Genomic DNA, 112,034 nt, shown 5'->3' on the forward strand with positions numbered 1-112,034 from the left:
TGTTATATAGGAAATCCTGTGAATCATTTGCAAGCAATTTAAATATTAGCTTGGACTAATAAATCAAGACTGAAAAAAGTCACCATGACTATTTTCTCTTTGTTGACTGCTCCTGCAACCCTGTTATACAACAAAATCCAGGCAAGTACAACACATCATCCCAGTATTTGAAATAACCTTTAGATGATGATTTTGTTTATTTGGTGTTACCTTCTTTGATTTTTTTACCCGCCAGTCCATGCGCAAAGCACTTCAGTTCTTAGCCTATTGAAAGGGAAGGGAATTGGAAATGTTGCAGTCAGATTAGAAAGTGCTGCGATGTGTTCTCAGGCTTGCCGCAGCCCGATAATGACATTGGAACATAATGCTGAAACAGTTCCAACGCGTGCATGTGAAGATATTCCCTGAAGGAGAACAGAGCTGAGAACAGAACACAACTGAAGACATTTCCTGTGAAAATTTTCAAGAATCGTCTCATGTGAGAGGGAGCCCAGACACTGGATAGTATCAAGAGTTCATCTAACCCCACATTCTCCTTCCCCACGTGCACCCACCCCCAGCACCTCACTTCAAACTCACTCCATCATAAGGGGAAAATCATTTTAGATAAAGTATTTCCCGATCAGTGTGAGAAAGTTAATGACTAGCTGAAAAGTATTTGTTGACACAGCAGCTGGCTGATAGCACTTTTTTTAACATCTTTATGCCGCAACATATGCCAGCTACTCAGAGCATGTGAGAATTTAAGCAGGGCTGATAATGCACCAGCAGATGGGCTGACGCATTGTTATTTCACTCGAGCTTTAAACCCTTGAGGGATTGTCCAATAAAAATCAAAGCATATGGACTATTACAAGCTCATTTATGTTTGTGGCAAGCACCTTTCTCTACAATTTTAATAAACTGCAACACCTTTCTATCAAATAAAATAGATGGTAACATGACCCCTTGAAAACAATGTGTCCAGTATCAAGCAATCTGGCAAGCCATAGCAATATTACACTTACAGGAGACATTTCTTCTGGCTCCTAAAAGTGATACTGTTGATTTTTTATCACAATTAACAAAACAAACTAGTTGTAGATTTCACAGGCACCGTCAGCTCTCCGAGCCTGTGTTGGATTTTACATTCAAGTCTGATATTAGGCTCATTTCCATTCAGTGCCGAGAACGATTTTTAAAGTGGCAGACACACTGGATGTGTGGAAATCGAGTGTATTTCCAATGGAGTCTAACAAAATTTGTTTGCATTGACTTTGTTATTAATAGCCAAGAAATGAGGGAGTTTTTATTTTGCTGCATTTCACACAGTGCTTCTGATTTCACAAATGATTAAACTGAGAGTGCGCGAATATATGGAAACAAATGCTGCAGTTGGTTTGGAACTCAAAATCAATTCAAGCACGTAGAGGTAACAGTTTTCACTTTGCAAGCATTACTAATTCTTGTGGAAAATAATACCCATTTTGCAAGTGTATCACAGTGTTGTACACTGTATTCACAGAATGAAATTTCTAACTAAAACAATACATGTCTCCATTTTCCGGGGTTGACTTTAAGTTCTTGAGTTAGAATGCAGCAGGTTAAAGACAAGAAAATCTGCAGATGCTGGAAGTGGAAGCACCACACACAAAATGCTTGAGGAACTCAGCGGGTCAGGCATCATCTATGGAGAAGAGTAAACACTCGATGTTTCAGGTCGAGACCCTTCATCAGGACTGGAGAAAAAAAAGAGAGGAGTTAGAGCAGGAAGTGTGGGGAGGGGAGGAAGAATTACAAGGTGACAGATGAGAGGTGAAAGGTGAAATCAGGAGAGGGGGAGTGGTGAAGTAAAGAGCCGGGAAGCTGATAGGTGAAAGTGACGAAGGGCTGGAGAAGGGGGAATCTGATAGGACAGCACAGAAAGGGAAGGGGGAGGAGCACCAGAAGGAAGTGATGGGGCAGGTAAGGAGATTTCTCAACCTTCTACCTCTGTCAGTTTACCTCCCTCTTCCCACTTGATAGGTTTCAAAGAGGTCACCCTTCATTCCTCTGAATTTCAGTGAGTACAGGCCCAGAGCCATCAAATGCTCCTCGTATGACAAGCCGTTCAATACCGGATTAATTTTCGTGAACCTCCTCCCCAATGTCAGCATATCCTTTCCTAGATAAAGTGCCCAAAACTGCTCACAATGCTCCAAGTGAGGCCTCGCCAGTGCTTTATAGAGCCTCAACATTACATCCTTGCTTTAATATACTAGACCTCTTGAAATGAATACAAATATTGCATTTACCTTCCTCATCACAGACTAACTCAGCAAATTAACCTTTTGGGACCCCTGCACAAGGACTCCCAGGTTTCTTTGCACCTCAGATTTTTGTATTTTCTCTCCATTTAGAAAACAGTCTATCCTTTTATTTCTTCTATCAAAGTGCATGACCATACACTTCACACTTCCCAACCCGGTATTCCATCTGCCACTTCTTTAACCATTCTCCTAATCTGTTGAAGTCCTTCTGTAGCCTGATCCCTCAACACTACCTTCCCCTCCTCCCATCTTCATATCATCTGCAAACTTTGTCACAAAGCCATCAATTCCATCATCCAAATCATTGACATATAACGTAAAAAGAAGCGGTCCCAACACAGACCCGAGGAACACCACTAGTCACTAGCAGCCAACCAGAAAAGGCTACTTTTATTCCTATTCTTTGCCTCCGCCAATCAGCCATTGCTTTGTCCATGCTAGAATCTTTCCTGTAATACCATGGGCTCTTAACTTGTTAAGCAGTCTCATGTGTGGTACCTTGTTAAAGGCCTTCTGAAAATCCAAATCCACAATATCAACCAATTCTCCTTTGTCTATCCTGCTTGTTAATTCTTCAATGAATTCTAACAGATTTGTTAGGCAAGATTTTCCCTCGAGGAAACCATGCTGACTATGGACTATTTTATCATGTGCCTCCAAGTACCTCAAGACCTCATCCTTAATAATGGACTCCAACATCATCCCAACCACTGAGGTCAGATTAACTGGCCTATAGTTTCCTTTCTTCTGCCTCTCTTACTTCTTGAAGAGTGGAATTTTCCAGTCTTCCAGAACCATTCCCGAATCTAGTGATTCTTGAAAGATCGTTACTAATACCTCCATGATCTCTTCAGCCACTTCTTTCAGAACACTGGGGTATACACCATCTGATCCAGATCACTTATCTACCTTCAGCTTTTTCAGTTCCTCAAGAACCTTTTTCTTTAATTATGGTAACTTCACACACTTCATGACCCCTGACACTTGGAACTTCCACCATACTGCTAGTGTCTTCCACTGTGATGCAAAATATTTATTCAGTTTGTTCAGCATTTTGCTGTTCCCCATTACAGCCTCTCCAGCATAATTATCCAGTGGTCTGATATCCACTCTCTTCTCTCTTTTACACTTTATCTATCTGAAGAAACTCTTCAATATAATTGGCTGGCTTTCTCTTGTTTTCCATCTTTACCTTCTTAATGACTTACTTAGTTGCCTTCTGTTGGCTTTTAAAAGCTTCCCAATCCTCTAACATCCCACTAATTCTTGCTCTATTATATACCCTCTCTGGCTTTTACATTGGCTTTGTCACAAACGTGTGTATGACACTAGCAGTTTAGAAATCCTAATTAGGTATTTGTTGTTGTTTTTCCTTTTCATGCCTTGTGGCGCATCACGTGGAATTTATGCTGTTTCCATAGTATTTGACTGTTTTCTCACAAGGCCGAGTTGCTAGCTCGATGCTCAGCCTGGCACAGATGGAAAGCATGCAAGGAGCTGGCCAGACTTGAACTCGAGACCATTCAATTCAAAGTCCTGTGCTGATGCCACTACACCACCAGCTGGAGTGAAAAGATCTATTGTTTTCTAGAGCCACTCTGAAAATCTTCCAAAATGATGTAAAAGATTAATGTTTGCTTTTGGAAATTTTGATTCATCTAAGACTGAATGAGACATAGACAAAGGATGGGTTTATGGTGAGAGTGTTGAAGTGAAATTCAGTGTTATCAGCAAGTATTTGGAAACTGCCACTCACTACAGGTGATGCCAAGGAGTAGCCTAAGAATAACAGAACGAAAAAATGAATCCTTAAGGAATCCCAGAAATATTAGTGTATGCACAGGAAGAAAAGCTCTCCTGCAGACAGGAATGAGAAGTTGTTGGGGATGGAGGGGGTGCATTCAGAGAATGGCAGCTGTGATACTGATTCGGAAGAAATCTAATTGAAGTGCTTCAAAAATCTGGAGGTTCTGCATTGGAGGATACTGCAGAATGAGAGAGTTGGAAATGTTTGACAGATTACAAGGATGGGACAAGCATGGATTTAGAAGAGGAGTATAATGACTGGTTTTCAAACTATGGGAATTATAAGACTGGCTAAGACAAAAAAAAATGGTAATCACCAATACTTTGTATAAAACACTGAGGACTTATAAAGTACAAAAGTCAATATTGTACTTAGCAGCAGGTAATAGTTGGCAACTCTTGATTTTTGGAGCCTCTCAAATATGGGTGACATCTTCAGTCTGATTTGCTTTTGTCTTCTACGTGGTCCTTAACAAGTACTCAGTTTTCTCTCTCAGTTGTTAGACAAAAAACATTTTTTCTCTACTCATGTCAGCATGACATAGTTTATCAGTGTTACCTCGCTCACATACAAGTAGATTATCTTCTTGACTACAAAGTGAGTAATGTGTTGATTACATAAAAGTCGAATAGAAGCAACCGATCAAAGAAACTCTAATGAAGAAGTACTTGTATATCACCTCATTCTGCAGCATCTCTTCAGGTAACTGATAAATAAGTATCCTTATCACACATAGGGTGGTATAGTATGTAGCAGTTAGTGTAACACTAATATAGCCATAGCAACCTGGGTTCAATTTTGCTGCTGTCTGTAATGAGTTTGTACTTTCTCTGTCTCCTCTGGGTGCTCCAGCTTCCTGTTGTAGGGGTTAGAAGGTTAATTTGTCACATTGATGTATTTGGATGGACTGGGCTCCTAGGGCCGGAAGAGCCTGTTACTGCATTGCATCTCTAAATAAAAATAAAAAATAACTTCAGCATATTAGCTATACAGTTCTTTTCCTCTTCCTTTACGTAGCGAAGGTTCTCATCATGTTTATAATGTACAGATCTTCACCAATAAAAGCTAAAAGATACCACAACTAGTTATGAAATCACCTTGTGAGGTTTTGGAAAGAAACTTCAAAGTAAATTTATTATTATACAATGTTACCATATACTACCTTGAGATTCATTTTCTTGGAGCCATTTGCAAGTAAAAAGGAAATACAATAGAGTTAATGAAAATCTATCCAAAAGCAGAGTAAGATTGACGAACAACCAAGTTGCAAAAGAAGAAAATCTGTGCAAGTAAAAAAAATACTGAGAACATGAATTGTAAATAGTCCTTGAACGAGAGTCTGCAAAGTCGTAGGATCGATTCAGAATAGTAGTGATTGAAGTTATTCATACTGGTTCAGGAGCTTGGTGGTTGTAGGGTAATAACTGTCCCTGAACTTGGTGGTCCCAGTACTTCTGTGCCACCTGCCTGCTGGTAATAGTGGGAAGACAGCATGGCCTGGATGGTGGAATATCTTTAATGATGGATGCTGCTTTCTTCTGCTCCATGTAAATGTATTCAGTGGTGGTTAGGGCTTTACCTGTGATTGTCTGGGTGGTGTCCATCATTTCTTGTAGCCTTTTCTATATCTGGGCATTGGTGTTTCCATACCCAACCTTGATGCAAATAGTTAGGATACTCTCAACTGCGAATCTATAAAAGTTTGTTTAAGATTTAGATGGTGATTAGTGATTTAATGGGAATTTCAGTTAAAGGAGCTGAGGGCAAGAGGGGAGAATGTATAGTAGTAGGCAACTGTCAATCCCAGGGGATCATGGGTTTGCACCTCTAGTGGACTGTGTCCTCTCCAGGGCGCAAGCCTGTGCATGAAGATTTGAAGAACTGGCTGCTGCCCGTGGAGCGGGCTCCCCCTCTCCATGTCACTGATGTAGTCCAAGGGAAGGGCAAGCGCCGATACAGCTTGGCACCGGTGTTGTCGCAGAGATTGCCAGAGTGAAGTTGTAAACAACATCAAACTGCCTTAGGGATCCTGGCTCCGGATTTCTTCCTTAGTGTTTATTCCCAAAGCCTTTCCCATGAGTGGGTATGGCCGCAAGGTTTAAAATCAGAGTTTTCCTTCTCCTAGGCAGGTTGCCGTCTATGGCTGACGAGCCCCACCTGTCCGAAGTAACTGGTTTTGAGGCACCAGTGGTCTGCCTTTGCCCCTTCCCTTGTCAGAAGAAACAGATCCGCCGGGCCTAGTAGCTAAGCCACACATGAAGGCAAAGAGTTGGACTTGGTTGTCAGAGGCTGTTAGAGTCACACGCCATTTGGAGCACCTTATAAGTAGTCAGAGTTTATCCCCACTACCACCCACAGCTATGACAACCTTAGAGGAGAATGCAAAGATGAGGAATCACAGCTAGATTACCATGGGAGTAGATTTGTGGAAGAGGAAAGATTTGTCCAGAATGGATGGGCTTGGCATCAAAGACAAATGTAAATTCCTTGCACTTATTGTAGGTGGTGATGGTAGAGGGAGAAGATGAATGAGATTTGAAGTGACATTTGTCACTGATGAAGAAAGGCATCAGTTACTTGTTTTCCAGGATGAACCTAGTAGTTCATCTACACATGTGTAAATGTGAAAATAATATCTGATAATCTCTACAATGTAGAGTCAGATATTTTGATTAATAAGTACATTTGCTATAATATGGTGTGGTCATCTTGCTTACTGCACCCTAAATTATTTCAGCAATTGAGAAGTCAGCACATGAATGCTGCAAAATATTTTTGTTAATAAATACAAAACTACAAGTTGATGAGCAATTAGTATTAAATAACAGCATCATTTTTATTTCTGATAGTAACTTAAAACCAAGTTGCTCAACTTCTGAAGCTGCTACGGTGAATTTTACATCTGATTTCCTGTCACCAAGAAGCAAGCCTTTCAAAGATGACGAAGAGTTCTTAAAGTAATTTTGATCAACTCATTTGCTTGAATTGCAAATCAGCATTTATAAATTAAATGGGAAATGAATCCTATTAAAATCAATCTTTGGGTAACAATTTAATATTGATACAGATTCAACAAATATCATTTGTATAATAAATGATGCTCATTAAATGACACAGCGGCACAGCCAGAAGAGCCATTGTCTCACTGCTCCAGTGACCTAGGTTAATTTCCGACCTCCATTGTTGTCTGTGTGAAGTTTGATTGTTCTCTCTGTGACTGTGTTGGTTTTCTCTGGGTGGATCCAGTTATCTTCCTAATAGTCATAGAATCTGGATGTTGTTTTAGGGAATGTGAAGACAATAAAAAGGAGATTAATGAACTGGATCATCAGCATGAATTTGGTAGGCCGAAGAATTATGACTCAATATGACTCAATGACCAAAGACTAATTTGTGCTGTACTTTAAAGTGAGTCTCCAGTAATTTCGATGCTGCTTGCTTATCTTTAATCCCTTTACCAACTACCAAACCTTCAGTTATGGAGGCCTTAATTACTCAAATTCGTTATCTAGACCTCCCTCTTACCTGCCCTTGTCTAAGATGCTCCTCCACACCTGCCTCTACGTATGAAACTTTGTTTACGTTCATTCAAATTTTCCTGTAAAAAGTCTTTGATTAATGAAATCCATGTTGTCCTTTGACTCTTAATTTTTCTTCTTTTAATCAGTGATAGTACACAGATAACACTGTGGAAAATATTAGTCCCACAACTGTACAGCTAAGATTTTAAAACAAAAACACATGAGAACATAAATCACATTGTCATCGTCAATGCAACAACAAACTTGCAAACATGTGACAAGAACTATGAATGTCTTTTTCATAACTGCTGTTGGTATTTTGTAGGGACCATGCAGATAACAGTAATATAAACAATGGGTCCTGGTCTGGCAGACTGAAGATTTTGGTGAATTTCATTGATACCTGATTTGCTGAGAAGTGGATTCCAAGATATGTGAAAGTGGCTCATGTTCTTCATGGACCTTTGCTTTGCCGATGGTAAGTGCAGGCTTCTCTCCGTCGTGTTTCAGTAAATAAATCAGTAGTGATTTGGAGCTTAAGGTCTGAATCTACACATGTGTAAATGTTGCTTCCCTCCAACAGGAAGGTGAGATGCAGCACTAGACAGGAAAAATAAACATGTTGGCATGATGACACAGCTTTGCTAGGCCCCAGTGTAAATTAGCATAGTGTTTGTGGTGAATCTATCAACTAGAATTTTGGCTCATGGCAGATGTAGGAATGGGATGAAATTCTGAGGGCAGCTAAATTTGAGAAATACTCTTCCTCTCAACGGATGGATAGAGATAAAAGTAAAAAATACAAAGTGGTTGGTGATGACCCCACACTTAGAGCTGTCACATGCTGAAGATCATGTCAAGTGTGTCTCGACTGATAGAATTCAGGGTTCATCTCTTCACCACAGGGAGGTGATGGTGATGGATGGATACGTGCCCCTGATGAAGAGTAAACCTGCAACCTAGAGGACAGTGAGAAAATGGTCGGAGGAGGCTTATGAGGCGCCCCAGGGTTGTTTTGAGGTGACAGACTGGCAGGCACTCTGTGAGCCACATGGAGAGGATATTGATGGGCTCACAGAGTGCATCACTGATTACATCAACTTCTGTGTGGACTGCAATGTTCCGACAAGAACTGTCCTTTGTTATTCAAATAACAAGCCATGGGTGACAAAGGACATTAAGAACATCCTGAATGCTGAAAAGAGGGCATTTAGAGATGGAAATAGGGAGGAGCTGAGGGCAATACAGAGGGACCTGAAAGCCAGGATCAGGGAGGCTAAAGATGGGTACAGGAGGAAGCTTGAGTGGAATCTCCAGCAGAACAACATGAGAGAGGTCTGGAGGGGGATGAGGACCATCACTGGGTTCCGGCAAACTAGCAACAGAGGAGCGGAAGGCAGTGTGGACAGGGCCAATGAACCTAACCTGTTCTTTAACAGATTTGACATTGTGGCCCTTGCCCATCCCCCATGAGCCATCTGTTGTTGGCCCCCAACCAACACATATTCCACTCTCCCCTCCTACCCCTCCTCACAGTCTCCCACCCTGCTCTCATGACTATACCCTTTCCCCACGCGAAACCACCATGGTGGGCTTCACAGCTGAACAGGTGAGAAGACAGCTGAAACGTCTCAACCCAAGCAAGGCTGCAGGACCGGATGGTGACAGTACCAGGATGCTCAAAGCCTATGCCCCTCAGCTATATGGAGTACTTCGCCATGTATTCAACCTGAGCCTGAGGCTCTGGAGGGTTCCTGTACTATGGAAGACGTCCTGCCACATCCCTGTGCTGAAGACGCCGCGCACCAGCGCCCTCAATGAATACAGACCGGTGGCGTTGACCTCCCACATCATGAAGACCCTGGAGAGACTTGTTCTGGAGCTGCTCCAGCCTATGGTCAGGCCACACTTCCCCCCCAGTTCGCCTACCAGCCCTGACTAGGAGTTGAGGATGCCATCGTCTACCTGCTGAACCTTGTCTACGCCCACCTGGACAAGCCTGCGAGCACCGTGAGGGTCATGTTTTTTGACTTCTCCAGTGCGTTCAACACCATCCGCCCTGCTCTGCTGGGGGAGAAGCTGACAGCGATGCAGGTGGATGTTTCCCTGGTATCATGGATTCTTGATTACCTGACTGGCAGACCACAGTACGTGTGCTTGCAACATTGTGAGTCCGACAGAGTGATCAGCAGCACCGGGGCTCCACAGGGGACTGTCTTGTCTCCCTTTCTCTTCACCATTTACACCTCGGACTTCAACTACTGCACAGAGTCTTGTCATCTTCAGAAGTTTTCTGATGACTCTGCCATAGTTGGATGCATCGGCAAGGGAGATGAGGCTGAGTACAGGGCTACAGTAGGAAACTTTGTCACATGGTGTGAGCAGAATTATCTGCAGCTTAATGTGAAAAAGACTAAGGAGCTGGTGGTAGACCTGAGGAGAGCTAAGGTACCGGTGACCCCTGTTTCCGTCCAGGGGGTCAGTGTGGACATAGTAGAGGATTACAAATACCTGGGGATACGAATTGACAACAAACTGGACTGGTCAAAGAACAGAGGCTGTCTACAAGAAGGGACAGAGCCGTCTCTATTTCCTGAGGAGACTGAGGTCGTTTAACATCTGCCGGACGATGCTCAGGATGTTCTACGAGTCTGTGGTGGCCAGTGTTATCATGTTTGCTGTTGTGTGCTGGGGCAGCAGGCTGAGGGTAGCAGACACCAACAGAATCAACAAGCTCACTCGTAAGGCCAGTGATTTTGTGGGGATGGAACTGGACTCTCTGACGGTGGTGTCTGAAAAGAGGATGCTGTCCAAGTTGCACGCTATCTTGGTCAATGTCTCCCATCCACTACATAATGTACTGGGTGGGCACAGGAGTACATTCGGCCAGAGACTCATTCCACCGAGATGCAACACAGAGCATCATAGGAAGTCATTCCAGCCTGTGACCATCAAACTTTACAACTCCTCCCTTGGAGGGTCAGACACCCTGAGCCAAAAGGCTGGTCCTGGATTTATTTCATAATTTACTGGCATAATTTACATATTACTATTTAAATATTTATAGTTCTATGACTATTTATTATTTATGGTGCAACTGTAATGAAAACCAATTTCCCCCAGGATCAATAAAGTATGACTATGACTATGAAGAGGAAGCATTCGTAAACTTTCCCTTCAACAGATGTCAGTGGACCCATTATGCAGTACCACAGTTAGGTTTCCTCCTTTCTTGAAGATGGTCATGATTGCAATGATTCTGAGATACCCTCACATGGTATTTTCCCAAATCTGTGAGCTGAGGTTGTGAATTTGTAACTGAAGCTCCTTCTGCGCCAAGGTTTGGCTCTTCATGATGGTATTCTATCTGTGCTTCAGGTTTTTTTTTTATTATTATTGAATATTGTCTTTCAATAACTTTTTGATATGAAGTGTTGAGGAGATTGGACCAGATAGATTCCTCTAGGATCAAGGACAGCCGTGTCAAGAATAGAACTCATGGTTGAGGTGTTCTTCTTCCAGAGGGTGGTGATTTCCTCTTTGATTTGTAAAGTTCTCTCCTATTTCTGCTTTATAGTGGGGCAGGCACTTGTGGTTCTGGGCCACAGACAACTTTGCACTAGTAAGGAATTTGCATGTCATTGTTGTCAACAAATGGCTTGGTCTCTTGTGCTCTGTCCATTTATTCTTTGTTATCAGTCTTTTTTATGTTGGACCTTGACCTTCAGGTTCCTGTGAAACCACTTCTCACTTGAATTCTGATAGAGCTTCTGATCCAAGTACACTTTACACTAGAGTAAAGGGAGTTGAGGTGATCTGAGTATCTTTCCCTGCAATCTGTCCATGAATACTATCCATTGGATAGAAAGGTGTGCCCCTTCATCCTTTGGGGGTTGGAACATTTCTTAGGATGTATAAAATTGCAGACTGTATTCTAACCCGAGTGCTTAAATGAAAGGCTGAATGATGATAGGGTTCCCTTCCTCATAATGAACCACACCCCATGAAATTTCTTCTCAACCAAGCTGGCAAGTCAACTTTTGAATAAAGATCAAGACTTGGTGTGAACTCAAGGGGGACCAATATCCTTGTGGGCAGATTTGCTTGAGTTGTTTGGGAAGGCTTAAACTAATTTGGCAGGAGGATGGGAACTGGAGCGATTGTACTGAGGATGAGGTAGTTGACTTACAGAGGCAGTGTGTCGTGTGACTGCTAGCAAGGAGAGGCTGATGATAGGGCAACATTGCAGTCAACAGGATGAGTTGCAATGTAAAAGGCAGCCAAAATGGAAAAGGGTGAATACAGGAAGGTGTTATCTTTGAATGTGTGCAGTATATGGAATAAGGTAAATGAACTTGTAGCACAGTTACATATTGGCAGGCATGATGTTGCAAGCATCACTGAATCGTGGCTGAAAGAAGATTATAGCTGGGAGCTTAACACCCAAGGATACACATTGTATTGAAAAGGCAGGCAGTGTGGCTCCAATGTAAAAATTAAACCAAATCATTAGAAAGAGGTGATATAGGGTCAGAAGGTGTTGAATCATTTTCGATAGAACTAAGGAACTGCAAGGATAAAAAAATACACTGATGGGGATATATACAAACCCCCCAAACAGTAGTAAGGATGTGGTCTACAAGTTACAATAGGGGATTGAAAATGCATGCCAGAAGGGCAATGTTACAATAGTCATGAGGGATTTCAATATGCAGGTAGATTGGGAAAATCAAGTTGGTGCTGGATCCCAAGAGGGAGAATTTCTAGAGTGACTACGAGATGTCTTTTTAGCGAATTTAGTGGTTAAGCCCACTAGAGGATCAGCTATTCTGGATTGGGTGTTGTGAAATTAACCAGCATTGATTAGAGAGCTTAAGGTAAAGGAACCCTAAGGGGCATTGATCACAACATGTTAGAATTCACCCTGCAATTTGAGAAGGAGAAGCTAAAGTCAGATGTATCAGTATTACAGTGGTGTAAAGGAATATACAGAGGCATGAGATAGGAGCTGGCCAAAATTGATTATAAAAGAACACTGACAGAGATGATGCCAGAGCGGCAATGGCTAGAATTTCTGGAAGCAACTTGGAAGGTGCAGGAAATATACATCACAAAAAGGAAGAAGTAATCTGAAGGCCAAATGACACAACCATGACTGACAAGAGAAGTCAAAGCCAAAATAAAAGACAAAGTGAGGGCATATAATAGAGCAAAAATGGATGGGAAGCTTTGAAACACAGATGGCAACTAAAAAAGTCATCCAGAAGGAAAAGATGGAATGCAAAGATAGGCTAGCCAATAATATTAAAGAGGATACCAAAACTTTCTTCAGACAAAGTGTAAAAGGGAGGTGAGAGTGGATTTGGACCATTGGAAAATGATACTGGGGAGGTAGTAATGGAGGATAAGGATATGGTAGATGAACTGAATCAGTATCTTGCAACATTCTTTAATGTGGAAGACACTAGCAGTATACCAGAAGTTTGAGAGTGTCAGGGGACAGAAGGGTAATAACTAGAGAGCAAGTCCTTAAGAAATTGAAAGGTCTGAAGGTAGATAAGTCACCTGAAACACATGGTGTACATCCCAGTGTTCTGAAAGAGATGGCTGAACAAATTGTGGAGGCATTAGTAATGATCTTTCAAGAATCAATTGATTCTGGAATGTTTCCGGAAGACTGGAAAATTGCAAATGTCACTCCACTCTTCAAGAAGGGAGAGAGGCAGAAGAAAGGAAATTATAGGTCAGCTAGTCTGTGTTTGGCAAGATATTGGAGTCAATTGTTAAGGATATAGTTTTGAGGTTCCCACTTACCAAGCATTGCTTTGCAGAAAACAACCTGTCCCAATGTACACCTGCCAGATCCTTTCTGGTGCCATCACATCTGGCTTTTCTCCAATTTAGAATCTCAACCCAAGGACCAGTCTTACCATGTCCTTAATTATCTTGAAACTAATGGAATTATGATCATAAGATCTAAAGTGTTCACCTACACACACTTCTGAAACTGGCCATGTGTCATTCCCTCAAAGGATATCCAGTATTGTACCCTCTCTAGGTGGGACTTCAATATATCGGTTAAGGAAATTTTTCTGAACTGGAGGGCTTTTTAAAAAAAATTAAGGTTAACATGTAGATTTGAACTTCAGAATGTTTGCCAGCCTAGCATGTAACTGAAAACTGCTTAACAATATCACACATTTAACTTTCTTTTTGTCTTTCAACTTTTTTAAATTGAGATCTTAGACAGCAAAAGATAAACATTTCCAAGGAACATGGAACTTTAAAGGGAGGGCAGGAACCAGGCCTGGGTGTGTGGAAAGGAGCACAGAAACCAGATGCAGTTGAGCATTGGGATTTCCAAATAGTTGGGACAGCGAGTAGTCGGAGTTTTACCGTAAAGAAGTTCAGCACACCCTTTGCGGAAAAGTTGCACCAATGCTCCTTTTACAAACTGAAGAACATTTAGGGGCATTAGGGAAAACCTTTGCTTTAGATATGATGCTAAAAGCAAATCACTCATTTTCTGAAGTTATTATTAGAGAATTTCTGAATATTAATATTTGAAGTAGTACATCATAGTACCCAAGCAGAATGAACATGTGGTTTGAAGCTTTATGGAAGAGCAATTAAACAATGATTACAATTTCTTCTGAATGATGATTAAAATATAATCAAAGTAAATTAGAAAATAGGCAATGTTATTATAGTTAACATGATAAAAGGCTATAGAAGATGAAAGAATGGAATGATGTATTTATCTCAATTAAGACAAGAGGAAGGTATTAAGTGCTCCTAGATTATAAAACTGATGTTTCAAACTCACCTCTGATTCAATTTCCCTCAGACATATTGCTCTCACATTTCTTAACCATTGAGATAAGCTACTTTAAAAGTAATGTTGTCTTTGATTAAAGAGAGATAGATTTATGTTTACAATGATCTTAAACCAGCTGTAACAGCCCAAGGGAGCAATATTTATATCAAATAGGTTCTAGTGCCAGTGGAAACAGGGAACAGAGGGAACAGTTATTACCCACTGCATCCAACATGCAGGTCAACAGGCTTTGAGAAGAATATTTGGCTCACAACCAAAGCAATAATCCTTTCCTCTCAGTTGTTGATGAATAAATTTAGTCACATCACATTTGTAAAGGGCTGCTCACAATTACAAAATATTTAATGGCGTCTCAACAAAGTGGAGTCCACTATTAAAGATCCTCACCATCCAGGACATGCCTTATCTGTGGGAGGAAGTATGGGAACATGGAGACCCACACTCAGCATTTTAAGAACAGCTTCTCCCCTTCAACTATCAGATTTCCGAATGGTCTATGAACCCATGAACACTACCATTTATTCATCCTTCAAACTTTTTTTTTGCAAACTACAGTAATTTGAATGTCTTCTACTGTCGCAAAACAACTTGTGACACATGTCAGTGATAATCAGCCTGATTCTGAAATTTATGCCATGGGAAGACATTCAGTCCATTATTTCTATCCCAGCAAAATGTTGTTTGAAAATTAATTTCACTTTTCAGCTCTTAGTTCCTAGTCCTGCAGATCGTATCTTCCAGATACATTTGGTTTATGGTGAAGGTTTCTGCCTTCAATGCTTGCACAGGCAGGCAGGGAGATGTATTTACTCACCACATAAATGAAATCATTTCTCTTCTGCTTCAAGTCTCACGAATTAACTTCAATATATTTTTCCTGGTTATTGACCTTCCACAAAGGGAACTAGAGCCTTAAAACTGTGTTAAGCATCTCAGTTAAGTATCTCTTTAGACTCTTTTGTCACAAAGAAAGCAAGGTCATCCTGGAGAGTCTCACCTCATAACTATTGTGTCCAGCACTAACAGTAGTTCTCCTATACCACATCCTTCCTGCGGTGACCAGAACAAGCTGTGGCCCAACTAATATTATGCATAATTCCACCACGAGCCTCTGCTCTTGAATTTTTTGCTTTGGCCAATCGAGGTATGTTCCAAAAAGCATTCTTAACTACCTTATCCAATTTGTGCTGTTACATTCATGAATTTGCAAGCATGCATTCTCAAGGCCCTTCTATTCTTCTAAATTTGTTAGCACTATAGTATTCACTACCTTGCCTGGTTTGTCTTCCACAAGTGTATTACTTCACCTTTTTCCAAACCATAGTCCACCAGCATAAGATTTCTTCACTATCAACCATAATCTAATATTGATGTTAATAACAAACTTTTTCATCATAACCCCTTCACAAATATAAAATTAAGTCAGGATATTAATTTAAATGACAAAAGGTCAAAGGGCTTCACTTTTCTTCATGTTCACTCTGACACCTACTACTGGCCAAACCCTCATTATTGACATTTATTCAAACATTATTTGAGTCTGTCATCAGCAGTAAACAAAATAAACAGAGCAAAATTAGAATAACATTATCATTTTCCATTGCCTCCTACATGCACAGAAAATGGTAGAATGGATTATCCTCAACTTATTAAGAAAGAAAAATTATATATGTTAGGAAATACAACATTTCACTGGCATGCTCAAAGATTAATCTTCCCACTGCATCCATCCAACAAATTTCATTTAAAAGTTATTTGATAATTACAAGCTGAGTGGAGACTTGCATAGGATTTCTACAGGAATTAGAAGTGAATTAATATTTAAATCAAGCTAACTTTATTTGAACAAGGGTGTAAAATTATCACCTAATCTATTGGTGCATGCCACCTTTAGCAAATACAACATACCACAAAGAACCAAGATAAAAATTCTTCACTTAGTGTGAAATTAGAGTCTACCAGGAATAAAAAGTTTTGCCTACCTTAAGTGCATCTAGCAGTGGTCAGGGATCCCAGAGTCTGTATCCTGGATTCCATTAATCAAAATTCTGGGATGCCCAGATTTAAGGTTACAGTAGATTGACAAGTTTCCAAGAGCAAGGAAGGTCTGCTAGTCCAATGCACTTAGCACTGGGGTGGTAGTTTATTTGGGAATGAAGGATCCAAGAGGAAAAACTAGCACAGATGTATCAAAGCAAACAACATGGTACAAGATGACAACGGAGCTAGCCATGCTCTTTGATAAATAGGTTGACAGTTTCGTAAATAATACAAAATATATTGTATTTTAATCATTTCATTAAACTGGCTTCCAAATGCTGCTGTTTAGTCATTTAGTCAAGGAATTTAATATGTTGGATTCAACACAAAGCATTTAAAAGCAAAACTAAACCAGTCATTGTTCCTAAATGCAATAACACTGGAAACTCCAATGCCATATTCAGGTTTGCTGACAACACCACTGTCGTCAGTCAAATCAAAGGTGGTGATGAATCGGCATTTAGAACGGAGACTGAAAATCTGGCTGACTGGTGCCACAGCAACAACCTCACACTCAATGTCAGCAAGACTAAGAAGCCGATTATTGACTTCAGGAGGAGGAATCCAGAGGTCCCTGAGCCAGTCCCTCCATCAGGGGATTAGAGGTGGAGAGAGTCAGCAACTTTAAATTCCTCGGTGTTATACTTTTTGGAGGATCTGTCCTGGGCCCAGCATGCAAGTGCAATTATGAAGAAAGGACAGCAGTGACTCTATTTCCTTAGGAGTTTCTGAAGATTTGGCATCACATGTAAAACTTTGACAAACTTCTATAGATACATGGTAGAGAGTGTATTGACTGGCTGCATCACAGCCCAATATGGAAACACCAAAGCCTTTGAGGAGAAGGGGAAGGAGGGGAGGGAACGTTGACTCAGACCATGAGAGGCCTGCGTCGGGCATTTTCATGCCTTACATGGCGCAGATTGGAAGTCTGTGTGGGGCGCCACTCCTCACACAGACACTAGAGCAATGTGTGGTTAAGTGTCTTGCTCAAGGTCACAAACACACTGTCACAACTGAGGATCAAACTTGCAACATTCGGATCACTAGATGAATGCCTTAACTACTTGGCCACATGCCCAACACATAAATCTTACAGGAAGTGATGGATATGGCCCAGTCCATCATGGGGTAAAGCCCTCCCCACCATTGAGCACATCTACATGAAGCATTGTCACAGAAAAGATGCACCCATCGTCCATAAACCAACCCCCCCATCATCCAGGCATGTCCTCGTCTCAACACTGCCATCAGGAAGAAGGTACAGGAGCCTCAGGACTCACACTACCAGCTTCAGGAACAGTTATTACCCCTCAACCATTAGGTTCTTGAAGCAAAGGTCTTCCCGGTGCAAGTCAAGAACATGTTAGGACATCAGGCTTCCCTCCTGTACCAAACAGTGGGTACACATTACATTCATCTTCGCCCCCAGTACAAACCAATCAGTAAACATTGTCAAACGGTTTGCTTGATAAGTGTTATATCTTACAATATCTTTTTCATTTAATTTATAGCACTTAGTGCTTAATTCTTAAAATTCAGTAATATTTTTAGTTTGTTAACAGCTGTTTGAAGGTTTTTAAACAGCTATCAAAAGGTCTCCTGCCTCAGGGTCAGACATGCAAGTCCTAGTTGTCTCTTATACATCACTGTATCGCATGGGACTACAAGTGGCAAGATCTCCAGGACAACTGGATTTCTGTACTGCAGAAGATCCATGTGGAAAATGTAGGAGTGGTCAGTGTGATATGGCCCAGCACCACATCAGTGACATAACTGAAGCACGTCTGACCTTCACCTAACCATACCCAAATATGGAACTGTTAGGATGCTAAAAAGTATTTGCCTATCTCTAATTTTATCACAATTATTTATTTGTCTACACAGCATCTTCTATGGATAGTAATGAGGTTTTGTACAGGGATATATACTTACCTACTGCCCGTTGTGCTGCTGGCATTTAGGGCAGCAATGAAGGTCCTGCATCTCTGGTGGTGTGTAGAGCTTCCTTCATCATATCAGTAGCTTCCTCTTAGTTTACAGGAATGTATATAGTATAATTAAAATCAAGGCAAATTTAGAGGTTACTTACACAAGATATGATTTGATGGTATGCTCAACAGTAATCACATAGTCAAGTTCACTGATGACATGACAGTGGTGTGAATCATCACCAACAATGATGAGACACCTACAGAAAGGAAGTGACAGATCTTGAGGGCTGGTGCCAGCATAGCATCTTCCTCAATGTCAACAATACAAAGGAGGGGATTATTGACTTCACGAGGACCCGTATCACTCACGCCACCAACATCCCCTTACATCGGTGGCACAGGGCGTAAACCGTGAGCAGTTTCAAACTCCTAGGAGTTTACATCCCGCACAACCTCGCATGATCCCACAACACATTTTCACAATCAGGAAAGCGCACTCCATGCCGCTACGTTCTGAGGAGGCTGAAGAAAGCTGGACTATGCACATCCATAATCATGTCATTCTACAGATGTGCAGTAGAGAGCATCCTGCCAAGCTGCACCCCAGCTCGGTAAACAAACTGCACTGTGGCAGACAGGAAGGCTCTACCATGATTGGTCTAAACTGGCCAACTCATCTCCAGCACCAGCCCACCCACCAAGGACATAAAATCAGAAAGGTGCTGGAAAAGGGCCAGTAACGTCATGAATGATCCCATTCCCATCAGAGAGGAAGCTATGTGACATCCACAGCAGAACAACCAGACTCAAAAACAATTACTTTCCCCAAGTAGTAAAGCTGATCAACACCTCCACTTACTAAGCCACCCCTCCACACTACTTCATTTCCTGTCAGTCACCTTATGAACAGACACTCCCCTACCTCACTTAATGGACATACAGTATAGTCTAGGTATAGAAATTGTCTTATTATTTATTATTTTTTTCATTAGCATTATTGTGTTCTTTTTTGTGATCCATCAGATCCAGAGTAACAATTGCTTTGCCCTCCTTTACACCTGTGTACAGGAAACGACATTAAACAATCTTGGTATCATCATTAGGGAATCACCTGATGTCAAACAGCGAAGGGTTAAGATTTGCATTTGATGAAGATTTTCACCAGCATATTATTTTCAATGTATTACAAGTAATAACTTGCCATAAGCTATTTGACAATTATATATTTATGAACAAATAATTTATTGAGCCCAAATGAGAAGTCATATTTCTAGCAGTAAAAAAACAGAAAATGCTGGGAACTTAAGTCAGGCAACATCTGTAGGAAGCAAAACAGTTACCACAGTCTCACCCACCTTCTCCACAACATTAACTAATTTGTCACTCTCTCCCAATCCTGATAAAGGGTGGGGGGGATCTCATAGAAACATTCCAATTGTTAAAAGGCCTGAACAGATTAGAGATGGTAAAGTTATTTCCCATGGCAGGGGTGTCTAAGACAAGAAGGCACGACTTCAGGATTGAAGGACGTCCATTTAAAACAGAGATGCAGAGATGTTACTTTAGTCATAAGTAAATATCTGTGGAATTTGTTGCCACGAGCGGCTGTGGAGGCTAGGTCATTCGGTGCATTTAAGGCAGAAATAGACAAGTTCTTGATTAGTCAGGGCATCAAAGGGTATGGGGAGAAGGCAGGGGAGTGGGGATGACTGGAAGAATTGGATCAGCCCACAATTGATGGGCTGAATGGCCTACTTCTGCTCCTATGTTATGGTTTTATGGTCTTAAGTGCTTTTGGCCTAAAACATGACCAGTGTTTTCCTTTTCACAGATGCTATCTACTCTGATGCATTTCTAGAATTTGTTTTTAAACTTACTGATCAGTAGACTTTGTACCTCCAAACATCTGATTCTGATAAAATGTTTAAAATTGTGGCAAAATCCAATTCTTAAAATGAAAACAGTGCAATTCAGCTAAAACCCTGAAGATGGAGCTATAGGCCAAACAACCACAATTAAATGATTACAAAATCTGATAGATCCATTCCTTCAGGGTGCAGTTTCCTAAGGGCATCTATTCTCTCTAAGACCTACTTCTATAGTTTCATTATAATGACAAACAATGTTTTAGAAGCAGCTGTAGAATTTGCAAAGTTCATTCCTTTGATTTGAAATATATTGAACTTGCATATTAGCGCGACATTATTACATCTCAGAGCTTCGGAGTTTGAAGTTCAATTCTGATGCCATCTGTAAGGAGTCTGTACATCCTCCCTGTGGAATGTGTGAGTTTTCTCCCACAGTCCAAAGGTGTATCAGTTAGTACGCTAATTGGTCAATGGAAATTGTCCCATGATTACACTCGGGTTAAATCAGGAGTTGCTGAGTGGAGTGCTTGTATCTCCAAATTTAAAAAAAATAATAATTATAGATTCAAGGTAGGTGACTGCAAATCAAATGCATCATATTCAATGCAAGTAAAAAAAAGAACACTTCCAAAAACACACACTCCATTTCTCTGCAATTCAATATTTTAATTTTTAATCTGAGCACAGTACAGAAGCATCTAAGTAAATGAAACCCTCATTTGCTCTAAACGGACTTCACAATCTGACAATAATATACAAAACAAAGACTTCTTAAAGTTTGGTTGTTAAACTTTGGTTGAAAAATGCTAAGCATCAAAATTTAGATTGCCCACTATAAAATCTGCCCCCATTCCAGATTTTTGCACACTCTGATGTTTATTCTGTTTTGTCCATAAATATTTACCAATAGCCAGTTTGCCCTGCAAAATTGTCTCATTGAAACTCATGTATCCAAAACAATTCAAAACAAATCAAGTCAAATTCAGTAGCTCAGTTTAAATAGAAGACATCTTGCTACCCTAATACCTGGCTTCTTGGTGGAAGGGATAGGAAATTCCAAAGTAGGCCTCAATTTATTAATGGTATACTGCGTGGACAGTGCTGAAAGTTCAGTACAGGTAATGCTCATTAGACTAGTTTACAACATATGTCAGCATGGACACAAGGGCCATAGTGCCTGTTTCTATCTTTTATAACTCCAACTCAAGCTAAATTTAAGGTTTATTAACTTGAGGCATAGAGACGGTGGAAAACTCCAGGTGATTCAAGAACAAAAAGGCATGCTCAAGTACTATTCTTCATGGAAAATAAACCTAAACCAGGCCAGCAGTCATAATGTTTGAGCAGTGCACCAACTGAAAACAAAGGGTGGACTTTAGAAAAGAGAATAACTGATGGATCAATATTGAATAATAACACCATGTTCTGTATTTGTGCATCTGATACATATCCTATGTGCACTCAAATTGACAATGCATGCTATCTGCATCAACATAATTTTATCATAGTTTACGCAAACAATTTACAACACAAATGTAAATTTTAGAATGTGTATAAATATAGCCAAATGGTTAAAGAGATGATGAAACAAAATACAATTTCACCTCACAAAAGGTGCGTGACATCTTCCAATAGTACAGCAGTCCTGCTTTGTCAGCAACCTGAACCTCGTCTCCTAATCAGAATTGCAAGACCAGTGGAATCTGAGGCCAATCTGAGGCCAACAATACTGTGTTACCAATTTGAGTTTGGAAGTTACAAAATCAATTTCAAGTCATTTAATACTGACTAACTGGAAAAGGTTTCATGTACTGTACACGGAAACTCTATCAATTTATAAAGTGCCCATGAGAACATACTTTATAGGTAGATTGGCACCGCACTGCAATTACATGTCACAAGATGTCATGGCCAAGTGATACAAGGAAGCCCCTCCAAGGGTTCTTGCAGACCTTCGGCCGAGTATGACTGATACCAAGTGTGAATTTTACTGTCAGTTCTATGCCACTGGAAAAATAAATTACACCACCACCAAGAAAACAACCATTTTCATTACTTTTGCAGTTTGTATTCTATTGTGTATATAAATTTGCATCTTACATGAAGGAACTTATTAAAGGAATTGATCATTTTACCTGTTCATCATCCACTCTCACTAACAGGCATCAATTTATGCAAGGTTCTCTTAAATTTGTTTCAATTGCCCCACAAACTACTCCTTACAACATCAAGAGAGCTTTATTCTCCGTCCATCCGCTTACAGCTGCCTTTGAAATAGCAGCTGTGTGTTATGGGCACACATCCAGACTGAAGTAGTCTATCTTACATAACTAGCAAATGACACTTTAGGGTAAACATCAGCGAATAAGATACTTACTGAACAGGTAATGGATTAACGTTTCACTGTGTAAGCTTGAATCTCACTACACCATCAGGAAAATTGAAATTGTTAATTAAATAAATCTGGAAAAACATCTCAGTGGAGTATTCCATGAAATCAGCAAACTGCCTTAAAACTAGAGTTGCTAACACACACCATCCTGGTGGAATCAGTTGCCTTTATACAGGCCAGCCTATGTGCATCTTCAGCCTCACTCAAAAATTCCCAGTAAGCATTCAATTGCATCAAACTGCTATTGCAAAACACACCAAGCTTAAAACCTGAGGGTATGCCCAAAATGGTCATGAAACACCCAGATCCAGCAACTCACAGACCCCCTTCATTACGATTCAGGGGCACACTGGCAGGAGTGTTCCAATAGATGCAGTGGTAGCATTCTCAGTACTGTAACCAAACCCCAAGAAGCTGCATGGCACTGGACCAAACTGCTGTTTACATCGTCTATCACCTCAGTGTATTGGAATTGGTTTGTACCTCGCAGGATGCATGGGAAATAGTAAGAGCAGCACAGAATGGACTCCTCTCTACAATTTCTTAACATAAAACACATGATGTAACCCTATCATTGCATTATATGGGATAAATTCACAGCAGGTCCACCAGCTCAAACAGGCCAATCTTGGCCTCAGCACCTCCTCAGGGCAGTGTCCTTGCCCATAATCTCCTGCTCCATCAAAGACCTTTGTTCTATCCGAAAGCCAGGAACGCTAATGGTGTCTGAACAAAGTTCAAATTCGTTCACAACCCTGAAGGTGCTTTATATAGTTAGTGTGTACATGTAGCAAAACCTACAACATATTCAGGGTTAGATTTTTCAAGTGGCCAGCAACGCTAAACTGAAGTGGATTCAATGAGCATAATCAACAACTGAACCTAAATGCATCTACTTTGCAATCAACAATATTACCATCACTGGAAACATCCATCACCAACAGTCGTTAGGGACTAAAACAGAGTCAACATTGACTAACTTATCTGTACCAGCCTATTAAATACTTCTGTACAAGGGCAGATGAGAAGTTGTATATCCTGTAACAAGAAACTCCCTCAAAACCTTTCTTCCACCAAGGCAATAAATAAATGCAGCTTCAACAACTATGAGTATTTTAGACATCACTGCCATTGATCAATATTTCCAACTTACAATGTCTGCAATATCGATCATCTACAGATTACTTTCCTGCAAATTGCTTCCTAAACTATTACCTCCACCACTCATAAGGTCAAGGTGGCAACTGCATGGGTCTGTCACCACCTAGCTGTCTCTATAAGTCTATGGGCATTTGCCATTTCTCTTTAGACATGGAAATATACATTTGTCTTGGACATATAACTGAAACTGCTTTGCACACATCACTGAGGGAGAATTTTTATCACTTATATTTAGCTCTTCATAAGGGCTGATTGTCACTGTCACCTTGACAAGGAGCAACTAGGGAAGTAGAACTAATGCTGAGCTTCACAGAAACACACACATCATGTAAACTAATTTAAAAGGACAATACATTAAATTACCATACAACCAAATTTTCAAGAACTTGAAAAAATAACATGTTATTAGTCTAATAATAAGGGATTTTTATTCAAACTGGGATCACCTTTAAGCGAGTTGATATAAATTAATAGTGCAGGTAGGAACTGCCGGAGTATCAAATGACAGGTGCAAAAGTGTCAAGATTCAAGGAAAGACCCTAGATACGTGATGCCTTTGCACTTCCTGCAGTGTGAGCGTTTTTTTTTAAAAGCTCCTGTTAATTTGTCACAAGTTGTCAGAATGCAGATTGTGCATCCAGTTTCATCAAAATCTCCAAGTATCGCTTATTTTTTTATGTCCTGAATTGAGAAAAGGAGTTTTACTTTTGAGAGCTTTGGCCAAACATGACTTGAAAGTAACAGTACACTGTTACTTCAGTATATCCTTCAGTATACTGTGCAGTATACTGTGCAGCACACAGTGACAGAGACATTAACAGGAAACTACTCGAAGTTCCAGAAATAATTCTCACTCTGGCCACAGGACAGCGTGCAGATGTGTCAGAGATTCAATAACAAAAAATTTGTACACCAAAAGGATTTGCTGTGTTAAACAGTTAGAACTCAGATGTCAGTAGGCCTGAATGAACAGCCAGCCTGCTTGTGCCGGAGTTTGGATGAGAGAAAGAAATACTGGAAATGAAAAGGAACTTTCACAAAGAAACTAAATCAAAACAGTTTTGCCAACTGTATGATTAAGTAATTTAACAATAGCTTTACATTTTGAAACAAGTAGCTATACAGGAGTACGATAGTTAAAATATTAGATTAGTTTCCAGAGGACTGGGCCACTGATCCAGAGTTCAAAGGTCAAAATTGTAGTTGATAAGTCTGAATTCAGCGAATTAGTTTCAGAGTGCCCATGAAACCAGATTGTTGTAAAAATCATCTTGTTCAGTTTAGCCATTCTCACCCAGCCGCTTAGCTCAAGAGAAAATGAGTTCTGACAATAAATGGTGACCCTATCAATGATGAACACACCATCAAACATTTTTAGAAGTCCATTGAAAAGATTGTAATTTTAAACATGCTTAATAGCTCTTGCTGCAATAGCTCAAACTTGTGTGCTCCCTTCTCCATGGATTCCTGCATCATGTTCTAAAATGCTTAACACACAACATGCAGATCTGGATCAGCAAAACAATCAAAGAGTGCAAAATCATGGTTAGGAAAACACAGAATCCCAAAGAAATTTCCAGTGCCCATTCTCTTTGGACAAGAAACAATGTTTTTTTTCTTTCCCGATGTTTCTGCAGTACCTTTAGTAGATAAACCAAACGTGACTAAACACCAATTACCGGCTGGTACTTGTATTCCATTGTAAAAAAATTATTACACTAATCCAAGATTGTACTTTGTCAATTCCAGTTATTTCTTTTCAAGTACTATGTCAATACAAAAGTATGCTGATAAAAATACTAATTAAACATAATTCAGTCAAGCTGAAAGCCTTTTAGAATAATGATTCCATACATATAACTTCCAATTACAGTTATGACTGAATACAAATTGATCTTCAAAGTTAATGTATCACAGCAGAATGATCATTCTAATATACATATTTAAATAATGATGCCTCATTTACTTTGCTTTTCTAAATTCACATATCAGCAATTATCCTGTGGACAAGTCCTTATGCAAATGTAAATCTTTAATTAGGTGCAAAAAAGATTATTCAGGCCCAGTCAATCTTATTTTTCCTTAGCATTTGTTCTATCAATTTCTCCTTCAGATGATACTGACATAAGGTAAATGTACATAAAAACAAAAGTGCTTTTTGTACAATAAAGATTAATATGATTATATTTTTCAAAAAATCCAGATTAGCCTTATCACAGAAATTTACTGTATTATCCAATTTAAGGATCACACTGATTAAGCCTTAAATACAAATATCCAGACAAAAATATAAAATTATACCAAAAATATACACTTGGGTCAGTGCTGATGTGGGCCCTGATTTTCACACAACAACTTCTTTTCTTTCAAGGCTCCAAATTACAAAAATATCAGCAACTTTCAAGCAAAACAAAGCACAATTCCTGCTTTATCAAATTTTCTAGACATTACTAGAAAGTTACAATAATGTTGTTCATTGCAAAAAAAATCATAATACAACAGGAAACACCAAGAAATAAATTAGGAGGATCCAGTGAAACGAATCAGGCTCCTCAAAAATTGTGTCAGCATATTGGGACTGGCAGCAAAAAACTTGAATTGCTGAAATACAAGACTGACACTGAGCAATACATGCCAAAGGAGACAACAGGCAAGTTCAGCATTTACATAACACTATTTGTTAACACTAATCCAAATGATGTGTGGGTGATGAAAGAGTTTCCAGTGGTTGATCTTACAGAGCAATAAAGGTATGGGATTCATTAACAGTTTAGTACTTATACACATTTTCAAAATTAATTGAAATAAAATTATTTACACACTGACTTTAAAATGAATCCTACTGTTATATTCAATCAGTGGACATTTAAGAAGCAGCAGACACAATCTACAGAGAGAAGTTATTGCCATGCTCCCACTTCATTTTATGCAATGCGGATATTCTTTAAGTGAGATAAAATAGTTGGTTGCTTCCAAACCTTAAGATGTTTGCAGACTATTTGTACAAACTCATGGTTGGACTCTGGTACATGCACATATAGGCATCACATAGCAGCCTTCTTGCAAAGCCTTGAATGTTTTTAGGATCCAATCCATGTAATTTTTCTGGTGACATTTTCAAGTATTCTCCTATCTCAGGGCACTGAATCACCTGAGGGATGTTGTAGCCATTCTGTCCACCTAGAAAAAGGAAAATCAAATTAAACATACAAACAAGAGCTTAGTAGCTATTGTTTCTGTTTTGTAAAATTCATTTCATGTAAACAACTATTGTACAAATGAGATTTAATGCTTTAAAAATGTTTGGTACTCAAATATGAAAATATGCCCCAATTTCACTTTATACTCATGACACTTCCTTGCCAATAAATCATCTTTATTATCAAAGAATGTACAGTATAAATTATACAACCTTGAGCTTTGTGGTTCAGCCTGGAGTAGGCCCAAGCCTCAGTATCAGTCCACCATATTAATGTTCACAGAGCACAGCAGCCGGGGACAGTGCTCATAGCCTCAGCGCCATGGAGAGGAGTGAACATTGCAGGAGAGCAAGCGAAATCAGCTCTCGCCTGTTCCTCATTGAAACTGCACAAACAGCAGAGTGTATGTCACACTAGGACCCAGGCAATGCTGCAGTGAAAGGTTCCGGGCCTAGAACCCACCACCCAGCGACTCGCTGTGGGCCCAGATTTCGCCACCCAGACTGGCGCTGCTCTTAATTTCTCCAAATCAGCTTAGTGCCCTGATTGATCCAACTTCACACCCGGGCCAGTTGTATGGCATCAGGCATCCTCTGCCTTGACTTCTCTCTGAGTGGCTCACTCCACCTGCATCAATTCTACAACATACCAGCACAGCTCATCCCTGAAATTTGCTTCGCCTTTGCTCGCCTCTTCATTGCTTGCAGCGATAATTTATCAGAATTTACTTCAGAAAAGGTGTTATTAACAATGTCTTTAGTTGCATTTCTTGCCTTTTGAACTACCAATGAGCTGTCGCATGCGTTCAGTAGCACTGTCTAAAAGTGGACGTCTTAAACCCCAAATGTGACCATTTAAAGTTGTTGCACCATTTAAGGCTGCCTTGCAGTTCAGTTCTATGCAGAATCAATGAAATTCTGAAAAACTAATTGCTTAAATTTATTTTTAAAAAGTAGATGTATTGTTTGCACTTCAGGTTATCGCCATTCTACAATTGTGAAACACCACTGTGTAGTACGTGAAGCTAGCAAATAAAAAAAATCCTGCCCAATAATACCTTTAATGTTTGTCAGTAAATTAATGAAATTACAAATCAATTAGAGGACTAGTGTCTGAATCCAAATTGACTGACACTCTAATAGTGCAGTACCCTTTCCTTATTGCACTGGAAGCACTATCATTTGGATGAGCTGTTAAACCTGGACTCCCAACTACCCACGTACGCTTGCAACATAAAATATCACAAAGAATTTTCAGAAGACATGACGCGTTCCCTAAGACCAATGAATAGTTCATCTTCATCCAGCACTATGGAAAAGATTTAGGAGTGATTTATCTTTGGGGCACACTTAGGACCTCAAGTACAGGCTGGATGTCATATTAACAGGCTGGATGTCATATTACCCCCATAACAGACTTGAAACATCTTGAGGATTCGGAGGTGCTACGCACAAATATGCTTTCTCTGACACTCTTTCAGAATAGCAGAAAAGGGATTATATTTGAGTATTCTTAAGTTTTCCATTCAAACAAATACTTATGGTCATAAGCATTTTAAAATGTGTTAAAGATATAGAATGTGACCTTGTAGTCATAAAGTGTAAAATTATCAAAATGTTCTACTGTTTAATAATGAATAGAAACCTTCTGAGTACAGAGATGCATAGCTAAATAAAAATCTACACACAAACAGCTGTCAGTGAATCAATGTACCACCATGGGATGTAATATTTTACAAACTTCTCCAGCATAATCATCAGAAAAGACCATCAACAATTTAGCTATTAAGTCTTTAATGGAATTTAAAGCTATAACTAATGTCATGTCCACAACCTGCTCAAAATTCTGTGCTAAAGTACAGTTTATATTTTAAAGGATTAGCATATTACAACTTCTACCCTAATTGTGTCTGTACATTCCTACCTTTACTTTGAAACTATATTAACTGTCAGTATAAAACTATATTAAAAAAATTCCTTGTTTGCTCTGAGAGAATCCTTCACTGGAGTTGCTCAACCTGATCTGATGTCATTCCAGATGCTGGACCCCAGAGACTTCATGGAGTCGGAATTTAACAGCAATTGATATTGGAAAAGACAAAATATGTAGCGATAAAGAACCACATAACTGTAACTCAAGTGATGAGTAAGGTTGCTTTTGTAAATCTCAGGATTTATACACAACAAAAACCTATTCAGGACACTTTATACCAAAATCCTGGATTCAGCTGCTGTGATAAAGCATTTAGTGTGCAAGATCTCAAGTGCATATAGTCTGTCTGAACTTTGTGACAATTATTAATGAGGCCAGGTCCTTGCCTACAGTTATATGATGCATTTTTCAATTCATTTCTGCACTATCAAGTCACTCAAGCAGATACAAGAAACTTTACATTGGGATGGTTAATGATTTTAGTGATTCCCTCACCTTTGCACTGTAGCTATTTGCTAATGAAATTTAAGAGAGCACAACCAAACAGATGATGGATTAATAGAAGGAAATTCATTTGCATGTTGCCCTCATCTCACTTCCTGATAGATTGCCCACTTATGTTGCATGTTTATGTAGCTTACAATATACACAGCTTTGAGCATAACAAAAGCAAACAGAGCGAAAGACTAAATGGGATAAAAGAGGTAGAAATCATTAAAGTTTCACCGTACCGTCTCGGTCCGCCATGCTGTCAAAAAATAACCATGCCGAGTCATCTGGGCCATATTTGACAAAAGCCACATAGTGACTAGTTTCGATGCAGAGCACAGCAAACAATTTCATCTTCTGCCTGGGTACAGAGCTCTGCCTCCAGGCATAGTCAGCCATCTGTTCTGGTAAAGTCACTTTCCTTTGCTCATGTCCACGTCTCTTCTGATGGAGATGTACCTAGCACAAAACAAACTGCATTAATGTTTACACACAGGATACTACTGCATTAACAGTCAGAAAGTTCAAATACTCATTCATTTTTCCCTACTTTAATTTGAGCATCACGGGCAGGAAAGTTAATGCCCAACTTTCATCTCAGTACAAACAAGTGACTTATCAGTCCTCTACAGAGCACCATTTGGGCTAAACCAAAAAAAAGGATTAGTTTTCTAAAAATATATATATACATACACACACACACACACACACACACACACACACACACACACACAATAAAAAATAAATAAAATCAATTATATTACTGAAAAGAAAAACAGAAAATATTGCAGACTCTCAGAAGGTCAAGAAGCAGCTTTAATAGAGAGAGAAACTACCCTGCTAAGTATTTCTATCTTTTTCAGTTTATTTCCAGATTTTCATTCTTTGCAGTTCATTGCTTTGAGTGAAGTTACTCGAATTCTATGACTATTTTTGTTTAGTATTTAGCGATTATTTTATGAGAATGTGCTACAGGCAGTCCTCTATATAAAGGTTCTGTGGCTGAGTCGCATTTCTGCAAGGCAGTCAACCATAACTGAGAAGCTCCTATATTTATTTCCAAATTGATTACACTGCTTCCAAGATTTACAAGTAGTCCAACTACAAGATATGACCATTCTCTAGTAGCTTTATAAATCAAGTTGCACATATTAGTCACCGTCTCTCCAAATTCTTTCCCCAAAGCCTTTGCATTACATTGAATCAGCTCCCAACCTGAAATAGCCTGCTTTTCATGTTTCATGTCAAAGGAGGAGCCCATTCAGACCATTAGGCCAGCTCTCAGAACATTTCCATTATTTCTTGCTCTTCAGTTATTTACCTATAACCTATTCTTTCAACATGCCTATTAAGAGCCCCTTCCCAGAGAGGATGGGGAGGCGTACTTGATTGAGATAGAACATCTAGTTAAGTGGCGTAGCAACAACAACCTTGCACTGAATGTCAATAAGACCAAGGAATTGATCGTGGACATCAGGAAGGGTAAGTTGGGAGAACACACACCAGTCCTTATTGAGAGGTCAACAACAGAAAGGGTGAGCAGCTTGAAACTCTTAAGGCATCAACATCTCAGAAGATCTATCCTTGGCTCAACATACTGATACAATCACAAAGAATGCATGCCAGCAACTATGCTTCATTGGAGTTTAAGGAGATTTGGTTTGTCACCAAAGTAAATTTCTACAGATGTCTCCATGGAGCGTATTCTGACTGGTTGCATCAGCACCTGGTATGGAGGCTCCAATGTACAGGATGGCAAGAGGCTACAGAGGGTTGTAGACTCAGCTGGCTCCACCACGGGTACAAGGACATCTTCAAAAGGACATGCCTCAAGATAGCGCCATCCATTAAGTATCCTCACTGTCAGAGATATGCCCCCTTCTCAGTACACTGGACAACAAAGATTTTGCTTTCTGAATACTTTTAAGTGCATCTTACAGATTTTGTACTGCTGATCATGAAAATCACCATGAAATTTATCACACACTATTTTGTTGAAATTGCCTATATTTATTTTAATGCATAATTCAAGTCAATTAAAATGTTGCCCACAATATAAGTTTTCCATCTTGTCCAGGCATGCCAGGGCATGATTAGGCAGGGTAGAAGCTGCATGGTAGGACAAGTTTTAGAAAGGCTATAAAATTCCGTCAATGATTTTGACATTTGAGATAGATGTTTCCTGGAATAACTGATGCCACGATTAAGGAAGGCATTTTTGTTGGTCCTCAAATCAAACAGGTCATTAATAACAGGCAATTTGAAGAACTTCAAGTGGGACTGGAGAAAATTGCATGGAAGGCATTCAAGGGTGTTGCTGAAAATTTTCTTGGCAACTACAGAGCACCAAGCTACGTGTGGTTAGTTAATAACATGCTTCAAGCATACAAAAAACATTAAATGCAACATTTCAGAATCAGAATTATTATCACCGGCATGTAATGTGAAATTTGTTAACTTAGTAGCAGCAGTTCAACAAAATAAAGATTCATTTTCTGCATTCCCATTTAGACTTCTTCCCTGCAAATCTTGGTGCTGTCAGTGACAAGCATGGTGAAAGGTTTTACTGGGATATTGGGGTAATGGAGAACCGGTATCAGGGCAACTGGAATCCATCAATGCTGGCTGATTACTGTTGAACATTTAAGCGAGACTGAGTACAAAGAAAATAATCAACAAAACATTTTCAGCTTAGCTGAACTATTGCAAAGCATCAGTACCACTATGCAATTAAATGCATTATATTCAATAAAAACTAATTTCTTGTTTCTCCAAATTCCTATGTGATACAAGTAACCTAAAATTATATTTCTGTTCGGCTTCAAGCGCTCTATCAAAAACAAAAGAAAAGTTCTGAGGAAGCAACACTTCCAAAAAAAAAAAAAAATGGTGACAAGTTTTATCATCAGCGAAGAGGTACACGCTCAACATTTTAAGAACAGCTTTCTCCCCTCCACCATCAGTTTCTGAACGGTCCATGAATACCATCTCACTATTCCTCTTTTACACTATTTATTATTGAAACTTGAGTTTTTTTTAAATGTTTTGCACTGTATTACTGCCACAAAACATCAAATTTCATGACATACTGTATGCCAGTGATAATAAACCCAGTTCTGGGTCAGTCATCTCCACTGAATATAATTTACAGCAGCCAATTTAATTACAAGCTAGCTCATCTTGGGAATACTATGGAAGAAACCAGAGAAACCATGGGAAGCTTTTATATTCACAGAGAAATTGCAAACCATACACACATCGCGTTGAGGATCAGAATCAAAACTGGTCTCTGGAACAGGAGGGTTAACCTCTGCACCTCAGTGCTGCACATGTCCCTGACCATCCTGTCCGGTGCTTTCAGCATTGCACAGCTTTGTGCCAATCACAAACTTCAAAATATAACTCTTTATCCCCACACCTACTTCAGTTATGAAGAGGAAAAGAAACAGGAACAATTTCAAACCTATGAAAGTGCAGAACACTTGCTAATCATGAAAGCATTAACCAAAATTGCTGCGTTCAGGTTTCTTTCAACTGGAGTAGTTATATTTTTCCCCCAGTATCATCAACCTCTACTTGAAAAAAGCGTTGTTTCAACTTTTACAACAGGAATTCTGCAGATGCTGGAAATTCAAGCAACACACATAAAAGTTGCTGGTGAACACAGCAGGCCAGGCAGCATCTCTAGGAAGAGGTACAGTCGACGTTTCAGGCCGAGACCCTTCGTCAGGACTAACTGAAGGAAGACTGAGTAAGAGATTTGAAAGTGGGAGGGGGAGAGGGAGATCCAAAATGATAGGAGAAGACAGGAGGGGGAGGGATGGAGCCAAGAGCTGAACAGGTGATTGGCAAAGGGATACGAGAGGATCATGAGACAGGAGGTCTGGGAAGAAAGACAAGAAGGGTGGGGGGACCCAGAGGATGGGCAAGGGGTTTATCCTTTTCTCCCTCTGTCCCTCTGAATATAGCCTCCAACCTGATGGCATGAACATCGACTTCTCTAACTTCCGCTAATGCCCCACCTCCCCCTCATACCCCATCTGTTACTTATTTTTATACACATATTCTTTCTCTCACTCTCCTTTTTCTCCCTCTGTCCCTCTGAATATACCCCTTGACCATCCTCTGGGTCCCCCCCACCTTCTTTCTTCCCGGACCTCCTGTCCCATGATCCTCTCGTATCCCTTTTGCCTATCACCTGTCTAGCTCTTGGCTCCATCCCTCCCCCTCCTGTCTTCTCCTATCATTTTGGATCTCCCCCTCCCCCTCCAACTTTCAAATCCCTTACTCACTCTTCCTTCAGTTAGTCCTGACGAAGGCTCTCGGCCTGAAACGTCGACTGCACCTCTTCCTAGAGATGCTGCCTGGCCTGCTGCGTTCACCAGCAACTTTTATGTGTGTTGTTTCAACTTTTGTAGTTTCTCATTAATTTTGTTGTCCCTTCAAGTCCGTAGGAGCTAATATATATTAAACCAACGTCACCTAGTCCAGCTTCAGTAGCATGCTAGACAATGTCACTGATATTGACCTGCTCCACCTCCTCCAATACCACACAGTTGCTCCATGCCTTTGGCCCCAATACCGGTCAACAACTTTCATGTAAATGCTAGTAACTGGCTCCCAGCAATTATCATTGACAATCAAGATGCTGTACAACCTCCAGAATTCTTTTTATTAACTACTTTACCATCTGTACTTCCAAACAGCTGTTCAAAGGTGCATCAAAGGCAGGAGGCAATAGGCAATAGGTGCAGGAATAAGCCATTCAGCTCTTCGAGCCAGCACCACCATTCACTGTGATCATGGCCGATCATCTACAATCAGTACCCTTTTCCTGCGTTCTCCCCATATCCCTTGACTCCGCTATCTTTAAGAGCTCTATCTAACTCTTTCTTGAAAGAATCCAGAGAATTGGCCTCCACTGCCTTCTGAGGCAGAGCATTTCACAGAACCACAACCCTCTGTGTGAAAAAGTTTTTCCTCAACTCCATTCTAAATGGTCTACCCCTTATTCTTAAACTGTGGCCTCTGGTTCTGGACTCCCCCAACATCGGGAACATGTTTCCTGCCTCTAGCATGTCCAATCCCTTAATAATCTTGTATGTTTCAATCAGATCCCCTCTCATCCTTCTAAATTCCAGTGTATACAAGCCTAGTCGCTCCAATCTTTCAACATATGACAGTCCCGCCATCCCGGGAATTAACCTCGTGAACCTACGCTGCACTCCCTCAATAGCTAGAAGGTCTTTCCTCAAATTTGGAGACCAAAACTGTACACAATACTCCAGGTGTGGTCTCACCAGGGCCCTGTACAACTGCAGAAGGACCTCTTTGCTCCTATACTCAACTCTCCTTGTTATGAAGGCCAACATGCCATTAGCTTTCTTTACTGCCTGCTGTACCCACATGCTTACTTTCAGTGACTGATGAACAAGGACAACTAGATCTCGTTGTACTTCCCCTTTTCCTAATTTGACACCATTCAGATAGTATTCTGCCTTCCTGTTCTTGCCAAAGTGGATAACCTCACATTTATCCACATTAAACTGCATCTGCCATGCATCTGCCCACTCACCCAACCTGTCCAAGTCACCCTGCATTCTCATATCATCCTCCACACTGCCACCCAGCTTTGTGTCACCTGCAAATTTGCTAATGTTACTTTTAATCCCTTCATCTAAATCATTAATGTATATTGTAAATAGCTGCGGTCCCAGCACCAAGCCTTGCGGTACCCCACTAGTCACTGCCTGCCATTCTGAAAAGGACCCATTAATCCCTACTCTGTTTCCTATCTGCCAACTAATTTTCTATCCATGTCAGTACACTACCCCCCAATACCATTTGCTCTAATTTTGCCCACTAACCTCCTATGTGGGACCTCATCAAAGGCTTTCTGAAAGTCCAGGTACATTACATCCACTGGCTTTCCCATGTCCATTTTCATAGTTACATTCTCAAAAAAATTCCAGAAGATTAGTCAAGCATGATTTCCCCTTTGTAAATCCATGCTGACTCAGACCTATCCTGCTACTGCTATCCAAATATGCCGCTATTTCATCTTTTATAATTGATTCGAGCATCTTCCCCACCACTGATGTCAGACTAACTGGTCTATAATTGCCTGTTTTCTCTTTCCCTCCTTTCTTAAAAAGTGGGATAACATTAGCTACCCTCCAATCCGTAGGAACTGATCCTGAACCTATAGAACATTGGAAAATGATTACCAATGCGTCCACAATTTCTAGAGCCACGTCCTTAAGTACGCTGGGATGCAGACCATCAGGCCCTGAGGATTTATCAGCCTTCAGTCCCATCAGTTTACCCAACACCATTTTCTCCCTGATGCGAATTTCCTTCAGTTCCTCTGTTACCCTAGGTCCTCCGGCCACTATTACATCTGGGAGATTGTTTGTGTCTTCCCTAGTGAAGACAGATCCAAAGTACCTGTTCAGCTTGTCTGCCATTTCCTTGTTCCCCATAATAATTTCACCCGTTTGTCTTCAAGGGACCAACTTTGGTCTTAACTAATTTTTTCCTCTTCACATACCTAAAGAAGCTTTTACTATCCTCCTTTATATTCTTGGCTAGCTTATCTTTGTACCTCATCTTTTCCCCCCATATTGCCTTTTTAGTTATGTTCTGTTGCTCCTTAAAAGTCTCCCAATCCTCTGGCTTCCTCCTCATCCTTGCTTTGTTATACTTGAAAGGGGATACAGCATTGGTCCATTGCTTGGATAAATGTTGGTGTGTTTGGCAGAACGGACATTAGTGCCAGAAGGAGGCAAGTTGGGAAATTATCAGGGCCCTCTGTCTAGTTTAAAGCACTGTCAAGCAAAAACATCGTTGTAAGCAAAAGATCGAAGGTTGTTTTTGTCTCAGAAATAGCACTGTTGGGGGAAAAACAGCTGCAAAAGGTTATGATTGTTGCCCAAGCCACGCTATTTGCCTTCCAGATTATGGGCATGAGGTCTGCGGAAAACCCCCTCCTTACTTACTGACTTTTTGCAATAAATGCTAATATTGGGAGACAAACTGAAACTGATGTTAGTGTAGGAGCTATGTACCTATTTTCTGTTTGTCTGTATTGTATTTTGTGTTGTGTGTTTATTATGGGTAATTTGTCACATGGGTTGCGGCATGGCAGAAGCAAATGTGTATAGTTCGGTATTCACGCTTTGTCTTAGTTCAGTTTAGTCTAGTTGAGAGTAGGTGAGCCACAGGCCGTGTTTTATTATTGACCGTAAACTTTGTTAATTACATTTAATTACGCTAGTTATTCTTATTTCACTACATCACTAATTTAGTCTTGTTAGGATCAAATATATATTTTTCAACTTGGAACTTAAGTTATTCTGAAAGTGTGTCATACAATGTCAACTCCCACACTCAATCTCTCAGCGGTTTTGTTTGTTTTCAAGTAAATGCAACATTTTGTCGACAAGAATAAATAGTTGTACCAAATACACACCAGTCTACGGCAAAGGATTGCTCAGAACCGCTGGTAAAACGGTAAGAGCTTCTGACAAGTAAATGGCCTCTTGTTGAGTCATGCTGTGTATTTGTGATTTGGACACAGTTTTGAATGGTCAGCAATTCTTGCACATTGGGGACCATTGCTCGATCATGTGGTGTTTGCCTGAGAGTTAGTCGCTTTGTTTTATTGAAGTACTGAAATTTTGTCACAGTTGCCAGGCATTTGAATTGAACACTGTTTGTTTGGTCTGGTTTAAGTGCTGTGGATGCACGGACAACTTGTTGCCTATGTTTATTGAACGGAATATCACTAGTGCAATCCAAATGTGTTGTGGGTGAACAAGTTGCACATAAGGAGAAAGTAACATGAGTAAATTAAAGCATGGAACTGTCATCAGTGACTTTGAAGTCAGGACAAGAGAAATTAAGCTTACTTCAAAATTTTTTGGCAGGTAGAATCAAAAGTCTTCAAAAGAAATATAAACAAATATGAACAAAATTAAAGGTTTAACACCATCAATTAAGGATCTTGTGGAAATAAGGAAAATGCCTTACAAGTGCAATCTCATTTTGAGGACTTGACTAATCTCAGTGAAGCTGTTGCTAAGCAACATCACATGTTAATCTCATACTTCCCAAGGTCGAACAGCGAAAACAAAAGGAATGTTTTTCAAGTATTGATAGCCTTAGTAGTGTGTTCCTAGAGGATATGAAACAATCGTGATCCAAACATGTTACATTGAAGGTCATGTTACTGCAACAAGTGAATACATGTCTCACCTTCAACCAGACAATGTTTCTCAAATTCCAAGGCATGTTTTGACTACGCCTACAGCAGAAGACCCACAAGACTGTGTCAAATGTCAGAGCTCAAAGTTCGGCTGCAGGAAGAACAACTTTTGAATCTTATATTTCCTCTGCATGCATTAAAATAGAGGCTGATTTACCTGCATTAAAATCGCATGGCAATGATTATTGAAAGATAAACATGAGCTGGAAGAACAAGAAGGAAAAGGAAGGAGCAGCTTGAGTTGCAGGAAGAAATTGTCACACAGATGGCCAAAGTTAATGTGTTAAGGGCTTCAAGTCTGGCAATTTCAAAAAGTGCTCCAACAGGACAGTTCTATGATGCAAGTTCCTATATTGAAAAGGCACAGAGAAAAGCAAAAAATGTTCAATGACAATGTTGAATCATTTGTTCAAGTGTATGGGATGAATGAACAAGTCCCCCAGGGTGTTTACTCTCAGTCTGCACTAATAAGGCACTCTGAACCTACGTGATATTCCACAGCTCTAAGTGCTCATGGAGATATTCAATTACAGCATGGAAATACTGGTTTCGGACGATAGATATCAAAATAGTATTATTGATATGATGAGAAAGCAAAATGAAATATCAACCTTATTGGTGCAACAGCAACACATTTCATCTTTGCCTAAAAGAGAGATTCAGATCTTTGATGGATTATCATGCATTCATGAGGGCTTTTGAAAACAGCATTGAAGGCAAGACTGACAGCTACATTGACTGCCTCTATTTTCTTGAATAGTACACCACAAGTCACCCTAGAGAACCTGTCAGAAGTTGCCAGAATGTTGAAGGGCACACAGTGAGAAGCTAGCCTTCCTAAAGGAACACGGTGCCTGCTTTGCCTGTTTGTGTGCAGGACACATGAGCAAGGGCTGCAGGAAGTGTCTGTCATGCAAGGTATGCAGTTGCAAACATCCCAGCATACTTCATATTCACTCTGATGAAAAAGCTACAGAATCAAAAGAAGGCGTGAAAGAATGAGATACAGCAGTAAGTAGTGCCCTGTTATCTAATGGCCTTACAGGGACTAGCCATCATGATTGTAATCTTCCCATAATTCCAGTACAAGTGAAGTCTCAGAACGATAACAAGACAGGGGTTACTTATGCTTTCCCAGATCAAGATAATACAGCGGTTTTCTGCACAGTGGACCTCATGAACAAGCTCAACCTCACAGGAAAAAGGACACCTATTCTCTTATGCACCAGGGGTGAAGAGAAGGTCATGTGTAGCTACATTGTTTCAGGATTGGAAGTGACTGGCTGAGATGGTGGAAACTATTGTGAATTACTCAATATCCATACAAAGTATGCCTGTCCATGAAGGAACATTCCACGTCAGAGGGATCCCCAGGGATGGTCTTAAATCTAAATCTAAGACTTGAAACATCCATTTCCCAGAGATCGACTCTGAAATTGAGCAGCTGATAGGGACAAATGTGTCTAAAGCAATGGAGTCGTTGCAAGTGATTCGCAGTGGTAATGATGGACCCTATGCAATTAGAATAAGGTTGGGTTGGACTGCACATGAGCCTCTGAAAGGAGACAATGGTGATAGAAGAGACTGTGCACAGCCTAAGCTGACAGTTAACAGGATCTCAGCTTTGAACTTGAAGAAGCTTTGGCAGCAGCAGTTCATATCAGACTTGCCCTGAATACAGTCAGGATGAATAATCTGTTTTTTTTTTAAAAAAGAGAGAAAATCACAAGTTCACAGAGCTAGTTATGAATTCTGCAAAACTGGTGAATGACCACTAGAAGATTGGTTTAACTTTGAGAAATGAAGAGGTAGGCTGAAGGTTTGCAGAACAGCAAGCTCTAAATCTAAGGAAGATATTCAAGAAAGATTTGTCATTTCACACTGACTACATAGCTTTCATAAAGGACGTCATCTCCAAAGGTTATGCCGAAGGAGTGCCAGCAGAGGATCTGGAACGTAGTGATGGGAAAGTCTGGTATATTCCACATCATAGTGTTTACCACCCAAGAAAAGGAAACTTTGTTTTGCCTTTGACTGTGGAGCAACTTTTCAGGGAATATAACTTAATGTTCAGCTTTCACTGCTCATTGACTGGAGTCATAACCAGATTAAGAAAAGAACCAGTGGTGATCTCGTCAGATATTGCATCAATGTTTCATCATGTTAAGGTACCGGCAGCAGATGCAATCTGCTGAAATTTCTCTGATAGACTGATGGTGACCTCAGCCAAGATACGGTGAATTTTAGAATGGTGGCATATCTCTTTGGAGCAACTTCATCACCAAGCCATGTCAACTTCACCCTTGGGAAATGTGCAGAAGATAATGAAGAACCATTGAGCTGCGAGATGGCGCATAAGGTTTTGCATTGCTTCTTTGTTGATAACTGCCTTGTGTCAGTGTTCTCTGAGGAAGTAGTGGTGTCTTTCTATCATGATCCTGTATTCATTTGTCCTAGAGGCAACTTTCAACTCACGGAGTGGATAAGCAACAGACATAGTGTGTTAGCTGAGCTACCAGAAGAGCAAAGACATGAAGAATTTGGATTTGGATCAAGATACACCTTCAGTGGAGAGGGTACAAGGGATGCAATGGTGCATTCAGTCTGATACATAAAAGTTTAAGATCACAACCCAAGATAAACCACTCACCAGAAGGGGGATCCTCTCCACAGTTAGTTCCATCTATGATTCTTTAGGAATCTGAATTCAGCAGTGCTACGTGCTAAGAAAATCCTACAAGACCCATGCAAGAAAGAGCTTGGCTGGGATAACACTATACCAACATCAGTTGCTCTAGATGCTTGAAACCTCGATATTTTGGAGAAGATACTGCTGCATAGCTCTACCATTTTACAGATGCAAATGAAGATTGTTATGGATCTATGACCAACCTATTGTTGCGCAACATGCACGCTTAGATGCAGAATGCTTTTATCATGGGAAAATCTAGAGTAGTTCTATTGAAGTCAGTTTCCACCCTTGTATGAAGCTCATGTTGCTATGACGGGAAGCCGGATGGACACATTGCAGTGGAAGGTGCTGTATATGCAGCTTCATGACTCAAATTTCTTCGAACTGATAGTACTTCTGTGCTGAAGTATACCAAGAATGAAACTTACAGGTTCCAAACCTTTGTTGTAAACAATTTCAGAAATTCTTAAGGTCTCATAGGCATCTCAATAGAAGAATGCAAACACCTCAAGCAACACAACAGATGTAGCCTCCAGAGGGCTGAAGGTGAAAGCGTTCCCGAAAGTTACGACATGGGTATCAGAGCCCCAGTAGCTTCTTCAGCCTGAAAGGGAATGGCCTGTGGATTTCAATTGTTCTAAGAGAACTCCTGCTAGATGATCCGGAAGTCAAGAGGAGTGTTACAATTGAGTGCCATGCAGAATGAAGAGGAGGTGGATATGGTAACACATATAGTCCATCTCTTCTCATCTTGGACCCATTTGAGAAGACAGTGGCCTGGATTCTTAGATTTAAGAATCTGTTCTTGTTTCTTAGTTGAAAGAAGCAGCAGATGAGTATCATTTTTGCTCAGTCTCCTTACATGAACAACAAGGATATTCTTTGGACAGAGAGATTGAAAATGCCAAAGGTCAGATTGGCCGAGGTTGTCTCTCAGTGGAGGAGGTCAGAGAGGGTGAAATAGAGATCATTGCGTTTTGCCGAAGGAAGAGATTTCCAAATGAATACTCAAATTTGCAAAGGAGAGAAAGTGTGAAAAGGAATAGTCATATTTTAAAACTCAATCCAGTACTTAAAAATGGTGACTTAAGACCTGGCTTATGGCTTAGTAGGGCAGCCATACTTGAAGAGACTAAACATCCTGTTATACTGGCAAAGGATCTTCATATCTCAGACCTCATTTAGAGGTATGTATGTCAAGAGGTGCGACATGGTGGCTGTAATCACATTATCCAGATTGCACCAAAATTACTGGATTCCCAGTGCTCGTACAGCTATAAGAAGAATCCTGTACAAGTGTGTTTTTTGTCGACAGTGGCACACAGCTATGGCTATTGTGAATGCAGTGTTCTGCTTCTGCCAGTTTCTCCAATGGACAATGGATTAATACCAACCACAAATCTGTAAGGAAGCTCAAGTCACAGTTTATGCATGCCAAAAATGATCTGGGACTTGGGTTAGCTGGCGTTTACAGGATTCCTTGTAAACATGGAGCAGCATATATCAGCCAGACAGGGCGCACGGTGGAATCCCACATCAAGGAGCACAGGAGGTGTATCTGTTCTGGTAACCCAAGCGATCAGAGGTATCAGAACACAGCATTCGCAACAGCTATAGGATTGACTTTGACAGAATTCAATTCGAAGTAAGAATTGGATTTGACTACTGGAGTATAAATACTACTGGACTAGACTTACCCAGGTGTTATCCCTGCGATCTTCTTCAGAGTTTGTCAGCAAAACGTCAGATACAAACAATACCTGTACCTGGCTTGAAGCCCCAGAAGAGTTTATTCGTCATATATGCTGGGAAAGCACTAGATCCTTTTTTAGTATATTACTAATGACATCTTTGTGTTTTTTTAATTAATTTCCTTCCTCCAGGAAATAGCACAGTAAAGAATCAGCACTCTTTGGGGCAGCTGAATGTAGGGTTCTAGGCTATAATGAGTTGCAGAGCAAAACAGAGGGTTCTTTAATAGTTTGGGAGATGGTACAAGAGCAATATGAGCTATCACGTTTTCAAAGCTTAGACTAACTGTAACAGCTCTATTACAGATTTATTAGGATCTACAGGATGGCACATCATTGTAACTGAAGATTTCTAAAAATAACAAGACAAAACTCCTGATCATGAATTATCATTTACCAAAATTATGATTTTGGTAAGTGTATTACCAAAAAAGTAACCAATGCTTCAAAGAGAAGTGTGCATCTTAATATCAACTTAAAGTTAACATTATTTATATTTTAATCAATAGTTACCAATTCCACAAAATCTAAACTGAAAACCTACCTGGGTATTGCAAGTTTTGCAGTATTGTTTGATTTTTCCGGGAGTTATATCATTGTCGTTATAACATTCTTTACATTCATAAAGTGCAAGACCTCCACAGATTCGACAGTCTCTTGGTGCTAAAATATAAATAGCAAAATTATCAACACTGTTCTATATTTTAAATCATTTTTATTATAAATCAGTAACAAATGTGGCTATTCAGATTAAATTAACTAAGTAGTGCATAAAAATACCAGGTAGTGTTCATATTTCATTAAGAAATGTGATGGTGGAGGGGAAGAAGCTGTTCCTGTAATGGTGAGTATGTGCCTTCAGGTTCCTGTATCTCTCCTTGATGACGGCAATGAGAAGAGGACATGTCCTGGGCATGCTTTTCTTGATCCTGTGCAGTGGCCTCTTCATACCAGACTGTGATGCAACCAGTTAGAATACTCTCTTTGGTACATATGTAGAGATTTGCAAGTGTCATGTGTGATATACTAATTCTCCTCAAACTCTTAAATGAAATATAGCAACTGTTGTGCCTTGTTCGTAATTGTTTAAATATGTTGGGCCCAGGATAGATCCTCAGAGATGCTGATACCCAGGAAGTTGAAACCGCTCACCCTCTCTACTTCTGATCCCTCGATGAGAACTGGTGTGTGATCCATTGACTTCCCCTTCCTGAAGTCCACAATCAATTCCTTGGACTTAGTGAAGCTGAGTGCAAGGTTGTTGCTTGCACTCAACACCAGTAAGACCACGAAATAAGACCTTTATTGCAAGAGGGCTGGAGCACAAGAGCAGTAATACCCTACTCCATTTACAGAAGAACTTGATGAAACTGCATTTAGAATTTAGTGCACAGGTCAAATTTCTCTTTCGAAGGAAAGCACTTAGAACTGAGCATGTGCAGCAAACCCTCACCAGACTAATTTCTTGCATAGTGGGTTTGTATAGATTTAAGTATTAAAATATTTTAAACTGCAGAGAGCACAAGAGGTGAATTTATTAAAAAGTACAAAATTCTTACAGGACTCGACAATGTAAATAACGGGATGGTGTCGCTCCCAACAAGGACATTCAGAACCAGGCATCAATTGTGATTAAAAATAAAAGAGAAAATTCACACAAGAATGGTGAATCTTGAAATTTCTCCTTTCAAGAGAACTATGGAGTCTCAGGGGCCCAGTATATTCAAAACAGATGAATAGCTTACAGGCCTTTAAGGGAATTGAAGGATGGGGGTTAGCTAGAAAATATCAATGAGGGAAAAGGTCAGCCAAAACCTTGTTGAACAGCGAATCTGAACATAGTATTTTTTTTCCTATTTCTAATTTTCTGATGTACTATTTCTTTAATATCTTGAAGTGCAAATAAAGTACCTGTTCAATTTCTACATTCCAGGGATTTATAAATTCTATAACCTCTTTGTAACTCAAGTCTTCAAATCCTGATATCACTTCAATAAATCCATGCCGGATTCCATCCATGGTCAGTATATCCCAACCAAGAAGTGGTGTTCCGAACTTATCATAGTATTCCAGACATATAAGCTATGTAACCTATATTCAGTTCCTACTCCTTGTACAAAGGCTTGCATTTCATTAACCCTGATTGTTTTTATTCTGTACCTGCCATTTGTGTGGTGTGCTGAGTGAATGAATTTCAACTGGCCTGACAGTGAAAACATTTCAAGTTTCTTACTGTACACAAGTTTAATATTCAACTACAATAAACTGTGTCAAGAAAATCATCCACTGCTTTGTGCAAGTAACTGCTCTTCACTGGTTCCAACAGCATCAATAACTCAGGCCAAATCTGTTGCAAAACCATCATTATACTGAATTAGAATGGTTGTCTTCAGATATGCACCCCTTCCATTGTCTCTCTAGATTACTTGTCCAATGCATTTTGTTTTACCAACAGAGATGGATCTTTCAGCTCCTTTAGGATTTTCTTTCTTTTCAGTATTCCCAAAACCCTCTAAACCAGGGGTTCCCAACCCTTTTTATGCCACGGACCCCAACCATTAACCGAGGGGTTCGTGAACCCCAGGCTGGGAACCTCTGCTCTAAACAAAACTTGGCAAATGCACTTAGAGATACCACTTAATATTTTAGTGGACTGACATATCAAGAATCTCAGACTTACAGATGAAGGAAAACCAACTTTTTGTGGCACTTTGACAAAGCTAGAATTTAGTGTACATTTTTAAATGCACTGAGAAGGTGGAGCTGAACTGCCTTTTTTTTTAAGCACTGCAGCTGTTAGTGGTGAAAAATTTCTTAAATTTGGAGTTTCCATGACCCAGTATACATCAAAGTAAACCTCTATTCCATATCAAGATAGTGAGAGACTAGGAGAGGAACAGAGAATGTGTTAGTGTTGCCATGCAATTGCTCACTCTCTTTCTTGATGGCAGTGGTTTGAGGCATATAGCAAGTTACCACCTTGTACAGTATATGGTATACAGTGTAGTCATAGTGCATTGTGAATGCCTAAAGTGCTGGATAGGTGCCAGTTATAGATGCATTTTATCCTGGATGACACTTGAGCTACACCCATCTACATAAGCAGACACTCATGATGTGTGTCTTGCAGATAGTAGGAAAACTTTACAAAGTGAATTGATGTGTCAATTCACCCCAGAAACCAGCGCGTGAACCTGCCCTTGCAGTCATAGTAGCTTTGTGACTTGTGTAATTGAGTTTCCTGTCACTGATAAAATCCTTCCCAAGCCTAGCATTTACTAGAAGCAAATCAGTCATCCCTCCTAGCCATGTCTTTCTCATGCTCAAACTGCAACTCAAAAGCAGATGTTCTATTCTGAACTTAGTCATAGGAATAGTTTAGAAGAAAAGATAGGAGGATGTGTTCAAAGCCTCCTTGAAGAAATGTAACATTCACATCAACACTTAGAAACCCACGGCCCTTGACTACCGAATGGAGAAAGAGCATTTGGAACAGTTTTGAATATACGTATGGGGAGTATACAGAGGTCTCGCATTAGGGATAGTCTCAAACTATCTTTCTATCTACCACACCCAACATGTATTCAAAGTTCAAAGTAAAATTTATTACCAGAGTACATACATGTCACCACATACAATCCTGAGATTCTCTTTCCTGTGTGCATATTCAGCAAATCTACAGGACAGGAGCATAGAAGACAACAAACTGTGCAAATGTAAATATAAATAAATAACGAGAGAATGAAATAAGTTAAAGAGTCCTTAAAGTGAGATCATTGGTTGTGGGAACATCTCAATAGATGAGTGTAGTTATCCCCTTTTGTTCAAGTGCCCGATGGTTGAAGGATAGTAACTGTTCTTGAATCTGGTGGCATGAGTCTTGAAGCATGTGTACCTTCTACCCGATGACAGCAGTGAGAAAAGAGCATTGGCTAGGTGATGAGGAACTCTGATGATGGATGCTGCTTTTCTTTGACAGCGTGCTCAACGGTTGGGAGGTCTTCAGCCACGATGTACCTCTGACAAGGAAAACTGGCCCTCTCATAGATGCTAAACCAATGCAGTTCATTTTTCTCAATATTACTATTTAATAAGGATGGACTCAAATCATTATTGATCATAGGATTGTTGCTTTAAGAGATAGCAGCAGAGTGTGATGTTCAGATGTTCAATAGAAACTTACCAGTAAAACAATCTAAAAAAAATGATTGGGAAATAATATTCCAAATCAAGATGTTTGTAACCACAGAGCAGCCATAGAAATGACTGGAAAACATCACACACACTGGTAGAGTAGTTAGTGCTCTTGCCACACAGCTGCAGAAACTAGGGGCTTGATTCTGACCTCAGGTGCTGAGTCCACCTTTTTTCTGTGACTGCCTTTCCTCTGAGTGCTCTGGTTTGCTGCCACACCGCAAAAGTGTGCTGGTAGGTGAGCTCACTGTTGCAAATTGTCCCAAGTATAGGCGGATGGCAAGAGAATTGTGGGGGGGGGGGGGGGAGGGGGGAGTTGATGGGCATGTGAGAAAGAATAGATTACAGTGAACTATGTAGGGCATGGGGACAAATGGGCTCACTCTTAGTGAGCAGACATAAATGTGATGAGTTGATTGGTCTCCTCCTGGGAAACTATGAGAACTTTCACAGACATTCTATGCTAAAGGAATGTCTAATTGGGCTTCTTGTAAAGCTTTACTCCCTCAAGTGGCTTTTAATAATACTGCAGCTGCAACCAGTAATGAGGAGACAAAATTCTCATCTTTGTCTCCAAAGGGTCTCTTTAAAGTTTTTATGAACTTGATCTCAAACCTGTTTGACAACAGGTAAGCAGTCATCAATGCATCTCGATCATAATGGAAATGCCAGTCACATAAATCAACTTTAAGATATAGTAACTGCCTCAAGGGGGAATAAATAGAAAGTTTGGGGGAAATTCTCAGCATTTTAATGAAAATGTAACTTTCTGATGTCTACTCAGTAGACAATTTATTAGGTACACATGCTTGTTAATACAAATATCTAATCATTCAATCATGTGGCAGCAACTCAATGCATAACCATATAACAATTACAGCATGGAAACAGACCATCTCAGCCCTTCTAGTCCTTGCAGAAAAGCATGTAGATGTGGTCAAGAGGTTAAGATATTGTTGTTCAGACCAAACATCAGAATGGGGAAGAAACATGATCTAAGTGACATTCAAAATCATATTCAGAGTCCCAACTGACAAATGGAAAGCTAAAAGGGCAGGCAGTCCCAGGTGTAAACATGAACAAGAAAAGCTAAAACAGCTCTTCATAGTTCTTATCAACAGAAGAAAACACGAGTTCTAAAAGCAAACAGAAATACGATGTTACTTACTATCTTCTAACAAATCAGTGATATCCAATTCCAAAGTTGGAAAAATCTTCTTAAACATTTTGAAATCTTTTCCAAATCGTGGCATCTGAACTATGAGACATGAAGGCGCCTTAAAGAAAATACAACCTTGTCAAGGATTTTAATTATTCATATTGAATTAAAATCAGTCAAATGCTCAAAATAAACTTAAATTTTATTAAATTGTAATCATGACATTCAAATAAAATTTCACACCCTCTAGTTAAATAAGATGATAGAGTGTGGTATGGTTCTGCCAATTGTACAGTCTTTTCACTCACTGAAAAATTCATACTTCAAATTTCACCCCAGTGTAAACTATTGTTCTAATTTTGCTTACAATTCACAAAGAAAATAAAATGAGATTTTCCCCATAATACATTCTATTTCAAACAGGTGCTACATAACAATTTTCATAAAGAAGTAAATCTTGTCCACATTAGAACACAGAACAGTACAGGCCCTTTGGTCCTTGATGTAGCATCATAACAAGCTAGGGAACTATAGGCCGGTCAGCCTGACATCAATGGTAAGGAAGTTACTGGGGGAGATTTCTGAGGGACAGGATATACCAGCATTTGAATAGACAGTCTAATAAAGAGGTGTCTGTGTGACTTTGGAAGTCACATGCTTGGTGAGCCTCTTAAGAGTTTTTTTTTGAAAAGGTAACCAAAAAGAGAGAGTAGGGCAGTGGATGTTGTCTACTTGAACTTTAGCTAAGCCTTTGACAAGTTCCTGCATGTTAGGCTGGTCAGCAAGGTTAGGTCCCATGGAATCCAGGTGAACTAGTTAGATGGATTCAAAACTGGCTCAGAGGTAGGAAGCAGTGGGTGGTGGTTGAAGATTGTTCTCAGAAATGGAAGCCAGTGAGCAGTGATGTGTCAGAAAGGCCAATGTCGGGACCTTTATTATTCATTATTTAAATGATTTGGATTTGAAACTACAGGGCTTAATCACTAAGTTTGCAGATGACACAAAATTAGTAGGTGCAGTTGATAATGAAGAAGGTTATCCTAAACTACAGTAGGACCTTCATCAGTAAGGGAAACAGGACAAGGAGTGGCAAATGGATTTCAATACTGATATGTGTGAAGTGATGCATAGGAGTGTCAAACCAGTAGGAGTTACACTGTGAATGGTAGAGCACTAGGGAGCGCAGTGGAACAGGGGGACTTAAGACTACAAGCGCATAGTTCATTGAAAGTAGCGTCACAGGTGCACAGGGTGGCGAAAGGCCTTCATCATTTAAGGCATTGAGTACAGAAGTTGGGCATTATGTTGCAGTTGTACAAGTCATTGGCAAGGCTGCACTGGAGTATGTACAGTTTGGTCACTTCGTTGTAGGAAAGATGTAATCAAACTAGAAGAGTGCAAAAAAGATTTACAAGGCTGTAACAAGACTTGAGGGCCTGAGTTATGGGGAGATGTTGGCCAGACTAAGTCTTTATTCACTGGAATGTAGTAAAATGAGGGGCAACTTTATAGAAATGTTTGAAATTAAGAGAGCCATAGGTAAGGTGGTGATAGTCTTTGATTCCCAAACGTAGGGGAGACCAAAACTAAAGGGCCTGGATTTAGGGTGAGAAGGGAAAAATTTAAAAAGGGATCTGAGGGGCAACCTTTTCCCCACACAGAGCGTGGTGAGTATATGGAACAAGTTGCCAGAGGAAGTGGTTGAGGAAGATTCAAGAGTAGCACTTAAGCAGCAGCTTGGATAGGTACATGGAGGTACAGGGCTTTAAGAGGGATACTGGTCGAATGCAACTAGCTGTGTGCGCCCTGTGGTCAGCACAGACGTGTCTTGCCTGTATCCAGGCTGTACTGCTCTATGACTCTCTTTACTGTAAGGTAGTCAATTTAGAGAGGTGCAACAAAGCAGAAGTGGGAAGATATTGATGGAATAGAGGAACAAAGGACATTGGGATCCGCAGATCCTTAAAAGATAGCGGGACAGCCTAATAATGAGGGCAAAAAGGTGCACACTTGCCTTGGCTAAGCACGAGGATAATATTGGAGAGATTACAATAGAACTGTAGATAGTACTAGTTAAAATTGAGTACTGCAAAAGTTTCTGGTCATGTTACGAATGCATTGTAGAAGATGAAGACCATGTTATCAGGACAGAACACTCTAACAATGATGAAAGTCTGAATAAGCTTTACCTTGTTTTCTATCATGAAGCTGAAATATATACACAGGAAATGAAGACACCAAATGAAAAGTACATATTTCTCAGGAAAAAGGTCAAAAGCAGAAGGGTCTTATGAGATGGGTTATGTGGTAGAATAACCAGCTGAGATGAAGAATCATTTTCACCCAGAAGCTAGAAGGAATTTGAAACTCACAGCCTGAAAGCACAGTTGAGGCAGACTGTACCTGCAGGGTTACAGACCTATAACTGAAAGATGGAAGTGGCTGATGTCATGATAGATCCCATGATGAAATTCCTCTGATGAATATTTTAACTTCCATGTGTGGAAGCTGCAGTAAGGCAACTGTTAACGTCAGCATCCAGGCAAGGATAGCTTGGGGCAGTTGTGGTCAAATGAGACCTTATAGTGAGATTACCGGAGACACCTCTATTTACTACAGAAGAGATAAGCAGGAGTGACTGCAGTAGTCTGTATTCAAGCCAGAGAAGTGAGGCTCCTGTAGTGAGACTTTTATAGAAAGGTGTTGCTAAAACAGTGTTCCTTTACACAAAAGGGGTGCGGAGACAGACAAGATAGGAATAACATGATATGAAACACACCCAATAACTAAGGGATAAATGTTTTACTAACTCCAGTGCCATCGGTTGTCATCTTGCAGTTCCTACTGATTTTTAATTTATTGTGAACGGCGAGTGATCTTACCAGTAAACAATTCAAACATAGGCAACATACAAAGTGGTCAATATCCATAACTAATAAGCCAATTTTGTATAAGAATAGCAGCTTTATGTCCTGGCTACAGAACAGTGTGGGTGACAGGAACCACACTGTTCTCCTGGTGCACAAGTAAAATAAAAATGTTTGAGTCGTAAGGGTGTGTGTGTTCTGAGCCCAGTTATTTTATCTTACTACCAGCAATGCCACATGCATTCTAAATTACAACTGAACTTTCATAGTCAGGCAGTTTAGTCTAATATTTTTTACCTCAGCAAACTTAAGATCACTGGTAATAAATGACCATTCAAGCAACTGCTGAATTGTTGGAACACCAACATCTTCATTTTTATCCATGAATATTTGGTAAAAGAAACAATCTTGTACTTTTTGCCCTGCTGACCTATTAGGAAGCAAATAGAGAAAGAAAATGATCACTACAAAATAGAAATCCTTTTTGCATACTCTACAATTTAAATCACAAAATAAACTATGATGACTGCTGATCTAGATAGCAATTGCTGCTGCGTTAAACTAATCTGAATGCCACAGGAGCATAACTGTTAGTTTGTACTATGTAAATATCTGCAGTTTTAGTGGTCTGGACATAGTAACTGTGAGTCTCAAGTGAAGATACAGTTCAACTTCATTACGTATGAAGTTAGACAGAGCAATAGTTACTCAACTGACTTCTACAATGCCTGTACAATGTCATCACCAGAAGAGGGGTGCAAGATAGGTATTAAACCATTAACTGGTTATGCTCAGCCCACGGAGGAGGTATCAACTTTAACTGACGTTTCGATGACAAACTCCGCCATCTTCATCAGAGATGCCTAGGCACATCTGTCCAGTAGTATATATGCTCCCGTTATCTACCCCTCTTGATTGGCTAGTCCTCAACCAATCAGCTTTCTGCTGTTCCACCTTGTTTACAATCAAATTCCAGTTCTTACTTGGAGCAAGACTTTCACCTAGACTGGACTAGACATGCTAGGCATCATCCCTGATGAAGATGATGGAGTTGGTCATCGAAACATCGGTCAAAATCGACACCTGTACCCAGCTGGAAGCATGAGAAGAGTTTATTTGTAATCTAACCAGTGTTTTGTACAACTGCAACATGACATTTTAAATCTTATACTCAACAACTCGGCCTATGAAGGCAAGCATTTCAAGTGCCTTTTTCACTATCATATCGACCTGTATCTCCACTTTTAGGAAGCTATTGACTTACACCCCCAGGTTTCTCTGTATATCAATTGCTAGACCAAATCTTGTGGTTAGCACATGTAGCAAGCAACTTCAACTGACTTCATCCACTAGCCTTCAGATTCAAATATGCAATTTAGACTAAATTTAAAATGCAGCTCAGAATAGTAAAATGCAGACCAGACAGACCAGGAAACAGGCACCTAACTAATTGTCTACATGTGCACGAACCCAATTAACATCCCATTACATTAATACAACAGTAGTTATCACTTATTTTGGGTGTATTGATGGGAAGATCCATGAAATTTGAAACTGTTCCATGTTGTTCAAAGGAAGCATTGTAAAATTGTAAATATGGATTTGTTTGAATTTCCCTGACTTCTTCTGATTGTCACCAAATAGTGGTGTAGTGTTGGGTGAAGCAGACCCCTGGGTGTCCTCCCTCTCCCTCTCATATTTTGTCAGCTAGAGACTGCTCCATGTCTACCAGTACTTCTCTCCAGTGACATTCATGCAACAATAAAATCAAAGTTCCTAATAAGTTGTTACAAAATTTGACCTGCATTATCTCATACTTGTCTGCATTAAATTCCATCTTCCATTGCTCCATCCCATTTGGCAGCAGATCCATGTTCTATTGTATTTTCAGAAATAATATGTGATCATAGTTGGAATAAAAAACCGCTGACAGAGAAGTTGCATGAATTTCCAGATTACCGTAATACTACTGATTGATCCTACTTCAGTCAGGTGGGAAAATTTGAGCTTAATTGTCATTTTGAATTTCAAGTATCAGTTGTTCCTGAATAAAAGAATTGAAGTATAAGGCCCAATATTGTCGCTGGATATCTATAACAACACTTAAATGGAATAACCAGAAAGTGTAGCCCTTTTCTGGTGAAATTTTTGACGTTCAGATTTATTGCTACATTTGCCTAATGGTGTTTACTTCATCAGATACATTTAGAAATTTTAAAATACTACAAACAAGAACATATTCACTTGTCATAAAATGTATCTGTATATAAGAACTGGATGAGAAAAACTCAGTCAATACGAATTCTTAGAGAACAAAAGTGAGCATAACCAAGATTTTCCACTACACTTGCTTTCACAAAGCACAGAAAATTTCTGTCCCTAGCAAATTGACATTATCTTCTTTAGGCCTAAACGGCACTGCTCAAACCTTTGTATCAAATGCAGCTTAAACCTTAAACAGAGTGAATGAGTGCCAAAGAAGATAACTCTAATGTGATAAAAACTTACATACCTGATTTTTAACAAAGGTTCGACCTTTAATATATGATGAAACAAAATGTTGAGAAACTCTTCTGGATCTACAAGATACATGTTGCAACATAGGTTAGGTAGTCAAACATATGAAGCCATACAATTAGAATTTAACTAAGTTAGACTCAGATGTTCAGTAGGTATGTATCAGCATTTACCCAAATAGCTATCGCTCAAATGTTCTAAACACTCAAAACTCTTGCATGTGTAAACTTCCATATTTCCTTTCTACAGAGGAGAGAAGCATTAATGGTGGGTCACAGAATAATCCCACTTCCGCACTAATTTTCCCTCTGATACGTTCCTATTCCACTTACACTAGGAGCAATTTACATGGACAACTAACCTAGCAACCCACACATCTCCGACACGTGGGAAGTCAGAGCACCCGAAAAAAATCTACACCATCACAGGAAGGCGGCAAAGACGCCACACAGACAGCACCAGAGATCATGACTGAACGCAGTTTACTGGAGCTATCAGGCAGCAGTTCAATTAACTGCACTCTGATCTTTCACAGCTGGCCAAATGCAAGGGTCTGCATATTTCTAAGGCAACTTAAAATAATACCATCCAAGTCAAGATCAGGTTTAACTTTCGAGTGTCGCAACCTAGTTCCTGGTGAATAAATTCAAAGCACAAAGCTGTAAAATTACGTTCACAATACAGGCAACTCAGAGTGAGGTTAAGCAATTAGGTTGCAGGTAAAACATGAGAATTTTGCTGCAGGTCTGACTACTGTGACTGGAACATGGCAGATGTAAAATTATTTTTGGCTGAGAAAGGAGTCTGAAGGAAGTACAATTGCCTGTGAATGATGAACAGATAAAGAAATATTTTCAGTGATAATTGAAAATACAAGGAAATATTTTCAAAGCTATAGTAGAATCATAATGTATTAAATATTACACAGTAGTTTTAAAAAACTAAATATTATGAAGCTTTAATGGATTCCACTGAAATCCCTCTTCCTCAATTTTAAACTGAAACCATACACACACCAAAACACAAAGTTGGCACACCTTTCTCTTCTGAGGTAAATCCTGAAGCTGCCTCAACCTTTTCAAGAATTCTTCTAAGTTTCATTATTTTAGTAGCAGATACGTAGCCATGACTAGAAGAGAGAAGGACAGTTTTCTAGTAACAATGAATGAAAGCAGTATGCCAGACATCAGTCACAAGTTTTCAACTAATCCAAATGCTGTCCCTAAATGGTTTTCAACAATGAAGTTTAATTTACTTTTAAGTTTCCCTGACAAAAACTTACACTCCACTGAATATTTCACATTTTTTGAAAACAGAAAAACAGATTTTCCAATTAACATTCCTCAGAAATTTCCATTTTCTTTTGACTGTATATTAATTCAAGACTTTGGCATCTGTTTTAAACTTCAATTATATCCGAAATTCAAAATAATTCAACTATGCTTCTATAAATATTGAAATTATATAAAACCTCATTGTACTTACTTTCTCAAAGGATTGACTATTTCTGTCCTTAATAAATCTTGTGTTTCAGTATAAAATTCAACATCATCCTTTTCTTTAGGCCTAAGTAATACAGTATCCAACACAGAGCTAAAAGCGAACATACTGTGAAGAAAATATGTTAAATCATAAGGAAATACTTAATTACAGAATCATTAAATATAAATTTGGTTAACTATTTCAGCTACAAATGTATCAACATGTGTACTAAGATTTATCTTTTCCTACATCAAACCTGTAACATACAATAATCAGCATCCATGCCTCTGTCTCCTCCCTCCCAGTGTTCTTTAGTTAATGCCCTTCCAATCCTAGGATCAGGACAGATGGACTGGAGGATAACGAGGAATGAGTCACATTTTATTTATTGATACAATGTGCAGTAGGCCCTTCTGGCCCTTTGAGACATGACACCCCAGTAACCTCCAACAAACCCGATTAACCCTAACCTAATCACAGGACAATTTACATGACCAATTAACCTACCCAGTAGGTCTTTGAACTGTGGGAGGAAACCAGAGCATCCAGGGAAAACCCACGCATTCCACAGGTACTGAACGGCACTGGAATTGAGCTCCAAACACCAGAAAGCCCAAACCGCTACACTAACGTATTAAACTATACAGACTCAGAATGAGAAACGGGGCCAGGAAAAAGTCATTGGTTCAAGTTCAGAACCACACATAGCAAGGCAATTATACATGCTTACCAGAACAATGTGGAGTCCAAATAACAGGAATTGTAATGCCCTTGAATGCCTTTTTTCTTTCCAACCATTATGGCTAGGCCTTCCTTCTCCATCTTAGGAGGAGTGTTTTCTTTAACTATTTCACTTCGGTATCCTCCAAATGCTAAAACAAAAACAAGCTAAGTTTTTTTTTTGCATTACTAATTATGAAGAAATGCACGGTACGGAGCTGACTGTTTTTGAATATCAATTCAGTACATAGTTACATCAAATGATCATAAAGTGGCACCTAATTACAAACATCAATCACACCAAAAAATATGTTAAACTATTTCTATACAAACACATTAAGTGCTAGGGATGAAAAACATTACTTGATGTAATGTTAATTAAGTTGAGCAGGCTTTTCTCAGTGCTACAGGATGAAGCCTCAGATAAAACAGCAATCTTTTTTTAATTGACTATTTGCTGCAATCTAGCTGTACTATCATGATTATAAATCATAGGAAGGAGAAATCAGACAGGTAAAACCATATCTACATTTTAATGTTCTGCAAATGTAAGAAAACATCTGAATACTGAGGTACTGGGGAAAAAAAACAGGAAAGAGGAGTGATTTTGTTTTGATAGTCACCTGAGATGGCACTGTATTTTGGAAAACACAAATGAAACACGAGTAGTTTTCCTTAATTATCAAAGTTCAAATTGCTAAGGAGATCAGCAAACCCAAAGATTATGAGCCCTAAGTGTTCAGGAGTTCAATCCAATTGAACTGCATTTTGACAGGGTAAAATACAAGCAAGCCACCTATTTGTCTATCCGCTCTGCAGAGCAGAGATAAAAAGTCATTAATATGAAATGGTAACTGTTTCTATTACCATGATGCTCCCTGACCAGCTGAGTACTCCAGCATTTCTGTTTGTTATTTCGTTCCAGACACGGTAGCAAGTGACCGGGAATTTTCAGCAAGTGGATACACCGTGCACACTGGCTGCCTTCCAACACAAGATTCAAAATTGTTTAACGTCATTTTCAGTATACAAGTTTAAATGAGAACTTAATATTTGTACTCCAGATCCAATGCAGCACATAAAAACACAATCAGAACACAATCAAAAGAAACACAATAAATATGAATATATGATAGTTTTGAGGATGTAACAAGCGCAGTAGTGGATAGATGGACGTTATTTTTTGGATTTGAAGAAGGCATTCGATAAGGTGCCACATAAAAGATTTATCCATAAGATATGGATGCATAGAGTTGGGGATTATGTATTAGCATGGATAGAGACTTGGTTAACCAAATAGAATGCAGATTTGGGATGCATGGTTGGCAATCAGTGGCAGACATCCCACCTCTCCCGGAAGTTCCAGGAGTCTCCCTCATATTAATAGCGGCTCCCTGATGCCCGCAAATTATATACAATATCACGGAAATCAATTTTTTTGAGAGCGAGCAACAGCAAGCAAGCGAGAGCGCACGAGCGAGAAAGCAAGAGAGCGCGCGAGCGACCACACGCGCGCCATGGCAGAGTATTCCAAAAAATATATAAAACGTATGTCACCCCAGACTACACTAAGTTGTAGCCCTGCCTAATAGGGGTCAAAATAACGACAGTGTTGCTTGCTGCACTATTTGCAACAGTGACTTTTCTATTGCCCATGGTGTGTTAAGACTGTAAAAGACATGTTGAGGTAAGTTTAACAGGTGTCATTCATTTATTAGCATAGCTAACGTTATTTAAACTAGCTGGCTAGCTGCTAAGGAGCTACTCTATTGCAGACATCCCAGCTCTCCCGGAAGTTCCGGAAGTCTCCTGCAAATTGATGGTGCTACCTCCCTGAAATGAGTTTTTGCAGGGTAGGATGTCTGCAGTGGTGAGCGGTGTGCTGCAAGGGTTGGAAGAGGGAACTGAGTGTAGCGTATCCAAGTTTGCCGATGACACTAAATTGAGTGGAAAAGCAAATTGTGCAGAGGATATGGAGAGTCTGCAGGGAGATATAGATAGGTTAAGAGAGTGGGCAAGGGTCTGGCAGATGGAGTACAGTGTTGGTAAATGCGAGGTCATCCACTTTGGAAGGGAAAATAGAAGATCAGATTATTATTTAACTGGCAAAAGACTGCAGCATGTTGTTGTGCAGACGGATTTGGGAGTACTTGTGCATGAATTGCAAAAGGTTGGTTTGCAGGTGCAGCAGGCTTTCAAAAAGGCAAATGGAATGTTGGCCTTCACTGCTACAGGGATTGAATTTAACAGCAGGGAGGTTGAGCTGCAACAGTATTGGGTACTGGTGAGGCTGCATCTGGAGCACTGCGTGCAGTTCTGGTCTCCTTACTTGAGGAAGGATATACTGGGTTTGGAAACAATGAAGAGGAGGTTCATCAGGTTGATTCCAGAGATGAGGGGGTTAGACTGAGGAAAGATTGAGTCACCTGGGACTGTACTCGCTGGAATTCAGAAGAACGCAAGATCTTATAGAAACATATAACATTATGGAAGGGGCAGATAAGATAGAGGCAATAAAGTTGTTTCCACTGGTAGGTGAAACTAGAACTAGGGGACATAGCCTCAAGATTCGGGGGAGTAAATTTAGGATGGAGTTGAGGAGAAACTGTTTTTCTCAGAGTGGTAAACCTGTGGAATTTACTGCCCAAGGAAGCAGTGGCGGCTACCTCAGTAAATATACTTAAGGCAAGGTTGGATCGATTTTTGCATAGTAGGGGAATTAGCTCTATAGGGAAAAGGCAGGTACGTGGAGATGAGTCCATGGTCAGAGCAGCCATGATCTTATTGAATGGTGGAGCAAGCTCGACAGGCTGGATGGCCTTTTCCTGCTCCTATTTCTTATGTTTTTATATAGATAGATCGTATGTCCAAAGTAATGCTAGGCACAGGAGTGTCTGTGCATACGGCAACTCTAAGAGGAAATTATAATGTAGTGGTGGTGGCAGAAATGGGAGGGGTGAGTTAGTGGGTGGAAATGTTAATCATTCTTACTGTTTGGGGAAATTAACTATTTTTGAGTCTTGTAGTCCATCATGGATGCTACATAGCCTCCTCCCTGATGGAAGTAAGGCAAGCAGTCCTTGAGCAGAGTGGGTGAGACCCTTCATGTTGTTACTGGCTCTTTCCTGGCACCTTTCTGTATATATGTCCTTGACAGCAGGTAGGTTGGTGCCAGTGTTGCATTGGGCAGTTTTGACTACCCACTCTAGAACCTTCCTGTCCGCCACTGTGCTGTTTTCATACCATGCAGAGATGGTGTATGTTAATACACTCTCCACTGTGCATCTGTGGAAGGACAAGAGTATAGATGTTCATAGTCCAGTCATCTTCAGCCTCCTCAGAAAGCAGAGGTGTTGGTGAACTTTCCTGATTGTGAAGGATGTGTTCTGAGACTGTGAGAGGTTGTACGAGATGTGGACTCTCAGGAGCTTGAAACTGCTCACAGTTTTCATTGCTGCAGTGCTGATGTAAAGAGGAGTATGAATGATGCAAATTCTTCTGATGTCCATAACCATCACCTTTGTCTTGTTGACAATGAGGTTATCTGCCTGGCACCAGGCCTTGGGCTCTTTCATCTCCTCTCTGTAGGCCGTCTTACTGTTGTTGGCAATGAGCCCCACTACTGTCATGTCATCGGCAAACTTGACAATGTGATTTCTTGGATGTCTAACCATGCAGTCATATGTGAAGAGAGTGTACAGCAAGGGGCTCAGTGCACAGCCCTAGGGGGGCACCTGTGTTGAGGACGACAGAGAGGAAGGAGCAGTTGTACATCCTGTCCAAGTTCTGTTGGTTGGGAAGTCCAACACCTAGTTGCATAGTGGTGCATTGAGACTAAGGAGTAGGAGCTTGTTCACTGAGATCTGTGGGACAATAGTGTCCAGGACCAAGAAAATGTCTGCCTTAAAATGGAGCATATCCAGCAACAACATCGCCCAGAAGGGGGCACTTAGCTCAACAGTAAACCTTGTAATGACAAGCACCACCTTCAAGAATAATTTGACAGCCAACCAACCAACTCCCTCTCCTCCCTGCTCCGCTAGTTTGTTGACTATCAAAAATACCAAGCACCTTGAATGCATGAAGCACACAGAAACATGTAGAGTTAAAACTGAAAAAAAAACTTTAAAACATCAGAAACATTTAAAAGCTGAATTTAGTTAATGGAGACATTGAGTACATTAATGGTCTAACTTGATGTGGGTCCACTTTGCAGATTTATGATATGCAGTTTACATATCACCAGCAGCTGACTATAATCCAGCGCTTATGATCCTGAATGATGCTGTCTCCAAACAAGAAACAGTCCATCCCGGCACATTTTAAATCAGTCAGAGACTCCAACCAGCTTATATGAAGAAAACCCTGTCCAATTACCATCAGCATATAATCTGTAGCACCAGAGGTCCCAACATACTAGACCACTGTTATACTAAGTTAAGGAATGCCTACCATTCCTTGCCCATACTGCATTTTGGTAAATCAGATTGCTTGGCTGTCCTTCTCTGACCTGCATAGAGGCAGAGGCTAAAGAGCAAAGCTCCAGAGATCAAGACAACAAAGATGTGGTCATGGAAAACAGACGAACTGCTACGGGATTGCTTCGAGTCAGTGGACTGGGCCGTGTTCAAGCACTCAAAGGATCTGAATGAATACACTATGGTTGTATCAAACTTAATTAAAACAACTGAAGATTCAAAGATTCAAAGTACATTTATTATCAAAGATTGTATAAATTGTACAACCTTGAAATATGCTTACTTACACGCAGCTACAAGGCAAGATAGTGCCCCCACTAAATCATTCGGTCTTCCCCAGTCAAAATCTCTAGATGAACCATGAGATCCAAAATCTACTAGGAGTCAGATCAGAGGCGTTCAAGTGTGGTGACCAAGAGAATTACAAGAGGTCCATGTACAATCTCTGGAAAGCTATCTCACAGGCAAATTGAAAATTCCACACCAAACTTGAATCAACGATGGATGCTCAATAGTTGTGGCAGGGCTTGAATACTATCACCTCTTATAAAGTTAAATCAAGCAACAGAGGCCACAGTCGGGCTTCACTTCCAGATGAGCTCAATGCTTCCCATGCTCGCTTTGACGGTCAAAACATGGAGGAATCATTATGAACTCCTGCATCCCTCAATGATCCTATGAATTCAGTCTCTAAGGCCTGCATGCGAGTTGCCTTCAGAAAGGCGAATCAACAAAAAGCATCCAGCCCAGCCAGAAACTGGCCAAGTACTAAAGACCTGTGCTGATCAACTGGCTGGAGGGTTCACTGATATCCTTAAACCATGACAGTGTGTGGTACCCACCTGTTTCAGGCAGGCTTCAATTATACCGGTGACCAAGAAGAGCGTGGTGACCTGCCTCTATCACCCAGTTACACTTACATTCACAGTGGTGAAGTGTCTTGAAAGGTTGGTGATGGAACATATCAACTCCTGCCTGAGAAGTGACTAAGATCCACTCCAATATGCCTACAGGTGCCACAGGCCCACAGGAGATGTCAGCTCAATGGCACTTCACTCAACCCTAGAACATCTGGACAGCAAAGATGCATACAGCAGCAGGCTGCAATTTATCAACTTCAGCTCAGATTCCCTCAAAACTAGTCAATAAGCACCAAGACCTTGGCCTCAAAACCTCTCTGTACAAATGGATCCTGTATTTCCTTGCTGGCAGACCAGTCAGTTCGGATTGGCAACAACAACTCCTCCACAATCTCCATCAGCACAGGTGCACCACAAGACTATGTGCTTAGCCCCCTGCTCTACTTGCTTTACACTTATGATTGTGTGGCTCAACACAGCTCCAAAGTCAGATTTAAGTTTGCTGATGACACCACTGTCATTGTCCAATCAAAGGTAGATGAATCAGCATGCAAGAGGGAGATTGAAAATCTGGCTGAGTGGTGTCATAACAGCCACCTCTCACTCAGTGTCAGCAAGACCAAGGAACTGATTAGAGACTTCAGGAGAGGGAAACCAGAAGTCAATGCACCAGTCTTCATTGGGGAAATCAGAGGAGGAGAGGGTTAACGACTTTAAATTCCAAGGTATTATTATTTCAGAGGACATGTCCCGGGCCCAGCACATACGAAGTGCAATTACAAAGACAGCACAGCAGTGCCTCTATTTCCTTAGATCCAGCATGACTTCGACAAACTTCGATAGATGTGTAGTGGAGAGTATATGACTGGCTGCATCAGTCTGGTATGGAAACACCAATGCCCTTGAACAGAAAATTCTACAAAAAGTCATGCATATGGCCCAGTCCGTCACAGGTAAAGCACTCCCTGTCATTGAGCATTCTACACAAAACACTGTCACAGGAAAGCAGCATCCATCATCAGGGACCCAACCATCCAGTACATACTCTCTTCTCACAACTGCCATCAGAAAGAAAGTACAAGAGCCTTAGAACTCACACCACCAGATTTAGCAACAGTTACTATCCCACCAGTATCAGACTCTTGAACCAAAGGGGATAACTTCACTCGGCTTCATTTGTCCCATCATTGAAATGTTCCCACAACCAATGGACTTACTTTCAAGGACTCTTTTCTCATGTTCTCGGTATTTATTGCTTATTTATTTATATTATTATTTCTTCTTTTTGCATTTGAGCAGTCTGTTATCTTCTGCACTCTGGCTGAACGCCCTAGTTGGGCAGTCTTTCAAAGATTCTGTTATAATTATTCTAAAGGTTAGTTGAGTACGCCCACAAGAAAATTAATCTCAGGGTTGTATATGACGACATATATGTACTTTGATAATAAAATTTACTTTGAACTTTGATTTCCATAAGGAACTGCTGAGAAACAGCTGGAAGCTGGCACTCTGCTGCTGAATTCCACACTAAGTCAAAAAGATTAACGCAGGGAATGATAACAGTGAGAGGTTCAAAACTATATCTGCCACACATCCTGTCGTGTTCAATTTCCTTACAGTTACTAATATCCAACTCTATTGACATAATATGATATTATCTAAATTAAATGCAAGGTGGTAGTCTTAACTTTAGGGTGTGTCAAAGGACAACCACCTGGCAAGTGATACAGGAACTTTAGATCCTACATCACTAGTTCAGAAACAGTTATGAGTGGTGTGGATAACTTCAATCGCTACTACTCTGAACTGATTCTATAACGTACAGACACACTTTCAAGAACTCTTTATAACTCATGCTCTCAGTATTATTTTTTATCTGCACAATGGTTGCTTGCCACTCTGTCTGTTTAAGCATCACTTTTCATTAATTCTATTGTATTTCTTTTTTTTTTCCAATAAATGCCTACAAAAACAAATCTCAAGATAGCAAATGGTAACATATACATTACTTTGAACTTGAGCTTTGTTAATGGATTTCTTAGCCAGCTGCTTTTATGAGTAATATATTCAAAACTTAACTTTAGACAAGCTACTCCTCTGCCATTCATCCACGATCAACAAACATGTAGCGCAGGTACAGTCAACAACACTCAAACAGAAGGTGACATAAGCCAAGTTGCACAAGATATGCACCCGCAAGCAATGTGGCACTGTCAAATCACCATAATACGCCCTTTCCTGTAAGTATTATTGCACAATGGGATACAACTTGCAAAGGGTCTGGCCCAGATGGTGTACCTGATAAGGCACTGAAAACCCGAGGCAACTAACTGGCATGAGTGTTCATGGGCATCTTCAAATCCCTCACTACTGCATTCGACAGTCCCTACCTGTTTCAAAAGAGCAGCAATCATACCAGTACCCAAGAAGAGCAGCTAAGCTGCCTCAATGGCCATCGCCCAGTTGCACTCATTTCTACTGTGATAAAGTGCTTTGAGAGATTGGTCGTGTTTGGAATCAACTCCTGCTTAAGCAAGGACTTGGACCTGCTGCAATTTGCCTCATCGCCACAATGGGTCTACAGCAGATGCAACACCACTGGCTCTCCACTCGGCCTTGGGTTACATGGGAAATACTAATACCTACGTCAGCCTGCTGTTCAACACAATCATATCCTCAGTACTAATTAACAAGCTCCAAATCCTGGGCCTTTGTATCTCCCTCTACAACTGGAACATTGACTTCCTCACCGGGAGGTCATAGTTAGTGCGGAACAGAAATAACATTTCCTCCTCGCTGACAGTCAACAATAGTACACCTCAAGAATGTGTGCTTAGCTCACTGCTCTACTCTCTCTACACCCACGACTGGGTGGCTAGGCACAGATCAAATGACATCTATAAACTTTGCCGATGACACAACTATTGTTGGCAGAATTTCAGATGGTGACGAGGAGGCGTACAGTTGTGAGATAGATCAGCTGGTTGAGTGGTGTCATAACTACAACCTTACACTCAACGTTAGTAAGACCAAGGAATTGAATACAGAATTCAAGAAAAGAACGTCGAGAGATGAGCAGTGGAAAGGGTGAGCAGTTTTCGAGCTCCTTCATGTCAGTATCTCTGAAGATCTATCCTGGGCCCAACATATTGAATCAATTACAAAGAAGGCATGACAATGGCTATATTTCATCAGGGGTTTGAGGAGACTTGTTATGACACCAAAGACTCTTGCAGATTTCTACAGATGTACCGTGGTGAACATTTTAACTGGTTGCGTCAACATCTGGCATAGTGGGGTAACAGCACAGGATGGGAAAAAGCTGCAGAAAGTTGTAAACTCAGCCATGTGCACTAACCACAGCATCGAGAACATCTCCAAAGAGCGATGCCTCAAAAAGGCAGCATCCGTCATCAAGGACCCCCATCACAAGGAGATGCCTTCTTTTATTGCTACCATCAAGGAGGTAGAGAAACCTGAAGACACACTCAACAGCTTCCTCCCCTCCACCATCAGATTTCTGAGTGGACGATGAACACATATACACTACCTTAACAATTTTTTGCACTCTTGTTAATTAATTTCGAAAAAATATATTCCTTACTGCAATTTAGTTTTTAATTTTTATGTATTGCAATGCACTGCTGCTGCAAAACAACAACTTTCACAACATGTGCTAGTAATATTAAACCTGATTCTCATTCTGACAACCCAAAAGGAACAAAAGCCCAGGGATGATACAGAGAACTATTTTCCTATGTGTATAAAGTTCCTCCAGTGAGTTATATCAATTTAGCTTTGCAGAACAAATACTTTCATTCTTTCTAGCTTCCCACAATACATGGTTCAGTAATCCCCCACACAAGTTATCGACTCCTGGTATGAACTTGATCAATAATTTTTCCTCATAGCTTTCATTTACAAATAGCAACTTCAAAAGTGTAGGCACTTTTGTCATTCTTTAAAACACAATATTTGCAGCAATTTTAGCCACCATTTTAAGTCACTCCCCCCAAGCACTTAAAAAATATATGAACACAAAATACAGTGGATGCTTGATATCTGAAATAAAAATAAAGTACTAATAATACCCAAAAGGAGCACGGAGCATCAATGGCAACAAAGGCAGGATTAACATTTCAGGTTATTGATTCCTAAACAGAATTTATAATACCCATCTTATTTTCAGTGAAGATCATTTTAATTTCTTGTATCTTTTCAATTTTGCTAAACCAGTTAAAATTTCTGTTTCTGTCAGGTAACTGATTTAATTGTAAATATTTATCACATCTTAATCTGTTGCAAATTTCATCAATAGAAAAAAAGCAGAGTAATGAGGAAGAGGAATAAACATTAACCTCCTACTGTGAAAACTTTAATTCATACCATCTACTGACACTTGTGACAAGCAGCTACATGAAAAATAATGGAGTAGCCCGAAAAACTTTCATGAATTAGTAAGAGAACAAACAGCATTCTCAAAAACACATGGTAAAGAAACCTTGACCAGAAATGACTAAAGAAATATCAAAGAGTCATACAATGGAAAGGTAAAACTATATAAAAAATACCAATTGAATTGCATCTTTCAATTTGATTGGAGTGATGAGGCAATGATGCAAATCTCGAGTCGGGCCGGCAGCTTTTAAGCTTTACAAATAATGCCTTCTTTGATGCACATACAAAGTAACGCACTCCCTTGAAAGTACCATCCGTACAGCCTGCACTTTCTTCTTCCTGAATGAAGATAAGAATCTAGAACTATCATTCTAAAACTAAAAACATCAACATCTCTATTCTTACAAGTGTGAGAAACGTATTTAATAACTGCCTGCAATCCATATTTAGTGTCCAATAGAATTCTCATAGATTAGGTTTATAAAGATGGAGAAGCTTGCTCAGAGAAAGGTCTCACCTCTCAGCCAGGTGGTTGTGGATTTATGTTCCTTTAAAGAAGCTGAAGCGAAAACATCTGAATTGACAGTATGTTAGAGTATTACGCTAATAAAGAATCTATCTTCTAGGTGCAAAATGAAGCCAGAAGTTCTCGATGCAAATTCCACAGAGACATAAAAGATCCATGGTAGCTCTCCTTCATCTCAGCGATTTGTTTTATCCATTGGGCATTTCAGAAATAACAAACACAAATTGCTATGTGTGACCTGACTACTACACTTCCCTACATTGCACCAGTTACTATACTTTTTTTTAAAAAAGGGACTTAATTGACCATACAGTAGATGGTGACATCTTGAGATAGTTGATGCACATAATTAAACTCATTCTCTTTAAAAGGATGATAATTAAACAAAATACCCATTTGTCTATTACAATTGTGCACAAAATGAATTTCAATGGTCAATTCAATATCCAACTGAAAATCAATTTTGTTGTAATGGGTAGCATCACTGGCAGACCCCAGTATAACTACTGCAAGGTTAAAGGAAAATACCATCTCATTTGGAGATGCCAGGCAGACAAGATACAACAACACAATCAACCAAGATTTATAATGCATCCACGCTTGTTATACAGTATTGAACAGTAGATTATTAGAAGGCACTGAAGCTCAGAGCAAAACTAAAACTATATTTTATAAATATTGGGTTACGATATCCAATGTACTAAACATGGCTTAGAAGCAGAAATTTAATAAGGAAAATGAATTATATGCACAGATGCTCTTTTTGTATAAAATCACCACTCCTCACTCAACCTAGAAGCAAATTTCATCTGCCAACAAATCAATTTTTGAAAGCAAGCCAAGCAAAGTTTTTCAAAATATGCTTAAAGAAAAAAAAACAATTGGACCAATTTGAAGTGGCTTGACAACCAGTGAGCATCCATACTTCGTAGTTCTCCGAATGTGCTCAAACAGATGGGCAGAGCCGAGACAAGACAGAAAACATATATCATTGGATTAGTGCTCCCACTTCACCCCTGAACTCATTGAGTCCAACAGAGCGTATGCTCATGCTAAGGAGAGGGGTAAGATGTATTTTGCATTCATCATGAGCTTTAAGCCAAGGATAAACGGAGTCACTGACCCTCTGAAAAAAAAGCAATCAGCAGTCATTTTATGCTTTTAATTATATCCTAATACTTCAACAAAAATTAAATACAGTGGATTCCAGTTATCAGGACAGCCACTTATTTGGGACAACTCTTAAAGAACAAAAACTAATTGAGAAAATAGCCAGGATTCTCACAGTTTATTTGGTATACTATGCTATTTAACTGGGGCAGGATACTATTGCCGAACAGTTTCTCACTAGTGTCACTCATGGGCACTTGTGTCGTTGTTAGACCCTACACCGTGCTTACAGCAAACAGTTTAAATAGCATCAGTTACGTGTGTTTGTGTTCAAAAAGTCACTGATAGTTGGCAAGAAATAAGTAGCAAGATAAATCAGAACTGGTTTGCTCATAATGGTTTCAATAACTCAGGCTTCGCGAGGCCAGAAGTGGCCAGGAGTGAAAATGAAACAATTTCATTACTTCAAGAAGTTAGGAACTACAAAGAATTAAGGTATTGACAAACATCTTGAACATTACAATAATAATAAAAAGAAGATTTGGAGGAGACAAGCATTTGAAGGATTGTATTAAGGCAGTCCATTATCTGCACTAGGTGCCTGTGCTAATCTTGTTCATTTACAGTCAATCAAAAGAACACAGTGTATACTGGATTAATTCCTCCATCAATAACTATTATGAACAAAAACACATTTTATAGTATAGTAGTAGTATTGATAGTGTTCCAATTTGTTTTGTTTTTCATTTAAATGCACAATTTGTTCCTCAGTTAAATGATAGTTTTTTTAAATTACTTTTAATTATTTCCATGAAACTTCAGCTAATTGGGACTGCTACTTAATTGGGCCAAAATGTACAGGTCCTGATGTGTACCAGAATCCACTGCATCTTATTTTTGAAGGGGTTTAAATGTCCATGATAATTAGAGAAACTGAAGAAAATATAGTTCAAAGCAATTTGACAATGCTGAGCTGTCAAGAGCTATCAGATCAAAATCCAATGCCTGAAACCTTCACTAAGAACCCATTTTGGCTTGCAGGGTGCCTCTTGGATGCAGAGGGTCACTTGATTCAATCATTGCAAGGTAACAGGTCCAGAGAGTGAGCTAGGTTGAATATGAGCTGCCTTTACAAATTTTACTTTGAGCATTATTTCCATACTACTTACAAGTTCAAGTCCAGCTATCTGCTCAGTAACTCCAGGAGGCTGACCAATCCACCGAATTACTCCATAGAGAGGAGGATTTTCCTTTACTTGCACCAATGAGCCCTCTTCCAGATTGGGTTTCTCTTTAGGTGGCACTCTAACCGCTTCAGTGTCTTCATTCGTATTGGTATTCACATCCATCATTACTGATTGAACAGACAAAGAAAGGGGATGGCCAATGCTTCCATTTACACTTGACTTTTTGGTGAGGCTGAAGGGTAATGAATGGAATTTGTTTTCATTTGAAAGTGCGGCTTGAAGTGATGAGGGTGGTGATTGACTCAAGTCTGACTGTGTATCTACTAGTGATTTTGCTGCATCTTCACCTCCTAAAAAGATAAAAAGTACATTATAACTGTCTAATTTTGTTTTCAATTGTGAAATATGATTATTTTAATATTAAACTAATCTGTTATAGTGAAGGATATGTCAGTAATCAAATTATACACAACTGTATGTACAGCAGTGCTTCCAATTGCCCAAATAAAACCCAGAGATAGAGAGGTCAGTAACTTAAGGTGACAGTACAAAGGAAAAAGAGGTAGCACCAAAATTATAATTAATCATTACGACCTCAAATGCACAACTCAACAGATGACAAAAGTAGATTTATTAATAGCCTTAATAAAAGTGAATATGAAAGTACTCAGAAAAAAGGAACTTAAAGCTGTGATTCAGTGAGAATGACTGTCAGCTTTAGAAGAAAATCCTCTCCAATTTAGGCAGTTGCCCCGATTATAAATAGCTATGTAGGGCTGACTGGACCTTGCGTTTTTTTGTCAGATAATACCAGTTTATCCAACTGTATTTTTAATCAACATTGTTCTTTGTTGCATCGGGACTCTAGTAGATTGCTTGGCTAGATCAGGCTCAATCGCTAAGGTGTGAATGTAGAAACAGATAAACTATATCACAGCTGCTACAAACAGATTTCTTCCCCAGAGGACATCAGAGAAACAGTTGAGTTTTTCAAACAGGCCCCTATATGATCCTTACTGAAAAGGTACTTTATTTCAGTTTTATTTAACTAAATAACTTTAAACTTCCCAGTTGGTTCGACGGGATTAGATTCATCTCCAGAACACTGGAATAGACCTTTAGGTTCCTAGTCTAGTAACATGAAAATGCTGGAAACACTCAAAGTTGAGTAATATCTGTGAAAAGAGACACCATTAATAGCGCATTCTCATGAAGAATCACATACTTGAAATGTTAGGTGTTATGCTTCCACAGATGCTGCCTGACCTGCTGAGTGTTTGCAACATTTTTTTTTCACTTCAGATTTCTAGCCTCTGCAGTGTTTTTGATTTACAATATAAAATTAATGCTATAGTGTTACATTGCAAGACTAACAAATTTTACACATAATGTGAATGATATTCGATGACATGTTGTTACCAGCACAAACTGTTGTGCTACTGTAGAGATAAAATCTGGTGATTCCCTGTTTATTACCTTCATTAATATACCATGTGCTTTTGGATTTTGTTTGTGGATCAACCAACGTGCCATTTAATGTACAACGCAATTCTGATCGGCTCCGATTATGACCTGGAGATTTTCCAGATTGGGAAACAAGCCCTGTAGATGACAAAGTCAAATTCTGCATTAAAGAACAATATTTACGACCCTGGGCCACATGTAGAACAATAAATAAAATCAATAAAGATTTATTTGAAATGCCACCTTGCTTTGGAAAACGAAGAAGAAAACTGACAATGTGTATAAAGTTTTAAAAATATACTAAAGCATTCATTATAACACAGGTGAACAAAACTAAGATAATTTTGCATCCATGATAAATACATAAAAGGTGAAAATTACTATATGCTCAGCAAATGTCATGCTAATACAACTAATCTAATATGCTAATTTTATATGACTGCTGAGTATAGATCTATTAATTCTCTTTTTTTTTTAAATAACAGATGTATTGATTAACTTACTATTCATATTCTTGCACCAGTAATCTTTTTCTGCTCCTGAATCCTGTTTTATTAGCTTGCCTGTAATGTCTGGAGAACTACCTGTCAAGGTTCATATATGGCACATAGATTTAAAAAAAGGACCAGAGGATTCTTATCACCATTGGATTGCACCCAGCAAGTGACCAATGCCATCAAAGCTAATATAAACTTCGCATGAAAAACAAAACAAGATTACTCTCAATGCACCAAACTCCATTCCTCGCAAATTCCCTATTCAATATACAAGCATATGAATTTGCAGTAGATTAACTCTTAAACCTACTCTACTAGTCCTGGCCGATCCCACTGTAACCTCAGCTCTGCACCCCATCTACCTGTATTACCTTTCACACACTTGCTTATCTGGATCATCCACCTTAGCCTTAAAAATATTGAAAAGACCACTTTCATCACCCTTTGAGAAAATAGTTCAAAATCCCTACAACCCCGAAAAATAAAAATTTCACCTTGTGTCTTAAATTATTATTTTTATAACCATATAACATATAACCATATAACAATTACAGCATGGAAACAGGCCATCTCGGCCCTTCTAGTCCGTGCCGAACTCTTATTCTTACCTAGTCCCACCCACCCGCACTCAGCCCATAACCTTTCATTCCTCTCCTGTCCATATAGCTATCCAATTTTACTTTAAATGACAACATTGAACCTGCCTAAACCACTTCTGCTGGAAGCTCATTCCACACAGCTACTACTCTCTGAGTAAAGAAGTTCCCCCTCATGTTACCCCTGAACTTTTGCCCTTTAACTCTCAACTCATGTCCTCTTATTTGAATCTCCCCCACTCTCAATGGAAAAAGCCTATCCACATCAACTCTATCTACCCCCCTCATAATTTTAATTACCTCTATCAAGTCCCCCCTCAACCTTCTATGCTCCAAAGAATAAAGACCCAACTTGTTCAACCTTTCTCTGTAACTTAGGAGATGAAACCCAGGTAACATTCTACTAAATCTTCTCTGTTTCTGTGCTGTAATTGTTATATGGTTATAAAAATAATAATTTAAGACACACAAGGTGAAATTTTTATTTTTCAGGGGGTTGTAGAGATTTTGAACTATTTTCCTCAAAAGGTGACGAAAGCAGTCTTTGAATATTTTTAAGGCTAAGGTAGATGGTCTAGATAAGCAAGTGTGTGAAAGGTAATACAGGTAGATTTTTAAGTGACTCTCTATTCTAGATCTTCTCACACATGGAAACATCCTCACCATATCCATCCTGTCAAAATCCCTTCGGATCTGAAGCATTCCTATCAAGTCTCCTCTCGCTTTTCTAAATTTCAGTGAAAACAAACCTAAACTAACCAACCCGTCCTCCAGAGACAATCCACACATTCCATGTGTTAGTCCAGCAGAACTTCTCTGAACTGCTTCAGAGTCATAGTCATACTTTATTAATCCTGGGGGAAATTGGTTAATGTATTTATGTTAATGCTTAATGCTTCCAATGTATTCATATCTTTCCTTCAGCAAGGAGACCAGTAGCATACACAATGAAGGAAACTGGATCTCATTAATACTCTTTGCAATCAAAATCGAACTGCCTTACATTTTAGCTTTAGTTGATTTTCCTTCAGGAGAAATAATAACAATCAGTTAGTTACATTTTCACAGTAATCGCATCAAAGTAAAATACAATGCAACTTCAATAACCTAGCACACTCAGGACTTCATGGTGCTGTAATAGTGGATTTTCCAGTCAATGCGGTGTTATTCTCTATTAATACCAAACATTTTTAATTAGTTTTGTTCTGGATATTACACACTTATTTTGGAGTGGGGGCCCAGCGTTACACACCAAACTCCACGAGTTCTTTGTCTGCTGCTGGGAACAAGGTAAACTACCACAGGACCTCCATGATGCAGTCATCATTGCCCTGTATAAGAACAAGGGGGAAAAGTCCGACTGCTCCAATTACCGGGGGATAATTCTTCTATCGTAGGAAAAATCCTCGCAAGAGTACTCCTGAACAGATTGGTGTCCATCATTGCAGAAGAACACCTCCCAGAGAGCCAGTGTGGCTTCAGAGCCAACGGGAGCACCACCGACATGGTATTTGTTCTCAGGCAGCTCCAAGAGAAATGTAGGGAACAGAACAAGGGATTGTTCGTGACATTTGTCAACTTTACCAAAGCATCTGACACTGCGAGCAGGGAAGGTCTGTGGCAAATCATGGAATGACTGGGATGCCCCCCCACAAAGTTTCTCAGCATGGTCATCCAGCTACATGAAGATCAGCGTGGCCAAGTCAGGCACAACAACAACCTCTCAGACCCCTTCCCAATAGGCAACGGAGTAAAGCAAGGCTGTGTCCTCGCGCCGACTCTCTTCACCATCTTCTTCAGCATGATGCTCGAAACGGCCACAGAAGACCTTGATGATGAGGACGGTGTCTACATCCACTACCGCACTGATGGCAGCCTGTTCAACCTGAGATGACTACAATCCCACACCAAGACATTGGAGCAACTCATCCGAGAGCTACTCTTCGCCGATGATGCTGCCCTTGTTGCCCACACAGAGTGTATACCTTGCAGCATATAACATCCTGCTTCGCAGAGGCTGCCAAGCTCTTCGGACTGGAAGCCAACTTGAAGACGACAGAAGTTCTCCATCAGCCCACACCTCAGGAAGATTACCACCCTCCCTGTGTCACCATCCGTGAGGTAGACCTGAAGACGGTCCACCAGTTCAGCTACCTGGGGTGCACCACCTCGTCAGATGCCAAGATCGACAAAGAGATTGACAACAAACTGGCAAAGGCAAACAGTGCATTCGGCAGGCTGTACAAAAGAGTCTGGAACAACAAGCATTTGAAGAAAGGCACAAAGATCAGTGTGTACAGAGCCGTTGTACTGACCACCCTCCTGTACGGCTCTGAGTCCTGGGTCACCTACCGTCACCACCTATGACTCCTTGAGTGTTTCCTCCAGCACTGCCTCCGCACCATCCTCAACATCCACTGGACTGACTTCGTCACCAACATTGAAGTCCTCGAACAGGCGGAGGTTACCAGCATCGAGGCCATGCTGTTGAAGACGCAGCTGCACTGGGCAGGGCACGTCTCCACGATGAAGAATCATGCCTGCCCAAGATTGTGCTGTACGGCGAACTCTCCACTGGCCACCATGACAGAGGGGCACCGAAGAAGAGGTAAGAGGACTCTCTGAAGAAATCCCTTGGTGCCTGTCACATTGACCATTGCCAGTGGTCTAATCTGGCCTCCGATCGCGAGGCCTCGCGACACACCATTCACCAGTCTGTCTCCTACTTCGAGAACGCACACAAGGTTGGCATTGAGGACAAAAGGAGAAGGAGGAAGAACCATGACACAGCAGCACCAAACCCAGAACAGAATTTCCCTTGCAGCCGCTGTGGCTAGAGCTGCCTGTCCCGTATTGGCCTCGTCAGCCACCAACGAGCCTGCAGTAGACGTGGGCAGCCCCCTTCCTAAATCTTCATTTGCCAAGCCATGAATGAATGAATAGTGGATTTTCCAGTCAATATGATGTTATTCCCTATTAATACCAAACATTTTTAATTAGTTTTGTTCTGGATATTACACTTATTTTAGAGTGAACCTACTAATTTTAAAGAGTACATGCCCAGCAAATCAAATGCTACATGAATTATTGCTGAACCATCAAGACTTCCAGAATTGGGCAGTGGATTATTACAGTTCTAAAATAATATTAATTTTTGCTTGAGAGTCTCAACTATCCTAAAATCAAGACCCAGAAAGGTACAGTCATAGATATTCAGACTTAAGAGCCTTTACATCCATCATGTTCAGGCCAGATCAAAAGCAGCTGATTAAATCAGCCAAACCTGCAGCACTGCATGTTCGAGCACATGCGGTCCAATACATGTGATGGTGGGTTTTAAGGAAGTTTCAAATCTCTATTACAGTACATGGGAAAAAAAAACTTTCCTCTACATTTACTAATTACCTACAATATATGCCATTGAGTTTAAAGGAAAATAAGTCCTTCCCGTCTGCTACTTCTTTTCAACAAAATCCCTTTTTTAAGGAGAATCATAGTGTGGAATAGAACAGAAAACTATTCCTACCTTTATTCTTTGATCTGTTATTTATATTTGAAGAGATTTTTTCATTACATGCACATGAGTCAAAGCTTTGTTTCAGTGGTCTTGAGTCTGAGGTATCTGCAAAATTGCAGAGAACAGCAAGCACTTTCAATGCAGGCTCTTTTTTTCTATTATTTCAAGATACTTGCAGTTGCACATTTACTTTCTCTGCTGCAAGCTTAGGTCATAGCAGAAACTCAGCTCTCTCCTCTAACAGAAATAACATGCTTGCATAATACTGACCTACAACTTAAATCACCAAATTCTGCATAGAAATAATGAATACACATTCAAAAATTCCTGCTACAAGTGCACAATACAATGTTGTAAGAGGATATTTCTGACCTTACTTTGTACAATTTGTATTCCAAGGTTTAAAATAATATAATGCATTTTAAATATTGTCCTACAACATCTCAGGAAGTAAACTTCCAGAATTGACCCACAGGACCCAGGCCTAGAGTAATTTCCCAACTCAACTACAAGCAGGACTGGAAGATTTTACATTGATTGCGAGTATATTGGGTGGTGGAAGATAGAGGGGAAAAAAAACAGTAAGATATCCTGTGGCCATTTATGAAATTAAGTATTTTTAGAAAACATTTTATTTCCAGGCCAAAAAGAAAAACGATTGATCCTGGCACACATCCATCTCAACAACATATATTCCCTGAACTTCAATGATGACTATTGGAACAAAACAAGAGTGTAATGGTTTCTAAGAGTCTACTGTGGTGATATTCTTTCCTATTGTTGCTACATCAGTCAGTACTGAAATAGATTGCAAATTATCTGGAAATTTGATAATTTGCTATTAAAACAATTTCTCTGGTTAAGTGCAGGAATTATTTTTTTTCCAAAATGGTGTAATTTCATTAAACTTCATGCAGTGCATTGTTTTCAATGACGTAGTTATTTTGATGAAGTCAAATTGCAAAAGAAATTTTTCAGAGAATTTCAGCAATTCAGTTGGCTAATTACATGTGACAGTTGCAGCCTTGAAAGTGAAAACTGAATAATTTGATAGGACAGTTTGAGGCTTCTTCATAGACCAGTGGCAGCTGTCATGAACTGACTTGTTTGCTTTTAGCACCTTCTAAATTTAATCAAGAGGTACCACAAGCAGACAATTATTAATTTAAGGCATAATAGCTTTCACCAAAATCACAAAATTTGACTCCAATGGATAAATGCATCAGAAGTAAAAGACTTAATAATAAGTGCACATGTGCCGGTCGTGCATGCAGCCTGGTACAGCCGTTCCGATCTATTCTTACTTTCTTCTTCTTACTTTTCAATTTACGTTATTTTTTGTATTTTTTTTTTCTCATAGTAACACATCGAAGCTGCACCCTCTCTAATATGCTGGTAGAGAGAGTTTTATTTGGGTTTTCTTTAGCTCTGGAAATGGTTACATCCCGACACACGGGACAGAAGCAAGGTCGCATTGTGTATTTCACGGACCAGCAAAGACCGGCCGGCTTAGCGAACGGAGCGGTGGACACCCCTGCTGAAATCCGGAGGAAAACACACAGAGGGGGATCACAAAGCCGAGGAAAGAGGACCGGGTCGAGACAAGAGAGACTTTTGGAGAAGAGGAGTTCGGTGGGTAATACCGTTCCGACTGACCGGAAGAGCACTGAAAGCGGTAAGAGTAAAGGAGTTCGGTGCTTACTGTTCTGGCTAACAATGCATGGTGCAATCCGGAGTATATTACGATCGAGGAACGTGTTTGCAGACTGGATATTGAACTTTTTACTGTTGGACTTCGGCCACATTCCACTGTGATACAACACTTGGCGGCAAGGGAGGTCATTCCTGCCTGTGGCCATCGAACATGCAGCTCCTCCCGTGGAGGGTCAGACACCCTGAGCCAATAGACTGGTCCTGGACTTATTTTCCATCTGGCATAGTTTGCATTTTAGTTTGATTGTTGGGGTTTTTTGGATTGCTATATTTACGCTCTATTCTTGGTTGGTGCAGCTGTAACAAAACCAAATTTCCCTCGGGATTAATAAAGTATATCTATCTATCTATCTAAATACTTTACAGTGTGCGTTAGGATGAAAGCTATCATTCATATTGGCAGACTTTTAGTAATAATCTAGAAATCATAGTTCATCTATATGTTGTATGTTGTCCATAATATAGCATGGCCTTTCTGTTTATATTGTTTGGCTTAAATGGCATTATCAACAGAAACACTATTTCACTGTCAATCAAATTACATTTTGAGCAATGTTACAATCCTAACAAAATGACTAGGTTAGTCTTTTCAAGACTTTTCCACTAGTCACTTTGGTCAATTTGTGTCATTAGGTCTAACTACTTCTCCATATTCCATATCCCTTAACATCCATTCTATGAATCTCCATTCCTATTAACCACATGGACAATTAAAGATTTACTGCACCCGCATGCTGATATCACCTCCAAAATGCTTATCTTTGTATAGATTTGCCCCCTTATAAAACACTTCCATCAGAGAAAGCAATTTCTCTTTACCTTCCAAATAATTTTATCATTTAAGATCGTTCTCAGTCCTTATTATTAGGGTCAAAAGGGAAATCAACATGTTTTTTTAAAACTTTTTTTCCTGTATTCAGTTTTTTCTTTGGGGAAGCTACATACATGAAAGACTCTCTACCTTCAGATATCAATCACATCATCCACTAAGCACATTGGTTACAAATATTGTATTGACTAAATACAGGGTTAAAGGGTTGGAGGTCTATGACATCACAAAGAACATTACGATGCATAGTACTACTTCAGCAACAGCAATGTTAAGCAATTGCATTCTGCTCTAAACCCATATGTATACTACATGGAAACACTATATTAATGGTTTCAAAAATATACATGTCAATAATCAAATAAAAGTAAAATATCAAGAACAACAAAAAAAAACAGATGAAAGAACAAAGGAGGTTGAGCATCAGGAATAATGCAGGGTTTTGATCCAAAATATCAACTATCATTCTGCCTCCACAGATGTCGCTCAACAGGCTGAGTTCCTCCAGCAGCTTGTTGTTTGCTCCAAACTACACATCTTGAGCCAAATGTTTTGGGTACCTGCCACAAGCTTCTCACAGTAAGTTGTTGGAATTTTGTTCCATTCCTCCAGACAGAACTGGTGTAACTGAGTCAGGTTTGTAGGTCTCCTTGCTCGCACACACTTTTTCAGTTCTGCCCACAAATTTTCCTATCGGATTGAGGTCAGGGCTTTGTGATGGCCACTCCAAAACCTTGACTTCGTTGTCCTTAAGCAACTTTGCCACAACTTTGGAGGTATGCTTGGGGGCATTGTCCATTTGGAAGACCCATTTGTGACTGAGCTTTAACTTTCTGGCTGATGTCTTGAGATATTGCTTCAATATATCCACATAATTTTCCTTCCTCATGATGCCATCTATTTTGTGAAGTGCACCAGTCCCTCCTGCAGCAAAGCACTTCCACAACATGATGCTGCCACCCCCATGCTTCATGGTTGGGATGGTGTTCTTCAGCTTGCAAGCTTCACCCTTTTTCCTCCAAACATAACGATGGTCATTATGGCCAAACAGTTCAATTTTTGTTTCATCAGACCAGAGGACATCTCTCTAAAAAGGAAGATCTTTGTCCCCATGTGCACTTGTAAACTGTAGTCTGGCTTTTTTATGGCGGTTTTGGAGCAGTGGCTTCTTCCTTGCTGAGCAGCCTTTCAGGTTATGTCGATATAGGACTCGTTTTACTGTGGATATACATACTTGTCCACCTGTTTCCTCCAGCATCTTCACAAGGTCCTTTGCTGTTGTTCTGGGATTGATTTGCACTTTTCGCGCCAAAGTACGTTCATCTCTAGGAGACAGAATGTGTCTCCTTCCTGAGCGATATGACGGCTACGTGGTCCCATGGTGTTTATGCTTGCGCACTATTGTTTGTACAGATAAACATAGCACCTTCAGGCATTTGGAAATTGCTCCCAAGGATGAACCAGACTTGACATCATTTTCTGACCTCAATCCGATAGAAAATTTGTGATCAGAACTGAAAAAGCATGTGCAAGCAAGGAGGCCTATAAAACTACCTCAGTTACACCAGTTCTGTCTGGAGGAATGGAACAAAATTCCAGCAACTTACTGTGAGAAGCTTGTGGAAGGCTACCCAAAACATTTGACCCAAGTTAAACAATTTAAAGGCAATGCTACCAAATACTAAAATAGTGTATGTAAACTTCTGAAAGTGATGAAAGAAATAAAAGCTGAAATAAATCATTCTCTCTACTATTATTCTGACATTTCACATTCTTAAAATAAAGTAGTGATCCTAACTGACACAAGATAGGGAAAGTTTTCTAGGATTAAATGTCAGGAATTGTGAAAAACTGAGTTTAAATGTATTTGGCTAGGGTGTACGTAAATTTCTGGCTTTAACTGTAACTTCCTGAATCACTGCAACCCCTCTGGTGGAAGTGACTCCCACAATCTTGGTGGGTAGGAACTTCCAGAATTTATAACCAGTCATGAAGTAGGAACAGTTCCAAGTCAGAGTGCCATTCAACTTGTATCTGCTACCCTTACCAATCTTAGTGGCAATTAGGTGGTGTCATTGGAAAAGTGAAGATGAGTATCTGCAGTGCGTTCTATACCCACTGCCTGCATGACATGCTCTGTATTCTATCGACCGAGGGGCTGTTAGATTAGATTTGGATACAGAATTGTTAATTTTCTAGCAGCTTAACCTTCCTATGCTTGCTTGTAATTTTAAAATAATCACCGAAAAGGTTCATGTAAGAATTCAGTGGATTTTCCAGTAATTACTGTAGAGTTGCTTCTGTATTTTTCTGGATACTTCTTAGTTTTCAGTAGCAGGTATCACACTGCTTGAATTTGGCTATTTTATAGGTGAATTGTTATCACTGAAATTTTTGTTATCTCTAGTCTGAGACTACCACGACCACGCTTTTCGTTTTTTCTTTGCTCTCTCTGATCTTGTAACACTTAAGACTGATAACAACAAATTTTGTGCCGCATTCTTGACTTCCAAAGAAACTTTGCATCGCCAAAGCATCAGGATAAAACAGGATAGAATGTTTAAGTTGGTGGGTGGGGTGCTATTCCAGTAAGCGACACTCTATTCTCTAACATTTTTGTTGCATCTAGTGCCAACACACCACAGCAACTTTCCAATAGCTGTAAACATATGTGGCAAATAAAGTTGATCCTTGATCTTTGAATTGCCTTGCCTTGGATAACATTGAGCCTCTAGTGCTTTGCTGGGGCTCACCACTCCAGGCAAGTGGAGCATATTCCATCAATGGCTTTTGCCTTGTACCCATCATATTTAGATCCAAACTCATGGAATGTTAAAGGAATGTTAAAGTTTTCATTCAGTCTTCAATTGATATTAATAACTGCTATTGAGTCCATGATGAACAGTGTTCCAAACTGTGAAATGATTTTACGGAGAAAAAACGTTTAGAATCCCCTTGAGGAAAAAAAAGTGAAGAAAAACGTGGATATTGTATAAAGTTATAAATTTATGTCACGTTATTCTTTAAATACTTCAGGGCAGCAAAATACAGAAAAGTACTCCATTCCAGTCAAAGTTACACAGCACAGAAACCAGCCCTTCATTCCAACTCATCCACATTGACCAAGCTGCCTACCTGAGCTAGTCACATTTGCCTGCATTTGCCCAAATTCTGCTGAACATTTCCTATCCATACACCTGTTTGAAAAATTCATTTTTTAAATCTGAGGTTGTATACCTGGTGTGACATCTTCAATCCAAAGAAGAGCCATGCCTTGTGAATGTCTGCATAGCACTTTTCCATTCCACGTGCCATCCCAATCACTGAAGCCTTTGTCCTGGAAACACAAGTTTTAATTTTAAGAAGTTATTATCATTAGTATCATTGTTCTGATCATATAATAAACAATGCATTCTGGCTTTGAATGAGTAATACCCAAGGAAATTACCTGTGCGGTTTCCAGGTCCTTTAAAAGAATAGAACCGCTGTACCCTGCCACACATGTTCTAAAAGGCAACTACCGAGGGTTGGGCATAGGGTTAGCAGCCCTATCCTGTAAAAATAATTATTGCTACAGAAACATCAGCAACATCAAAACCAAGTCCGCCAGTTTTGGGAGAGATAGGGCCTCTTTTGGAGAGCTGTATGACGTGGAGAAGCGAAAGCCGAAAGGAAGCTCCTTTAACGAAAAACCTACTGTCAACCAAGAAGACCTCCAGAATTGGCATCTAGAATGTGAGGACCATGTGTGAAGCTGGGAAGAACCCTACAAGTGGCAAAAGAATTTCAGAACAATAAATTAAGATATTTTGGGACTCTGTGAAACTAGATGGACAAATTCAGGACAAGTACAACTCATCACTTCAGGGGAAACTATCATCTATTCAGGACACATGGAAGAGAACGCACCACACACTGAGGGAGTAGGATTAATGTTATCAATACAAACAAAGGGATCACTTTTGGCTTGGGAAACATCAGGACCCAGCATCATGTCTGCATCCTTCCGCACCAGTAATAGGAGAGTAAAGCTAATCACAGTGTTAGCCTATGCCCCTACAAATGACAAGGACACCACTGTCAAGGAAGATTTCTATAACAGACTGCAAGTACTCCTGGAGAAGCTGAAAACAAGAGACATCACCATCCTCATGGGAGATTTTAATGCTAAAATTGGAAATGACAACACAGGATTTGAAGAAATAATGGGGCAGCATGGACTTGGAGACAAAAATGAAAACGGAGAGCTATTTGTAGACTTCCATGCATTCAACAAAATGGTAACTAGTGGCAGCATATTCCCTCACAAGCGGATCCACAAGGATCTTGATTTCACCAGATCATCGAACAGGAAGCCAGATTGACCATATCTGTATTAGTAAGAAGCTCAGACGATTCATGCAGGATGTCAGAGTCCTTAGAGGTGCAGACGTGGCATCAGATCATCATCTTGTTATTGGTAAGCTTCAGCTCAAACTTAAAAAGGAACTACGCTGCAACAAGCAAAATGAAAAGCTATGCAACACAATTTCTGAAGGACCAGGGGAAAAGACAACAATTCAACTTAGTATTGCAGAACAGATTTCAAGCCTTGGAGAATCTAAATGAAGAATCAAGTGTTGAGAGGGTCTGGGAACAAGCCAAAGGTGTCTGGACCAGTACATGTGAAGAAGTTCTAGGTAAGAAAGACTGCCAACACAAACCATGGATTTCTGCTGAAACACTCAGAAAAATAGAGCAAAGAAAAGCAAAAAAGGATGCACTTAAAAGCAAAACAAGAGCATCAAAGACTGTTGCACAGAAAAACTATGCAGAAGCAAATAAGAAAGTGAAAGCAAGCATCAGAATGGACAAAATAAACTATATTGAAGACCTAGCAAAAGCAGAGCAGGAAGCATCAAAAGGGAACATGAAAGGACTGTACGACACAACCAAGAAACTCTCTGGCAAATTTCAACCAGTGGAAAGACCAATTAAGGATAAAGAAGGACAAGTTCTGACAGGAGTTGAGGACCAGACCAAAAGATGGGCCGAACACTGAACAGCTTCTAAACAGACCATCATCACCAGAACCACCTGTCGTCCCACAAGCACAGAACAACCTAGAGATAGACTGTGGCACTCCTACCAAACAGGAGATCAGAATGGCAATGAAGCTCCTAAAGGATGGTAAAGCTGCAGGACCTGATGGTATACCTCCAGAGGCACTGAAGAGCAGTATAGACATATCTATTGAAATGATGCACATCACAAAAAAGGTCTGGGAAGCAGAAGTACCCAAGGACTGGAGAACAGGACATCTAGTTAAAATCCCTAAGAAAGGAGATCTCCAGGAATGCAAAAACTACAGAGGGATAATGTTGCTTTCAGTGCCAGGGAAAGTTCTGAGCAGAATCATTTTAGAGAGATTGAAAAATGCAGTGGATGAGAAGTTTAGAGATGAACAAGCAGGATTTCAACAAAACTGTCCTGCACTGATCAGATTACAATTCTTGGGATTATCATTGAACAGTCGCTGGAATGGAACACATCACTATACATTAATTTTGTAGATTATGAAAAAGCATTTGACAGCCTGGGCAGGGAGACATTGTGGAAACTAATGAGGCATTTTGGGATTCCAGAGAAGTTAATTAACTTGGTAAAGAAGATCTATGAAGATATGGAATGCACAGCAATCCATATAAGTCAGTTGTCAGATACTATCAAGGTGAACACTGGGGTACGACAGGGATGCTTACTGTCCTGTTTTGTCTTCCTGCTAGTGGTGGACTGGATTATGAAGCAAACAACAGACGGCAAGAAGAATGGAATACAGTGAACATTGTTCAGCTAGATGATCCTGACTTTGCTGATGATTTGGCACTATTGTCACACAGCCATGCCCAGATGCAAGAGAAAACAGATCTTCTAGACTCCACATCACAGAAGACAGGGCTACACATCCATGTATCACATCCACTGAGCACTGGATCCCCACAAGGCTGTGTGCTTAGCCTACTGCTGTTTACACTGCTAACATATGACTGTGCAGCCAGATTCAAGGAGAACCTGATCATTAAATTTGCAGATGATACCACAGTGGTGGGGCTCATCAGCAAAAATGATGAAACTATGTACAGGGAGGAGGTCAAACACCTAGAGAGCTGGTGCAGGGATAACAACTTGATGCTTAATGTCACCAAAACCAAGGAGATGATCATCGATTTCAGACGGTCTCAGCCTGAGCACACACCCCTCAGCATCAGCAGCTCCACAGTGGAGAGAGTGCAAAACATCAAGTTCCTTGGGGTGCAGATCTCGGACAATCTCACCTGGTCCAGGATCACCAGTGGGATTGTGAAACGGGCCCAGCAGAGATTGCACTTTCTGAGGAAGCTTAAACAAGCATCACTCCCCACTAACATCTTAACTACATTCTACAAAGGCATGGCTGAGAGTGTGCTGACCTTTTGCATCACAACCTGGTACTCCAGCTGCAGTGCTGTCGACAAAAAAGCCTTGCAGAGGGTGGTTAGGGGAGCAGAGAAGGTTATTGGGGTCTCCCTACTTTCTGTCCAAGACCTCTTTCAGAGTCGATGCCTCCAGAAGACAGGGTACATCATTCAAGACCCCTCACACCCTCTCCATGAACTGTTTGTTCTTCTGCCATCAGGCAAACATTACAGGTGCATCAAAACTAAAACCACAAGGCTACTAAACAGCTTCCTTCCACAGGCAGTCAGACTGCTAAATAGCTGCTCCACCTGACTCTGCTTTGGACACCTTTAACTTGCACTGGACACTTATAACTGATTTTAACTGACATGTGGCTGTTGTGTTTTACTATTTATTGTTATGTTTATTATTTAGTGTTGCATTTGTTATGTTATGATTACACTGCCCCTGAGAAACACTGTCTCATTCTGCCCTGCAGAGCTGATGTACGGTTAGAATGACAATAAAGTTTTTTGAATCTTGAATCTTTGATGTAGGGAAAACAAAATTACTAAAAGTAAATGCAGGAAACAACATAGTTATCCTAAGAAATGCTCCTCTAGAAGTTGAGTCATTTATCTATCTGGGAAGCATTGTCAACAAGAAAGGAGGTACAGATGAGGATGTAAAGACCAGGATCCAAAAAGCCAGAGGAGCCTTCATAATACTACGTCCAGTTTGGACGGCAAAAGAACTAAGGTTAAGAACCAAATTGAGAATCTTCAACTCAAATATCTAACCTGTCATCCTATATGGCTCTGAAACTTGGAGACTGACATCAGAAGTAATCAGAAACATCCAGACCTTCATCAACAAATGCTTGCGTCAGATTTTGGGGCTAACATGGCCAGATTATGTGAACAATACAGAATTATGGCAAAGGACCAACCAGACACCAAATGAGGCAGAGATCAAAAGAAGGAAGTGGTGCTGGATAGGACACACGTTGACGAAGCCTCCGAATAACATCAACAGACAAGCTCTCACATGGAATCCTCAGGGCAAGTGAAATGGAGGTAGGCCCAAGTCCACATGGAGGAGGGAAGCGTTACCTGACACCAGGAGAGTGGGAATGACATGGTCACAGCTGGACAGATATGCATAAGACAGGTTGATCTGGTAAGAGGTTGCTGTGGCCTATGCTCACTTGTGAGTTGAAAGGCAGAAGAAGAAGAGGCCCAAGGAAGTTACATATATTAAATGTTTTTACTCCCACAACAAAACTTCTTTTTCCATAGTTCCCCCAGCTCTTCACAGTAGTAGTTCTTCCTTTTGGGCTGGGCATTTCAAAGTGATGATGGTTATGCTCTGAATGAGTACCTTAGGTTCAGTATTAGACGCAGTAAACAATCAGTGGCCACTTTATTAGGTTCACCTGTACACCTGCTTGTTAATGCAAATATCTAAACAGCCAATCATGCAGCAGCAACTCAGTATATATAAGCAAGCAGGCAGAAGGATTAAGAGGTGCAAGTGACTCTGACGGTGGAATGATCGTTGGTGCCAGGCGGAGTGGTTTGAGGATCACAAATCGCTGATCTCCTAAGACTTTCGCATGCACAACAATCTCTAGAGTTTACAGAGAATAGTTTGGAAAAAACAAAAAAAAAGTACGCAGCAGTTCTGTGGGTGAAAACACCTTGTTAATAAGAGAGGTCAGAGGAGAATAGCTAGACTGGTTCAAGTTGACAAGGCAGCAGCAGTAACTCAAATAACCACGTGTTACAGCAGTAGTGTGCAGAAGAGCAGTTCTGAATACACATGTTGAACCTTGATGTGGGTGGGTTACAGCAGCAGAAGACCATGAACACACAGTCAGTGGCCACTTTATTAGGTACAGGAAGTTGCTAATAAAGTGGCCATGGAGTGTAACTTCTAGCTTTCATACATGTCAATATACAGCTTTCAAATTTTATGATGACATCAGACTACAAGGGCACAGAATTCAGAACATAAAAATCAGAGAACAAGTTGTGCTAGTTGTGAAAGAACAATGGAAGGTAAGATTTAAGCTTATTTGGTTCTATAAAGTGTGAATAGAGTAAAGAAAAGATAGGAATATGCACAATAAAAATTGCTCTGAAATAGAAAATATTCAAGAAGTGTCTGGGATTCACACTGCACTCAATAAAGTTATTAAGAAAATGAAGAATAACAAGGCCAAAGGAACATTTAGTTACACTGGTATAACCATACAGTACAAGTCAGATGAGGTAATTTTCAAACAAGAGAAAATCAGCAGATGCTGCAAAATCATGGAAATGCATGAGATAATATTCAAACTGTCGTGCACGAGTTTGCTGCATCCTACCAACATTGAGGCTGATCAGTCAAGGAGGACAACTTTAGTCAAAAGCCCATCAATAACATCACAGACTAAATGTTTAATCTAATAACTTCTTAATGTAATAGGATTTGTTGAGAACTTTTTTGGATAAATTAAGATAGGTCAAATTTTATTCGCATTAAAATACAACTTGGAAACAAAATATCCAACCGCATACCCTCTCAAAGTAAAGACATCCGTTAGTCTTGCGAGACCATGGATCTGCGCCTGGAAAGTCTTCACTCTCCAGGGCGCAGGCCTGGGCAAGTTTGTATGGAAGACCAGCAGTTGCCCATGCTGCAAGTCTCCCTTCTCCACGACACCAATGTTGTCCAAGGGAAGGACATTAGGACCCATACAGCTTGGCACCATACCCTCTCAATATATGTGATAATTGAAATTAAAACTAAACTCCGGTTTTGTAATCCAAATTATAACTAACATTTAAGATATGTGTATTGAAACTTCCTTTAGCTTTAAATTGAATCACTGAGATGAATGTAAAATCAACTGACATCTTTCAGAAGATAACTGGTTGAATTTGTACACACAAAAAAAGGAAACATGGGAAAAATCTACTGCAGAGACTAAATGGCTCCTCAGCAGCATAGGAAAGCAGATAGTACGAATATTGGCTAATACTCTGAGTCAACAGGATCCCTCTGGGAGAAGCCACCGCCATAATCCACATCTTGGAGTTAGTGCTTAACATGGAAACAATTCTTATTTGGGGGGAAAGAAACTGATTCAAGCCTTTCCATTACTACTTTTCCCCCCTCAATCAAGGAGCATTACATGCAAACTTCTTTAATATAAGCAACTTCTTAGCAAAAGTTTAAATACATGGTGGTGAGACTGGCTAGAAAATACAGATTCTCAGCCAACCGTTCTGAGTGAAATTATTAATAGTGCGTGGGTCAGTTCAATCTTGACCTCCACACCCACAAGTTACAACGTGAACAACAAGAACAAATTGGAATCCAGATACTGCCTCACCTGACCTATCACTCCAGCACTGGACTCAGCACCAAGGCCAGCATCAACAGAATATACTGAGCGGATTGGCTGCATGCAATCCAGGGATGGCAGGTATATAGAATGCAAGGCATGTTTCCAACCTTGGTCAAAAAGAACAGGTAAAAGGTTGGAGGAACAACACCTTATATTCCGTCTGGGTAGCCTCCAACCTGATGGCATGAACATTGACTTCTCTAACTTCCGCTAATGCCCCACCTCCCCCTCGTACCCCATCCGTTATTTATATACACACACACACATTCTTTTTCTCTCACTCTCCTTTTTCTCCCTCTGTCCCTCTCACTATACCCCTTGCCCATCCTCTGGGCTTCCCCCCACCCCCGCCACTTTTCTTTCTCCCTAGGCCTCTTGTCCCATGATCCTCTCATAGCCCTTTTGCCAATCAACTGTCCAGCTCTTGGCTTCATCCCTCCCCCTCCTGTCTTCTATCATTTCGGATCTCCCCCTCCCACTTTCAAATCTCTTACTAGCTCTTCTTTCAGTTAGTCCTGACGAAGGGTCTTGGCCCAAAATGTCAACTGTACCTCTTCCTAGAGATGCTGCCTGGCCTGCTGCGTTCATCGGCAACTTTTATGTGTGTTGCTTGAAACTCCAGAATCTGCAGATTTCCTCGTGTTTGCGAGGTAAAAGGTTTGTTTTCTTCCTCTTTTTATTCCACTTAATATTTTTAATGACATTTCAACAGATTTTGTTTTAGAAAAGGTATTTTAAGTTCAGTTCTAAAGAAAAATGCTTATTTAAAAACAAGTCCTTTAGGACTGTTAATAAATGTCTCTGATCAAAAGACATTTAAAACAATATAAAGAGCAGTGGTGAGCTAGTCTCCAGTGTTATCTTGTCTTTAGGGCTACTAAAACATAGCTGCACTAATAGAGTAACTGGCAGGCCAAAATTAAGCACAATGTAACCTGTCCTCTCTTCTTCCTAGGATTAACTTGCAAATTCCTTGGAGGCAACCAATCTAGAGTATCGAAGTACACATACAGGAGCCAGCATAAGCAATAGTGGCAAGTAGTTGTTTTAAACAAGCATCACATAAAAACTGTCTCACCATTGGGTGATGAGCTGAGACCTTTGAACAAGAGTAAGACCATGAGATATAGGAGTAGGATCAGGCCATTTGGCCCATCAAGTTCACCCTGCCATTCAATCATGACTGATTTATTTTCCCTCTCAACCTCAATCTCCTGCTTTCATGTAACCTCTGACTCCTTTACTAATCAAGAACCTATCAATTGCTGCCTTAAATATACCAAATGCCACGGCCTCCACAGACATGTGTTCAATGAATTCCACAGATTCACACCCTCTGGCTAAAGAAATTCCTCCTCATCTTTGTTCTAAAGGGAGGCCCTTGTATTCTGAAGCTGTGCTCTCCGGTCCTACACTCTCCCACTACTGGAGACATCTTCACCACATCAGAAGGCGGCTGATAATGGCTGATAAATATAATCAAAGGAGGTTCCACTCTGGAGACAAAATTCAGAATGCACTTATAAGAAATCTCACCATTTGGACACCTAAAAAATAGCCATAATCCTCTTTTCCAGGCAGTAGACCACAGAATACGACTGTACCAAACATTAGTTCATTTTCAATTGTTGCAGACACCCTTGAGTTAATTGGCAAAGCCGATTTCTCACTGTAGTAAAACCTTTCCACGATTGAAGCTTCATGTTCCATACCACCTTCCTCTTCAACAAGCTCCAGTTTGTCGAAAGGGACAAAAACTCCACAATCTTCATCACACTGAAACAATTGTTTATCTTTGTATGAACCATGTGTATAGCCATGACCCCTGCCTTCTTCCTGTTAAATCAGAGACAAACACATTGTTATTCACTGATTGATGCATATATTAACAATTTTATACAAATGAAACAACTGGTTACATATTTAAACCACAGTGATATTAAAGCAACACTGGATAGTTGCACAGGACACATGAATTACAAATTAAAAGAATGTCACAGTTGCATAGATGGATTAATGTAATAAAGTGTAACTGGGTGGTTGATGATCAGCATAGATTTGGTGGGCCGAAGGGCCTATTTCTGTGCTGCTTCTCCCTCTGATTCCATTTTAATTGGTTGTACACAGCCTACAACGTATTAAAAAAAAATTGCTTGACTATCATGGTCACACTCTGAGGAGCATTACCTTTATATTTGCCTTACAGACAAATTTGAGGTTAAGTGCTGCATTTTAAATGAAAGTAAATATCCAGAGGATTAAAAGCAACCAACCAGCTCCTGGTGATATGTAGTAAAGCAAAATGAATGAGCCATGTCACAAAGCAGTGCGTCCCTTATCATTTTATGTGCTTATGTGTTTCATTTGTGGAATGCTCCCTTACTCTATATTTTCAGGTAATCATGTTCTTGTTTGAACCTAAGAGACATCTCTTAATGCATGATGCTTCGAAGTGTGATTCCACATCTACATGCAATAGCATTTGAACCTATGGGCATCAATGGCTCTAAAAATGTAAAAAAAAATTCAACCGGATTCAGAGAATTTTTTTTGGAGGAAATTATTTTAACATTATGTAACATAACTTAGGGAAATTACAAGATTCTTACTTTGATAGTATGAACTGAACAGAACAAATAAAACTACTATTCACCAGGAAGAGGATCCAAGTTCTGTTGAAAATTGTTGAAGTTATTAATCCTATATTAATCTCACACTGTATCCCTAAATTAAATATAGAACTTCAATGAAAACAAATAGAAACAGAAACAAAAGAGGTGAAACCATATCTAAACACCAAAGAGCCTACATAGCAAGGGTAACACTCATGATAGTTAATTGTGTTAAAACTTGATATAGAAAAAAATCCCCCGTTTCCAGTAAAGTCCACATTTAATTTACTACCAGTACCCATTTCACATACCTAGTCGAGATCTGCAGTGATGAAACATTTTGCATTATGCAAGCAAGATGGCAGAATACCCTAAAAATTTGGGCCCTCAGAAACTGATACTAAAAACTTTATCTAAAATAGTGCAACAGTGCTTCATTTAGAAGAGAATCTTTTTCTTGCCATCAAACAACTGCAGAAGGAAAACAGAATCCATGCATTCCAATGAAGCCACGTATCAAAACTATGGAGAAGCAAAAGATAAACTATGGAGAAGCAAAAGATAAACTATGAATAATCCAACACAGGGAAACAGGCAACAGAGAATTAACAAATAAATGGCTGACCATCTAGGACTGAGGCAAAGATTTGTAGAAGTAAACAATTACAGCAGATTCTGATGTAATGGGGACTGGGCATACACAAGGCCAACACAATTTAAAACAAATAATAAGTAACGGAATTTTAAGGCTATTAAGCATAAGAAACTCTTATAGATTTGTGAATTATAAACTTAGCAAGGTTGGAAAGCTCTCACAAAAGATTAGCATACTCTAAAAATTATCTTCATGCAAGACCTTATGCACAATACTTCTACCCAATTTCATTCACCCATGCATTATTTTAGATGAAGTTTTAGTATCAGTCTTGGAAGAAATTCGAAGCCTGACAACTAAATTATGTACTGTAAAAGGGCCAAATGCTATTGAAAAGTGTAATTCCACATGCTTGTTAAGATGTAACAAGAGGATTAGAGTTTATCAGAATGTTCCAAGACATCTACCTATAATATTGATTCAAGGTGTACTCTCTCAATAAGCATTTCGTATCTCACTCTATAATAGCCCCAATTTCAGAATCTTAATGAACAAGCGGCTGTTTTCTGCTTCCTTGACTGATCCTATTAATTGATTGACTAGCTATGCTGGCCTCACCCTAGAGAGAGCTGTTTCTGTGATGAATGCTTCTGGTGTTACATAGGGATCACTAGTTGGGACCCTTGCCGTTTTTAATACTGTGGGTTCTGGTTAATTAGAGAAGCCATTTATTTGGCACAACTCAAAGGACAAAAATTAAATCAAGAAAATAGTCGTGATTCCTTATGTTTACTTGGGACAATATGCCACTTAATTGGGGTAGGCAACTGTTGCCAAGTAGTTTCTAACTAGCGTCAGCCCTGTGCACTTCTGTGGCCTTTAGACACTACACCATGGTTGGAGCAATCAGTTTTTAAAATAGCATCAGTCTTGTGTTCGTGTTCAAAAACAATGACATTTGTCACTGATAAGCAGGCAAGAATTAAGCAGTCAAACAATTCAGAGCTGTTTTGTTCATTGCAGTTTCAAGTATTCAGGCTTGGAGATGCCACAGATAACTGGAAGTGAAAATGAAACGATTTTACTACTTCAACAAGTTAGGAGTTGCAAAGAATTTGAAGGTATTGACAATGATCTGAATGTTATAATGAAAATGAAGATTTGGAGGATGCAATCACCTAAGGCAGGGGTCCCCAACCTTTTTGTACCGCAGACCCGTTTACTATTGACAATATTCTTGCAGACCGGCCGACCGGGGAAGGGGGTTGGTGTTCAAGTAGGGTTGCCAACTTTCTCACTCCCAAATGAGGGATAAAAGTAGCAGCCAAATATGGGACACTTGCGTTTACCCCGAGAAACACTACCATGACCATGAAGCCTTGCGCATGCATGACGTGCGCATACATGTACGTACCGATTTTTTTTCTACAAATTGGTTTTGGCTTAACCTTCCCGATTCTGTTAAGTGAAACTACACTATACATACATTATTTCTACTTTATATAGGCTGTGTATTTATCATATCATTCCTGCTTTTGCTACATGTTAGTGTTATTTTAGGTTTTATGTGTTATTTAGTATGATTTGGTAGGTTATTTCAAGTTCAACAGTGCGTGACAAGGAATGAGGAAAGGTGCAGCTGACTCGTATCGTTTCATATCGCCAAATCATATCGTTTCCTCGCAGCCCAGTAGCATATGGTTGGGGACCAATAATCCAAGGCAGTCCATTATCTGCACTAGGTGTCCATGCTGATCTTGTTCACTTACAGTCAATCAAAAGAACACAGCAGATGAATTCATCATTAGTATTAGGAACTAACACACAATTGTTTAGTACTATATAGATATTGATAGTATTCTAAATGTTCTGTATTACATTTAAATACACAAATTGTTACTCAATTAAACAACAGTTAGAGTTTTTTTATACCTTTTAACTATCTCATTGAAACTTCAGCTAATTGGGGCAGATGCTTAATTGGGCCAAAATGCACCAATCCTGAAATATCTCAATTAACCGGAATCCACTTTACAATATATGCAAATATTTCAGCTGTGGATGGAGAAGGCATTATCAGCAAGCTTGCAAAAAATTGGTGGAGCTGTTGAAAGTGTGGAGATTAGTCGACTTATGGGGAAATATAGATGAGAATGTGGAAGGGGCTGGGAAATTGACAAAAATTTAATCCTGATAAATTTGAGGTAATTAATTTTGTGAGTACTAATGAGGCTAGGACATACACCACAAATGGTAATGTAGTAGGAGGTAGTCAGGAATAGTGTGCAAATGCAGTAGAAGGTAGTCTGTCTTGGAAGAGACAGGTAGAAAATGTGGACAAGGCAGCATATGGGACACTAGCCCTCATTAGTAGGATCATTGAATACCCAAGCAGGGAGGTTATGTTCCAACTTTATAGAAAATGAACGGCACCAGAGAGAGGTGACGTTTTGTGTGCAGCTCTTAAGGGAATCATCAAATTGTGAAGCCACAGAGACTGTCGTAAGTAATATTGTTTAAAGCCATTTAAATGAATAAGCAATCCTCAGAACTGACAGACTCAGGGCTCCAGACCACGTAGGGAGCAAGTGAGCTCTCTATCATCACAGAGAATGTGGCTGCCGAGGACGACTCTAGGTAAAACTGAGGCACAGGACCAAAGGCTTCCCACCCCACCATCTGCCTAGCTAATGTGCACAGTCTCTGGAAAATAACCACAAGAGGCCTTACAACAAGACTGCAGTACAAGAGGGACATCAGGAGCTGTTGTGTACTCTGCTTCACAGAGACATGGCTCAGCCCCAGCACTCCAGACACAATGCTGTAGCCAGAAGGCTTCAACAACCAACTTATGGACCAGACAGCTGCATCGGGAAAAGACAGGGAGGCAATGTTTGCTTCATTATATCATCGTGCACAGACATGGCAGCTCTGTCTCAGTTCTGCTGCCCTGACCTGGAACAACTGGCAGTCAAGTGTCATCCATTCTATTTGCCGAGGAAGTTCTCCACCATCATCCCGGTGGTGGTGCACATTCCACCCTTGGCAAATGTCAGGCTGACACTGGAGGAGCTGAGCACTGTGATCAACAACCATGAAACAGTGCAGCCTGACCCCTTCCCAATCAATGCAGGGGACTTCAATCAAGCCAGCTTGAGGAAGTTTCTGACATACTACCAACGTGTAACCTGCAGAACCGAAGCAGCCAACACACTCCATCACTGTTACACCACCTACTGTGCCATCCCCCAGCTGCACTTCAACAAGTCTAATCACCCGGCTGTACTTCTCCAAGCATACAGGCAAAGACTGATCACTGCAGTATCAGTGGTGAGGAGCACGAAAATATGGTCAAGGGAGGCAAAGGCATTTATAGGTCTGTTTTGTATTGGTACAATGGGCCATGTTCAGAGATTTATTTTCAGATCTGAATAAAATACCATGGCTGTCAACTACTTCATCTAGGCCTGCATGGGTGAGTATGTAACTTTGAAAACATAATGATTCCCAAACCAGGAGCCCTAGATGAATTAGGAGATTCACAGTCTGCTGAGGGCTAGATCTATGGTACAGTATTTAAGAATTTTGATCAGAGTCCTACTGGAGATCAAGCTACAACCTACAGATGGCCTTGTGAGACCTGGACATATGGCAATTCAACTACATCCACAACAGGTCTACAGCAGAAGTACTGTCACTGGGTTTCCACTATGCTTTGGAACTAGACATCTTTACCACCACCAGGGAGGCAGTAAAGGAGCCTGAAGACCCACACTCAACAATTCAGAAACAGCTTCTTTCCCTCCACCACCTACCCATGTTTGCAGCATTTTCTGTTTTAATTTCTAGCACCTTTAATAACAGGATTAGATTTTGTCTTGTAGATGGGCATGAGACTAGGAAGAATAGCATAAGCAAAAGAATGAATGGGCTGTTTTAAACATCTCAATCTCGTTTCAGAAACTTGTTAACACAGAACATAACAGCACAGTGCAGGCCCTTCAGCCCCCAATGCCATGCTAAACTTCTAACCTACTCCAATATTAATCTAAGCTTTCCCTCCCACATAACTCTCCATTTTTCTTTCATCCCTGTATCTATCCAAGATTCACTTAAATGTCCCCAAAGTATCTGACTACCACCACACCCAGCATTTACCACTCTCTGTAAAACAATTCTACCTCTGACATCCTCACTATATTTTCCTTCAATCACCTTAAAACTAAGCCCTTGGATTAGTCATTTCTGCCCTGAGAAAAAGTCTCTTACTGTCCACTCTATCCATGCCTCATTATCTTATACACCTCTATCAAATCACATCTCACCAACTTAGATCCAAAGAGAAAAGCCCAAGCTCGCTTATCCTGTCCTCATTAAAGACTCTCTAATCCAGGCAGCATCCTGGCAAATCTCCTCTGCACCCTCTCGAAAGCTTCCATGTCCTTCCTAATTAGGACTGAACACAATATTCCCCAGGACTGAAAACAATATTCCATGTGTGGTCTAGCCAGAGTTAGAGTGGCAACATTATTTCATGGCTCTTGAACTCAATCCTCCAACTAATGAAGGTCAAGGAATCATATGCCTTCTTAACAATGTGTGTGGCAATTTTGAGAGATCTATGGATGTGGACCCCAAGATCACTCTGTTCCTCTTCTCTCACATACAGAGAAATACCGAGAAGCTTCCAATTAACTGCAGTGGTTGCAGGAAATGTGAAATATAAAGAGAAAATACTGGAAATATTCATGACTGAAAATTGTTGAACTCATTGAATATTTCCAACTAATTACTTATTGAGATACAGTGCAGAATAGGCCCTTCCATGAAAGGCTATAAAATAGTAACCAGTTAGTATTTTATAGTTGCTACTTTTTTTAAAAACTTATATACTGAGATTCCCACATCAGCAGAGGAAGCAGGGGAAAGAGACCCACAGTGAAGAGGAGTAACCTGGGTGTCCTATTTATGTACATGAAGAACTAATTAGGCAAATATAAAATTAACAATGAATGAAAAGCTTGAAAGCTGCTACCTTCAAATGGTGCTCAAACATTATGAAATAATTGTTTGAAAACACAGCATCCCAAGAGGGGCTACTAAAGAGTACAGAGTGTCATTGCCTACAACAGGAATAAAGCATATTGCAGGAAAAACAGCTAAAATTCTGTGCATCTTGTTGTTCTCCATTTGATTATCCATAATTTTATTATTGACAATGATAATGACCACTATCAGCATGAGTCAGAAAGGCAATATTGAAAAACAGAACAAAATGCTGTTTGGTGACAGCCTGAGAATGGTGCAACTCATTACAATATCAAGAGTTACTATTTAGGACTACAGCATGAGGTGTCATCAATGCAACACCTTTAGATTATAATTTACTACAAGCAACACTACTTTACAAACTATGACAATCCACTCAAGGTTCAAATCCCAGCAGGTACAATTTGAAACATCCAACACCTGATTGTATAAGAAAAATTAATTTATAAATGATTAAACAGTATACAGGAATTAAAAGAATAAAAATCTTGCTAACTTTTCCATTTCCTTAGTATTCACAGAAAAAAAAATGTAGAAAGGTGGCACAATGTAGCTGTGGGGGATTACCCTTCACAAAAGTTAATTTAGTCTTTTTGTTTCCATCATAGCTTCTAAGACTGTAGCAGCACATTATAATGCTTCGTAGCCTTTGCCTATGACCATTTTTTCTGACACAGGCACTGGATCCTGTAAATTCTACACTCTTAGAAGTCTTTTCACCAATTAATTTGCTACATTAAAAGAAACATCACGCAAAATGAAATGGAGCAAACACTTACAATGAACACTTCAAAAAACAGACTGTTCCTATTAATACAAATTACACAGTTACTAAGTTGTCACGTGCACAAGCAGAAGTTTCTTAATAAATGTCATGACCCAAAAAACCTGAATGATATTCGGTAGAAGTCTGAAGTCAAAAAATAGTTTGAACATGTATAATTCAGTTGTAATTAAAAATTCCTCCAGATCAAAAAAGGTCAGAAAAAGTTAAGTTACAAGTAGGTTACTTAGGGATTTGGACAGAATTCAGAGACTTGGTGTGAAAACCTGATCTTGATGATCAGACATCTGGTTTGCTAGGTGTAGATTCCTGTGCTCCCTCTCACACTACGACCCCAGTTCCTGCACTCTCTGTAAGCTAACCTGTTTCTGCTTCCACACGCTGTTGTGGATGTCTGTGAGGAGGCACAACAACACCATCTATAAATTTGTCAGTGCCAACTATTGTTGGTAGAATTTCAGACGGTGACAAGGAGGCTTACAGGAGTGAGATAGATCAGCTGGTTAAGTGGTGTCTCAAAAACAACCTTGCATTCAACATAATAAAAAAAACTATAAATTATAAGAAATATTGTATTCCCCTAATTAGTTACTCACACATTTAAATAGGACACCCAGGTTACTCCTCTGACCCCTTGACCCCTTTACACTTGGGGCCTTCTTCTCCCACTTCCTATACTTTTCTGGGAATCTCAATAAAAGTTAATAAAAGTAGTAATTATAAAATACTAACAGGCTATTTTACAGCCTTTCATAAAGAAATTGTTGGAAATATTCAGTGAATTCAACAATTCAGAGTCACGAACATTTCCGGTATTTTCTCTTTATATTTCAGATTTCCTGCGACCACTGTGGTTCACTGGAAGTTTCTTAGTATTTCTCTGTACGTTAGTGTGAGGAACAGAGGGATCTCAGGGGCCACATCCAAAGATTTGATTAAGGAATGGGAAGGGAAAGATCACGCACCAGTCCTCATCGAAAGATCAGCAGTGGAAAGGGAGAACAGTTTCAAATTCCTAGGTGTGAACCTCTCTATCCTGGACCCAACATATTGATGCAATTACAAAGAAGGTACATCAGCGGCTATATTTGATTAGGAGTTTGAAGAAATTCTGTACGTCACCAACAATTCTATCAATTTTTTAATAATTTTACTGTGGAGAGGATTCCAACTGGTATGGAATTGGAAAAAGCTACCGAAAGTTGCAAACTCAGCAGCTCCATCATTGGCATCAGCCTCCCCAGCATCGAAGACACCTTCAAAAGGCAATGCCATGAAAAGGCAGCACCCATTATTAAGGACCCCCATCACCCACGACACGGGCTTTTCACATTGCTACCATTAAGGAGGCAGCACAGGAGCCTAAAGGCACAAACTCAACAGCTTCTTCCCCTCCATCATCAGATTTCTGAATGGACAATAAACTATGTACACTACCTCAACTTTTTTTGCTCTTCTTTAGCTATATATTTATTTATTTATTTATTTATTATTGTAATTTATAGTTTTTTTTAATCTATTGCAGTATATTGCTACCGCAAAACAACAAGTTTTATGATATATGCCTGTGATATTAAACCTGATTCTGATATTCCCTTAAAACTTAACGTGTCCTTGTTTCCTGCATTCCTTTTAAAATGTCAAGGTCCCAAGTGTGTTGGAATAAGGAAATTCTACTGGATATTTTAGAATTTTTTTCCCCCTTTTAAGGCATTTCATTCTTTTCCACTCAGTTCCAAGTATCTCTTATTCTGAAAACAATTCAGATTTATAACAACACACAAAAAGCTGAAGGAACTCAGTACGTCAGGCAGCATATGTGGATGGAAATGGATAGTCAACATTTCACATCGTGACCCTTAATCAAGATTGGAAAGACATAGGACAGATAGCCAGCATAAAAAGTTTGTGGAAGTTGGGGCTCTTTGAAGGGCAAGAGCATGTACTGACAGAAGGTTACAGGTGAAGGGGTGATTGACAGGTAAGGGAAGAGTAGGAGTGATGTAAGAAGCTGGAAGGTGATAGGTGGAAATGACAAAAGGCTAAAGAAGATGGAATCTGATAGGAAAGGATGGTGGCCATAGAGCAGAGGGAAGGAGGTGATGAGGGGAACTCGTCAGCGGATCAGTCCTTCGAATGTGTGGGCATTCGGCAGATCACGGGGGGGGGGGGGGAAGAGATAAAAAGTGAGGTGTTGGGCATGGTAGTGGAAAAAGACAAAACAAAGAGGGGGGTGGTTACCAGGATTTACACACAGGATAGCAAAACACAAAACGCTTGTGAAAACTTGGGTAAACTGTTGCACTTAGTGGTACTAAATAAATAATTCCTATTTTATTATAACAATAATGTGGTCACTTGAACCTTGTAGACATACTGGAGTTAATTAAAGCAAATGTAAATCATCAATTAGCTGTTCTAATTTTGAACTTCCCAAACCCTTGTTAAATTTTGCCATATTAATAATCTGTAAAGGTAGCCAAGATAGCAAGATAAATGAACTGGAAGTCAGAGAGATCAATAACTATCAACAGCTAAAACACTTCACAATCCAGCAAAAGAATAGCTTTTAGTAGAGAAGACTTGCATAATAACTAGAGGCAGAGTCATCAATGGACAGAAGAATTGCTGTTCTCCATTATTCAATGTCCAAGTTAGAAAGCAGAGAGACATTTAATAGCTGCACTCCACCAATATCCCCTTGACAATTTTACACCATGTAAAAGGAGACTTACCAGTAATTCCACTCCAAAACACATTTCAGACAGCACTATACGCTGCAGCAGTGGCCCCTTAAATCTTACTATACCAGGTAGCTTTTCTCCACCAAGTCTCAGCTGAACATTAACCTTTGACCCATAATCAATTTGGAGTGCTTTCTGCAGTCTTTGTTTGTTTTTGGATAATGTGTATCGCTCATCACAGGTTGAAACTGCCAAAAGTAGTTCAGCTACTCGAGGTTCGACTTCTTGTAAATCCTTTTCATCAACCAGCATGATGGTATACGGGCTTTCTAAGCACTGCACGGTAATATGTCCTCTTTTGCTCTTGGTACTGTGAACATTTGGCAGTTGAGAGACTCTATCATAAAGCATCAACATGGTCCCCTTTACAAGTCTTATTAATGCTTTGCTATGTTTTTCAACCGCAGTACATTCTTGCGAAACTAGGTAATACCCAGGCTCTTCATGACACTCATCATAACCCACAGTGGATTTGTCTTTATTCCATGTCGCTGTACTCATCATGATGCAAACTTCTGTTGTTAGACAAGACTGTATCTTAAAGTCAATTTGTTGCTATGATTGAAAGGGCCTTGAGAAGTGTCCATACTTCATTTTTGAACGTATTAAACAGACTTCATAGAAAAAAAGCTAAACTCTTGAAGAAACAAAATCAGTGATTCACCTGTTTGGGGAAACAGAAACAAAAATTTCAACAGCATTCCAAACACTTAATTGCTAGTGCATGTGTACATTAGTTTGTCGTTAATACAAGGAAAGCATGCACCATAAATTATTCAAAGATAAAATCAGACTGGGAACCAAGCAGGAATTAAGTTTCCAAAACACAATTCAACTCATATTTGTTATTAAATTATACAGTCATAAAGAATTTACAAATGTCAGCGCAAAGTTTTGAGATGGAATCTAGTAGGAACAGAAAATGTTTGGTTTTGTCCTAATGTAACTGAATAGAACCAGTTCAGCAGAGCAACACACACACAAAATCCTGGACAAACTCAGCAGACCAGGCAGCGGCTGTGGAAGTGAATAAACAGTCAACATTTCAGCCTGAAACCCTTCAACAAGAGTGGAAAGGAATGAGGAAGAAACCAGAATGTGAGGGAGGGAAAGGAGTACAAACTAGAAGGTGATAGATGAAGCCAGGTGGGGTGGGGGGAGAAGGGAGATGAAGTAAGAATCTGGGAGGTGATTGGTGTAAAAGATAAAGGGGAAGAAGGAATCTGATAGGAGAGGAGAGTGGATCATGGGAGAAAGAGGAGGTGGCAAGGCATCATGGGAAGGTGATATGCAAGTGAGGAGAAGAGGAGGCAAGAGTGGGGAATTGAAGAAGAGGGGAGAAAAATTACCAGCAGTTGGAGAAATCGATGTTTATACTATCAGACTGGAGGCAACCCAGTCCAAATATGAGGTGTTGCTCCTCCAACCTGAGAGTGGCTTCATCATGAGGACAGAGGTGGTCATGGACCGACATGTTGGAATGGGAGTGAGAATTGTAATTAAAATGGTTGCCACTGGGAAATCCTGTTTTTGCAGATGGAGTGAGGGTGCTCGACAAAGTGGCCTTTTACTCTACATCACGTCTCAAGTCGATGATACAGTCGATGGCCCCAACAGATTCACAAGTGAATTGCTGCCTCACCTACAGGCACTTACCGGGGGTCCTGAATGGAAGTGAAGGAGGGTGTGAATGGGCAGGGAGTGTAGCACTTCTTCCACTTGTAGGGATAAGTGTCAGGAGAGAGGTTAGTAGGCAGGGACAAATGGACAAGGGAATCACGGAGAAAGTAATTCCTGCATAGAGCGGAGGTGGGGGGGGGGATGTAAAGATGTGTTTAGTGGTAGGGTCCCACTGAAGATGGCAGAGGCTGCAGAGAATAATTTGCTGGATGCGAAGACTCGTGGGGTGGTAGATGAGGAGAAGAGGAACTCTATCCCTGTTAAGGAATTGGTAAGATGGGGTACAGGCAGATGTTCAGGAAATGGAAGAGATTCAACTGAGGGCAGCATCTATGGTGGAGGAAGGGAAACATTGTTCTTTGAAGGAGGAGGACTTCTCTGATATGAATTCTACCCATAAAGAGGACTTGGAAATAATCTGCACCCAGTGATCAAGTAGGAATTGTTTTAATTTCAATTTTCAGAGACTAACTTTACCTTCTGCTGGTCTAACACATTCAGTTTATCACATCTTTCTTGCTAAAGGACTAAAAATTATGAACTGAAACAAAAATTGGAACTGTTTTTGCGCTATTTTTGAGGAAAGTTGGTGCCTCTGCTAGCTAGGTGAAAGCCGTCGATGAAATTTTTAAATCAACATCTGATGGAAGTGTGTTAACCATTACATTTTGGATAATGCCAGATAATGATCAGTATAAAATGTTGAGTATTGTAGCTCTGACCTTGCAACAAGTTTCCTAAGACAGACACACAGCTTGAGAAACGGATATATTAAAGATGCCCCACCAAATTTGTTGTCACATTGCATAATTTTCCATCTTAGGCCCATTTCTATCAACATGTCAACCTACTTAGGTAAAATCTCCACTACAGGAAATATCAACAATAGCTCAAGCTTAATTACAAATATTAAACCGCCCACCCAGCCAAATCTAGAACACTGTTGATGAAATCCATTGTGCACAACTGAGTCCAAAACCAAAACACTGCAATAAAATATGCTCAGAACCAATGGAACAACGTTTGTTCAAAAGGAAAACAATATACTTTCCATACAAGCGACAGAATGGTTCACTCTCCACTACTATCAGATTCCTTCTTCTCCAGCCCTCTGCCTTCTCCAATTATCACCTCACAGCTTCTTACTTTATCCCCCTCCCCCACCCACCTGGCTTCACCTGCCACCTTCTAGCAGCTCGTTCTCCTTCCCCTCCCTTCTTATTCTCGCATCTTCCCTCTTCCTTTCCAGTCCTGAAGAAGGGTCTCGGCCCAAAAGGCCGACTGTTGATCTACTTCCATAGGTTTTGCTTGACCTGCTGAGTTCCTCCAGCGTTTTGCGTCTGTTGCTCTGGATTTCCAGCATCTGCAGAATCTCTTGTGTTTATACTTCCCTTGTCCATCAGACAGTTATACATACATTCTTGAAACAGGTCTACCCTCACGTAAAGTTGAACGCGGATTCACAAGGTTAGAAAATGCCAATGCATCGCTTTAAAATAATTTTAATACACAACCAAATTTAACCTTGTGTGATAGACTGCCAAGTTATCCTCTACAAAAATAAGCTGAAGTATTGACCAGAGAAGGAACTTTTGAAGGGCAGTGTACGGGCGGTATAAATACAATGCTGACCATCCAAGTCAGCAAGCACACGGGCGCAAATGTAGTCCAGCCAAGGTTGCGCTTAAGGATGCAAACGTGAGCAGCTTCAATCACAACGCCTATTGCCAGCAGAGAAGGAGCAGCATCTTCATCTCAGGAGGAGCAGATGCAGAAATAGGGAAGAATTAAAGTAAAGCGCAGTCGCTACCGACCAGAATCAGCTCGGCCCCGGCGCGGCTGCAATCGACACCGCGGGTTCTGCGCTCCAGACACCGGGAATACCCTTACACGCAGGGACACGAGACTCTCACTTACTCCGGCACCGCCCGCGACCTCCGAAATTTATGGAGCAAAGCTGATAGAGGCCGGTGAGATCAAGCACCCGGCAAGCAACTGTAAATAGAAGAACGTCCCCACCGGAAGGAAACCCACCACCACGGAGTCGTATCAGCGACAAGCCCCGCCTCCCTATCCCTTCGCCTCTGCCCCTTTTCGAATGGTGCATCCCGCTGTCAATCCTAGCGTCACGCTGCATCCGTTCTCAAATTGAGGGACCAACGACCAATGGACATGCGCAGTTCGCTCTGCGGCTTCGGGGCGGAGCCTGAGTGACAGTTGTCACGCCTCCGGAGTGTGTGGCTGGAATTTCCCCGGTAATGTTATTACCGCAGCTTCGCAACTTCTCGTTCGCATAATGGAAATAACAATTGGTTAAATACGATCTTATTTGAATTTATACATGCGGATAGAAATTAAATTAGACCCTCATATGAGAAAGGTTATTTTCTATTGACTCTTGTATTTAAATATAGCTGCATAAGCAGTACTTTAAAGGTTATTGCCAAAATAATTTCACTCCGCCCTTTTTAATGTTAAACTTTCCATTGGATTATTGTTTCCAAGCAAAATATGCCGAAGGCCTATTGTCATTGACACCAAGGTGAAACATCAAATTGGACAGAAGATGAAAGATTTGCCCTGGGTAATCAAGTATTTCACTACAAGTCCGGAAATTTATACTACTGAAGGAAATTTTTTAAATGAGAAAGTGAACCGAGAGAAATAACTTTCTTTCATACTAAAGTAATTTTGTGAACTGGTGAAAGGTCAACAACCTGAAAAGCAACACCCCTTTCTTTGTCCACAGGTGCTGTCAGACCTTCTAGATATTACAGACATTTTGAATGCTTTATTTCAGCAATACAATTTTCTTCATTCATGATTCAGTACACAAAATGTGAAAACAAATATCTGTGTTACCTCAAATCTTGAGTATTGTCCTCTATCCTCTGTAAATTAATGGCCATTCAGATATCTGCTGCCCAGAACTAATCTTACATGGTTCCATTCCCCTTTTCTCAGCTATCTCAACAATATCAACAAGGTTTAAAACCTTTCAACATTTGTTCAAACTCCTCAACTCAAACCCCATCTCTTTCCATATCTCTTCAATAAGATGTAACTCTGCACCCATTGAAACTGTTGTGTTCTTCTTATCCTCTTATATTGAGTTAGCAAACCTGATTCTTCTACAGTACTGGGCAAAAGTCCTAGGGTGCCAAAGACATTTGCCCAAAACTATAGTAAGCTTATGTGTTGCATTGTACTGCTGCCACAAAAAAAATCTGTGACATATATGAGTGATGATTCTGATATGGGCCCCTATTGTGGACTGAGAGTGGGAAGGAGCAGAAAGATGGTTGGGAAAAGGGGAAGGGAGAGGGGAGGGAGTGGGAAGCACCTGAGAGACATTCTGTAATGATCAATAAACCAATTGTTTGGAACTAAATGACCTTGCTTGGTGTCTCAGAGCCGGGTGTGTCTGCACCCACACTACGCCCACATCTGGTACTCCTCTGCCAGTTGTGCCAATCCATCCTAACCAATGCCAACATCCTTTTCTCCTGCCAGATTTACAAGCCCGTTCTCCACTCCATGTTGACAAATACAGTACCACGCAAAGTCTAAGTTGCTTTTCTGTTGTTTAATATTTTAAAAATTGCTTATCCATTTCTGATGAAGGCTCTCTGATCTGAATGTTAACAGTTGAAAGGCTCAAAGTACATTTATTTCCAAAGAATGTGTAGGTTATAGAACCTTGAGATTTATCTGCTTACAGGCAGCCACAAAACAAGGAACCCGAAGGAACCCAATTTTTTTTAAAAAGACCAACCCCCAATGTGCAGAGAAAGAGAAAAAAAAACACAAATCGTGCAAACGCTAGAAGTGAGCAACAGCATTCCGAAACAAATTGAGTCCTGAGATCCATATTCCCAGAGCAGCCTGGAGCAGGCCCAAAGCCTCGGCATCAGTTCATCATATTAGCGGGGCAAATCGCCGTGAAGCTTGCAGTCACACAGCACAGCAACAGGGGGCAGCCTCACAGCATCAGCTCCACTGAGATAGAAGTGAGCATCGCGGAAGAGCACGCGAAATTGGTATGGAATGTTTCTCTTTCCACAAATTGGCTGACTATTTCCACCATTTTTCCCTTCAAGCTTTCTACTGTCCCTTGTAATATATTAAAAAGTGAGATTCACTGGCCTATAATTACCTGGCTTATTCCTGTAGCTCTTCTTGACATAGTTGCTAAAAATACCACATTTGCTCTCCTCTAACCAGCTGACACTGCTTCTGGGGCTAGAAAAGATGTGAAAACTAAGCAATCTCCTCCTATTGCAGCCTGGGATAAATTCACCTTTAAGCTGACTGAGACATCTTGTGCATCCTCCTTATAGTTGCCAATTAGTTCCACCATCAAATACCTTAACTTTCCAGTGTGTCAGAAATAATGGAGCAAGAGATGAAGTGTGCTTCTGAGTTGGTGCAGGCTGCAGTGATGCAAGCATTGCCAATATATGTACTTCGGTATGAGTGTGTGGAAGCTCACTTGTGTCGGGGGTGAGAGGGAGAAATGGTGGATTAAAAGCACAGAAAGGAAGAGCGAGAGAGAGAGAGGTAGAGAGAGAAGGAGAGAAAAAGGTGGAGAGGAGAGGAAGAGATTAAGAGAGTTTCTTGAAGGGCATTTTGAAATCAATGCAGTCATCAAGTCTCAACGTTTGAAATTTACTCTCTGAAACTGTGCCTTGATCCTTTTGCAACCCTGTCTAACTGACTGCAACTCTGTTTCTTGAATTAACCCCAAGTTCAGTGCAATGAAACCAAAAAAAACTGTATCATCCACTCTCTATCCAGTTGCAGGTTTCTAATCATACATATGGAGGGGACAGTTCCTGAAACTTCTGTGGCAAGTCCAATTAAAAGGAAATATATAGCTCTACCTCTTCCCACCCTGTACCCTGTGGAAATGCCATTTCCTTTTCTCACTTCCTTCATCTCCACCACATCTGTTCCCAGGATGAGGCCTTCCTTTCCTTTCCCGGACATAAGAGATGTCCCTCTTCTTCAAAGAATGGGATTTCCCATCCTCTGTCTGCCCTCTCCTCATCCTCCTCTTATCCTCACCTACTACCCCTGAGCCTCCAAATCCAGCCCATCATTCTCTGCAACTTCTGCCATCTTCAATGGATCCTACCACCAAACACATCTCTACCCCACCCTAACTCTCCATTTTCCACAGGCATCCCTTGCTCATTCATCTCTCCCCACTAATCTCCCACCTGGCAAGCAGAGGAAGTGCTACACTAGCCATTCACTTCCTCCATCACCTCCATTCGGGGCCCCAAACAATCCTTTCAGGTGAGGCAATACTTCACCCACTAATTTGTTGGGGTTGTCTGTTGTATCCAGTGCTCCCAATGTGCCTCCTGTACATTGGTGAGACCCGACGTAGATCGGTCAAGCACCTTCACTCCACCCACAAAGAGCAAAATCTCCCAGTGGCCAACCATTTCAGTTCCAATCTCCATTCCCATTCTGACGTGTCGGTCCATGGCCTCCTCTGTGGCCATGATGAGGAGCAACACTTCGTATTCTGTCTTGGTAGCCTCCAAACTGATGGCATGAACATAGATTTTGCAAACTTCCCTATTTCCCCCACCCCCCCCTTCTCTTTTCTGCCATTCCTCGCTCAGGATCCCCTTTTCTCATCCGCCTATCACCTCCCATTGGTCCTCCTCCTCCTTCCCTCTCTCCCATGGTCCACCCACCTCTTCTATCAGATTCCTTCTTCTCCAACACTTTACCCTGTCTATGTATCATCTCTCTGCTTCTTATTTCCTCCCCTGACTACCTGGTTTCACCTATCACCTTCTGGCTTGGACTCCTTCCCCTTCTTATTTTTGCCTCTTCCCCTTCCTTTCCAGTCCTGATAAAGGGTCTCAGACTGCAAAGTCAACTGTTTATTCATTTCTATAGACGCTGCCTGATCTGCTGAGATCCCCCAGCATGTTGTGCGTATAGCTGTAAGTAGGTGGGAGAAAGACACAGGGAGACCAAGACAGGAAGATTGATGGATACGGAGTGGTATATAAGGAGAGAGGTGTAGAGCGAAAGGCACACAGGGAAGGAGGGAACTGCAGAACAACAGTGACAGAGAAAGGAAGAAATGTGCATGTTACAGTAGCTTCTGACAGAAGGAGAAAGGGGGACAATGCTCATCAGGTAAAAAGAGCGAGAGAGAAGCTGAGGCAGGGAGAGGGAGAAACAAGGGGTCAGCAGGGATACAGAGCAATGCAAGAAGGAACATAAGGAGTTGCAGGGACAGGAAATTAGTATGGAGAAAGGAGTTAAGGAAGACAGAAGAAAGACAGAGTGTGGTAGAAAGGTGTTATGATACTATGAATGGTTTAGAGCTATACATTAGATACAATGGAAAAAGTGTTAAGTTCTGAGGAATTTTGTGAAACCTTACAAGATCATGATATTTCTCAACTGGTGAGAAGGATGCAAAATTTTGATTACATTAAAGATCTCCCTATTAATCACCCACCAACAATGTCCACAGGTGGTCCTGTTTCCAAATGGGGCAACTCATAAACGCCCTCTTTGTGGGTATTGTTATCTATCAACCTTCTCAGTTAAGTTAAAAACATGCTTCCTATCCTCTGGAAAAACTTATGCAGTTATGTGGACATAATCAACTCTCCCAGTAGCTGAAAGAATGCTGTTAATGTCTATATCATCACCAATAGTATCTTGTTTCAATGTCCAATGAAATAAACTGCCCCTATTCTGCCCAACACATCAGCAACTCAAATTCTCATCTCCAGAGTTGTTAGCAACATACTTGGCTGACAGTCATGTTCCATTCTACATTAAGCCAGCAACATCCAAAACAGCATTGTCTAGTTCCTAATCAAGCTTGGTTTACATCATCATCCCATGTAATGCAACATTAGAACCTTCTGGTTAATCAATACTTTGATTTAAAGTTCTTATCCTTGTTTTCAAACCTTGAGTAGCTTCGTCCTTCTGTTTCACTCCTCCACCCTAATAACTCTGATGTTTAGCACGTCTCCAGTTCTCTCCTCTGACACATGGCGAATGTTCATTGTTCCATTATTGCCTTTTTTGGCTTCATTTATCGAGACCATGCTCTTTGGAATTATCTCACTAAATCTGTTCCTTGTTCTTCCTTTGCTTTGCTTAAACTCTATCTTTTACTGGATATTTTGGTTATTTGATCTAGGAGTCTTCTTAAAGCTAAATCTCCAGTGGAGCTCATTACATTACAAGGGCAAGAGCTGAACCTGGTTCACCTCATGCACTTGTATAAGCCCGAAGTACAGCAACAGTTAGCTACCACCAAGATAGTAAAGAAATGGTCTCCAGGGCTTAAAGGGCTGCTTTGAGGTTACTGACTGGAATGTGCTTTGTGAACAATAAGGAGAAGATATTAACGGACTTACTGATTGCATCACTGGCTACATCAGCTTCTGTGTAGGCACTGTAATACCATCAAGGGCTGTTCACTGCTTCCCTAACAGCAAACCATGGGTCACTAGTGATCTAAAGGCTTTTCTCAACTACAGAAAGAGAGCCTTTAGTTCAGGAGACAGTGAGGAATTGAAATGTGTGCAGAGGGAACTAAAGGAGAAGATTAAGGTGGCTAAAGAGGAATACAGGAGAGAGATGGAGAACAAGCTTGGGCAGAGTAGCACACAGGAGGTGAGGAGAGGCATGAAGAAAATCACTAGCTTCAATCAACCTAGCTGTAGAGCCCTGGAGTGCAGCCATGAATGGGCTAATGAGTTAAACTAATTCTTCATTAGGTTTGACAATTACCCTCCTGTTCACACTCCCTCAGCACACCAGTCATGGATGAACAACACAGGCTACAACAGTCTACATCCCCTCCTTGCCCTGCACCTACCATCCACACACTAACTCCTAACGTCCTGATCTTCACCTCCTCCAGCCCCCTCCTTCTACGAACTCCCCAGTCATCATGGACTCACCTTCACTACTGAGCAGGTGAGAAAGACTCAGGGGAAACTCAGAGACACAGCAAAGCACTGGGACCGGGTGGTGTGAACCCCAAGGTCCTGAAGGAGTGTGCTGAGCAGCTGTGTGGAGTTCTCCAGTGCATTTTCAATCTGAATCTCAGCCTGGAAAGGGTTGCAACTGTGTGGAAGACAATATGTGTGGTCCCAGTACACAAGAAGGGCTAAACAAAAGTGTTGAATGACTGTCGTCCAGTGGACCTGACCTCACACATCATGAAGACCCTGGAGAGGCTGGTCCTGGCTCATCTCCAATCCAACCCTCGATCCCCTTCAGTTTGCCTACCAGGAGCACAATGGATGCCGTCATCTACTTGCTGAACAGAGCCAACTCCCATTTGGATAAGCAGGGCAGCACTGTGAGGATCATGTTTTTTTTTTGATTTCTCAAGTGCCTTTAATGCCATACAGTCCTCATTGTCGGGGGATAAAGCTCCGTTCAATGCAAGTTGACACTTCCATTGTATCCTGGATAATGGACTTCCTGACTGGCAGAATACATTTTTTGTGCAGCTTCAGAGTTGTGCGCCAGACATGGCTATAAGCAGCACAGGGGCCCCACAGGGGAATGCATTGTCTCCTTTCCTTCCTGCTTACCCTGTGTACTTCAGATTTTAGATACAACACTGAGTCATTTCATCTGCAGAAATACTCTGATGACTCAGCAATAGTTGGGTGTATAAAGGAAGGATGGGAGGATGACTGCAGGGCCCTGGAGGAGGACTTTGTCAAATGGTGCAAGCTGAATCATCTGCAGCTCAACATCAGTAAGACAAAGGAGATGGTGATGGACTTTAGGAAGACTAAACCTGCATTGCTCCCTGTTACTATTGATGGAGAGGACGTGGGTATGGTGAGGGCCTGCAAGTACCTGGGGGTGGACCTGGGTGACAGATCTGAGTGGAGCACCAACACAGAGTCACCTCTACTTCCTGAGGAGACTGAGGTCCTTTGGAGCATGCAGGCCTCTCCTTCACATGTTCTACCAGTCTGTTGTCACCAGTACAGTCTTCAGTGCAGTGCTGTGCTGGGGCAACGGCATTAACATGGATGATGCCAACAGGCTCAATAAACTGATTAGAAAGGCTGGCTCTGTTTTAGGAGTCAAACTGGACCCACTGGAGGCTGTGGTAGAACAAAGGTCCCTATGGAAAATCCTGGCAATTCTGGACAAAGTTTCTCACCCTCTGCATGCCACCTTGGCTGAATAGAGGAGCACTTTTAATAATAGACTAAGACAACTGCGCTGCCTCCAAGAGTGCTATATGAGGTCATTCTAACCCTCGGCCATTGGGCTTTATAATGAGTCAACCTATAGATGGGGAAGTGACGATCCCCTCCTGTTAGACTGTTTGTAGTAACTTATTTTTTATTCTTCCTTACTTCTTTTCTAACATATGCATGTCTGTGCAATTATAATGCTACCGTGACACTTTAATTTCCTTTGGGATCAATAAAGTATCTATGTATCTATCTATCTAATAATATTGTATAAATGCAAGTTGTTGTTGTTGCTTCCCTGCTTTTTAATGTTCTTTTTAAAGTTCATAGATCCCAGTTTGATACACTACAGAGGTAGGCATCAGAATCAGAACCAGGTTTATTATCACCAGCTTGTGTCATGAAATTTATTAACTCAGTAGCAGCAGTACAATGCAATACATGATAATATACAAAAAAATAATAAACATATAAATAATATAACAAATATAACAGCAACTATATATATGCGCATTAAATAGTTAGATTAAATATAGTGCAAAACAGAAATAATACAAAAAAGTGAGGTAGTCTTCATCGGTTCAATGTCTATTTAGGAATTGGGTGGCAGAGGGAAAGAAGCTGTTCCTGAATTGCTGAGTGTGTGTCTTCAGGCTTCTGTACCTCCTATCTGATGGTAACAATAGATGAGGGCATGTTCTTGGGTGATGGTGGCCCTTAATATTGGATGCCACCTTTCTGAGGCACCACTCTATGAAGATGTCTTAGATACTTTGGAGGCTAGTAACCAAGATGTAGATGACTAATTTTACAACTTTCTGTAACTTCTTTCAGTCCTGTGCAGTAGACCCCAATGCCAGACAGTGATGCAGTCTGTCAGAATGCCCTCCAGTTTTTTGAGTCTTTTAGGTGATAGCCAAATTTCTTCAAACTTCTAATGAAATATAGCCGCTGTCTTGTCTTCTTTATAGCTGCATCGATCTGCTGGGACCAGGTGAGACCCTCAGAGATTTTGACATCCAGGAACTTGAAATTGTTCACTTTCTCCATTTCTGATCCCTCTATGAGGATTGGTTCATGTTCCCTCATTTTACCCTTCCGAAGTCCACAATCGGCTCATTTGTCTTACTGACTTCGAGTGCAAGGTTGTTGCTGTGACACCACTCAACTTGCTGGTATATCTCACTCCTGTATGCCCTCTCATCTCCATCTGAACTTCTACCAACATTGGTTGGATCATCAGCAAATTTATAGATGGTATTTGAGCTAAGCCTGGCCACACAGTCATGGGTATAGAGGGAGTAGAGCAGTGGACTAAGCACACACCCCTGAGATGCACCAGTGTCAATCATCAGCCAGGAGAAAATATTACTATCAATCTGCACAGATTGTGGTCTTCCAGTTAGGAAGTCGAGGATCCAATTGCAAAAGGAGGTACAGGGGCCCAGATTCTGTAGATTATTGATCAGGACTGTGGGAATCAGGACTATAGTCAATGAACAGTGTCCTGACATAGGTGTTTTTTCTATTGTCCAGGTGATCGAAGGCTGTATGAAGAGATTGTGTTTCCTGTAGACCTCTTGTGGTGATAGGCAAATTGCAGAGGCAGGAATGGATTCTAGCCATGACCAACCTCTCAAAGCATTTCATCACCGTAGATGTGAGTGCTACGAGACAATAGTCATCAAGGCAGCTCACACTATTCTTCTTAGGCACTGGTGGGAACTCTGACTATAGCAGTGAGAGGTTGAAAACGTGAGAGAGGCATTTGGCACCTTTGTGCATTTACCAGCTCTTCTGTGTAGAACGTCTAACCTCAGTCAAGCCAATGAACTGATTTTTCAGTTAAGCTTTTCCAGTTAATTATTGAGGCAGTGTAATACATACACAGTGAACAACAGTATGTATTCCTAATCAAGGTCATTTCTACAGCTCTATTGGTAATGTTTTTCCTTCAAATGAAACAGAAGTTCATGATTCCTTAGAATTTGACTTCCTTTTCTCCTTAATGTGGAAATTCTTTAATAATTCAAGAATTGAAAGATCTCAGGCCGAGTTTGTTTTAGTCCTTCCAGGGGCTCAGCCACCAGTAATCCACAAATCATGTATATCCAAGCAAACAAGCAGATGGAAAATAATTTGGACGACGGACCACATAATTACAATGCAAGACATAGAAAGCTGGATGTACTTACAACAGAGGAAAGTAAGCCAAATCAGATTTAAAGATTTTAACTAGGAAAGATCAATTGAAAGCTAATTTGACAAAACCACAAACTCCAAATGGAAGTTCATTCAAATTCAGATGAAGGTTTATTGAAAAGTCAAGTTCAAGGCAATCTGAAGTATTACATTTAATAGGAATGATCTAAGCCAGGCAAAGAGGGGGAAGCCTGATTTCAAGGAGATCAACATTAACCTTTGTACATCAGTGGAAGCTATGGATAGCAATAGGGTATTGTTGGACCAAAATCTATTTAACTATCCAGACCAATATTAAATAAACTTTTGGTAACCTGAAACCATGTTTTATGCATCTGGACACACAGTTATGTTTTGTAATATCAAAACATAATTCAAAAGAAGACATGTGAGTCCAAAATGGTAGTCTATCTTCATGTTTATTTTAAGAGAGGCATGCACATATTATGCGGTAATATGTGATGTATGTAATTAGCATATTAAACATATAACTAATGAATTATTTAAATAAGGAAGAATGCATAATCGAACAATATATACACAGGATAAATATTATTGAGATATTAGCTATAAACTCCGACTCAAGAGAACACATCTCACCATACTCCCAATATACCATATACCAGGGGTCCCCAACCTTTTTTGCACCACGGACCGGTTTAATATTGACAATATTCTTGCCGACTTGGGTGGGGGGGCGGTGTTCAAGTAGGGTTAAACTCACCTCAACATGTCTTTTACAGTTAGGGTTGCCAACTTTCTCACTCCCAAATAAGGGACAAAAGTAGCAGTAAATCCCAGGACACTTTACTCCAGGAAAGACTACCGTGACAATGAAGCCTTGCACGGGCACCTGTGTACGCATATGTGACGTGCGCATTCGCGTACGTGCCGATTTTTTCCCCCACAAATCTGTTTAGCCTTCATCTTCCCGACTACACTGTACATACATTATTTCTACTTTATATAGCCTGTATAGTTATCATATCATTCCTGCTTTTACTATATGTTAGTGTTATTTATTTTTGGTTTTA

At 40.3% G+C, this 112,034-nt stretch overlaps 1 protein-coding gene across 4 annotated transcripts; it reads right to left on the reverse strand.

The window, feature by feature from the left end:
* Positions 1 to 20,950: 20,950 nt before the first annotated feature.
* cyld (cylindromatosis (turban tumor syndrome)) lies at positions 20,951 to 101,624 on the reverse strand. 4 transcript variants are annotated; one of them, XM_072279586.1, is made up of 17 exons: positions 101,606 to 101,624; positions 97,883 to 98,555; positions 87,644 to 87,943; positions 79,531 to 79,630; positions 73,761 to 73,856; positions 69,154 to 69,279; positions 67,660 to 68,027; positions 65,028 to 65,193; positions 55,129 to 55,270; positions 54,402 to 54,524; positions 53,954 to 54,045; positions 52,912 to 52,978; positions 50,697 to 50,829; positions 47,542 to 47,650; positions 42,724 to 42,842; positions 29,713 to 29,929; positions 20,951 to 27,029 (listed from the first exon to the last, which is right to left on the reverse strand). In XM_072279586.1, exons 2-17 carry the CDS (start codon positions 98,393 to 98,395, stop codon positions 26,845 to 26,847), a joined length of 2,856 nt encoding a protein of 951 aa, XP_072135687.1. In that variant the 5' UTR covers positions 98,396 to 98,555; positions 101,606 to 101,624; the 3' UTR covers positions 20,951 to 26,844. The 4 variants fall into 4 exon arrangements, with proteins under 4 accessions (XP_072135687.1, XP_072135685.1, XP_072135686.1 ...); XM_072279584.1 differs by lacking the exon at positions 101,606 to 101,624 and adding an exon at positions 101,489 to 101,599; XM_072279585.1 differs by lacking the exon at positions 101,606 to 101,624 and adding an exon at positions 101,386 to 101,480.
* Positions 101,625 to 112,034: the final 10,410 nt, after the last annotated feature.

Source organism: Mobula birostris, chromosome 15 (assembly GCF_030028105.1).
Source record: "Mobula birostris isolate sMobBir1 chromosome 15, sMobBir1.hap1, whole genome shotgun sequence".
Lineage (NCBI taxonomy): Eukaryota > Metazoa > Chordata > Chondrichthyes > Myliobatiformes > Myliobatidae > Mobula > Mobula birostris.

What these genes read in the sequence shown, in the direction of transcription:
- cyld (XM_072279586.1), bottom strand. Translation starts at nt 98,395, where the DNA reads ATGATGAGTACAGCGACATGGAATAAAGACAAATCCACTGTGGGTTAT. An exon ending in TTGGACTCCACATTGTTCTG is followed by an intron (nt 54,525 to 55,128) that starts GTAAGCATGTAT and finishes TTTTCTTCACAG; the next exon opens with TATGTTCGCTTTTAGCTCTG. An exon ending in CAGCATGGCGGACCGAGACG is followed by an intron (nt 27,030 to 29,712) that starts GTACGGTGAAAC and finishes TCCTTTTTCTAG; the next exon opens with GTGGACAGAATGGCTACAAC.